This window comes from Neopsephotus bourkii, unplaced genomic scaffold (assembly GCF_033783945.1).
Source record: "Neopsephotus bourkii isolate Nb327-2 ecotype Australia unplaced genomic scaffold, CSIRO-AGI_Nbou_v1 NB_1027, whole genome shotgun sequence".
NCBI lineage: Eukaryota > Metazoa > Chordata > Aves > Psittaciformes > Psittacidae > Neopsephotus > Neopsephotus bourkii.
Genome location: NW_026901516.1, coordinates 1,293,810 through 1,400,974, shown reverse-complemented (window position 1 = coordinate 1,400,974; position 107,165 = coordinate 1,293,810). Strand labels below are relative to the sequence as shown.

At 44.0% G+C, this 107,165-nt stretch overlaps 1 protein-coding gene and 1 long non-coding RNA gene across 5 annotated transcripts; one reads left to right on the top strand and one right to left on the bottom strand.

Annotated features, from left to right (window-relative positions):
- Positions 1–9,213: 9,213 nt before the first annotated feature.
- Positions 9,214–78,393, bottom strand: CABLES1 (Cdk5 and Abl enzyme substrate 1). Of its 3 annotated transcripts, none has more exons than XM_061360495.1 (10): positions 78,091–78,393; positions 42,891–42,962; positions 40,308–40,400; positions 33,207–33,284; positions 24,586–24,685; positions 22,946–23,102; positions 22,066–22,169; positions 12,845–12,951; positions 11,733–11,940; positions 9,214–10,203 (listed from the first exon to the last, which is right to left on the bottom strand). In XM_061360495.1, exons 3-10 carry the CDS (start codon positions 40,334–40,336, stop codon positions 10,063–10,065), a joined length of 924 nt encoding a protein of 307 aa, XP_061216479.1. In that variant the 5' UTR covers positions 40,337–40,400; positions 42,891–42,962; positions 78,091–78,393; the 3' UTR covers positions 9,214–10,062. The 3 variants fall into 3 exon arrangements, with proteins under 3 accessions (XP_061216479.1, XP_061216477.1, XP_061216478.1); XM_061360493.1 differs by having other exon boundaries at positions 77,522–78,233; XM_061360494.1 differs by lacking the exon at positions 33,207–33,284 and having other exon boundaries at positions 77,522–78,233.
- LOC133216087 (uncharacterized) lies at positions 77,780–89,597 on the top strand. 2 transcript variants are annotated; one of them, XR_009726550.1, is made up of 4 exons: positions 77,780–77,890; positions 84,425–84,573; positions 87,736–87,853; positions 88,832–89,597. It is a non-coding gene; the product is annotated as an uncharacterized LOC133216087 (long non-coding RNA). The 2 variants fall into 2 exon arrangements; XR_009726549.1 differs by lacking the exon at positions 77,780–77,890 and adding an exon at positions 78,205–78,362.
- The last annotated feature ends 17,568 nt before the right edge of the window (positions 89,598–107,165 follow it).

The window sequence follows — 107,165 nt, the reverse complement described above, 5'->3', positions numbered from 1 at the left end:
CAAGGGGTCGCTGTGCCTCCACGCCAGTTACCTCCACAAGTTAGCAAGTGAAGTTCATTCAGATTGGAGCAGTCAGAAGAGATCTTGATTGAGACCCTCAATCCCAAATGTCTGCAACCCTGTGGGCAGTCCAATGCCAGCAGAAGGATTATCAGCCTGTTGCAGGGGTGCTCAGCCTGATCAGCCCTTGCAGTTAATGTTATTTATTTAAGCTGAATGACAGAAGTGCCAACCCCATTCTGGTGTCACTGGACCAAGCTGGAGTTAAAGCGGTATGTGACCCTCTGCACTGCCCTGAATGACCCGATCTGCTTGTGTAACAGATGTCAGCAGTTAGTGGAGAACACCCCAATAGCTGTAGTGTAAGAGACACAATACATTTTAGTAGGCAGAAGAAACCAGCACCCAAGTTCTTCTCTTTGCCATCCTGCTTCTGGCTGTCCCACTGCTAAAGACTGGGATCTGCAAATCAGTCCAGCGATAGTGAAAGAATTAGGATGCAGGGTAGGCACAGAAGCTACAAACTTCAGCCAGGCAGCTTTTCTTTCTTTATTATCCTTGTCTGTTCATACTGTCTTCAGCATGGGCACTCCTTGGGCTTATTACTGATGATGAGTAAGAACAGGCTGTGTGGAGGTTAACAGAGATGGTTGTAGCTCCAAGACTTGATGGGCTGTAACCAAAGAAAATAAATCTCTACTTTCAAGGAGAGCCTTACACAACAGAATTTCATGTGGCTCAGCTGTATTCAAAGTGGAATATTAAAATTGCTGAGCAAAGTATTGAATGGCTCATGTTGTGAATAGCCGTGTTGTATAAGTTGCTTACCACAGCCTCTCAGATGGAAAAACTCAACTACGTTGTTTTCTTTTGGGTTCAAACAAACAACAAACAAACCCATAGAACAAACCTGCTGTGATCCAGAAATCTTTGGGGAAAAAACCTGTAGTTCACCACAGCAAATGGTGAATTGCAGAGGCAGCGCCTCTGGAAATTTTGGCAGAGAAACGCTTAAGCTCTTGCTACAGGAATTGGTGTAAAAGCTAGAAGGTAAATTCTCCTTTCTCTTCAAAGTTTCTTTAATGTTTTGTACTCTTCTTGCTCCTGAAAACGTGACACAAGGGCACCGGTATGGTCCAAACTCCTCTGCGAAACCATGGAAAGTCAGTTTTAAAGCAGCAAACAGCAGCGGAAAACAGCTGAGATGACTGTGTAACCTCTTGCTGCCAGCATCTGGAGCTTCAGCAGCTCATGGGAAAACAGGGACAGTTTTCTAGACTAGGGGAAACTTGGGTCTATTGCCATGGTCTGCACTGTGAGTTAATAAATCGCATCTTCTTTTAAACTGATGCAAATTAAATCTCCTTATCAATCAGTCATGATACTCCAGTCACTTTGTATGGGTTTCAGGCTAGATACAGCTCCCTTAAACAGATGGTTGAGCCGATGGGAATGTCTTAGGCTGTGACTTCCACTGCAAGGAAGAAAATAATGGAGTGTTATATTGTACAAGCTCCCAGTCCACTCAAACATATAATCCAAAGGTAAAGACTGGAAGGGGTTTTATGTTTATTAGGGAAAGGAGGGAAGGGAACATTCTCTTTAAAGAGCCCGTATCTTTCATGTTGGTCTCTCTGAGGGACTCCATGACCTCACTTCATGACAAATTCTTTCCTGGGCTGGAGATTTGGCTATCTTGCCTTAATAGGAAGGTACAAAGTACTCTGAAACATTTTTGAGCACTCTAAAAATATATTCCTGCTATAGAATTCTATCATTGTTTTTCATGTAATGGTTTAAAAACAAACAACAAAGCAAGACCATGCCATGGGATTTCAACATTCTTGAAAGTTTTGGAGTTTGGGGGGCTTTTTTTGGTGTAGAAACCATTAAGTTTCCATGTCATAATACTAGTTTCTTCTCCTCCTATGTTCTATAGTAGTCTTCTATAAATAACCATAGTTACAGTTACTAAAGATAAATATTCATTTATTGCTCTACTGCAAAAAAAAAAGTCATGAAGACATGTTATTGAATCAACCAGTAGGTTTTAGAGCAGCAATTCTGCTTGTTTTTCTAGCTTTTTATGTATCTATATTTCCCCCTTAATTCCACTGCTAGGATCTAAGCTCAGCTGCTCTTTGAAAAGTCTGTTCACTGATTTAGTGGCTTTTGGTCTGTGGACAGCAGCATTCCAGCTGTAGATGTGTTTCCGTGTGTCTTGATGGGCTTCTCCAATGCCTGATCAGGTCTTCAGTAAAGGCTGCTTCTCTCTACTCAGCTTCTTATCTTAATGAAACCGCAGATGGATGTCCCTGGCTCCTACCACTTTCTCAAGCCTAGTGATGAGTACCCAAGTAAGGAGAAGAGGCCTGTGTGTGTCAGATCTTTAAGAAATTAAGGAGAGAATAGCCTGAACGGTTAGCAAATTTAATGTCGCAGTGATAAATGTCCTATCATACGCATTCAAAAGACCTATTTTACAAAGTGTCTGAACTTCCTGCTGGTGAGGATTATTTCAATTTCTCAGTCCTGTGGCCTTGCAGGCTTTCATGCTACTGCTTTATCTTTCTAATCGAGGCTCTGCTTTGGGTCATGGACTGCCATTTCTTTAATATTTGTCCATAATAATTGTGCTGCCACCATCAATTACATTCACCAGATATTTTGCTTCCTGGCCTCCTGCAGCTTTAATCTGAAACTTTCCATTTTCCTGTCCATGGTCACCATCGCAGCCTGAACAGAGTCCAATTTTCCATTAATGGACACAGCAGGCTTTTAAAAGAAATCAGACAAAGGGTGGAGTCTGCAGCTCCGGATGCACCGCGTGAAAGAGTCAGCCAGACCCAACTGCCAGCACCGCACCAGCTTCTTGCTGCTTTTCTTTCCATTTACTGAAATAATAAAAGATGAACCCAAAAAGACATCTAAACAGCAGCAGCCAAGCGAAATGCGACTAACAAGGAATGAAAGAGGAAACAGGATCTCATAGCTCTTAATCCATCTACATGATCCATAATTTAAACTGCGTTATCCGAGATGTTCCTCGGACAGTACCTCTAAATGCAATGCCTCGTATGCTCCACTGACTGGTAGAGGTCTCACTTGGCATGATGTTGGAGGATAAGAAAGATTGGGTACTGGACAAAAAAAAAGGGTAATTTTTTTCTTCTATGTCTTAATTCAACTCCAATCTGTACAGAAATGAGATGATGCACAGGTCACCCTGGAACACAGATGACAGCTTGCAGAGTCTTGGATTCAGAAAACAGTAATGAACCTCTTAGTCTGTCGTGGGAGATGAGCACTTTGCAGTTCCAGTGTTGGCTTTGTGTGCGTTATAATCATTGCCCATGGAAATACTGATTGGTGCTGATTGGCTCCCAGTCTGCTGCTCATTAGAGGACATGTCCAGATAGCTTGGAAGATGTTGCTCTGGAAGAAGGGATTAAATACTGAGCTTTCAAAAAGCATAGTATGCTTTTGAAAGATGTGCATGCAAATGTTCTGTGATTGCTTATAAGCTGAAATTGGTCTAGTTTTGGCTAGAAAAAATGCTTCCAACTAGAAGAGACTAAAATTGGAGCAACCTACTAATGTTTAGAAGTGTGTTGGGCTTTGTCCATCTAAAAAGCCTTTAAAATGATTTATAATGCTTAGATGTTTCATTAAAATTCTTGTGCTCCATGATGTTAACTATTAATGGGTAGTTATTGCTTCAATTCTCCTTTCTTTAGGTGGACTTGTCTCTTAACATGCCTCAGTTCTCCTTTCCTCCTTCTCAGTTTGCCCTTTTCCTCTAGGGATGCTCACATGGACAGCCCCTTGCTTCCCTTCTTGCTGGTGCTGTGGGTTTCCTTCTAAAGGGAAGCTGAATGGGTGGGTGCACAGACAGGTCTTACCCCAACATACAACCAAGAGGTAGTCAATGTATACAGGTGGGAACCGGACGCACTGTGCACTCCTGCCCTGCCCTGAAGACAGAGCTAGTATCCTTCCCAATTAAAAAGGACTGCATATGGCAGTTTAATTGGTAGGAGCCAATTCCCTCTCAGGCTGTACTTTCACCCACAGATGCAGGACAGTGTGAGAAAGGTGTCTGGGGGTTATGCCTCTGATTAGGGTGTTCACATGTGCATCGTGAACTGGGGAAGGACTGAGCAAACAGCAAGCTCTAGAGCGTTAAACCAGCTCAAATGGTAACAATTCAGTCATTTTTGCTCAGAGTGGGATGAGAGCAGTTTAGAAATAAAAGCCTTTTATCCATCTATTCAGAACTCTGCAGCTACTATGTTTCTACATTAGGTTTTCATCTTTTTAAAAACAAAACAATCAGGCTTGCTTTGGTTGCCAGCAGAAAATACTGCTGGACACCACAGACTCCCATTGTTTTCTGCACATTTATAATCTCACGAACCCTTCCTCCTTCCCTCACACAGGCTGCTGAGCCCTGTAATTCTTCTGAATCTATTCCTGGTGTGTTATCTTCCCTCCCCACCACAGGGGCTGTTAAGACCACGTTGAGGTATGGAGGGGTGGAAGAAACTGTCGCTAGTGTGCTGCTTTACCAGCCAGGGACTGCCATTGCCATGCATGCTCCTTGCAAGGAAGGGAATAAACCAGCACACAGCACATCTCTTGCGCTTACCATTTGGTAAGCTTCTTGTTTGGCATTTTATAAACGTGTTGAGATTTGCCATCTTATCTACTTTTAATTAGTGTGTATGTAATGATTAGCTAAGAGTGAGAGAACGAGAAAGAGCTGATACCCGTGTGCTCTCAGGGACAAACAGGAGGACAGAAGTTTAGGGACCAGAACAGAGAACCTTTTATTTTCTGGTGTGGGACACTAAAAGCTGATGATGTGCCCATTGTTCTCATCCTGCAACACATCGCCTTTATCCTTCCTAAAACCAAACACAATGAAGCCACAGAGGCAACATAATAATTGGTGTGGCAACAGGAGAAGCAGGTGGCTTGAGGTAGTCTAGATGTCTCCAAACCTTTCTTAGCTGTAAGGCTCCAGCCTGAAGAAAGGCTTGTCTAAATCTCAGTCTAAAAACTAAAGGAAAATCCCAGTATACCCTGACAGTACTAAGTTATAGATTAGTCACCAGTGAAATCTGACTGCAAACTAGGAGGCTTCTTCTGGCGTGAGGGATTAAGTCCTGGAGCATGTCTGAACAGTGTAGCAGACAGGGCTCCTAGCTGGTTTAGGATGCTGCTCAGCAAAATTATGGAAAGGACTGTATGCATAGAAAGGGCAAATTAATTTATGATAGTAGCCAATATTTAGTTCTCACTAGCAAAAGGAAGTGATTGATTGCTCAAGTCAACAGTGCCTTCTTCGTCCCCTCCACCCTGCTTTTTTCCAGGATCACAGCTCCTGCTCTTTCCTGGTAGCATGCTGTAAGCATTGCTTCTCCTCTCACTGTTAGTCCTGGTATTTCCTGTTGGGATCTGAGCAAGGTTTTTAGTGACTGAAAAGCTCTCCTCTGAGCCCATCTGGACCAGCAGACCCCAGGGTAAGGCAGGGAGTCTGCAGCTCTATGAGCTTACAGTGAATCATAAAATCAAAGAATAGTTTGGGTTGCAAAGGACCTTAAGATCATCTAGTTCCAGCCCCCCTGCCATGGGCAGGGACACCTCACACTAAACCATGTCGCCCAAGGCTCTGTCCAACCTGGCCTTGAACACTGCCAAGGATGGAGCATTTATGACTTCTTCAGGCAACCTGTTTCAGTGCCTCACTGCCCTCACAGTAGAGAACTTCTTCCTTATATCTGACCTGAACTTTCTTTGAAGGGATAGCACCTGAAGTTTCTTTTCCCTCTTCTTTCCCCTCCTCTCCCTCTTCACTACAAAGTTTACAATGTAAGACGTACAATGTAGGTTCAAATCTGCCTCCCACACTTCTTCTTTCCCTTCCCGGAGGTGCAACCCGGGGCAGATTTCAGTCTCGGCTAGTGGCATTGGCATTGTTACTGAACTTGCTCAGTCTCTCACCTTGCTAAACTACTTTTACCCTTTTTAATTTGAATGTTTAATGTGGGGGGCTGGTGTCAAAGTCCTTTAGCATGGTGGGAAGGCGTTACCGTCTCCTAACAAGTTACTCCTCACTGCTTCCAGGGAAGGCTGATGCCGTGGTATCTGCCTTTTAGGAGGCTGGAACAACTAGTTGAAGTTGTACCATTTAAAGACATTACAGACTATCCCAAATAAGCCATTGCCTGTCATTGAGTACTTCTGGAAAATAATTAGTAAAGCATTTTTTGTGCATTTGTATGTTCTGTGGTCTTTGTAAATCCAGCTGATGTTTGTATTGCCACAAACACTATTTACAGCTGAGGGTCTCTAGAGACCCCAGTGATGGGCAGAGGTAGGGAGCCAAACCTTTGGCAGGCCTTCACTAGTGTGGGCGTTGTTTGGTGAGAGCACCTAGCTAGGTGCTGGGTTTAGAGGGTGTCATGGGTGGGAAGGAATAGCTTGAACACCAATATGTGGTGGATAATTGGGGGTATGACCACGTACATTCAGAACTGAATTTTCAACCTCCCGAGCAGAAGCTGCTGCTTGTGAACCGCAACTCCTAAGGGGGCAGCTGTACATTTTACTACCACCTGGAGTAAATCCCACACTCCCCAGTGAACCAAGGGTTGCGAGACACAAGAAATGCTGGGGAGCCTGCCTGTGCCTTGTCCGTCTGCACACCAAGGGTTTGGGCTGGGAGAACCGGGCCCTGGCAGCTGGAGGAGGAGCTGGTGCCACAAAGAAGGTCTTAAAATAAAACCCCAACGAACCCAAAACAGTGGTCTGGGAAGAAGAAGATTAGGATCTGAGCTGGAGGAAAGATCCTGGAAGCGAGGGCTCTTCAGGGAGATGAGTGCCAGGAGATGGCGAGGGCCCTTGGGCAATCCCACCACTGGCCTATTAATAAGTAGCTGTATGCCCCAGAGGCAGACAAAGCCAAAACCACTGAACACATCCAGGTGAGAGAACAGAGTCACTTTACGTAGTCACTGGTGGAAAAGAGTCTGTGATTTTCAACTTTTTTAAAACTTTTATTTTTTTAGAAAAGGAATAAACTCTGCATGGTAGAGTGTACGGTATCATTTCAGAACAGAACAAGTGATATGGAATGGATTATTTTCCCAAACTATGTAAAGTTGAACCTAAAATCATTCATAAATCAGTACTCGTTACCATGTAAGACAAAGGAAAACAATCAACATGGGTTTTGTTTGGTACAGATTTCCTCTACCACTTCAGCCTGATTTTCCCAAGGTTGGGGAGGAAAGGGGGGCAAATCCTGCCCGCTGTCCTAACCAGAATTGTACTGACGAAGCTTTGTGCTCTGAGCTCTAGCATCATATGGCTTTATATATGTTCTTAAGCGAACAGTGCAACATCATCGCCATCTTAAGTGTTTATTCCACATTCAAACTGCAACTGAACACCACTCTGAAACCCTTTTCCATCCCCAAAACAACAACAATGAAAAGCAGAAAGTCTCCAGCAATCAGATTTCATCCCAGAAATCTGTGTAAACTGTAGATCAGGGTTGGGTAGCAGCACAGAAGACAAAAGATGTGACAGCGTGATTCAATAGTGTCTCTACAGACTACTGTAAGACTGTCATTCTTTAGTCTGCATCTTGCAATCACGATTTGCTTTTTCCCTGCAAATACTATAAAGCAATGTAAGAAAAAAAAAATCAGACTCAAAACAAAAGGTAGAAGCCTTTACTGAAAGGTAAAGCTTCTGCTTAGCCTTGAGTGGTTGCTATTAGAAACAGATCTCTGCTATCAGAAGCAAATCTTGAACGTATATACACTATTTTGGTGGAAAGGGATGCAGCCAAGGATGGGAGCCCTCCTAGCGGAACCGCAGGCCTGTAGGTCAACACTGTGCTGCCTTTTTGAGCTGAATAAATGGGCAGGGCAGATAGAGGCACTAGGTGTGCTCCAAGTTCTTGGCTCCTCTGTTCCTTGGCTGCATGAGGGTTGGGAGGAGGAGGAGGAGGAGGCAGCAGGAGCACTGGCAAGGGCCCCCCTCCCCTCGCTCCGCAGCTGAGTGAGTGGCACGTGGGTTTCAGTGACATGGGGCACTGCACCAGGGAGGTTAAGTGCACACTTTCCTCTTTACCCCCTCTTAGAGTCATAGAATAGTTAGGGCTGGAAAGGACCTTAAGATCATCTAGTTCCACGGTAAGTATTAATAGTAACTGTAAGCGAGCATAGCCACCCTCCCCCTTAAAATGGAGGAAGAGCAACAGCATCCAACAAATCCCCATTTGTCCTGACACGTGTAACCTTTCCAGATTCTATAGAGCAATGTGCAGGCATTTTTCATACTAGAATTTAAAGGAGTCAAAACTAGTAAAGAAACTGGATGTTTCCTGGCCTAACTGAAAGAAACAATGAAACTGATTAAAGCAAGAGTGAAAGAAAGTAAGCATTAGTGTGTTTACATCTTCTGGTATGTCCCACTTCTCTATGGTCTGCTCACAAGCCCTTTCCATACTCTGAGCAAGCACTCCCGAACTTGGAGAGGTAAGGCTTCAGCTAATACCTCATAGTTGAGATTATCATTTATTTTACAGAATTACCATAAATGTAAGTATTTGACTTTGCCAGATACATGTGGGGCACGTGAAGGGCAAGGTTAAGTAAACCAGCACAGGAGAAGATTGGACAGGGGTGTAATCCCACAGGATTAACAGCAATCAAATGATGTCCATCAGCACGGCATTAGCTTAGTGTGTATGTAGCATCGGGGTGCTTGGGTGAAACCCTCCAGATTTCTGGGTGTCCAGTCAGAACCAGGGAAGCTGCAAGAAGTTTTACTGTAAAACTCCAGTATTGAAATGCCTAAAGGAGCTGGACCTCTTTACTTCAATGGGCACTGATTTTGGGTTCCACACAGTCAATTCTAGTTAAAACCCAGACCTTTAATAGCTGATGGCCCTGGTGTTGGAGCCTTAAGACACCTGTTATACTGCTGAGCCCTACTCTTTTTGCTTTTTTTTTTTAAATAAAACACTGTTTTAAGATAGAGCACAATAAATGTGCTTATTACGCACTCTAACATAGAGCACAGAAATACAACACTACAGAGTGCAAGTCTAACCATCTCCACAGTGGGAAAAGTGCGAAGGGTAAAAATATGCATGTGGCTTAACACAAGATAGTTTAAAAACATGACATGGAAATCTCATACTAATGCTTTCATCTTTATCACAAACATGACTGAAAACTTAAGGTCAGTTGCTGATCCTTCTCTCATAGTAGTAGTAGTGTAATCCTGTCCAAGGTACAATGTGTGAAAGATCAGAGACTAAAAAAACCAAGTGTCCAAAAAATGATCCCATTTACCACTTTTCCAGTAGTTTTGTTTTTAAAGAAGTAAACACGTAAGGTCACCTTGATCTTCGCCATCGGTAACTGAGACACTTGGAAACAGCTAAGCCAACCACCTGGACTGAGATCAGCTCTGTGTCGCACACGCACACACACACGAGTACACACACAAACACCCCACAGGAAAAAGTGCACTTTCAATTGCTGATACAAAAATAGATTGGCACATTCTTTTTGACACAGTGAAGATATCCTCTTTAAAAGCTTTTTCACTTTAAGAAGAAGTCCTCTGGGAAGTTGCAGCAGGTTGGTAGAAAAAGAGCTATGAGAATGCACTCACGTGGGCTTCCAGGGTTTGTGTGATAGAGAGAGGGGTGGTCATGGAGGCTGCCCTTCTAATTTTTGCCTACTTTTACAGCTGTAGTCCCCACAGATAGGGCCAGTCACCATGCAGTTTCAGCATGTTAACCATTTACCAACAGCTCAGTCTTCACCTGCCTTGAGAAAGTAATGATAACGTAAATCTGTCAAAGCCGAGAGTCTTGAGACAATGCAGTATCTCCTACACATTGTTGGAAAAACTGTTTTGGGGAGAGAGAAAGCAAAGTGTCAGGAGTCTGATTTTGCATTTCCAGTAGTAACTGTGGCTCAGGAGAGCCAAGCGGGAACAGTCGGGAGCCCCTTCCCCGCAGGGCAGCCAGCGCTAGGAGTTCTGCACCAAGCGTCTGTAGTGCGGCATCACTTCGTGCTCAGGAAGGTGGAGAGCAAACTCCAAGGCCACCAGCACTGGGAACTCAAAGGCAATCAGCTCTCGCCTGTTCAGCCGGAACTTCTCTTCCAGTTTCTGCAAGGACGGCCAAGGAAACAGAACAAAGTCTTTGTGAGTGAGTGTGTAACTTTCTTACAGACGCCATGATTCAAAACATGCATGCTGCTGTCATTCATTAAGCCTCTGTCCCACTGGACTTGCATGGCTCTAGGTTTAGAAAATGAGAGCAGGATGAACTGGATGTGCTGATTCCTTAATGTGAAGGTGAACTCACAAAGCTCAGCCAGCCATGCTTATTTCTGACACGTTCACCATTTCGCTCATTCCACCTCCAGCAGCTACATCTTCTAATGATCACAGTGATTACCACTGCAGGAAGAGGAAACTCCTGCCTTCATCCACTGAAATCAGTTGTGTAATGGAAGACATGCGTCTGCCTACAAACTTCCTGCACTGCTTGAAATCACTAATTTTCCTTTCAGCATCACTGTGTTACAACACCCTATTGGGAAAATTATTTCTGCTACAATTAGATACATTTGATCTTAATACCTCAGTTGTCATCTGCAACAGCCATAAGAATAGCAAGTAATAAAACCTGCTGTTCTTAAGGGAGATGAGATGGGTTTTATAGTTGGCTTTCTGCTGTAATATACTAAACCTCCCATCTGCTCTGCTGTTCTCACTGGATCTGGATGCTACAAGTAGGCAGCCAGGTGTTTAGGGATATTTCCCCACTCCCTTCTTATGATCTCCCTGGCTTGCTACTTCTCTGTGCCCACTGTGTTTTGGAAAAACTCAATGTATCTTAAGGATGGATCACTGTTTCAGGGCAGGAAGAGAGGCCAGATCTTCCAACTCCCAGCCGGTTGATTCTTTTCCCTGGTTATTCAGAGGGTTTTATGACAAACTGACTGTCAACCCAACTCTGTGATTGTGGCAGAAGGGCATGAGTCCAGTCCTGCCCTCCAGCCAAGTTCCCACATCTCTTCAGCTGAGTTGGTTGTAGCCAAGTACCCAGTTACACGCCCAACTTTCTGTAGTATTAAATCAGATTATGGAACAACACTCCCCTCTCTTAACATTTTCATATGGAGTGGCTGGAAGAGGTAACCCCTTACTCTACAGAAAAACAGCTGGAGTGAGACATTCTGATGGGAACACTTCTTTAGGTTTTCTTGCCCAAAAGTTTAACTTGATGAAAGAAATAAAAACTTATAGTCTATTAGACTCCCTCTGAAATTAGTATCTATGCTTATCTCTCAAAGGAGAGTCCTGTTGACACTCTTGCAAACATAATACAAGGCAAAATGAATTTCCTGAAGGTTAACTTTTGACTTGTATTGACAGAATGGTGGTCAGATACCTTTCAGACCTCACAGTACCTGACACCAGGGTTTTCAATCACATCAAATGAGTTTCCCACACCTCTGCAGTGACATTGATCACTACTACTTCCACATAAATGAACAACAAAAAAAGGTATATAGCTGTCTGTACAGCTGGAAACCTAAAGGACAGCATGAGCACTGACAAGCTGGCTTGACTAGACCACATACTGGCATTTCATGTAGAAGCAACACTGGAAACCTATGGATACGTACATCTATAAGATGCTTGACTTCATGTTTTCTGAGGTCACTGCCAATTTTGGCTGCTAAAAGAACACAGGCTCCAGCACAAAGCTTTCTATTCTGCTTGTTCAGCTTCCCCTTGAGAGCGAGCTTCTCAAAGTAGACAAAGGCCATGGCCACTGTGGGCTCTTCAAAACCACATTCTTCTTGGGCAAGCTTGCGCATTTCTCTCTTCAAGCTGAGTAAAGAGAGCAGACAAGTATGCTGTGAACTGTGTTTTAAAGCATTTCTCATTTTACACTAAGAATCATCCTTTCAGAGATTCCTGATAAGTCAAATGGAGGGGAAAAGGAAAAGGTAATTTACTGGGCAGCTACCTTTATACTCTGTTCTGGGGACACATTTTATGGCATGTTTTGAACTCATCCTTCCCCCTCACTGCCCCCAGAAAGCTGTGTCAAACTATAAAAGCAACTGAATAGCTTTGACATTTTCAGCAACAGTATTTCATCAGAGGTCTTAAGCTGTATACAATTTATTTAGCATTAGTATCAACAGGTTGATTGCTTGTGCTCTGCATGCAGCTTTGCCGCTGGTTATGGTTGGTCAAATCCAAACTGACAGTCTTCCCATGTACTGCAGAATTGCCTGGTTACAGAGCCACATGGCTCAGTGTCCTTCTGGGCACTTCAGTCAAATGAAATTATTACTTCAGTGAAGCAGTATGTCTAGCTTGCTACACTGGAAACAGTGACGAAATACTACAACTCTGCTGTGAAACGGACCACCTGTTCTGCTTCTAACCATGCTCTTGGACAAGGCACAAAAGTCAGCATTTCTCTTTCCTCAGTCCCCTTTTAAGCTAACTGCCATGAGCTTAAGAGACTCCGTATTATTTTTCTGGGTATTTTAGTTTAGTGCGTACCCAGCTCACATCCTCATCCCTTTAGATGTTGTGTTTCCCTGACCTTCTTTACTCAGCCCACTAATCAAAGCAATCACCTGACTTGTTCTGCACCTCTGCTGGTCACTGCTCCGGGAAGATCAATCACTGCTGTGCTTCCCCTCATGTACAGCAGCAGTTGTACTGACATGTGAGACAGCTGCATCACGCTGCAGCCTTACCAAGCTTTGCAACGTACCTTCTTATTTTACTGAGGGTTAACTTGATGTGAGGGAACTTCTCCTTGAAGGTTTCATTCATGTCCTTCTTGAGATCTGACGGCTTCACGTAGTCTATGACTGTGGTCTGTAACACATGGTCAAGAGAGAACTCTCTTTTAGTTTGTAACAAACAAGATCACTCAATTCCCAAAAGCAAGGAATAGCGAACAAGGGCCAGTCAGTCCCAATGCTTTCAGTAGAGGGGCAAATTAAGTCTGAATTAAGGCAACAATTTGTTTGTGACTGCTCCATCAGAACAAGTGACCTGGAGTCTGAGATGACCATTCAGTACAAGCCTTGAACAATACAAACCTTATAAGGATCCTCCAGGTATTGTTAAGAGTGAGTTTAAGCTAAATATGGGTGGATAAAACCTGGCTGAGAAGTCTTGTTAAACCAAAAAAGACCACCACAGTAACTGATTTGATGACCATATTTTGTGTGTCTATGTCCATGCGGTTCTGAGACTTACTGTGAGCTTCTGTCACATTGATTCCTCAGAGGAACTGCTGGTACAAACTGCTGACCACCATAGCACACATTTGCTTGCAGGTATTTTCAATAATGAAAATAATATATGGGAGGGCTTGGGGAGGAGACAGAGTAATGGCTCTGGAGAGCAACCGGACAACTGTCACCTGACTATTTCCTTGTCTGATTCTGAAATGAGCATGAAGGGGAGTAAAACACACCTAACTTTTCCTGCACCTTATTTAGGAGATACAGTACTGAAATAATGGATAATTAAAGCAGTTTCAAAGAAAGCACGTGCTTCCCCTGAACAACACACAGCAGGATATGAAGTATACATATAGAGGAAAAAAAAAGCTTCTTGCCATGAGGTGTTGTTAGGGTCATACATGTTTTAAAATGCGGGCCATTCTGCTATCTGATTTGCAGTGTGAGAACCATCATCTGTCCAGATAAATTACTCCCCAGTGCAACCTGGCAGGTAATTGTGCTGTGCATCTGTCATCCCAAGTATTAATGCTTGTGAGCCCTCTCCAACGCAGGTATGCATTAAGCATTAGTCCAAATTTTACTCAGTAAGGGGATAATTCCTTAAGGAAATTCACTCCTATTAAGGAAAGCTTCCAGTTGTGAGGAACTGTCAAAAAAGGAGAAAGTCACATCAACCCTCTTCAGCCACTCCTGATGCTCCGCATGCATACAGATGAGCTCAAGCGCAGATCTGGGCAGACACTGCAGTGCCACTGAGGTTAAATATTCATATGCTGTCTTGATGCTGTGGCAGGCAATGCAGTACCATGCCTGAATAAAAAAAAGAGGAAAAGACAGGGAGAAGAAACCTTGCCCTACCCAGGGATGCAGGAAAAGGCTTCAACTGAATATGTGGGACTGGGTTTAATCTTGATGAGGTTGGAAGGATATACTCATGCACCCATGCAGCCAGGCTCTCGGTTGCAGAAAGCTTCTCATGTGGCAGGGGTCAGCCCTCCGAAGCAGGAGAATTAAGATCTTACTGATTACTCCTTTCTTTCTCCGAGACATCGCTGCCTGCCTTCCTGCTCCTTGGTTTTGCTGTCAGAGGATCATCAGCAAGTTGGGTGCTTCTGACACACAGATACACTGGGAGTTTTATGTGGTTTTAAGAGGGTTCCTCTTAGTACTGCTATAAAAGGACTGTTGAAACAAGCCCCGTAACATAATTCAGACCAGTGCCATCTGCTACTCAGTGTATAGAAACATCAGCTCATTGCTGCTCTTACAGAGTCAAGAGGCACTGAGCACATAAAGGTTACCTGCTACTAAATGCAAAGATGATTTTAGTTACTAAATCCAAAGTTGATTTCTGTTACTACCAGAGCAATTTTTGGTTGTCTTGGGCAATCCTAGAAAGAGTGAGCTCTCTGTTACTGTGCAAAGCTACACAACACCTTATTCCATGCTATACTGCACATCTAACTGCCCACTGCTTGCTTTCCATTACCACAGAGATCCTTAGTTTTATCTTCATTATCTCCCTCAAAGGGACTACGTTTTCTTCTGGCAGCCTTGCCTTTCGCTCTCTGCAGGTAATCATCCTCCCTTGAACAGAGGAAGATGCAATCAGGCACCAACCTCGTGTGCACAACAGAAACCAGTTCACAGCAGACAGGGCTCAGCAATGGAGGGAGGGCCTGCCCATCCTCTGGACACAGCCGAAGGGCTGCACACAAATCATGCTGGACAGCACGTTTCAGTTGCTTTCACCTCTAGCAAGCAGGTGCCAGTGTGACCCCAGCTCTGTGGGCAATGGTGCAGAGGTGGAGTGAGCCCTGGGCTCTACCACACAGCAGCAGCAGGCCCTGGGGTGCACCTTTCCCTGCAGCCGCTCTGCAGGCACCATCTGCTTATTACCTGGGGCTCCTCCAGCCCATGGGAGGTTTGCCAGAATTCAGCTGAAATTATCTTTAGAAGGAGAAAAACCCTTTGTTAAAACCGTATTTAAAGCAAAGCACTCCAAGGCTTGAGAATAAGCAGAGGGCTTAAAACTGAAAATGGTAAGGAGGTAGGGCTATTTTTAAACAGGGAGATTTGTCAATTTTGTCCTGTTGATAACAATCTCCCCCATCCAGTACTCTGAATACTGCAGCTTCCTGCGAGACAACAGTCTCTCTGACATAAATCACAATAATGAAATCCAGATGAAAGCTGGTGCGTGCTGGTTTTGATTCATGTAACAGGATAACGGCAGCATGTTTGAACACACTGGCTCTAAGGCAGCTGTCTCAGCTTGTCAGTGCCATGCTGGAGAGTGCAGCCAACTGCCCTCATTCTCAAGAAAAGGAATTGTGCAGCCTCTTTTTTCTGTTTTTTTTTTCATTTCCCCTTGACTTCTTTTCACAGCTGCCGGAGAAGCCAGACTTGGTTTGAGCAGAGGGATGCTCTTTGCCTATAGAAGTGCATGCATGTGGGACCCTGCCCACCAGAGAGGCAGGCAGCACAGAAGACCCCAGACATGTTATCTGTTGACAGGTAATTTAAAATCAGTGCTGAATTAGTGTCTGTTATTGAAGCAGTTCCCCCTTCTAACTGGGTACCCGAGCACCCCTCTCTCTGTCACACCATGGCTGGGGCACAGCACTCACGAGGCTACATAGAAATCCTACTTCCAGACCCTGCTCCTGCCTTGGACATCTCCTGCAGCACCCCCCCACTGCCAACCCTGCCCATGAGGAATGGACCAGAAGAAACCACTGGGGTGGCCCAGTGACCCACAAGGACAAGCTGGGATCTGACATGGGAAGGCTCTGACCTAACAGCACCCTTCACTGCCTACTCTTTGCTCAGCATTTACACTTTTCTTCTCTTAGGCCATTTAATTGTGCTTGAGCTGCCTGCAAGTCCCAAATGCCATGCTGGGGAGAAGACACGACTGTTAACAACGTGGATTTTTGTATGTCCAGAACAATGCTGGTATTGCCCATGTAGGAGCACCCTTCCAACACCAATGCCCCAGATTTTATGAAGGATTTGCAAGTATTTCCCTAAAAGTAACACAGCCTTTTTCTATCCAAACATTCTTTCTTATACAAAATGTTATTCCCTGCCAGGCAGGCACTCTGCACTCTGAGAGCTGTCAGACACACAAGCAAGGCACTGGGAACTACTAAACGGTCTCTCTCATACTCCAGTCTTGAATGTTTGTAACTTCTGTCATCCAGAAACATCTGTCTTGTTTCTCACAGCTTATTTGCACAAAATGCATTTCACTGCAGTATTCAGCAATCCTCCTTCCTGAGCTCTGTTCATGTTCTCTGTATACAAATCCATATATTGTAGTTTGGAGATGGAAGTCGCACAAGACAAATGAAAGCCTTGATATATGGTAGCTGACAGATGCCTGGACAACTTGATGAATGCTGTGGCTGGAATCTGTACTCTGGACACTTTTTGCATGGCTGGCAGTTTTGAACTTGGAGGTTAGCTTGTGTGTTATCCACAAGCATTTTCAAACAGCTGCTTTCTCATAGGAAAGCTGTATATATAGCTTCATAAATATGGGAGGGGGGAGGATGCCTGAAATGGCTGGAAAGACTGGCAAGATGAAATACTGTTGAAAATAAATCCTACTTTGGCATGCTACCAATAAAAGATGATCTAGCCTTGGATGCCTCTATCTCCTGCTTAAGAAGGATAAAATGAGAATAAAATAGGTGAATAAAATGAAAGATATACGATAGGCTCTCTTCAGCTATCATTACTGTGCACCCCTGATAAATCTACTCCACAGAGAGAGCCGACAGAGGACTGATACCTTTAACAGACTTTCAGTAGGTCAATGGTAAATTCTCAACCACATAACAAATGAAGTCAATGACTGTGCACTGCCTACACACTGCAAGTGACCAGCTATGTACCTATAAACTGTCAGCAACCAACTTCATATACTTAGGCTGAAGACGCATATATATGGAAAATCCTGACAGAGCTTAAAACAGTGATGGAAAACTGGAGTGATTCCTTATGCATAATTAAAGTAAAAAGAACCACAAGAGGAAAAAAAGGAAAGGGGAGACTAAAGATGTCTCTGTTGTTAGATGGTTATTAACATTCAAGGCTCATGAACTGAAAGATTTTGAACTTGACAATCTCAAAACTGCCTCTCTGAATTAAAGTACATGGAAGGGCACCAGTTTATTTTATGCAGTTAACACACTGGAATCATTCAATTAATGCAGTGTGTCACTGTTACAAAGCAGTTGTTTATTGGAGTCTCAGCCAAATCTAGCACCAAATGCAGAGAGCGCAGGGTTTAAATACAACTATGCACCACTGCAGTCCTCTCTGCTCCACGAGACTTTTGGGTACAAGGTCAGCAGCTGATAAAAATGCAATTTGGAGAAGCTTAATTTACAACTACGGAAGCAGCTCGAAGAACAGGGTGACGGCACTGAAGGACACTGTCAGTAGCCGATTACCCCTGACCTTGACGCTGCTTGTGAAAGACAGAACAGGGGAGCAAGAGACTGAATGCGCTGTATCATCATGCAGGGCTTTTGTTAGACTGCACATCCAGGGCAGCAAGCAGTTCTAATTTTAAAATCACACCGAAGGACCAATCTGTAATAACACAGCCTGGCTGTGCTTGACACTAGTGCAGTACCTGGCAAATGCATGCTGACAAGAGCTGCAAGAGCACTGCAGACCTTTGCTACAAGCTTTTTTGATTAGTGGGGTAGAGATGTCAGTTTATTTTGACATATTTAAACCAATATACTGAAATTGTACTGAAGTACCTAAACCAATTTCCATGTGTACCCCTTAGGCACAGATAGATGGGTAAAGCAGGGATGTTATTACAGAAGGGGCACTCAAGATGCTACTGATCGAGGCTTTTCTTCTTTTGCTGGAAGTTTTGGCAGGGCACAGCAGCCACCTAACACACTCCTGTGTTGTTTCTGTGTTACCTACAAAAGTAGGAGTGCAGGGTCAGCCTCATGCCTGTTGCAGAGCAAGTTTCCTCCTGCACATAAGGAGTTTTCTTTCTGCTGGCAAGAACACAGGGAGGCAGGGAGGCACTGATGAGTCTGGATGTATGCTCGTCAATATGAGGCTCTAGCAAAGAAATTACTGCTCTGTCTGGTAGATAAAATTCCTGTTCTAGAGAAATTTAAGAATCTGCAAGAATTCCTGGTTCAGCGCTATCAGCCAGGAAGCCATCTGTTAACCATGACATGATGCTTCCCTCCTACCCCTGCCCCCAGCATGAAGTCTTCTACCTCTTACTGTTTATATTGTGGCAGAGATTGTAGACTCTCCTACAAAGACAACATCCAAGTGGAGTAATTTCCCGAGGACAGACCAGAATTTAAGTGTTACTAATACGGTAAACAGAAGCCACAGTTTGTGTTGGTAAGGTATTGAAGCTGCTTTTTCAGAATCACACAGACAGGCTGTTTGTGTTAGAAAAGCAACAGGGAAGTGGGCATCCTTTCAAGCCAGGAACTTCCCTGCAGAAAACAACAGACCAAATCAAGAGCACTTCTCCTTTCAGAGGACTTACAGTTAAAAATCCTCTACAAGCTGGGACTAATTTAGCTCAGTAAAATTACAGGACCATAAAGTCAATGTCACTGATGATAAACTTGGCCTTCACAAAAATCGATGGATTCTGTATGTTGAGTGTTAACTGCATGTATTTCAGAGTAAAATCCAAGCCAGACCACACATCCTGCCCATCTTATGCCTCGGGATAAGGCCTGCAGTGTTTACTGATGCAGTATTCACATAGACCTCAACAGAGTTTTACCAGCAGAGAAATGCTGGCCTACAAAGCACGAGCCAGGCTCTCAGGAGTAATAAACCAGCAGCATGTAGCTCTATCCCACTGTCATAGCATATAGCTATACAGCATAGCACCTAGCATAATATCCCAGGAACATAGCATATCCTGCATGCTGCAGCCCAGCATCCACACTTGCTCATCCACACCACCAGGCGCTCCCCTTCCTTTCACACACCTTCCTTCCCCCCATTAATTGCTCTGATACCCGTAAGAAAGAGGGCACATGGAACATCTACAAGCTTGCAGCTGCCAAGCATTAATGCTAAACGCTGGCCAAGTAACGAAACTTTAATTACAAGCTGCAGCTCTCTGCACACAACAAAATGTTTGGTGCTGACATCAGAGCTGCTCTCAGCTGCTCCAGCACTTGCAAAAGGCAGCAATTACTACTATGAGCTATATTCTGCTCAGGAGCAGAGACTGGTTTCAATCTGTGTACAGCAGCCCCACAGCTCCATGTCATTTGGCAGAGCTCTGTCACTACCTCGATGGCTGCACTCAGTCGGGGAAAAACACAGGTTTCTCACTGGCCTCAGACTGCAATTTGCTTTAATTGCTGATTTTTATATTTGGGAAAGAAAATTACTTGAAATTACAGCCTATTATGCTCCTGTTCACATTGATTGGAACTGCAGGGAGGGGGATTACCAGCTGAGTCAGGAAAGTCTAAGATGGATGCGAGTAAAGTCTCCTACACAGCCAATATAGCCCTATGTTCACTAGCTCATTGCACAAGCCCTCCTTACCCACAGCCCGAGTTGCAAAATCCTATTTAACCTGCAAGCCCCCAGGACACACTGGTACTACCTTTTCTCCCTTCTCTTGGCTGAAGGAAGTACCAGCCCTTTGAGAAACCTCAGCAGAGCACTGAAGAACAACCACAGACTCTATGGTTTCTTGCAAAGGTGTGCAGCTCTTGCACAGCACTGCAGCTATGCTGCTTCAACCAGGGGCAGGCAAAATCCTTCAGTAAGAGGGCTCCTGGCACGTGCCTGTGATTCCCATCAACAAAAGAAACACAGCACTTAGTATCCTTCAGACCCTTCTCAGATCAGTGCCTGCCTTCAGAGAAAAGGGAATGCTGCAAAAACCTCAGGCAGTGATGAAGAAATGACGTCCGAAAGGCAAATTCAGGCAAAAAATACCCAAAATGTCAAATAAGGCATAAGTAGTAATTAACCCCTAGAGAAAATGAAAGAGCTGGGAGAACCCTGTCAATTCAGATATATTGTTGATAACAATGATGTTAACAACTGCCCTTGAAGCCCATTTTTCACCTTTGAAGTATCCAACTGTACCTCTGTTGCAGTGGAAATTCCCAGTTAGCTCCTTTTTGCAACAGAAGTACAAATATGGACCTCAAGATTCTGTGGTTAACCAGCATATGGAAAAGAGGGGCATTGAATACCCACTCCTGGGTGGAAACCTCCCCTGCAGGATGCTATCCTGGCTGCCCTATTTTAACTCACCCAATCATATCCATCTCAACACCAAGCTGAAAAAGGATAAAAAATCTCAGGTGATCCTACAGGACTCATAGCCTGGTGCACATTCACTGCCTAGGGAAGGTTAGAAACACAACCATGACTGTTAAAGCTATGTTCATTTTGTATGCTGGTTAACAATGTCTTTCTCTTTGAGGGAAGACAGCTCCCTGTCCATGACAATAACCATATCAAAGCCTAATAAATATTTTCCCACCCAGATGTAGTTGCCATAAAAGGTTGAAAGTTTGTGAGCTGGCAGCCAAAAATTGACTTGCCAACTGGCTGAAAGTAAGCAGACAACGTGCTGCACTCCCCATTTGAAAACTCAGCACAAACACAATCTCAGAGCTCAATTCAACCTCTCTGTGCAACACACAAAACACTCCTGCCAGCAAGGAGGTAACCTTCAATCTATGTGAAACACTTAAAATCCATTTATTCTGAAGAAGTACCACCCAAGAGCCCTAGTATCGAATAAAGATTGGGGGGGGGAGGGGGGGGGCAGAAGAGAACCTACAAAGACTGTATCTTTACATACATTAGTAGTTTCTGAAATAACATCTTCTGTTCCAAGTTAGGTGAGGACATGGATGACACTTTCGACCTCAGTGTTTCAAATCCTATCCTATTTGTACATAGATAAGAGTACTAGGTGACCAGTTTGGGAAAAAAAAAAAGCTTTTCCCTGCTGTCTACTATTACTTTGGGTGTATAATTCAGACAGATACATGCTCACACACATACAACAGCACCGCATCTTGCCACAGTCCTGCCAAAATAGCACACTGAAGTCTACAGACTTGGTGCAATTAAAACAAGCCTACAGAAGTCTCTCACCACAGAAACCATTGAGCTAGAGGACAGAACAAAGAACAGTTATGTGACTGTATTGTTACGGGTTTGGATATAATGAAATATATACAGGCTCTGCTCATAATTGCTGCAATTAGAGGAAGAACTATCCCATGGTGAAATAAATACCTGGGAAACAAAGGCTCTACTAGACACCAAAGTGCTGTTCCGAGGAGTGAAGGATAAGCATCAAAACACAACGCAACTTCATGACTTCAGAAAAACCCTACTGGGCATCCTCCGATTTTGTCATAGATGCCAATTAGAGGAAGTATATATTTTCCTCTGAACGCAAGAGAATGAACACATTGTTCTAACAAGCCTTTCATCTAAAGCATTTATGAAATACAGTGGTAACACTAACATTTACTTTTGTAATACCTCCACGAGTTTGTTTTTACATGTCTTGGTAAGTGTCATTTAGAACAAAGCATTCCAAACAGCTGTTATTAGTAGATTAAAAATAATAATAATAATCTTCTTAAAACACAGCCAAATGTAACCTCAGCCTTCAAAATACTGTTACCAAAATTTATCTATGCTACACCTAATTTTGCATATCACTCACCATATATGAAGGAAATATTAAAACCCGCTTATGTTTGCCACATGGCCACTGGGGATCATCTAAAAGATTGGGGTCGTATTCAACAAAGTCTCCCAGGTCACTACCTATAAAACAAAGGTAAATATAAGAAAGGGATTCATTATAGCAAGAAATCTCTGGACTTAACAGAAGAGGCAAATGACTTAACAGACAATGCACAAGATGATCTTCATAGAAGGTTTTTGAGAGTTAAAAAGTTACCCTAAATCTTGAAAACTATTAAGTATTTCAACACTAATAGAATTTGCAAAGATATAGAGGACCTACACCTTATGAATTACTTAGTAAATGTGAAATTAGGATTCACAGAACTGCAAAGCTATGCAAAGCATCACAATGACTTCCTGGCAACAAGTTTTCATCTGTTTATGCAGATGTTTTGATTTGTTTCACTTAACGTGCCAAAATATCTTAAGCATACAGTGCTTTGGTTTATGTTTTGTGCCCAGCTTTGTAAACACAGCCCTTCCCAGCCTAATAGAGGTCATGAGTATGGTTTACACTTTCAGCTACTGTGTTGTCACTGTAAATTTTCCATAGCAAAGGAAGGTAATGATAAGCCTGATGCAGGAGGAACAAACAATGCCGGTGACAGGAGGAGGCATGCTGAGTGTCATCAGGGCTGTCAATACAACCAGCAGTTTTGTTTACTTAACCTTCCATCATCTGTAAGCCAGTTTTGCTAAACAAACAGGGTATGAGCTTCATTTCACCCAGCACGTGAGACTACATTTTGCTTAATTTAAGCAAATAAAAGAGGTTAAAATATGTCCATGCTCCACAATAGCTGCCTATCACCAGGATACCCAAGGATATTAAAATAAGCTTCTTGAGAAGTTACCTGCATCAATGCTCCCCTGGGTGCTGTTAGCTCTTGCCAAAGAAAGGCTACGATGGCTTGCATTGCGAAATTGGGAGAAGGACGAGGTGGAGTCTATCGTGTTTCTCCGAGTTCCCAGGGCATTGGTGGGAAACAGGAATTGTGTATAAGAAACCGTCTAAAAGGAAAGTCAGAAGGGACAGTTACTCTTAACCCAGCTCAGTCACAGCAGGATGCCTTCTGGTGCATCACAATCAGAAGCAAGGGAAGCCAAACTAGCAGAGGATTTTCTGGATTTAATAGTTAGGCATAAATGAATAAACACCAGTCACCTACATTTGATTCAGTGCAGTCAGTTTATCCATGCAAAAAAAAAAGGCATTTCAAAGGCACTAGTGGTTCAACAAAACCACACACACACAGGCACTAATACACTGGATTTACAAAATCCTACTCAAGGGTCAGGTTTAAAAATAGGTCTGTTTGGTTGGGTTTTGGCTGGGTGTTTTCTGTGGGCCTTCTCTGTGGCAGATTTCAGCTGCTTCTTTACTGAAACAGCATCATTTATATGGGTCCCTCAGCACAGATGTGCCAGAGGCAAACCAGCTAAATGCTACTGAAATTAAACACTTTCTCTGGTATTTTTCTCCTTCAGTATTTTGCCTGGCAGAGCCTTACTGGTGTCGTAAGTGAGCTCCAGTTTATAGCAATGGTTGCAGGAGATCATTTACTGCCTCTCTACATGGACTAAGCGTGAATGAAGAACTTGTGACAAAATTATTTTTAGAGCATACTGCTTCTCCCTGGCCAGGAACAGGCAAAGCCTTGCTTCTTGTAGGTTTGTTCTCCAAAAATAACATTATTTGAAGAAAAAAAATGAGTCTCAGGCTCTGGACTGGTTTACGATGAAGTCAGAACAGGTATCGAATAAAACCTGTGAGCTTTCATTCATTTATAAGCAGACAGATTGTCCTCGGGAATTTACAACCTGTGGTCTGGCCTCACACCTGGTTAGGTGAGCGCACCATGTGTAGCAGCATTGACCAAGGGCCTCTAAATCCACCTATGACAGCAGACTGGGTAAACGGAACTATAAAAAGTAAATCAGGCTTTCAGCAAAAACTGTTTTCATGTATGAGTTGTTTAAAATGGATCATTTTCCTTAAAGATTCGTAATTGCTTATTCCAGTCAAGTGAATGAACTGGATTTTTAAACACTCATCAGATTTGCACTACTGTCTTCCTGCTCTGTGGGGAAACACACTGCTAAGCTAAGGTTATTTTATTAAATAAAATTGACAGCAAACAAAATTACAGCTTACAACTCTCAACAGAAATTATTTTCAAGCCCCTGACAATATACTCTGCAGTGATACCTCCTGCTAGAGCCAGGGGAAGGCTGCACAACTCAGCAATGCTTTACAGACTCAGATGTTGCCAGAGGCAGATTTCTTCAAGGAGACAGAGTTGTTCACATTGACAGCTTGGGCAGTCGTCCTGCATTTCTGCTAAGCTTATTTGCAGTTTGCACATGCTGTGCTTTAACTACTGTGTTACACTGCATGCTATAACCCAGGTTTATATTTGTGCCTGTTATTAGTTAAGCTATTTTCACCCTTATTACATAAACTCTAATGGAGCAGGAACAGAAGCATCCCCACCTTCCCGTCCGCTCCGAGCTCCACACCTTCAAGACCAATTATCTCTTTCAGGCACACTCCAGTAGAATGGCACTGGCGTCCACCATCCAGCTTCATATCCCTGGGAAACAGAAACCAGAGCAGAAACAGCTGTTAGTACAGATGCCTTGTTCACCTTCCACCACCCAATGCTGAAATGAGGTAGCAGCATTAATCCAAACATGCCCATGCAAAGCACAGACCAGACACCTTTTCCTACCAGAAGCACTTGTTACATTACACACATTATAGAGAAAACTCCCACTTTGTTCCATGCTGCATCTCTTACCCCACCTGCAGTGCAGATCAATGTTCCCTACTGCTGGGTGCCTCTGACAAAACCTGGTATTGGGAAGCAAGTGAAGTCATACACACTTCAGGTGAGATCCAGCAACTGAGACTCAACACTTGCCTGCCATGTATCTAGCAGACGGATGCTCCCAGCATATATACCCACATCCCCCCTGCACTGCTGGACAGAGGTAATTGTCCGTGAAAGCCTCTGGGAATGATTCCTGCTCCTCTGAGTGCAGGACAGTATCCAAAGCCCTGTGACCTGCCAGCAGAAGAAACCTGGCACTCCACTGCCTGGGATGGAAACTTAGGGATCTACTTGAGGACTGACCCACTTGGCACCTTAGTCTTGGAAGCAAATGATATGACCAAGACAACAAAGTTGTATCCCATGCTTTAGCCTCAAGATCAGAATGTGAGTGAAGGCAAGACAGACTTTGAGCAAATCTGTGCTCTGCGAGTGACAGCCGTATACAACTCCAAAGCATTTAGCTCGCAACATTTTCCTGGCTGATTTCCGTCGAGGTCCAACTGTGTGTTTAAAACTCTGTGTGGAAGACATGCTGACACTGAGGCAGGGAGAAGCCCTGCAGGCTCTTCACCCAACTGCAAGGACGGGCTGTCTCATAGTGTGTCTCTGCACATCCTGTTCCTTGCCTTTCTTTTCCAACCTGTCACTCACTTTATTTCTCCGAAACACAGCAATTGATGAGTCCCCAGTAAATCATGTACCTCACTGCTGGAAAAATCCAACCCATCTATCTGCTGGAAAACTCCAACCCATCTATCTGCTGGAAAACATACTCCTGTGACAAAGGAAAAGACTGTATCAAGTTTCTAATCCCAACAAAGTCATCTTAGTTCTTTGATTGGGGCTCATTTAGCACAGTGTCACATTATCATTCCTGTTTCCTGATATCACGTTACTGAGGAGCTGGACAAATAATTACACAAAAATAACCCTCTGTCAGAGGCACAGGATTAGCCTCTCCGCTCTTGTGTGGAACATGCTTAAAGGAACTATTTCTCATAGGGATAAATGTCACACGGTAGCCATTTCAGCAGGTTTTATCTACAAAAACACACAACCTGAGGACACCCCCAAAATGAAAACAAATTATCTCAATTAACTTAAATAGTAACACAACAATTTAGTTTCCTTCTACTCAAACCCTTATGGACACAGAGTAAGAAGTGATGCTGTTACGACTTTGGCAGCAAGTCACAGAGAAATTTCCCCATGCAATTAGCAGGCAAGGATAGACAACCCTGTAATTCATCAAATGGAAATCTGGCACCCTTTGAAGAGTCAGCAGAGCAGAGCTTTAAAAAGCAAAACCAGCATCTCCTGGGACTGAATCACTGCTCTGGGAGCAGGGTGAGCTGGCACATGTGAGCACACACGGGAACAATTCCTGGGCATTAGCTGAAGATCAATGGACATTAATGCCTCCATTTTCCCATCTTTCTGATTTTTCAGGGCCCTGTGAAACAACACTGCAGTCATTCTCCCTCATCCCAGGTGTTTTGCAAGGGCTACTTAAGTTCTCCCCCTCCTCTACATATGCTCTGTATTTGAAAGTAGTATATGATTGCTTGTGCTGGAAAAAAAGAGTAATAAAATATTACAGTTTGGAGAGAAACCTGTCCATAAGTCAGAGAATTAAACTCCTTCTCCTGAGGAAAATCAGTATTAAACAATGTGCAGTTTCTTACTGGTGTATAAATGGAAAGGCTCATTCTAGGTTTTACGCATCCTTCTCTCACTGGTAAATGATCTCAGTGAACACCTAATAAAGAGATTACTAGGTGACTTTACTGTATCCTTTCTGAGTTCCCTGCCACTAGATCAACACCAAGCTAATCAAAGTTTTGCAGGACAAGCCTTGATCTTTTTTCCCTCCTTTCTATTACAGAGAAAAGCTCATGAATGCCTCAGCAAAACTCCTGCTGCGAGACCAAGCTCAAGGGCTGCCACCCTGCAGCTAGGGGAGCCCCAGCACTGCTGCTTCCTTCCCACATCCCCAAAATCCCAAGAGTAACTAGGAAAGACCTGGGGGATGCCTCCACTTTGACCTCTCCGAACGTATAAGTTGCGCCTTGGGAACAGTCAGGACGGTTGTTTGGGTACCAGGGCTGCCAACCACTGCCACCCAGTTGTTCTTCAGAACACATGGCATGGCACCACAGTCAGTGAGCCAGAAGCATATGGAGGATAGGCAATTCATACAAAAAGATCAAGCTTTCACTGTGTTTATTAGGTTACCAATGGGACTGAGGAAGTGCACAAACAAATATTCAGTAGTAAAAGATGCTTTCAAGATGCGGAGTAGGAAAGATGGTCCTTGCCAAAAGAGGCTTTTAAATGATGAAAAGTTTCCTCTTCCTCGTTTTTTATTTTCCTGTTTTATTTTCCAAAAGCTTTGCTTTTTAACAAAGTTTTCAAGGGATTCAAGCAGACACCAAAAAGCAAAACTGAATTGTGAGAACTTAATCCTACCACCTGAACTTCATTTGAGCAGGGAAAGCTTGAGGAACTTAGAAGATCAGGGATGATGTTTCCTTAGAAGGCAAAAAAACAGATCCCAGTTTCTGACAAAGTCTGGGGAGTTACCTTGATTTACACCAAGCTCTAGATATTCTACCCGTGCATACCATTTCCAGAAAGCTGAGCAGAGTTATAAATGACACTCAAAAATAAGCATATTGTTTCAGTTATCCAGGACTGCAGAAAAAAAAAGGCTTCTCCCCTAAGAGCTCATAGATTTTATTGCAATAGTACCAGGTGACTTGGGCTCCCAAATCTATTGTGGGACAGTGAAAAGCATTACTGAGCAGGGAGGTAAGAATCAAACCAGAAAATCTCACTGTGCCTTTTATTAGCCAGGCCAGGATTAACAGAACAGAAATTGGATGCTATTACCTTTGGAAGTATAGCATTTCTTTAATGAATCAAACGTTACACATTGACACGATCTCCAAAGCCCTATACAAGACTCCTGCTGGGTACTTGCTCTTTAAATGACAGCAACAATTGAACACTTTAACCTGTGAATAATTTAGGAGTCCATTAGGTATTAAATAGATTTTAAGGCACATGAAAAAGCCTTCTGCTTATTGCAAGATGGAATCTGATAATTATTTAGAGATGTAAACCTTTTGTGCCTGTATTTTATGCTTAGCAATTCCTGACTGTTAAGGTTTATTCTAAAAGCAGAATTAGTTCATGAGACGTCAAGAAAAGATATTGTTCTTATCCGTGACTGTAAACACTTTCTACTTATTGTCTCTGTAGGGACAAGGACAATGACAGCTTTGGAAAAGACATGCTGCCAGCCAGTCCAGCAGTGGATCTCCTGCTGCTAAGACTGCCTGCTTTAATTGACCAAGGGCTATCAGATCCTAATGATACAAAAATTCCACTGGGGAAGAATAGCAAGGAATTTGGTAACAAATCTAAGGATCTATCAGTGTATTCTGCTTTGCTGTGAGCTTATTGCTACAACCCCTATGGCCATTTAGATTTTTCCTGTAAATATGCCATTAGTACTGCTAGAACAACAACTCCAGTGGCAATTTACAGGGAGAAGAGGAGGAAAAAACCCTGGAAAGATGTTTTTAATGGGCCAGTATCATTTTTCTCTCTCCAAACATATTCAGTTGTCAGCATGTTGGCTCCTGATCTGATGTTTTGCCCAGTGCAGAGTAAAAGCCCAAAATTTAAACCTATTAGGTTTTGGAGACTTCATTTCAATCTAAGGGAACAGGGCAACTCACAAAAATGAGCAATGGTGGCTCTATAAAATTCACACGAGATGATTACTTTTGAAGTGTCTTGCTGGCGGAAAAAAAGGAAAAAATGGATTTATATCCCCTTCTGTAAAGCTAATATGCACTTGTTTTTTTGTTCAATTTAGAAGAAGCAGGGAAAATGGGCAATGGTACAGAAAAGCGGGGATATTTCGGTTTCCCTATTATCGGCTAAACCCAGATAGTTATTCTTCCCCAGGCCTATGGAATGATAAAAGCTCAGGAAAAACACTCAAGATTAATGACTTAATCAAAACTGCCTCACATACAAAAATTCCACTGGGGAAGAACAGCAAGGAACTTATAACAAATCTAAGGACCTAACAGTATTCTGCTTTGCTGTGTGATTACTGCTGCCACCCCTACGGCCATTTAGACTTCTGTAAATATTCCTGTTTTCCACACTCACTAAAATGTTTGTTACCTGACTTGCCATATAACTGATGGCAGGGGTGCAGCATGCAAGACAACCTTACCTAAATGCTTCTTCTTGCCTTATTTTGCATATGACTTTCTTACCCAGTTCAAACACTGAAGATGAACAAAGATGTCAGATTTTAGATAATAATGAAGCCCACTGGGAATACCTGGTGTCGAACAACAATCAAGCTCATTGATTGTTGTAGCTACATGTTATTTGGAGTGATAGTATTAAAAATTTCTTGCTCTCATCATCATTGAACTCGTTAGTGTCCTGGCCAGCACTAAGTTCAAAGTTAAATTCAGCAGTGATTTATCTTTGGAAACTGGATGAAGCTGGTCTGTAGCATTTCTGAGAAGGATGCAAATTCTTTTTTATCTAACAACTTGCTGCTTTGTTTCAGAAAAATGGTCCACTTCCTGGGCCTCAATCCATTTAATTACTCATATTGCATTATTTCCCTTAACTGGAGGAAAGTTTAGTCAGATGAATACCTACATTCTTAACTGGAGGAAAGTTTAGTCAGACGAATACCTACATTCTTGTCAAGACAGCAATATTCAAGCTCCAGGGAAGCTTCTAACCACTTAATGAATTCAGTGGCATGAAGAATAAAAGATGAGGTGAATTGGCCATTTTCATAAGAACATGCACTATCTGATGCTCTGGATTTTCTGTCCTGTTGCTCATCACCTCCAGCCCCAGTGGCAGTCAGTCACTGTGAGCCCAGTGGCGTGACACCACCAGCTTTCCTCCTCCCCCAGGTCCTCTATATTCATCTTCTGGGCAGGACTGGAAGCTCTTAAAAGATTCTTACAATACCACAAAATAAAATATCATCAGAATAGGTATAATTTTAATATGTGAATTAAGAAAATCAAGCCTAAAAAGTCCCTTTTCAAAAACATGGGTTTTAATTCTGAACCATAATGATGTGTGCCAAATGAAAACCCCAACAATACAATGGAACTATAAACCCATCTAACTACACCCTGTGTAGGGGCTAATGACTTTGGGCTGAAGCACTGCAGGAAGCTGGGGGCCAAGGGAAGCCATCAGGCAAGATGCTCGTGCCTCTTTCAGCTCCTGTCTTGCAGTATAGCCTTCCTTACATTGCTTTCATGTGGCTGTGTCTGCTCTCACAGCTGCTCTGCTGGTCTACATGGGGGAAGAAAAGCATGCTCTGGTCCTGTTCATTACCCTGCTCTTGGCCATGGAAACAGATGAAGCTGTGCCTGTCTTCACACCACCAGCAAAGATGCCAGCAATCTTAACGTATCCAGACCTAGAGAGCATTTATAGCCCAGATCTACAAAAGTACCTGCCTCTCAGTGGCTCCAGCCACTGACATGTCAAAAGACATGTCAAAGCCTCTGTCAATTCAGTGTTAATTTTCCCCTTTCCCCTTACACAAAAGCACTATAAGCCAAAGCACTAAGTTTCCATCAGATACAAGGTACAAACAAAATTTCAAGGACAGAAAGTTTTACTGATTACTTCTGTTCATGACTTTTTTCCTCCCCATCACATCATTCTCACCTTTGTGCTTTCCATCTCTCTTCAGCATAACGAAGAAAACCAGAGAAAGCAATTCCCCTGGTACACGGTGTCCTTCATGCTCAGCCCTAGCAAGTACCACCAAATTGGCCTTTTGAAATCACAACAGAAAAACCTATCACTCTGGAGTATGTTTCCCTTCAAAAGCGCGCTGCCAACTGCACTCTGGTGAGGCTGCCTGGGAGGGGGATTTGGGAAACATTTCCCAGGGGATGGCTCAAACCTCATCCTCTCACGTAATCTCATGGCTCTCCTCCCCTCATCCCCCAGACCTCCATTTGTACTTGTACAACCACTCAAAAACACAGCTTGGGGGTCTGGGGAGGGCTCTTGCTATTGTAGCTTGACCTCAGTGTGGAGGGTGGGCAAGCAAGGGCCTGGAGTACATTGCTTGCACATTGTTAGTAGGGGGTGCTGCTGCCTCATGCACCCCAGCCAAGGACATAGAGTTCAGCTGTGACGGCAGGAACTGCCTTTCAGACAGGTTTTTAAAATGAATCTGTTAGTGCAGCTTAGCTGCCAGCATCGATACAGCAGGGCTCCTCTGTGCTGTCTACAATGTAAGGGGGACCCACAGCCTCCTCAAAACACAGCTGTGCTTGTACATCTTGCTGATCTCAATGCCCGTGAGTCAGAGCAGAGGTGGAGAAGCAGCGGCAGCTTCACCATGTTCTCCTCTTACATGGAACAGTCATGCACATTCACCCTGCTCTCCTGCTCCTGCCAGGGCTCATCCCAGTCTCATTGCAGGTGTGCCCATGGCTCCCTGCATCGATTTATGTTCGTAAACCATTCAGTAATGCTTGCAAAACATAAACCAGTTCTGACATCTTGCCCAGGGACAGACATGAGCAATCCAGAGGTTCAGAGAAAGCAAAGGCCAAAGGATGCTGTCACTACAGACCTTCAAAAGTGTACCAGTGTCTCTCCCCATTCCTACTACACATCCAAAATGTGCAATGAAGTGAGCAAGCACTGCGCAGCCTTAACAGAGTGCCTACAGTTTATGCTATACCGCCTCATCTGTTCTTCGCACCAGCTGTTCCTAGAAGGAGGTGCCACTGAGTTGTTTCTCTCTTCCTCTGATGCTCTGGAAGAAAGACAGAGGGCTTTTTTTTTTTTTTTAATGTTGTGGGTTTTTTTAGCAAAGGGAACAGGGCTGCATTGTTTTGTACCTGCACTTGGTACCTTCTCGGCCCATGGCTTCTTGCTGCATGAGCATGGTACAAGACATTACATGCTGAAATAACGTTTAGGTTTGCAGCTGACTTTGTAAATGCTGTAATTCAGAAGGTGTAACTAGTCATCAGCATTTCAAAATACATTCACTTTTCAATAGAGGCAATTTCCACCGGCAGTGACCATAAATGAATGACAATAAACCCAAAAAGAGCAAACAAAGCCGCCAGTTTGTTAAGAATTTGCCTGATGAGTCATCCCAGTTTAATTAAGAGAAAAAATTTACTTTAAGAGACAGAAGAGCAAGTCAACTCTCCTACAAAGGCGCCTCCTTTCAGTTCTGCATTAAAAATAATCTCCCTTTGTTTTGAAATAGTGATGCACAAGCAGCTTGTGGCAAACAATACTCCAGAATTAAACAGAGCTGCTAGTAAATATGAAGCCAAATTCATCCTTTATGCACTTGATGAATTTGAATCTAGATGATTTATGGGTCTTTCAAACCCACCTCAGTGTATTAACTGAGTATTCCCCCCAAATTCTGTGCCCTGCGGGTGCTGAGCCAATCCAACTACAGGTAACTCTCAGCTGTCCATTGAGTGGCTGTGGTGGCCAGGCTTTATTCCTCTGCCCCAGGGGCACAGAGCTGCCACAAACAAGCACTGCCCTTCCCAACCTTGCACTGTGTCTCTGAAGGCACCCAACAAGCTGTGCCCCAGAGCCTGGAAGGCAATGTCTCCCAGCTAAATCCAGTTTAATCTAATTAGAGGTCTAGTTGAGTGTTACAAGGCAGCTCCACGGGTGTTGCTCCCGTGGTAATATGGCCAAAAGAACCTTTATGGTCCTATGGCCAAAACAAGCTGTTTTCAATGACTGAACGATCTGACCAATGGCCAAATGTACAATGAAAAGGTATTATGTTTAAATTCAAGTATTTCTCTACAGTTCTGGAAATCTAAATACCACAGCACCACATTTGCATAGGAGAATAAGAAATTTAAGACTGCTTATAAAAAATGTGCTGTCTAGAGTACTTGTTTTGTCAAAGATGAGGGAAGTCAGAAGACACAATAAAAACAGTGCATTTTTCAAGAACATTTATTTCAGGGGAGTAGCTTCTTTCAGTTTCATAATCAAAGACACCACAACACATATAAATAAACAGGGGACTGAGAGCTGTAGTTTTAACCTGGTAATGTTCCACAAGGAAAATATATCTAAGTGCATTTATCTCTACTCAGAGCAGATACGTAAAAGCAATAGCCTCCATCATGCTGTTGTCCATTATCAGGTCTACATGCAGGCCCAGAAAGACTTGTTGTACACATATAAATATACATACCCGACTTGGGTACAGTCTCGATATGGCAGCACTGAAAATATGCTACAGAAGGATCTTCTGCTGCTGATAAGGACTATTCTAAAATATAAAAGAAAATAAAAGAAATCAAAGACTAAAATTAAAAAAATCCCATCACAATAAGCAAAGCAACAGATGTTACCACTGAGCAATTCATAATCATAAAGCTTTCATGACAGATAATTTCTCCCTCCTCTTTTTTATCTTACAAGCACAAGGGTATTACGCTACTGAGTCTTTACAGAAGTGCTGAAGCCTGTGCCATACCTTACACAGTGAGTGAGCAGTGCAGTTCCATCCCCTATACTATTTTGAATACATTACTTAGAACCTAGGATAGCTGTTTCTCTAGTGAAAGGAGACCTAGTGACAAGAGTCCATCCACTCAGAGAAGCAAGGAGTCAATCTCACAACTCACCACTGTAGCTGAAACTAAACAGACAAATACAGCAACTCAGGTGATACACACCACCACTCTGGTTGACTTGGAGTTTGCTTTTATTGGAAGAGAATTTCCACGGGCTGGTTGTGACCTTTCTCTGCTAAACCAAAGGACTCCCTTGATTTTCAGCTTCTTGTTCCTGAAATAGCCTTATTCATGGCTGAAGTCAAAGGTTGCTATTATTATAAGCTTTCAGATCCTTTCACTGTTTTCTAGGCTCCTCCATGAATCTTCTCCAGCTTTTCCCCAGCACTCTTCTTGGTCTCTAGGCAGCATCACTAGCCTCAGCAGTTGCACAGATGGCAGATATGAACATTGTACCTTTCAGCCTTACCTTAAGATCAGTGTCTAGCCCTGATGACCTGCAAGTGCCTGTGCTCCATCATCACATTAGCCCTCCTCGTTATGATGTTGCATGACTGATCCAACAGCTCCTTGCCCCTTCTCCTCCAGTGCCACATCTAGCTCAGCCACTAACTGTAAGTGCTGAATCCTTCCTCCTGTAAGCATGGCATGTCTTCATTCCTTATAGGCAAGTAGTTCCAGATTTGGCTATAGGAAATCATACATTATCTGCCTGCACAGAGATTATCTCAGAATACAGGCCACTGTTCAAACAAACACCTTGTATTTTTAATCAGTCTCCAAATCTCTGAATCAGCCGCAAAGTCACTGTATAGTATTAAATCAAATACCTTAGAGCAACCTATCTGTCTTACAGCCACATCATTGCCTTTAGCTGTCAAGCTCTGATGTATCATTAAACAACATCAAAACCACCCTGAGTCAAGAACCACGAAACTGAATGGACTCCCAATAACTGTATTATTATACTTCGGGGAGATGCAGATCGGCAAGAAGCTAAAAGCAGCTCGATTAAGATGTAAGATAAAGAATGCCAATAAATAACTGACTGTTTATAAATATAGCTTCTTTCCTTATTACCTTCAGGACACCAACAACTCTACAATTGTACAACGTACACTGAGAAAGCCCTTTTTCCTTCTAAAGTTGGCCAACAGGCTGCATCACCTCAAATTCCTCTAAGACACAGTGATGGCCATTTGTGCCATCTTCTAATGTGATTGGTGTTCCAATTTACTGGTATTTTATGTTTCTAAAAATCTCCACTTGTGGTCCAAATGCTAGAATATACTGCTAGGTAGGTTGTCTGGGCCATTGCAGCTCTGTGCTCTGCTCTCCAGCATTGATTTCATGACATCGTGTGCCACAGATCTGTATGTAAGGGTTTCAGCTCTATTTTTCATCCTTTGTCCTACACTGGCCAGAGCTAGACCACAAACCCTAGCAAGCTATTTTGTTCTTTACTGACTGAAAACCACCATATGCACCCATAAATCTTGTACCAGTTATGCTGTAATTACACCACTGCTTCCTTAAGGGACCAGCTTAGTCATCGTTCTTGGAAAAGATTTAGAACCCCAAGAGAGCTGCTGCATGTAATGCTTGGAAAAATGCAGAATGATCGATTTTCATCCTCCTGGATCATTCCATTACAGCAATCCTGTTTTCTTCCTTGAAAGCATGTTTGAAAGCAAAGGGGTATTTACCCTTTAATAAGTGAAGGGTTTCTAATAATAAACATGCATACCAGCATCAGAAGTTCTCCTGCCGCAGCAGAAGTATGATCTCATTGTTTGTCTGAATGCTATAACACTCCTTACCTATGGTAAATATTTCATACCCCGTAAGACGGTCTCCTGGTGCAGCAGTAAGTTACAGAATGGAGGGGGAAATAATTTCTAACATTCGAGAAAGGCAATCCACAAGCAAAAAAACCTGGCATGTGATTGATTTTGTGCTTGCCACTGTCTTGCTGAATGGCTGGCTACTCACAACAGCTTGCTTGTTCCCTGGAAGCCTTGTTTGCTGATGTATGAAACTTGGCACAGGCTTCGAGGCTGACATCAGAAAGTATCTTTGAATTTGGAAAACCACAGTACCCACTAAGAGCATTTCCCCCACTCCCTCTGGCTCCTTCTGGAAATACAGCTCTTCCGCCAATGCCCTACAACTCCCTAAAAAAAAAACCCTAACTCTTAAAGAGAATACTCTGCTTCCATGTCAAGAAGCAGGTACAACAGTGGGAAGTAACCATAGAAGACTTGCTGTATCAGAAGAAATCAGACCAGAACGGAAATAAGAAGCACCAGCCCAACCTCTATTCTTTTTCAGACTTCTTTCCCTTGGGACCCAAGTATTTCTCTTTCCACAAACTGGGACTCTCTTTACACACAGATCTCCCAGGCAGAGCAGGAGAGAAGCCCATGGCCTCCGCTGCCAAGATGACACAAAACTTCATCTACTTGGCTGACGGAGGTGGCTGGTGCAAAACAGCCTTAGGAGCTGGACTGGAGGAGAAGCAGGGAAGGCAGTGGTCAGAAGCTCATCACTGAGGGATAAAATGGCATTTTATTTAGAGGTCTGATGATACACACAGCAAACAAATCCTGAGGGCCTGCAGTGGTTTGCTGGGGCAGAAAGTCCAGAAACTTGTCAAAAAGTCTGCTTTGGGGAAGGTGTGGTGGAAGCCCACTGCTGTTCAGGAAAATTGAATCATTTTTCATGGGAGAAGAGCATTTTCCTGGATTCTAACTCTTCAGCAAAGGGCATTTACAGTCTTGCGTAGCTCTGAATAAGACATCAGAAGCAGCTTCAGCCAGAGAGGGTTTACGTGCCCTGACTGCCATTGTGCCACACAGACATGTTTAAAATTACTTCATGAAAAGGTCTTCATCCCCTAATTCTCACATTTCACCAAGAAGTTGTACTAATTACTATGGTTCAGAGCAACCATTACTTTACAAGAGATCTCTCATGATGTCCAACTTCTGAGACTGTAAAAGCTAATCTTCCAATTTCTTTAATGAGGTGTATGCTATGAAACTATAAAAGCTTAGTGAGCACAAGTCTCTTGACAGAGTCAGTAATCCACTGGACGTGAAGAAGAAGAAAGTCTGCTTTCTTTAGTATCTGTCTAGGTTTGACTGTGCTTCACCAAAAGGTTGAGATCAGGCAATTGGATACACACAGTATGTACCATTCACCTGTGAAATACAATAGCCTCTTTTCTCATACCTGATAGATGATGTCTGACTACAAGGGCTTTGCTACCTTGCATGCAACAGTGAACACACAAGCAGTAGATGCTGTCTGGTAGCAACTATCATTTTGGAGTCTCCCAGGTTCAAGATGGGGCTATTGGAAGGTGTCTGAAAGTAATTATGAACTATGAGGATGCTGCAAGTAGTCAGCTTCTTAGAGTGCATGTGTGTGCATTTCCACAATTGAGGAGCATTAAAAGAGACCTTTCACAGCCTATGGATGTTTGGCCTTGGCTTAGATCTGCATCCTAACAAACTGAGAAAGCAATAATATGTGGGTGGGAGAGGGACACTGTTTTACTGCTTTTTTATCTGCTATACAAGGTGACTCTAGAAATCTTGTCTCGTTCTCACCAGGTATTGTTTGTTCCGCTGGCTCAAGTTGCTGTTTTGGTGGCCTGTTTCTGCTGGACAGGAAATCTGCTTCACAGCTTATGGAAGATGCCACCAACAAACCAGCTGAGTAATGTGGGTGAAACAACACACTGGTGGATATCTGTGCTAATTTGTATGTTAGGGTTGACTTTGTCTTGTAATGTGAAAATTTATTCTGTGCTATTTGACAAGACTGCTATTTGATAACACAGTCTGGGAAACAGAATTTTCCAGCTCCTTTACTTAGCCACATCTTACAAATCCAAAGAAACCGGTTTAACCAGTGCACAGAACCGTCAACAGGAAGCTTTACAAGGACTAGCTGATAAGATGTGGCCTGCGTATAGGTGTTTTTTCTCTGTGCTAAATAGCTGAACTCTTATTTTAGAATCATGGAATCATAAAATAGTTAGGGTTGGAAAGGACCTTAAGATCATCAAGTTCCAACCCCCCGACCATGGGCAGGGACACCTCACACTAAACCATGCCACCCAAGGCTCTGTCCAACCTGGCCTTGAACACCGCCAGGGATGGAGCCTTCACAACCTCCCTGGGCAACCCATTCTAGTGCCTCACCACCCTAACAGGAAAAAATTTCTTCCTTATATCCAATCTAAACTTCCCCTGTTTAAGTTTTAACCCGTTACCCCTTTTCCTGTCACTACAGTCGCTAATGAACAGTCCATCCCCAGCATTCCTATAGCCCCCCTTCAGATACTGGAAGGCTGGTATTTTAACCACAGCCAGTCCAACCTTGCCACTGGACCACCAAAGGCTGGACCCAGAGCATCACTGCTCACCATGTATCATTCCCAGGGTTGAGAGAGGGAAAGCACTCAGTGCCACAGGACAAGGACATGTCACTTTGCAAGCTGAGAGCCACAAATAAGGGCAGTCAGCAGAGAAGGGAGCCCTTAGCTACCTACCACACTGCAGTTTGCTGTGACACTCATAGTCACAAGCCAGTGAAACAGTTACTGAATGCACTAGCCATTTTAACGCCCAGCTATCAAATTCACCACTCACAAATATGTTCTGTATAGATGGTTTCAAAGCTGGTTCCTCAAGTTAAGTGAAAGTCTAACATGCTGCGACAGAAGGGTCAGAGGTTCCACAGAGAACCCAACTCCAGCCTGTTTCAGCAGCTGCATCCTGCATGACCATGCATGAGCCCCCTGGGATGAAGTCCTGGGCACGGGAAGGAGCCCCAGGAGGGTTTTCTATCCATTGCAATAACTATGTTCCTCTTTGTCACAGGGAACAGGGGAGGACACCAACTTTAAAGGTCTTAACGTACTCAGAAACTGTTGACCTTACAATGAACACATAAAGTGGATCCAATGCCTGTTATTTTCCCACTAACTTGGGTGACTGCAACAGAATCCAGACCCCTCAGAAAAACTGGGTATGAGCTCAGCTTACTTACTGCTAGACTGAGCTGGCCACAGAGGCAACACAAAGTGTTGACTTTGCATTTTATTTTTAGCTAATATCGCTGTGGTTCTTTGTCTGTAAGACAAAAAGCATTTTCAAAACTGTGTACCTTATTCTTACTGTGTCTGTGGTCCAGATAAAGAGATCTTTGTTATGAATTATGGAAATGCTCTGCAAAACTGTGCTGATGAAGATAAGCCAGCTGAATAACAGAAGCTTACTCACTGTTTTCTTACAAACGATCTATGAATTAAGATAAAATGCTGCAAATATCCTACAAATATTTTTTTCAAAATGTGGAGAAAACAGTTTACAAATCAAATATTTATTCATTTTTTTCACGGGTAATATTCCTATAAAATTTATGCATGTATTTTATCTACCCATCTCAGAAAACACTCGTTATCTGTGGAATTTGCATAATACCTTATGAATAAGTATTTTTTGCCATAAGAAATCCCCAGAGCACACATCTATTATGCACAAACCAGACTAAAATTAGAGGTCTGCTTTTCAGTGTTTGATTCCACATGTATTTATTGTAAAGACAATGATCAGCTGCCAGCTAGACAGCAGTCAAGTCAACAGTTCTTCATGTGTTTGTTTGCTACAAAAGCTGTTTCTAAAAAGCTGCCATCCCTCGGAGCCACCTTCGGAGCCACAGTATTTCTGTTGATCACTACCTTTCACTGCATTTAATTGTCTGCATGAGAATAAACATGAGGAAAATTTTGCTTGAGCCAAGTAACACCTACCAGAATTCAACTCACAAAACCTGTGGTTCAGTGCGATGTCAGAATTTCTATGGACCTGGCTCCACATTTAATGGAAACCATAGGCACAAATCAGTCCACAGGAATGTACGCTGTTCTCACTCACTGCAGTTTTGCAAGAACAGGCATATGCAAGGGTCAGCTCTCAGTGGGACTACATGTGGTCTCTAAGCAACCTCTTCGGATAGCCTATTTCAAACCTTTCATGTTCGGAAGGGCAAGAATAAAACCATGAGGCACACAGGGAAAAACACCAGAGAGGGCAGCTGTCTTCTTTGTAAGCAGTGAGGAGCTAGTTTCACGTCTGAGCTGGATGATACTGAAATAAAGAACCTGTTTTACTGATGGGAACATCACAACAAGCGCCATGCCTCTGCTGTAAGGGAAGTTCTGTCTGACCATAGACGTCAGGTCAGGCTGCACGCCTCACACATCCAATGGGAGTCCCTCTGCCTGCCTTGAAGACATGGATACCACTCCTCACCTTGCCACAACCATCCCTAGCTGTGTGCTTACCAGTCAGCACTTTGTATCCAACTGACAGATGTTGAAATATCATTCAGCCATTGCTAAACTTGACCCAGCAGGTTTGGCCATGTGCCCCTCTCACACTTCCCACTACCCTCGAAGAAATGCAACCAGATTATGCCTAGTTTACTCAAACAGCAACACAGATTTTCCTTTTATACAGGTTGTTTGTACTAAGGAAACACAGGTCTCAAAAATGCATGGGCTAGCACTTCCATTGACTCGTGCTTCACTCAAGGAAGCATGCACTGCAGCCTGCACCTTCACAGGCTATTTTAAAGGCCATTACTATGTATGTGGCAAGTGGCATCGGCACGCTGTGCTCTTGCATGGGGATGCTGACCCTGCCCTTCCCCTCACACCCCATGGATCGCCTTTGCAGAAGCAGGCTTTGCATGCACAGTACCTGCCGTTTCTGGTATCATGCTGCCGCATGTTCTTGATAAAATGAACCTTCTTAAAGTTCTTTGGTCTGGGTGATCCTGAGAGTGTCCGACATCTGAAAAATAAATCAGTTGGAGGGAGAGGGGAGGGAGGAAGAAGAAGTGCTCAGTTCCCTGCTATACAGCCAAGAAGTCTACACAAAGGCAGGAAGGAAAGACGAGACAAATGATTCAAGTCACCCTGTGTTAGGGATGGGCAAGAACAATAAAGACAATAAGTCTGGAAACATGACAGCTCAAATAAAAAAAAGATATTTGAAATAATAATAAGAAAAGGCAACACTCCCCACCGCCCTTCATGCAAAAAACACGTCATAAAAATATCTGAGCAAAATAAAACTTCCTGTAATCTGCCGTGACAGCTCAGCCAGCGCTTTCAGAGGAAAAAACAAATTAAACCAAAATCTGGTAAATATGTGATTTTCCCACTCACACCAACCCCCGAACTTTTGTGTCCTACCCTCCTCAGCTACTGGTAAAGGAGCTACTGAGGACAGTTCTTGCTTCTTTTAATTTTAGAAAGATTTAAAATCTCTAATTTGAAAGGATAATTCCTATTTGCTTTGAACTCTAAATACTAATTTTCACGTTCCTGACAGCATACAAACCAACTGAAAATGAAATAAATTACCTCAGGAAAAAAATACCATTCTTCTTAACATTAATCCTTAAATCTGTTTTACATCTGAACATACTTTTTAAATCGCAGTTACAGAAAGAAATAGCCGGAGGCAGGAGGGATGAGACAAACAGCAATATTCCCCACCCCCTTCCAGCCTTGCTCTTTTTAATCAGCTAAAACCACAGCACATGTGAAAGCTTTCTCTGTTTCATCTCCATGCTGTTTTGTTACAAGGCACGGCATGGCGCACAGACACTGGAAATAACTGTGCACTGCCTGGCCAGGGCTGCTGCATCCTCTGTGGGAGCTAAGGGACAGGCACAGAACTATAGGATGGTTTGGGTCTGAACGGACCTTAAAGGTCATCCAGTTCCAACCCCCCTGCCATGGGCAGGGATACCTTCCACTGGACCAGGTTACTCAAAGCGCCGTCCAACCTGGCCTTGAACACTGACAGGGATGGGGCAGACACAGCTTCTCTGGGCAACCTGTGCCAGTGCCTCATCACCCTCATAGTGAAGAATTTCTTCTTTCTTTACTAAGTACAAGCAATCCTCAAAAAAGCATGTATCAAATGCACTACCAGCACATGGGACCAGCACAGTACCTCTGTATTGAGCCTCCCTAACCTACTTCTTCCATCCTCTCCTATGCACTGGCAACGTTCACCAGCTTCCCAAGCCCAAGAGGTCCCTTTGTTTGACTGGAACGACAGACCACTGGTCCCAAGCCACCAGGGACTGCCAGTTCCTGTTGTACCAAATGCCATCACTGTGCACAGGCATACATCACTTGGCCATGTCTGCCTTCCTCCTGCTAGTAAAATCCTTGAGATTCCCTCACCCTCTGTTTGTAATTAATTAGCCTTGTTAAGCTTCTTCAGGGGAAAATACTGTCAAGAGAGAGGATCCACCACCAATTCTGCAAATTAGCAAGTAAAGATACTGCCGCGCAAACCACGCTTTGTATCTTTTGCCAATTATATGTGTTTGAATAATTTATGAGAATGCTTCATAACATGCTGGTAAGCATTCAGTGGTAAGCTTTGTAAAAATAATCAAGCCTTGGTAATAGGCCAGTTGGTACAGCCTCTGCTATTAAGTCTTTGCTTTGAGGTGTTGGAAGAGACAGCCGATCTGCATGTGGATAAACAACGTCATAGGCTAAGCACTGATATAAACCAGCTGAATTACAGGTCCCAAGATAAAGAGACATTGAAAATCCAGCTGCCCCCTTGCCGAACAGCTGACCTGGAAGCATACCACGTACTGGTCAGATTACTGATCAGCCTGAACTGTTAAACAGTAGTTTCATTTCCCATCACACCAGAGCATTCCCTAGACTAATTACTGCAGTCCCCATAGAAGCTGTGGTCTCCTGGATGCAGAAATAAAACCACATTGAAGCTGCTGATATAACAAGGATAGGGGCAGCTTTGTTAGTGAGGTGGCAGTCACAAACATACCTGCCAACATGCAAAGATAGTAATGCTGGCTACTGAAACAAGATTGCATGTGCTGAGAGAACAAATGATAAAAATCCATTAAAAAATGATAATAGTAAAAATACTGGCCTTCAGAAGCTTACTTTATCAAACCAGCTGCAGTTACTCGTTAAAGGTACTACTTACATTATGGGGTAGTTACGTTAGTGACAACTAACCTTTTTTATTACTTGAATCTGACTTTTAATTTCCTGACATTCTATTTAAATACTGACTTCTTATTTAATAGCCTAAAGCCAGGGAATGTGTAATTTATGTCACCTACCACCTTGCGGGGTGCGTGAGGTTTCAATACCTTTACCCACTAAGAACATCTTAACGCAAACACCCAGCTGCTTTTCGACATGGGAACAGACAGCAGGTCTGTCCATGTATGTGCCTTACAGACAAAGTAACCAGAGAGAAAGTGAATAAAAAGACCTCCGCAGTGGGGCATTTTCCTCAATGTCCTCCAGGGTCTCCAGAGAAGATCGCTGGGAGATCAGCCGACGTCTGCAGAGAAAACAGAACACAAAACATCATCGCTGGTTAGAGGGCACGATGAAGCCCTCATAAAGCTCACAAACCACCATTCACTAGCCAACCCACACCTTTGGATATTAATAAATTTTGATCCATTCTGCTTATCTCACTGAACCTATTTGGTGCCAAACTGAACTTACTCCATACAAGCTTCTATAGCAAAACAAAGTTTGACACTTTCCAGCAGCTCCTCCTCAGTTTGCGTTTTCAGATTTTCCTTCCTTCAAGGGTTTAACACCAACCTACCACCAGTCCCACATTTGCTGTGGTATAGTTTGCAATGCTACGAGTACGGTTCTTTGATAAAATAATGAAGACATAGAGCTACAGAGACCGCCTGCCATTTGCACAGCCACATGGGACAATTCTCTTTGCCCCTTGCCCTTTTTACCAAATAAATGCCACTTGTTTCTCAGTGATATCCATCTCATCACTCCAGGGAGGAATGACTGAAGAGAGATGAAAGATGACAGAGCTGGCAGCACTGGGCACAAACCAGCAGTTTCAAAGGAAGCTCTGACCATCCCTGTCAGTAGCACAGATGAGTTTAGTCCTGTTTTAATCAGTTTTCTATGGCTGAGCCAGATCCCTCCTCCAATTCAGTGAAATGAAGTCAAGAATTCTTAGTATTTCAACTTCTTTAACTGTTCAGAAAAAGAGCATGGAAGAATCCCTGAAACAGGCTTGTGTTTAGCAGCAATTGCTGCCGCACATCGTCCAAACACCCCAAAGGCAGCACAAAATGAGGAGCTGCCCCCAGCCCCCCAAAAGCCACTGTAAATACAAAAACCAAATGCGTGAGATACAGCCTACATAATAAAAAATTAAGCTAGCAATCATCAAAATGACCCTACTGGCAGATGTGAGAGCCAGAAGAGTGAGGGGACCATGCCACAGCACCCACCTAGCACGAGGACTGCCAGAACCCATCACTTCTAGGTGCCACTGCTGAGGTGTACATACCTCACCAATGATTTATGAGTATGAACTTAAATCAGCCTCCACAGACTACCACTATTTTTCCCCATTTACCTATTAATAATATATTATTTATATGCATACAATATATCCATTATTTTAATAATTATTACTCTATTATCTTTCCCACCAAGCTGCCTTACTGCCTTCATCTGCAAGCAAAGAGTTTCCAGAATCTCACTGTGTTATGAGCACCTCTATGCTTTCAAGGGTGCTCACTGATTTATCCTATGCTGTAGTTTCACATTAAATTGTTTTCTCTGATGCCAGCATAAGCAGTTTCTAATCCCTCTTGCAATTTGCTAGCCACTCCAGTTGTGCTGCTACAACTGTTCCTGCAGCCGTGATGCAAATCTGATTACTGAAATGTTTTTCAGTTCAAAATAACCCTGAGGCTCAGTAATTCAGTTTACTACTAGTTCAAACACCACATTTCCATTACTAACCCCCAGACGACACGTTTCAGGATGGTCTGGATGTGTATGCAGCATTTCACGTACTTAGAAAATCATGAAACCCCCCCTCAATTCATAGAGCAACTAAGTGTGAAACATAATCCTCTTAGGAAAATATGCAAACCTAAATCCCCTCAGGCTTTGTCTAAACTAGAATTTTAGATATGGTGCAAGACAGGATACACCTTCAAAATGCCAAGAGAAAATAAAGTCTGTATTTCAGGGTGTGCTGAATTTGCTGGGATGGACAAAAAGAGACCAAGTATCTGTCTCCTTTACCCACGGGTGCTCCCTCAGCTCCATTATCAGAAGACATAGAGATGCTCTTACAGAGAGAAACTCAGATCAGGAGGAGCTCCCCCTCCATTTTCAGTTACACTGGCGTACAAACAAAGTTGGAAGGGTCAGCTATCAGCCCCACTGATGTAGCAGATGATCACTGTTGCTTTTTAGTACCTATTTATATGTCATTAGTTTAATAACATGCTTAAATGATAATACCCTCCCATCTTGCGGTATTACATCACCAAAAGCATACTTGTCACATTGTTAGTCTAAGGGATATAAACAACAGTACAACTGTGCCACCTTCTTTGTATTAAATTTATCAGATTAGTCACAAAGTATTGCTTGTAGATGCCTGTTAGATGTCATAGGTGCTTGTACACCACCAGATGCATATTCTGGCCACCACTGCAACCCTCCTCCAAGTCTCCTCACCCAAAGTTATGCATCATCCTCAATTTCATTGCCAGTGGCTCGGCAGAGGAGGGTTTGAAGAGCCTACATTTGCATCTGTTACTAAGGCAGATGCATTGGTTGGCTGAAAAACACACAACTGCATTTCATCAGCTGGTTGTTCAGTTACCTGGTGACTGTTCAGATTCCTCTGGCTTTCCTCACTGGTCTCAACTTCTTAAACCGATAACGAGGGATCCTGACTCCTGGCTTTTGCTTGGTAACACTGAATGCAACACAGGCTGCGTAAGAATTGCTGCCACCCCTGCTGGCACTGAAGCTCACAATGATTTTCATCAGTAATGATTTTTGCAGTATTCTGGGTGCTAACACAGCAAGCGAGTCTTCATGGAGAAGGGGAGAAGCTCTTGCTCACATGAGCTTGTGAAAGGAGCACTGATACCTCATCTTCCTTCCAACTAGTGTGAACATAAGTATGACTCTGGATAAATTCATCCTGGAAGGAAGAAAGCAGATGAGCTCCCCTCTCCCACCAAAATCACCAGCAATGAAGAAGCACGGGTCACATAGAAGAGTGCAGTGACATAAACAGGGGCTGGTTCAGCCCAATCCCCTCCCTGTGCTGGCATTGTGAGGGGGAAGATATCCAGTTCAGCATCCAAACCACCTGAAAACTGCCACTTCTTTCACCTCTTCTCAAAATCGTTAGTTTTAACTGATTCATCTCCCTGCACAATCACAGGAGCACCAGTGAGGCAGATCAGCAGCAACTCTGCTGAGATCAGTTCATATTTCCTGTACCTTCTTTTCACTGAAGAAGCTCAGCCACAATGAATTATGTGCAATTATTCCACTTTATCTTCAATCTTTATTTTGAGGGCTAATTAAGATGACCTAAATACCAATACTTTATAAGCTTTCCACAGCTGGATATTGCACCAGAAATGCTGGCTAATGAACCTGCCTGCTGTGAACCAAGTCACATTCTGTGCCACACACACAGGAAAAACACAGTTCTGGAAAAGCGAAGCTTTTGAAAGCACATACCAGGGAATACAAGCAAAACCAGTTTCCCGTTGTCTTCATTAAAAACTAATCACCTCAACTGGTGTTTAATATTCAGATTAATTTATCATCTTTCCTCAGGCAAGCAGTCAGGGATTGTCTATACAGCTTCTAAAAGTGTTATTGATTAATGTGCTCCAGCAGTTGGTGTATGTAGATACCTGCACTGAAATAAAGTGGTTTATATCACACACCACCATCATTCTTACATAAAGCTGTGTTGATACTTACTTTATAATTAAAAATGTCCTATTTCAGTAATAATTAGGGGAAAATCCTTCTATTATTAAGAAAGAGTATATGCAGACCAAACAAAATAGCACTATGTGAATCACACAGGATTCAGGCTTTGGGATAAGTCTGTAGGCAGATGCATTTTCAATATAAAATGCTTTAAAACTTGTGCAGAGTAAACGTCAGCCAGTTAACACATGGAACTGCCCTTAACAGCAAAATGAAAGATGTTCATTTCTCCTAGTTCACAGAATTGTAGATTCAGAACAGTAAGCCTTCAAAAACTCCTCCTAGTTTAGCTACCACATATGAGTTATGACAAACACACCCCTCTCCCCAAACCCCCATGCCTGCAGAAGAAAGCTGTTCAGCTCTGGGAAGATAATGACCTCCCACTTCTAACGACCATCAGCTCTCATAGGACACTGCCAGTCACAGTCTCATGCAACTTAAGGACTTTTTTTTTGTTTTAAAATCATGGAATATCACTTTCCCTTAAACATCTACTTATTTGTTGTTTCCTCCTTGTTCCCTGTGTAATTGTTACACGAGCCCAGAAATAACCAATACCCAACAATCACATTCGAAGCTCAGTTTAAATACAGAGATTAAAGAGATATTTGATGCCTTGGTCTTTTAAACAGCTGTTTTCTGAGATGTTCATGACCCTGTCTGCATACTGGATTTATCTTTGACCAGCTGTCTGAATCTCTTTGGTAGTTTCTTAAAACCTACCTTTTCCCTCTCCAAAGTCAGATTAATACGTGGCTTAATGGCAAGAAATAAAGTAAAACACAAGGACAAACAAAATAAAGAAGGTCTGTAATCAGAGCAGCAAACTGTCAAAGCGAGTAGACTGCAAAAAGATTCACCGTAACCAGCCCATCAATCAGTAGAAAATTATCTTCACTGTCTATGGCTGCAAAATACTCAGTTCAATTATGTTAAACATACAAAATCTTAAGCCTCCCAGACAGGAGGTGATCAAAAAATTAAGCTGTAATCAGAACACTGGACAAATTCATTCATTCAGGAAGGAAGCCGATGATAATCCAAGAGATAAGGAAAAATAAATCCACGTGTAATGACTTTCTAGGACAGCTACAAAGCCAGGAAGAAAGGCTGCATTTTAAATACACCTAAGTCCTGTGAAAGCTGTGGGTGTAGATCTCCTCTGCTTCTGTTAAGATTACAAACCTACAGCGGCTGAAGCCAGCTGCATAGGTATCACTGGCTCCCAAAACAAAAGCATCCATCAAGACAAGCTTTTCCACTTTGTATGGGACAACTGCATCCCTTCAGAGATGCAGTGATGATGGGACGTGAGTGCTAACCATCTGAACATCTGCAGATTGAGTTAACACTGATAGGAGAACTTGGGAGGGCAAAGATGTTTCAGCAGCTGAAGACTGCTGGTAGTTCATATGCCCACTTGACCACCTCCTCCCTTCAGGTGGCCAGGGAAAATGGATGTGCACCAACAAGAGCCATGGTGCAGAAACATGAGGGTTAGTACCTTCTCTGTGTTTACAATCACATTTCTAATACTGTGCCTTGGGAGCATCAGAGAAGCACAAGACTGCCTGGCACTTGGAAAATTCTGAATTCCTTATTTTCACAGTACTTTCATCACAAAAAAAATGTATCCTACGCTCAGGAAGACTACCCTAGGTATGTACACAAAGGGAATGGAAAGAAAGCCATTATAAGACTTGCAGCAATGGGGAATGAGATCAGGATACCCCAAGGTTTGCCTAGAGGTGTAAGTGAAGGGTTTCCCTCTACCATCCATCCACCCTTCTGAAAGGTACAGGGTTCAGACTCAAAGAAGAGTGCTTGCTCAAAAGCCAACCTACTGTTGCCCAAAAGCCAACACAGTCCTTTGCAAACATTTCCTGGGGACTTACCAAAACATCTCTCAATATGCAACTCCCACAGGTCTAACCACACAGAGCATTACTGTGATCCTACCTCTAAAGGAACAGCAACCCTAGGACTGTTTTTTATATTGTGCTTTATATTGTGCCCTCCAGCACCAAAATAGTTTGAACAGTAAAACAAGGAGAGTATGCAATGAGAGTTCATTGAGGTTTCTAGGTGCTAGAATGCAAAAAGTCAATATATGTATTATGTTTTACAAGTACATTTATATACATGGTTTAGTAATGGATTTGGCAGTCCTGGGGTAACGGTTGGACTTAATGAACTCAAAGGTCTTTTCCAACCTAGTTGATTCTACATACATACATATATAAACATAATTCTGGTCTATAGCCCACAACAAACCTTGGCTGTTCAGTATTTCAGTTCTTTCAGCACGTGCTGGCCACAAACACATCTTCCATGCAAGTCTGAGTTTCGAGTAATGTACATGTACCATCCTCCTCCCTAACTCCCTTGGAGCTAGGATTTGGGAACAAACAGGAACGCAGCTGCCAGCTGCCTCTCCTGGGCCAGAGGAGCATGCAGGCAGCAGACCCAGGCAAATGTCCTGTCCCCAGCAGCCCCAGCCCCTTCTTCACCCTGGGGAAACAGCTGAATGCCTCTGCCTGAGCTCCCAGGCTAAGCTGCCGTCAATTAATACACCCTTCTGAAATATTATACAAGACATCAGCTGTGTACAAATCCCCATTCACTTCCTGACCCCTGACTTCAAGACCCAGCATGAACCCAGATGAAAGACCCACTAATGAGTCACCTCTCACCCTCCCTCTGAAGCTTCTACTGGGATTCCTATGTCCCAGCTCATTTTCTTCCTATCTTTTGCCAATATCACAGGAAGACAAACACAGGAAAAACAAACCCTGAGACTATTAAAAATTATTACAGGAAACAGAGTTTCCAGGAGCTGCCCAAACTGATATAAAGCGGGTTTTAATTGTATGCTATCATAATTATGCAGCGGAGGCAGTCTCTGCAAAGAACATCAAACTCCATTTAGGACTTCCAAGCTGCACAGCACATTGGCAAGGCTGCCCACAACAGGAGTTAAAAGCATCTGGCGCATGCTGAAAATGGGTTATCTTGTTAATTCAACAGCCCAACCCAAATACACAGGGAGCATACACCAGGAGACTTCCATTTAGCTGTCATTTATGTGCGGGCAGGATGCAAACGCGATGTAAGACCACAGCCTTCTGCACCAGGCTTTGGAGGAAAGTCTCTGACACACAAATCCTGAGCCAGCAGGACCCCCGACAACCTGCTCCTCTTGGGATGTGTACTGCAAGAAGAGAGACTTTCAAACCTTAGGCTAGCAGTAATTAGGAGAATGACATGTCTCCTTGGTCTCCATCAACCATTCAGGGGTAAGCAGGAAGACGGACAGGAAACAAAGGGACAAGGAGAGAGCTATGACATGAACATACCCCCATGCTAGACTCTTCCCAAACCAGATGTCTCTCCTGCACTTAGTATCCTATCTGCATTGCCATCCAGCTTGTTCCTCATCCTCCCACAAAAGCCAAGGCAGAAACCCCAAAATACACAGTGCTCAAACTGCTGCCTGCTGACCTATCTGCACATAACATCTCAGCATGAAAAATATCTACACTGCCACCCCAAAGGTAGGATATTTACATTTTGTAGTGTACAAATCATACTGATGTTAAATACAGGGTACCAACCAAAATAATGAAGAAAGAATGAAAGATGCCAACATGACGATACTGAAGTATCCCACTGACCTTTCTTTCATAGTGTGACAATTCAACATAATGCTTTGTTCACAAATTATTATGTGGCTTGACACATGTGATCCTTGAAAGTGCCCACAAAATTCTAGCATGGCTCTATCCCAACGTCCCAGAGGTCTGGTTGTATCAAATATAAAAACAAGAGTACCAGCAAAGCTAAGAGACAGGGGACTTACACTACAATTGTGGAGAAGCAAGCTGTTCAATAACAAAACATTTATATAGTGTGAATGTGTATATGCGTGTGCACAGAAAAACAGAAGGTATGGTGGAACTAGTTTTGGGGGGTTTCATAGCATCTTGCACAATTCATCTTGATATATTAATTACTAGTCTTGCTATAAGACATGATTCTGGGAGGAAGTGCATTCAAAATTGGGCATTGATATGAAATCTCTAGTGAAGGAAAAAAACGTGGTTGTGTCTAAGGAGACTGGAGGAGCGATCACCACATGTTGCTGATTCTGGAGGCCCTTTCATTTTTCCTTCCCCAGCTGGATTCCCAATTCGCCAAAGATAGATCTTGTTTGAAATCCAGCATCTTCCCTCTGCAGGCAGCTGCCCTTGCACCCAGTCCTCCTACTGCTGGCTCTATCTGAGCCATAATGAGGAGCTGTAGCTGCAGTTCAGTAAGATTAGTCTAAAGACAGCAGAATGTTCACAGATTCTGAAGGGCCTAAAATCTACATCCTCTATTATCAGTAACCAATGATTTACAGATTCACTGCCTTCACTTTACTGACTCTGCAGCAATGTGATAGCTTTCAGAAGGCTTGTGAACAGTGATTTATTTTGAGTATGCCTGCACACTGCCACAGCTGCATTTTTGAGAGCAGCCATTACCTAATAACCTAACACATATTATCATGGTATAACATCAATGGGCATCAGCTTAATTAAAGACACTCAAATCTAGCAAAGGAGCAAACAAGTTTAATCATCTGTCCCTATGAAAACAAGGATGCTTGCCAAAGCAGATACAATAACACTGTAAAGAACATACAAATTCTCCATCTTTATGTCCTTTATCTACAGTAAATCCCACACCATAATAGCCTTTGCCTGATCAACATTAATCTAACAGATTCTTCATGTGTCATTTCTGCCTGACAAACTGTGTGTGTTATAAAATGATTAATATTTAGGTCTGTCCAAAAGTAACATTGCTCCTCAAATGGCACATCCTCAGGATACCTATTCCTAAGAACATAAAGGAGGATTCCAACTTGTAAACCAAGTACTTGAGTAAGACACACTGCAAGATCAGTCCTTGAAGTATCAAATCCCATGATGCTGTACTTCAGAGTAACTGAAGTTCTGGAATTAAGTAAGAAACTCACTTGCAAGTCAAGGCTATATGCCATAGAGACCATGACACACATGCACTGCCAAGTCTTCTGAAAAAAAGACTTCGATTCTAGCCTGCACACATGACTATGCAATTAAAACTGCTGTGTTTTCCTCTTTGTTTTCCTTATTCCATCTGTGGTATTTCTTAGATTACCTACAACCCAACCTCCTATCCCCATCTTGCCTCCAGATGCACATATTCTACCTGGGAAAACATACTCCCTCATTCTAACACTAGACTTAGAAGAAGAGATCTGAACAGTCACTTGATAAACCTCACTGCTTAAAAAAAAATATATCCTAGGCACTGAGAATTGCCTGGATAAAGTTCTTTTGAAGGAAAATATATGTCCTGCCCCGCTATGTGAACAGGACACAAATACCACACCAAACAAGTGCAAGCTAGCATGAGGCATTTCACGCATGACGTATGAATGCTGGCACAGGTGGTGGCAATCAGACTGTTTACTGATGCACACTTTGGATTTTGTTCTGGGCACACGTGCTGCGAATCTCCTCAGGATCAGGCACTTTTTCCACCATCCCCTTACATACCCAAGAATCAATGACCTCCTATTCCTAGCCATGCATTGCTAAAGCCCAAGCCAATTCATACGGTTCAGAGAAATCAAATATTGGTAGCTTAGATATCTAACACCGAGTATACTTTTGGATATCTGGGATAATGCATGACAGTTCAGTGCCATAATTTTAAATATTATTAAATCCACAGGGATTAATGCCTTCTTGCCTCACACACAGATAAAGTGTTAGTCCACACAGTTTAATGACAAAGATATTTGAGTAAAAAAAAAAGATGTATTTACTTAAAATATTGCATTTGTTTATGCTTTACTTAAAAACATACTTGCAGTATGTTATAACAAGATCCATAATAGGTTAACCACAGAATGGTTTGGGCTGGAAATGACCTTAAGATCATCTAGTTCCAGCCCCTGTGCCATGGGCAGGGACATCTCACACTACACCAGGTCGCCCAAGGCTCTGTCCAGCTTGGCCTTGAACACTGTCAGGGATGGAACATTCACCACTTCTTTGGGCAACCCATTCCAGTGCCTCACGACCCTTACAGTAAAGAATTTCTTCCTTATATCCAATCTAAACTTCCCCTGTTTAAGTTTAAACCCATTATCCCATCTCCTATAGCTATAGTCCCTGATGCAAGAGTCCCTCTCCAGCATCCTTTAGAACCCCTAATGTAACATGTGGTTCTGCAGCTGTACCATTTGCTCACTGTTGACATATGGTGATACAGTAGTGTCCAGTATTTAGAGAAGCTTGCCAAGAAGCCTCCCCACCTGTTTTCACAACAGGGAGTACCCAGCAGACACCCAAATGAGCTTTTCACTGGCTTGGCAAATGCAACCTGTATCTGCAGGCTGGGGAACTGCCTCTCCCAGGATCAGTACTTCCCCAGAAGCGTACACCACAACTGGCACAGCCCGGAGGCCAAGAAAGCATCTCCCCTACTCTCTACTGTGCACAGCCTCTTCCAAGAGCACCGTTCCCACTCACTCACAGGACAAACACTGCTCTACCACCCAGAAACAGCTGGATGTGAAGACCTGAAAGGGTCTCAGATTTATGGCCCTTTATATTCTTATATTTCCCACCTACTGTGGTAAGAGCTGCGCTATCACATGTACAGAAATACTGCTTATTCTGGTAATCTGAGCAGTCTCCTACTGAGTAAATTACTTGTTTATTAGAGAACTGAATTTTTCTGGGTGTCAACTAGTTGGTTGTCCAGCAAATACCCAGAACTGAGATACCAGTTTTCAACCAGTCAGGGCGGGGAGGGAGAGGGGAAGGAGAAATCCAAGAAATTTGAACAATGCCCTTAACAACATGCTTCAACTTTTGGTCAGCCCTGAAGCAGTTAAGCAGTTGGACTACATGATCATTGCAGGTCACTTGGATCTGAAATATTTACTCCGTTTTATCCTAAAAGCAGATTCAACAACACACCAGAAGTGAGGAAAGCTGCCAGAGCACTTTGCTAGACTGGGTCTATCAATATTTGAGCAATAAAAAGCATCTCATAGTGACAAATCTGGCCAAAAAAGTGAAATATAGATGGCTGGTTTAAGACCAGCATTATTAGAAGGCAGCACAAGACCCATATTTCACGTTTACATACTTGGCAAGCTTCCCTGCCTTGGTTCACCCATGTCAGAGCTGTGTGCACTATCTCCACATACAGCCATGCCGTGCCAGAAGAACCAGAAGCAGCAGCTCAGGCTGCCCTCTTAAAGCACGCTGATTGCTGCAACAAATAACTCCAGTGATGATTCCTGACATGTTCAGTCTCTCCCCAGCACACCCAAAACATACATTACATTCATATTATGCAATGAAGAAGGGAAGAGGTTGGCTGACCTAGTCCTAATGTCACAGTGACCCACTTCAAATGTTTCTTGAGCCCTTGACCTGATCTAATCTGCAATGCATATAAGAAAACAAGTAGATACAGAAACCATTAATAATATATCTGCAACCTATCTTCTGGTAGAGATGATTAACTGAGAACAGGTTCACGCCTTGACCTTACCGGAAGTCTGGGAGTTATCCAGCTCTTCTCATCACAAACAAATTGTTAACACAAATGTTATGCTGCTTATGGTGAGCTTATATGCCCAGTACATTACCTCAGATGGGGGCCTATCTATATAGGAGCTGGGGCAAAAAGTCTAAAAATAACAGTAAAGTCACAATTGTTAGTGGATCTCCCACCTCCGCTTCCAAGGCTTAGCAGAGGCAGGGACAGCTTCCAGAGTTCCGTGTTTGAGGATGGACCTCCCGTGTCAAAAAGGATTGCCATAAGCTTCACCAACAAAGGTTCTAGAAGGGTGTAAGACACTACTCAACATTTCCAAATCTTCCCATCAGTCAAAGCTGGCTGCCTCAGTTGCCTGTCTCCAAATGCCTGGGAAGCACAGGAGCAAACGACAGCACCAGACTGGAGAAACACCTGAGCTGATGCCGCCAGTCCTCTCAAAGCTGAGCTGTCATACCCTGACTTAGTATGAATGATTTCCAGGGTCTGGCAGGAGAAGTGTTGTAGTTACAACTGTAGCTATGCTAAGTACAACCTTAAGCAGAGTAACAGACCTTTACATGGCAAATGCCACGACTATACATGCAAAAATTCTTTAGCTCTTCTTTAGCTGAGACCTGGAGGTTTTGGTGTACTTTTCCTGGCTGGTGTTTCACTTGTTTGCATACAAGCACTTTTTAGAGCCTTACTCAGAGAAAGCAAAAATACTAAGCCAATGCAAAAATTGATATATTTGATATTTTAGGCTTTGCCTATCTATGTGCCTGGAATGAATTAATCACGTTACCACTTCCTCAAGGTGAGCAGTAATAGGGATAAAACCTGTATAGATGTAACTTAGCAAAGATTTCCTGGTTTACTCGTCCTCCCCTTCCTTTCCCTTCTCAAAATCACTGCACTTCCACCAGCACTCTTTAAAGACAGGGGCCCAAGACTTTCCAGAGCTGCACTATTGCCTAGTCCTCCATCAACCAATAGCTTTCTCTTGGTAACATAAGGCACTTTGTCATCTGACTCAGTAGAAATTTTAAAGCTCTGCAATGAATTGCAATGAACTTGCAGCTCATTAGCAATGAATTAAGTTGATGAAAGGTTACAAGAACCAAGGACAATTTTTACAGAGCATCTCCAGGCAGTTTTTCCAGGCCATCAGCTCTCTTTTGCTACCCAAGGAATAGGAGTACATACTGCACTCTTTAGAAAGTCAACCTCCTCTTTCCCCATGAAAAACATCACAAAATATCAAATATTGCCTAATGAAACATACAAAGAGTCCTTCTCATGCTATGGGAACATATTCAGGATTCTGCTCACATGTTTTACTCGTGGATGCTTTGATGTAATAGCATGAGAGAGAAACTTTGAAGGATTTACAGATTAATCAGCCAGAGCATCGATGTGGGCTAGGACTGCTAGAAACGTGCTCCTCTGGGATATTACCGGCAGCTCAACTTACAGCGGATGAAACGAACACACTTTGGGAATGCAAATGAATTAGGATGTCACAAAAAAAGTAATTCCACTTCGACCAGCAGGGCTTTAGACTTGCTTAGTTACCTACAAGATCTTTATTTAACAGTAAACCTGGCACATTAGCTAGTATGATCACCGACTTGGACTTCATTTTGCTACTTTAAAAATGAGGCTTCATAACTCGGTTTTCAGGTCACATCTATAATATATATATATCTATGCACTTGCACACTTTTGCATGCTCTGTGACAGATTTGAAGAACAGCGGGATCCTTCCTACACATAAAAACAAGGGTAAGATATTAATTCATATCACCAGTGTGGAAGAGATAAGTGGAACAAGACTGCTAATTAGTCATGTTCCATTTCAATCCTCAGTAACCACAAAGAGAGCTTGTTTTTTTACTGCAGGCATTGTCTTACATCAAACAATTTGTAGATAAGAAAAATCAGTTCTCTTCCTGAAGGCACATAACTATTTCGATAGAAAAGATGAAACAGCATTAGAAATTAACTGTAACACTTCTTCCCCTCCCTAGCCACTAGAGTATGTCCACTAGGATGCACTGCTAATATATAACTATATTATCTAGACTGACAAATTTGGTGCAGTCTGCTGTTTTGGTACTACAGAGCACAAACCATTAATAGCTGACTGCCTCATTCAAATGAAACAAGACAATTACCAGCTGTAACTTACACAATTAATACTACTGCTGCCAGCATTTTCAGCAGAGATTTGGTTGTTTTATAGCTCATTTGAAGTCTTTAGAGAACGTGTTATTAGTACATCTGTCCTGCTGTAAACATAATTATCATGCAAAATCCCATTTATCATGCTGATCAGGAAGCACTTTCTATCAGACTTCCAGGCCCAGAACACTGATAAACAGGCAAGGGAATTTGACTGCCCCAGCTAGCCAGAACCATTCTCATCACCAGGAGCATTTCTGTTGCTTTCCAGCCAAGCATGTGGCAATTTTCTGAATAGGCATGAGGCTTGTGCTAACCTGTTCCTGGAGTTTTCTCCAAATCACCTCTGAGCTTGGGATATGTCGTATTTGAGCCTCGGGTATATCATATTTGACACTGCTTGCTTGTATCATTAGTTGATACCAGATTCTCCCATAATTCTCTGCTCCTCAGTCCTCTCAAAGACTGAGCAAATGCCTTGCAGGTGTCCAGGCTAATGGAGCTGCTGCAGAGGGAGCAGGCAGCAACTGGATTCAGCATGATCATGACCCTTTACAGGTGCCAGAAATCACATCCATGTCATAAATAACAGGCCAACACCTACCTCAATACAGCTTAATATACAAAAATGGGCTTGGGCGAGATGTAAACAGACATCAGTTAAACAAACACCAACCCACACTCTATGAATTTTGTCTAAGATGGGTAAGAGGTTTTAAAAAGTGAACACCTTTAGAACTTGTCAAACTCTGTCACCTTACGTGCAGAACAATCTGCAGCTGGAGGCTTGATGCACACAGAAACTGTCCCTGTGGACAACTTAACCTTCAAAGACCTACAGAACATCCTGACACCAAACTAAGATTAAATGAAGTAAAGGTCAACCCCCACACAGATGTCCTGCAAACTACAGCTTCATAATTGGTTTAAAGCAGTCTCATTTACGCTAATAACCTTATGACAAGAAGGCATCGTGCTGCTTCAGCCACCTATCCACTCCCCACACCATGCCAGCGTATCTGCAGCCAGCCAAGCATGGGAATCAACCCTACTAACACGCACACAAGTGAGGAAAAAAAACCCAAACCAAATGAAAACCAGAAACAATTAATGAGCAGCTTTGATTGGGGTTTGTGAGGAAAGAAAAGGCCTGCTGTCTTCAATGGGATCAGCCCCAAACAATCCTCAAATCACAGCAACAGACTTGCTGTTGTTGCATCCTTGGAGGCTCCCATAGCCCCTGTCCGTGCCCAAGCCTTCCTTCACTGTAGTTACAGGTCTCGCTTTTCACTCAGCCAGTTACTGGGCATCTGAAACAGTCACGAGTAGCAGGTTTAGGCTGGACTCCTTCAAGCTTGACAGACAGAGATGCCAAATAGGCCTATGGCCAATACTGATCAGATTCAGTCTTTCTGTACCCAACAGCACAGCTTCAGCAGCTTATCTGCTTGATGCAAACAAAAGAAAGCACATTACAGGAGCAAAATGAGAACCTGATTATTCTTCTTTATCAGTTCAAATATCATTCTTTCTTTTCCTGATGTCTAAAAACTGCCTGGCAGGACGCAAAGGACAAACAGGATGCCCTGAGGTTGATGGAATCACACTGCTGGGCAGAGAAGAAGGAGACCAATTCCCCATGATATCAGAAAGAAAATGTTGTTTCAAAGATAAGTTATTTTACTGCTGATAAATGTGTGATAAAGTGTATGAAGTATTTCTTTAAATGTGGGAGGAATTCATAAATCTAAACCAAGATAACTGCTTCTGCAGGCTGATACTGGTACACGCACAACAAATGCATGTCCACAGAAACTACTAAATTCTCTATGTTAATACGCTGACCCATTACGGATCGTATTTTAGGCAACTTATTCCCAGATCATTCTGATGTTTAATTTTGTTAAGACAGGGTGGCTGTGAGAAATGAGCTAGCACAGCGGTTCAATCAATTATACTGTTTAAATTCAAGACTATTTAATTTCTACCATACATCTGCATTTGCACATCTTTCTTCTCTGAAGAGCTTTCAAAAGCTCAAGTTTTAATCAGAGTACTATTTTTGATCCTAATTTTTCCAAGCTGCAGTAAAGCTGCTTCATGACCTAATCTGATGGCAAATGTACCCTTATTATATAGCGGTTTCAAACCAGTTGTACAATAACTAATTTCTTATTTTTAATCACTTATACACCAGGTGCCTTGTGCCCAATTAGAGCTACCAGGCTGCAGACATCATTTTAACTGAGGTCAGCAAATGACTTGTTGAAGCAAGCGCTGCTTGGTGTGAACAACATCCATTGCAGAACAGTGCCTGCACATCAACCCCCCTGGCCATACCCCAGTGCACAAACACTGCAAGCAAAGGCAGACCTGCTTTCCCTCACATCAGAATTCTGCTAACAGAAATGAGGAGGCCAAAGGGACATATTTAGGTTTGTATCAGCAAACGAAAGAATGCACAACATGTCTCTAAGGGCAAAATTTTTAGGCTGAAAATGCCAAACAGCTCCAGCAATCAGAAACATGGACTCCAGCACTGGGGGGCAGGGGCACCGATAGTTGTTGGGCGCAGGGTTTTGACTCAATTACAAAAGAAGAAAACAAAAACCCTATTTTGATGTTAGGCACTATTCTCAACAAAATAAATACCCTCAGATTTTGCAGGGAGCAGAGCATTTCGAGTTGCCTGAAGCCAATGTTTCACTTTGATATTATTTTTTCTTACGATATATGCACACATCTATATACATCTGCATACGATATAAAAGACTTACACTCAGGAAAAAAAATACTCCCCACTACGTGAACGTGCCACCTCTCTGAAGAATTCTGCTTCCTGAAAAAGCTCAGAATTTCTTCTGGTTTGCCTTAACAGCATTAAAGGTTGTGCTTCCAGGCAGGTGGGAAATCTGGCTTACCCACAGCTTCCCCCCTCTTCTCCACATTTAACAGTTTGTTGTTGTGACCACAAGAAAGACAGCAACCACCGCTAGAACTTTAACACCCCCTCCCAAAGTCATCGTCTTTATACAGCACATATAATGAGCTTTCCCAGTGACACACTGCAACAACGCTTAACAGGATTGCATAAGCAAAGTTATATTTAAATCCACTGAAAATGCAACCGAATTCCCCCAGAGTCTGCTCATAATTAATGACAGATTTTATTAATATTCACTTATCCATTTGTTTTTCTTGCTTGTAGGTGTGAGCCCCACTAACACAAGGACAGCGGAGAAGAAATCTCTTGTTAGAGAACCTCTCTCAGGCATCACAGATAACATACAAAACGTGGCCATGCTGTTCTCTATTACTCCTCAAGTTTATTCTCTGGCAGCTCCTTCAGCAGTTACTTCCAGGATGCAACCACAGGAGGAGCAGGAGGGATTCTGACACTTAAGTCAGGCAAGCCAGCCTGACAAGCAAGCCAGAGGATGGGAAAGTAAAAGGAACTCAATGACTTTCAAAGTACTTTGTAAAGTTGTCCATGAGTATCTGGGAGGAGATATGACCTTTTTTCAATCTACAGACTGTAGCAACAACTGGAGAGAAATTCTTAAAAATAAGGGTCACAAATACAAGGGGCAGCTCTCATCCCAATTACGCACAGTGACAATTTTACAGTGCCACTTCGTGGTTTTCAGGCTACTTTTACCATTGCAGTAATTCTGTTATTGTCAAAAACTGTTCAGTCATCCAAACACAGGTATTTTAATCAGACACTTCACGGCTGGCTTCATACCCCAAAGACACGACTGTGGGCAGCACTCAGCCCCGCAGCCACCATAGTCCAAGTGAGAGGCTGCTGTTGGGACTAGTTTCATCAAGAACCAGTGATGAGCTACTCACACGCACTGCTGCCGGTGTGACCGTAAAACACCATTACGAAACCCATATTCATGCAAAACAGGTTAATTCTGAAAAAGCTCCGAGCTGGATTTGAACATCTTAGTCTAGCAGGAGGTGACACCCTGTCTCATGACAGGTTAACAACTTGCTGGGGATTAAGCATGCCCCAGAGCAGAGGGCTGGTTTTGTTGAGACAGGCAAGGCTGCCACCGGGTCACGTCCACAGGTAGAAAGGCATTTTGGAAACAGGAGGCAACTGCCTTGCAGGAAGAAAACCATCAGCGGTAATATAAAAGTTAAACCAAAAATCCCTCCTTACTGAGCTCGCTGTCACAGGTTTCTGGGAGGAGACAACAAAGGGGGTCCCCATACCCAGACCATTCCCATAGATGCCACTTGAGGGGTAAGGACATGAGAACAAAGTTGAACAGTCAGAAGGATTCCTTACATTTTTCTGCACCTCCTCCTGTAAACACAGGTACTGCACTGCTGCTCACAGAATCACAGAAAGGTTTGGGTTGGAAGGGACCTTAAAGATCATCTGCTTCCAAACCCCCTGTCATGGGCAGGGACACCTTCCACTAGACCAGGTTGCTCCAAGCCCTGTCCAACCTGGCCTTGATGGGGCAGGGATGGGGCAGCCACAACCTCTCTCGGCAACCTGTGCCAGTGCCTCACCACCCTCACAGTAAAGAACTTCTTCCTAATATCTAATCTAAGTCTACTCTCGTTTCAGTTTGAAGCCATTCTCCCCTGACCTGTCACCCCATGCCCTTGTAAAAAGTCCCTCTCCATTCTTTCTTGTAGTCCCCCTTATGGAAGGCTGCCATGAGGTCTCCCCAGAGCCTTCTCTTCTGTCAGTGTGTGTTGCTTTGTTTTCCAGCTTGACATCTACCTTACCCTGGCTCCTGTTACAGGAGATGTTAGCCCAGAGGCAGTTCACCAGGCTGTCCTACTCCTGGGGGATCCTTCAGTACCGCGGTGCTGGAGCTGCCCCAACCCATCTGCACTGTACCCCCATCTGCCTCAGAACACGCATCTTCCCCTGACCAGCAGTGCCAAGGCCAAAGCTAAAAGCAACACTGTGATGGGGACAGTCATTAAAACTTCCCTGGTGTTATTCAGCGTTTTCTGAAGAGACTTATCTCCATGAAAAAATAGAGGCAAGGACTCTACATGTGTACTATTGCAGGGGGGTTGGACTAGATGATCTTCTGAGGTCCCTTCCAACCCTTGGGATTCTGTGTTGTGTATATGGTGTCTCCAGTATTCATGGCTGATTCTCCAAAAGCAGAAGGCACAAGAAACCTGTGATTCTGTACTACCTGTTTAAAGAACAAATACAAAGTTAAAACATATTAAAAATTCATGAATTTCTGTGAATCCTTAAAGAGCCTTATTTTTGCCTTTTGGCATGTACGTGTTTAAGGCTGCATCTTTTAAAAGCTTTTTTTTGATCTTGGAAGTTAGAAACTCTGTCAAAAAGACAGAATACAAAGAGATTAGACTGATGAGCATCTCCACCTCATCCCAACAGTCCAGAAACTTTAAAAAGCCTCTACCATACAGAGCAAGACTTCAAAGCTGGCAATATCGGAGTCATTTGTTCTGCAACAAAGGCAGAGAGGAGACATGGGACCCATTATCGGATCATGTGATTTAGAAATGTCGCTAGTGCTTCCAACCACCATGAAAAAACATACCAAAAATCTTACAAACCACTAAGCTGAGGCTCAGAGTATCTGTTGTTTGCTCCTCCATTTCCCCAAGCCAGGAGCGTGATGTGCATGCATATGCTACCTTTCAAACATGATTACTGACTTCTGCTGGAGGCACTTGCATATGCAGAAAGAAAAAGCCCCTGAAAAGAGACGCAGTGGATCTGGCTCTCCTACTCCATTCAGTCTAAAAAGCTATGTATTCCTGAGAGCTAAAAAACCTATATGTGGGCTTACATGACAGTAGTATGCTAGCTTAAACCAGCAGCTATTTCAGTTTAGCTGCTGGTTTAAATCATACTTCAGGTTGTGAAATAAAATGTTGGAATTGTGAGCATATCTATTTGCTTCAGCCTCTGCTCTGGGGCCAGTAATCTATTTAATTGCCCTAAATCACCTAGCAGCACCTCCAGGCAGAAGAGCCTTTGCTCTATAAGCAGTATCAGACAGACAACAGAAAACTTAAACCAGAAAACCAGCTGGGGGAAAAATCTGAGAGCAGCTCATCATGTCTCCTTAGCAGACTAAGCATATAAAGGAGACTATAAAGCGTGAAATGCCTTCAAAAAATCTCATTTTGCCATCACTTTGGATAAAAATCCGTTTTTGTCAGAGTTCACTGATTTAGCATCCAGTATTCTCCCAGGTTGCAATAAGTTACATTCAGCTTTTAATATCACAAGAGCTAATTCCACATATTCATTTACAGAAGCATCTTAAAGGCAACCACTGAAAACCCATTCTCTCAAAGATTTTAAAATATGCCAGGCTAATAACTGGGAAAAAGAAGTCATTTATACCAATAATTTGATCTGAACCTGCAAAAACTCATACACTTCAATTCTCCTAACAAAGGTATTAACTGCATGACTAATGATGCACTTCTGCAGAAGCCTCAGCTGATGGGGCTCGTGCTCAAATGAAACTACAAAACTGCTCATTTTGATTGTGTTAGGCAACAACTTTGTAAGCCAAAGGCAGCAAGTTACCTGGGAGAGTAAGACTGAATGCATCTGCAAGTGTTTGTAGGATCAGGCTCTATTTTCAAAGAGCCCTTTATCAATAACAAAAGTTAATTTAGAAATACTTGTTTCAAACTAATCGCCTCTTGAAAGACGTGACTAAACATAATGCAAGGAAGATTTGCTTTAGAACAGCCTTGGGGGGTGTGAAAACACACAAAAATACATCTTCTAAAAAGGATATTCAGATGGCATAGACATTAAATGCAGACCTGACAACTCCAGAACAGATTTTAAATTACTATCATGTGAAATGGCTAACCTTACAATATCGCACATCATCTGACTTGTGTGTCTGCTTGCACAGTCAGCATCACAGCCCAAGGCTGAAAAAACAGACAGAGAAGAAAGAGATTCTTGTTTCCTGGTAAAGCTTCTTGCATTAAAGAAGTGAAAGCCTGGCAAAAGGCCCTATTCAAAAAAGTGTCACAAAACACTTCACTGCAGACCTAGGAGATTTGTTGGGAGAGGGTAAAGGGTAAAAAAATAGGATTCTGAACAACAGTATTGCCTAATGGGATTACGTATACACAACAGTTTCCCATTTACAATACCCTACCAGGGTTCTGAAGACAAGCTCAAGTCTTACCTGCACCAGTACCAGTTACATCATTTCTGACAGATATTAAGCAAGATCACAAAGCTGCTACCAAAAATACTTGATCTTCCAAGGAGGGTATCAGACAGGCAATTAAACAAACAATATTCCTCCCCAAGACAATACATTTTATTATCTGTAAATACACGTAACTTTCTTTTCAAGTAGGAGCTCAGGAAGCATATACTTTTACAGCATATTTTTGGTAACATAGAGCTTTCAAATTATAGATAAAGTAGTGTCTGGGTAAGTAAGCAATACACAGAAAATAGTATCCTGATGACAATACTACAATGTATGAAGAAAAACAGGTTAGCATTCTTTTGAACTTACTTGCATACAAGAATGTCTCTGTATTTATATTAGCCAGAGGGGTATAGAGAAAGAGGCCCTAGGACTGAGTATTTCCCCTTCCCAATTCCTTCCCTTGTTAATTTTGCATCTAACCACAACGAGCATACTATGCTTTGAAGGTTTTTAAGAAAAAAAGAAAAAGAAACTTGAAAACCAAATTTGGGAACAGAACGGCTGCAGTTCAGGACAGGGAAAAAAAGTGGTTTTGCAAGCAGAAAAACCTACCCCTGCACCTCACGAAGAATAAATACAGCTATCAATACAGAATAAACATCTTTGCTTGTACTAGTCAGAACAAATATAATGTGGACATACAGCTATTGTTAAAAGTAAAGCATATCTAAAGCCTTCACAGTGACACTTCCAGCCATACCACCAGGCTCCAACAAGCACTACACAGCCTCGCAGGCTGCAAGAACAGTGTCAGCGGGGAAAGGGATGGTCATATAATCCATGTGTCTGTGGTGAAGCTTCCCCAGGGCAAGAATGGGTAAGGAGGATGCAGCAGCACAGAGGGGAGAGGTCCAGGGGTCTGCAGCTGATGCTCAGGTTCTCCTACAGGCGCTGTCATGGGGCAGCCAGTGGTGCTCCTGCTAGTGGTAATCAGGATACTCTCATTCCCAACAGTCAGAAACCATCTGCTCAAGTTCAACAAGTAAAATGGGGGATGCAAGTGCTAACAGAGAGCAGCATTCAGCCACCTGTGACAGAGGGAGAAGGAGAACTGTGAATATTTCCTCTCCTGGGCAATCTGCTAACTGCTTTTTGGAAAACAGAGATTCATGTCTTTAGTTTTCTCTCAGAAGCAGCAGCACCTTACAAAGAACCCATCCAGTGAAGGAACCACAAGTGACACTTCTGCAGCCATCTCTCCAACTGCCCAAGCACCCACAGCATCTTCCTTCCTCCCCACAAGCCTCTTCAGAGGAAGAAGTTTTAACTAAGTGCTGCTACACGAGGGCCATGACCCACAGAGCAACAGAAAATAAATGATACAAAACTTGTATTGCTTTGCTTCTGTCATCTTTTGAGTCCTCAGACCTGAACAACAATGACCTTGTTTAACATGAAGGGGAAAGTGGAATGGCTTTGTTCTCGGACGGGTCAGAGCAGATAGATACATAGATGTGCTTGCCAAATGCTGCCTGCATCTGGCTGTGAAAGGGAAGAAGCACAAATGTGCACGTGAGTAGCTGCAGGCAACATAGCTGGAAAGTGTAACCTTCGACCTCTGTGCAAACCCCCTGGTGGGGTTCCCCTTTGCTAACCTGGGTGGAACCCAACATGAAGGCTCATTTGTACCTATTTACAAAGTCAAAGGCAAAATTTTGCCTTACTACTTCCACCGAAAGCAAAATTAGTTACACATTGTATAGAAGTGGGTTTACTTTCTTTCTTTTAATTAAATAAATGAACCCTCCTATGCAGACCTCAAGAACAGAAACCACTACTTCCTCAACAGCTGCATGTTCGCATCTGAAAGCAGCACAGGGCAAGGGTAAAGCCATACTGAGTGTAACATTAGACCTCTGCGATGATCAAGTTCACAAACCACCACCAACATGTGATATAGAATTTTGAAATTTGGGGTTTCCTGGTTCACCTTTTCCACTAAACAAATGGGAAAGATGTCTGTTAATGGGAATAACTGTAATAAAAAAAATCCATTTTCACAGAATCTACCACCTTAGGAAATGGAAGGTTTAGAAAGCCTACAGCTGACCAGTAAAAAGTCAAACCAGATGCACCAGTGCTCTGATTCAACGAACAAGAAAAAAATGTTTTCCTCAGAGGAAAGAGAGTAGTCAGTGATTTCCAATGGAAATTTATAGGGAAAGACACCTGAGTTCACAGGGTCAAACAAAAAGTGCATTAACCTAAGTGGAAGGAAGGGAGTGACAAATTTAAATTAGTTTAATATAAATCCCTTTGCCCCATAGGGACAACAACAGAGAACTGAGACTTTCTGGGCATATCTCTATGTTTGATTCTGGCTCAGAAGCACATTTTGAAGCAGGTATCCTGGCTATGTCCGCTCATGACACAGAATACTTTGCATCATGGACTAGCTTTGGAGCATGAAGGCTTCTCCTTGGATGGCAGGAAGCAAGGTGACACGTTACCGGAGCACAGCACTGTGCACAGTGAACAGGAGCACCATCCTCAAACTATTGCTGGGTGTTCAGCCCACAGGTCCAGGCTAGAGCTGGTCAGCGTCTCCTAAGTGTGGACATCTGGTCATCAGTACCAAGCTCCTGGCCCTACCAATTTGCTCCTGATGGGTCATGCTGCTTGCTGACACAGACACTGCCCTTCTATGCACAGAAAGTCTAATACTCTTGCAAACACTCCAAGTATAAATAATTCATAGAGCCAGTGTTTCTTGCTTAGCTTTGTTTCAGCACACGGGATGTTTAGACAGCTTGTGCAAAACAAGAGTGCAGCCTGGTGGGACTGACCATCACTCTACAGCATGGCACAGGCACATCATGTGAGGAGCTAAACAAGCCTTTGAGATGTCTTTTTATCCCAATTTTGCTCTCGTTCTGACCTTGTGGAAACAGCAGCTTGAAGGGCAATCACAGAACTACAATCACATTGCTTTAGGAAAGTACCTCAATTTTATGCTTCTTATGGCCCGCACATAACTCCCCACAGACTGAGATGCAAAGGACTGGTGGTGCTGCCTCCAAAGTCACTTTTCAAGTTTTATAAAGATCATTTGTGCTCATTTCTACTAGTGTGTCAGCACAAAGCAAGCTCTCTGACCTGCTGATTAAACCAGAGGTATGCTGTTAACTTCAGTAAGTGCAGAACCACAATTATAGTCTGCAACAATGGCATCCACTCCCCCAAAAAAATGCCAAGGAGGACAAGTGTACAAACGGGAGCAGGTCTGGACAATGTGGCAAGCAACTGGTGAAAACCCATAAAGGAAGAATCACATGCTGTCTTTTCTGAGTGAGATTTTCAAAGGAGCTCAGAGAGTTCCTCAAAATTCATGGTTCGGAGGCTCCTGCAAAAACCCCAGCTTGAACTGTTCAACTGCTCTGCTCTCTTTAGCTGGAATAACACAAGACAGACATCTAATTCAGAACAAACACTGGAGCAGTGAAGACAAGTTTTTATTACCATAACTCCACATCTTGGGAAAGTGGATGTGAGGGTCAAGAGCCTCTCAAAAGCTGCATTTCTTCTACCATACGTAAATCACACACACACACAAAACCCCATACAAGACCATGTTGAAATATTCCTGGGGATCATACAAAATACAGAATTGGACAACTGCAAGACAACTGACAGTTACAGGAAAGACCGTGCCACCCTCAACTGCTGATACTGCATTTGTTTATCCTATAAGATATCTGAGACATGCAATTGCTCAACAGGTTGGAAATATTACCTCTGCACCTAAAATAGAAAAGACAGGCCTAATCCTATTCTCATTTGTACTTGAGCAACCCTGCAATTAATTCAGAGTCAGTTCATTTTCAGATGCCTCGACCTCTGCAAACACCCAGTGGTTCATGAGGGCTTTTTCACTCCAGCCTCTTCGCTCCCACCACATCGTCCCCAGGGGAGTGAATCCCAGTTAAAACCCACACAAAACAGTTCATGGGCTTGGGGCTTAGCTCCTAAGGGATATGGAGGAGTCATGGCATTCTATACAGCACTGAGCACAGCAGCAGTACCACACCATAAAAAAATCCTTGCTCCTACTGCAAGGCTCCATCCTTCCAGAATGAAGCTCACAAGCTCACAAACTCACTGCAAGAAAATACATGTTTCCATTCACATCATCCATAAAACCTTCACACAGAGCATGAGGGCAGCAACAGAAAATCCCACCCTGAAAGCACCTGATTAAGGGTGCTGGCAAATTCATGCCATTTGCACTTTCTGCTTTTAAATGCGTTTGCTCAAACCCTGCTCCCTGTTACACCCTAGCACTGTGTTTGACTGGAATAGCCTTACACCAATAAGGAAGCTAATGAACAAACAAGAAACCAATATTTATAATAATCCCTTTAAAACAAACAGAAGCAAAAAAAAAAACCCAGACAATGAAGTCTGTTCCTTAAAACAAATGTTCACAGGCACTTGCTATTGGTGAAGCTGCTCTCAAGTTCTGCAGTACCTGTAGTGCCTTCTAAAATAGAGAAGCACTTTATCTTGAGATGAGTCCTGCACATGGCAAAATATGGATTTTACAAACACATCTCAAAGGTCATGCTGGAAGTGCTTGACACTGGCATTTTCACAGAATTGTTAGGGCTGGAAGGGACCTCTGGAGATCATCTAGTCCAACCAAATAATTACACCTTTTTAAGCAGCCACCTCTTAACTGACGCTTCTTCCGGATTAAGTAATACTAAAAGATGGCATTCTACACAACAGTAAACACCACCACTTAAAAATCAAACCCAGTTTTGCTTTAATTAAGAAAACAGCCTCATAAAATTACGGAGGTTCCCAAGACACACAATGGCTTGAAGACATGAGGTTATATGAACTCTGTTTTAGAAAACACAATTACCACTTTGTCTTTTAAAGACCACTCTTCCAGATGGCCAGCTTTCCACACCTTTTTCTATAACCAGCTGCAGCACGACCCAAGCAATCAAACAGTACTTTGCTCTGTAGCATCTAAAAGCTGGCTCTCCTCTCTTCCTATTACCCCCAAAACACCTCTGTGTTTTATAATCTGAAATCATATCATCCACGTCAGTGCACTTGGAGAACTACAAAGCTGGCTTGAAACTACCAAGCCTGCTCAACCCTGCCCCTGTCCCAGGTAGCAAGATGGAGTCTTTGTTTTCAAGTAGCTCTCTATCACTTAGAGGACTTCACTCCCTGCTGTGCAAGTCCACCACACCTCACAGACACGTGGGTGATCCTCTTGTCACCCTGCATTAGCCTGGGTGTAGCTGATTGCAAACTCAACTGAAAAAGGAGGAAATTGAGCTCAGGAAAATAACACTTTTGTCTGTAGAGGCCTTTAACAGACAAAACACAAGAAACAAAGTTAGTGAGTCAAAGAAAAAGCACAAGAAGTCTTCAGACAGATTTCAAACCATATAGCTGACATCTAGCTTCTGCTTTCTGTTATGTCCTTCAGACAGGCTGGGTACAGTGGGGTGGGAAGTTCAGGCTCCTCACACATTCCAGCATGAACAAGGAGCAGCAAGAGCTTCTTGAACTGTAGGTATGGACTGTATTTGTGTACACCCAAATGTATGCATGTGATCCAAGCAGGCTTGAAGGCAAAGGGCCTTATGTGATACTTATCTCCTGGTTCCCTTTTCTCCATCCCTACACGGGCTGAGGGTATTGGATGAAATGAAACATCCCTCCAGGTGACACAATGGTCCTCCCTGAGTGGCAAAGGCATCTGAGGCTCTGTTCCTCCCTCCTCCAGCACCGTGGACCCAGGAAATTAAAATTCAGCAGGTCTCCCTCTGAAGTATCCTGCTAAAGCTGTGCTGCTTGCACCATTCAAAGGGCACATCACCTCGCTGGGGTTATAACCTGCTTCTCTGCTAGCAGCCGCAGTGGGGAACGGGCTGCTCCAGTGCTGTCAGTTATCTCTGTAAAAAGCAATTACATTTGACCCTTTCACTGTGACGAAACTGAAATCCATGCCACTGTGCCAGCACGTACCCCTCCTGTCAGACAAGGAGACAGCTCAGCTCGGGGTCTCTCACCTCCTCCTCTTCCATTCTGGCATATTAACCTCTGTGTGATCCAGCCTTGTTGGAGGGTTAGGACCTCTCACTGCACTTTCGCCCATGGCAGACCCACCAGAAAGAATGACGCTAGGAATGCTGCAGCCTCCCACATGTTTCCCCAATCACTTCCCTTACTGGGAGTTGCTGACCCCATACCTGCAGTGGCTCTTTCTCCATCCTGAAATGGAAAAGGATATGATGCCCTACAGAGAGGAGAAAGCAGAGAGTGACCCATCACCAGCATTCCTGCACTGCAGCCTCTTGTGTCTACACAAAAAGCATGAACAGTTATGTCCAGTATGGTCATGGCTGAGGCCACACACAGCAGATGGCACATGGATGGCTGAAAAAATAAGTTACCTGCAGGCAGGCTGCAAACCAAGTGGCTCTACTGACTTCCTGGTGCTCAACATCCTACTCAAGGCCCAGAGAATGGGAAGAGCTATCTGAAGAGCTTCATCTCTGTTCATTCCATGCAGCTCTGTTCCAGCTGCGTGATGTGGTGCAGAATGAAGTCAGCAGAATGTCGCCTTACGGATTTTTCTGTTATACAAAATCAGGGGATTTCTTTTTTCTTTGCAGGAAAATTTATGCTTCTTTTGAATGCCTTTACCCATAAACTGATGTGCCTACGTCTGATTTGCTGTGACAGCATTTAGATTTGAAAACCTAATCGTATTTACCTTGGTAATATGATTATATGTTGGAGCACCCAAATGCAATCCATTGTTGTCTGAAAAATACTATAAAGTTATCTAGATTCTATTTTTTTATCCCACCAATATTATGCAGTAAAATCCCTGATATTGCAAAAAATTGCTCACTAGCATAACTTTATACACTGGCACTTGATTGTACTGAGTAATCTCATACATATGCAAATGTACAGTTCAGGCTTCACTGGATCCTGGGTCAGAAAGGACATACCTTTTTTCCTATCCAAGACAAGCAGGGGAAAAAACACATTTCAGACGTGGTGAGTGAAGCTTTTCCCCCCCCGACCTCAATTTCACAAAATTGCTGGCCTGACCTATAACAACATTAAAGAAAAGACAACTGCTTGCTAAGAACATGTGCCTGTCCTTTATATTCATAGGCTTTTTCAAAAGAAGTACTTCTAGAGAGGAAGGCAGACTTTGCTTCACTTCTCATTCACTTCTAAATTTTCCACAATAGAAAACCTTCCTTAGGCAAACACTGAAACCTAGCTGCTAAGAGTAGTGTTGACTTTGATATACATCATGAGAACAGAAGATATATTTAGCATTCATGACAGGAAAGCAGTCGCTACAAATGTGGCAGTATATTCAATATACAGTAGCCCCTCTAAAGGAACCTCACAGTTCCTTTAAACATGTACTCCTCTAAACCTGTGTATTTCACCCTGAAAAGCAAACCCTGAGAGTCCTAGAAGTTTCCCTACTGGCACATTGTGTTTTCTTCAACCACCAGTGAAGTTTTCGTCTCCAACTGATCTGCTGAGCTCTTTACCCTGCCCTTACAGCAAACAAGACTTCTGTGAAGACCTTCTTACAAAGTCAAATACCATTCCTTACATTTCTCAGTGTGTTACTTGCAAGCTGCAGGCTGGCAGATTGATACTCCCCATATGCCGAATTATGTCATTTCCATTTCCTAGGAGTAATACTTCTTACAGCAAACTGGCCACGGGTTTTCTAGTTGGGTTATGAAAGAGCCAGCTCTGTATCTTACTGCACCTGCTGGGTTGCTTAGACTACTGTCTGGTGGCACCCCCATAGTCATCAATGGCAACTTGAGGTGTGGAAGAAAGAGTTTGTCAGAAAGGGCTGATTACGTCCTCGGGGGTATGAAGGAGTGGATTTTGTGTACACATTTCTGTAGACATCAGCTTGTCCTATCTGCAGATAGAATCTGATTTCCCATACTTATGATGGGACAAGCTGATGTCTACAGAAGTTTCAGGGTACAGAAGTTCCAACATGTAAACCCAAACTTATGTATTTTCAGGCTGAATTATGAAGATGAACTGGTATTCAGGTAGTGAGAGAACTTTCCTGAGAGACTATGAATGGCTGAAATTGGGGAGGAAACAAAGAATAAAAAAAATAAATCTCTCTTTACCTCCTATCATATTGCTTCTCTACACAGCCTCTGGACAGCCCACCTGCTATTTATTACTTTGAAATGAGGAAGCCACAGAGTTACTAGAGGACTCGAGTTCTTTGCTTTCAGAGAGCAGACTTGGGAACCTCATATTTGTGTCTTAGCTGTTTTGAACCGTTCCAAGCTATGTCCTCCATTGAAAGAGTTCTCAAAGTCATAATAATTACAGATTAAAGCACACTTCCAATCCAAAACCTGTCAACAAATTATGATCTGTCATTATTTATCTACCACTGAACTGGTTTTGTGATGGTCTGGAGGGCTGCTGACTCACGTGGTTGCAACTGATCTTCATCATTTCAAGATGCCTGCAGCAGGAAGCTGTGTAGCAGTTCCTAAGGAAAAGGGCCGGTACGGCTGCCTGCACAAGAACTTTGGTGGTAAAGAAAAGGGTCAAGAAAGATCAAGCAATGGGAAAGCAATAACCACATAAACAAACCTGCTGAAATGTCTCACTCTTCTGCAGTCCTGATGCATAATGAGGGTTCACAGCACAACAGCACCTGCACAGTATAACTATGGGACTTCCCAAAGCGGGGCTGGACCTAGAAAGCTGTGAATTGGTGGCCAGTGAAGGCACCAACACAAACATGACTTTTCACATGTTACAGCCCAGGTTTTCTCACAGGGGTTAATTAACACCCATCCAGCTCTACAGCTATCTCACTACAAAGCCTGCAGAGTCCTGAGGCTTTGGCAGACACAGCTCCCTCTCAGCCTCTTCCCTCTGTGAAGGGCTCTAATTAATTCCCTCATACTCATGAACACTATGTTCTGTCCCAGCTCCTCTTCTGAACTGACAGCAAAGTGTTTTTTCCTTGTCTGATGAATACTACCTTTCTCATTTGCCACATATACTTGCTCAGTAGTGTAATAGTCTAAAATATGCCAGAAGAAACTTCTGTGGAACTTGTTTTTAAAAGGTTTGTGTATTAACAGAACAAGGCTGATGCATCTATGCTCTCTATCTGTCTGGGCACCTTCATACTGCAGCGGTTTCTGAACTACTGGTCAACCAGCTAACACCTGGAAGATGACCACACTTCCACAAGTTTCAAAGGAAGCAACAGAGGAAGGCAGAAACCTCTGCCCTGGACAAGGGAAAAGGCCAGCAGAGACCAATGGTGATGGATGGTGGTCAGTGTGATGTGGGGCTGGCCATGCTCAGCACATGCACAGCTCAGAAAGCCCACCAGCAGTCCGTAATCACTCCTGCACAGTTCAAAGTGACCATGAGGAGCCAGCCGCTCAGAGTGCTCATGCTAAAGGACGTGGGTTCACTCAGTTCTCACAGGAGTCCTGAAGAAGCTTGCAGGCTGTGTGCAAGGGGACTGCAAGCCCTTTTTTGGGTTGGGGGGGGAGCCCTCAGAAACAGCATCAAAGACTTACATAGAGCCTGTAGCACTTAAAACAGCTGTGAGGGACCTGCACCAAAAGATGCAGCAGGATGCTGATGCAACTACTGAAATACCCCTTGCTACCTGCATCTTAACCCTGCTGTTGAACATCCCCTCATCAGGGTGGCACAAAACACCATGTAGCCTCCTGAAGTGACAGCTGATGTCAGTAAGCATCCGCTTCTTTAGAAGCCGAAACCATCAGTGGTACACAAGGTCACACACCTACGTAAAGACTTAGTTCAGCTTATGTACTTCCCATTCACTTCTCAGACCATTAAATCGCTGTTTTCACGCTATTCTTTTATACATCATTCTGAAACTCGGGCTGCCTGAAGGGCTTTAGGTTCAGTCAATAGCAAAGCCTCCATCATACACAAAAGGTCCCATGTGCTTCCCGCAGCTCACAAGCCAGCTCCTGATTCTGCGATGACCCCGCAGGGTGGACAGTGCCCCCAGTTCTTTGTTTTGCCCCTTTCAGGACCCTGCCTGTAAGACACTTGTTTCTGAGAGATTCTTCTTTTGTCTCCAGTGCGTTTAGTCTGGAGGCATCTTCTGTGATGGGCTGAGCCTGTACTACGTGCACACCCAAGGCCATGGAGGATCAGGCTCTGACCTCTCAGCCTTTCAGCATGAAAATAAACAGCAGGATTCAGTTCCTCTGCAACATCCTGGAGGCATTGTGAGACCTGTTAACTGTTCCAGCATCCCCCTTCACTGCATCTCTGCCCCATCCCTGGAACTGCTCAAGGCCAGGGTGGACAGGGCTTTGAGCAACCTGGTCTAGTGGAAGGTGTTCCTGCCCATGGCAGAGGGTTGGAATAGGATGATCTTTAAGGTCCTTTCCAACCCAAACCATTGTGTGATTCTGTGATCTCTCTAGAAGATGAATACGGAGGCCATACGCAGCTCTGCATTGTATAATAGGCAGAAACAAATTGAATCTTCACAAGCTTTACTAATCAAAAATTAATTTCAGAATTACTCAGGAAATGAGATTTGTCTTGTAGGTCAATACATTCTGAAGAAACATCTATTTGGACCATGATAACTTCAATGTCCTTTTGAGTGAACCTCCCCCCACCAGTTACTCAGCAGATACTCCTTTCTGCTTCCTTCCCAGCACCAGCTGCTTCCAGAAGGAATTCTCCTGCCCACCATCTGCCTTGAAGCCTGACACAGCGACACAGACAAATGCAACTGTAAGTGATGTTTAAACTCCAAATCCAATCCCTGATTTGCTTCCTTAGGAAAAAAAAGAAAAAAAACCACCAAAAACAAAAACCAAAACCAATAAACCCACAGCACAAAAATTATCTAACCACATGCCCACTGGAAAAGGCCTTATGTAGAGAAAGCAAACTTCATGTATGTAAACAGCAGTATTTTTCCCAAAGAAAACTGTGGTAACAAGGATTCAAGGTATACACAAAAACAAGGAACTGGGACCATCACCTGATCTACAGGACCTGAAATGACTTTAAACCAGTGCTGCTGAAATCTTGTTCCAAAGAGCTCCTCACTGATTTAAGATGAAGCTATTAAAAGGAATTATAATTTGACATGAAGGGAAACCTGGCAGAACCTGGCCCTACTTTCCAGCAGCCTCATGTCCTCAGCCACCCATGCACCACAAAACTGAAACAAACTTCTCCTGCACTAGACAGGAACCTTTGGCATCAACAAGCTGACTTCTGAACAAACGTATTTTTTTCTCTTTACATGTATTTATATGCTAGCCTCAGAGCAGCTACAAGCTCCATGTTCTTTTTCTGTATCGTGTGCTGCTTGTGAATACACATAAGAGCGCAAACCCAAACCACATTAATGATAACCTTGTTAAATATAAACTAGTACGCAATTATATAAACTGCTAACACAAACAAAAAAAAAGCCAGGAAACTCTGATTATATGCTCACAATGGTTTCTGAAAACTAAATAAAAACAACACCATAAGGCAGCCTGTCTTGCCTGATACTGTAACAGAAAACAGCTTCATGTTGTAATTAACACGTCTCAGCACAGAGGACCAGTCTATCAAATGAGGCATCAAACTCAATTTGAAGCCCACAGCAAGGAGAGGGGAAGGGTGGGAGGAGAGACAACAGGTGCACACATGAACTACAAAAAACATCTGATTTTCTTCTCTGCTTCCCTGCATCCCCTTCAGGTGAGATAATGCCTGCTGCCGGGCTGCTGCTGTGACTTCCACCCTACTGCGTTCAGAGGGCAGGCCACGCGCTGGGCTTTTGGCTCCTTCCTCTCCATTAAGAGAGCAGCAGAAGGTCTGCTCAAACCCTCTGTTCTTGGGCTTGCGCCCGCGCTGTGCGTGCCTGTGATTTATCTTCTGTGCAGCCTACTGTGAACTCAGCAATCAGAGCCCCTACCACATCTTTTCACCGAGACGATGAAGAGCCAATGCTCCACGCAACCTCTGTGGTCTGCAGCTGTCTGTTCCTGATGTTTAAATATATATACCTTTTCCAGAACAGAAACGAACCCATTGAAGGCAGGCCAAAGTTTGCCCCAGGCTGCACACGTGCAGCATCACGGCAGCCAGCAAAGCTAGGGGCATAACCCGGAGCTGTCCTGCACCAGCTGTAATGGAGAGGTTCACACCTGTCAGTGGAGCAATGCAAGGTCTCCACCACAGATGAATGCAGCTCTCAAGAAGACAAAAGAGCATGAGAAAACCACCATTTTCCTTATGTCTTACACCACAAGAAAATACACAGTCCCAAGGAAGGCCATTATAAGGACTGGAGGAGCACCTTGACAAGGTTTCCTTGGGTGACTTCCCCTTGTCATAGACTTGAGCTATCCCTCACCTGCTTGCACACTAGCAGCACAGCTGGATTTGCACCACACTGGATTTCTAGGTTGTAAATAAGAACAGTAATTACCTTTCCCTCTAAAGCTCCAACCTGCTCTCATGTGACTAAAACCAAAAAGCGTTGGTTGCGGAAGGAAGAATTCAGATAGCAAGAAACAGGGGCAAAGGAAAACAATGACAGAAAGATGAAGGGCTGAGGGAACAAGTGATACAGGTGAGATCTGAGCACCCTTCCCAGGACTGAGCACAGGATCAAAGCGTGCAAGCAAGGAAAACCAAGGAGGATCCTTTGGAATCCAGAAAGATAACACAGGAATCCTGCATCAATAATGAACTCCCTAACTGGAAGGTAAAGGAGAATCCAGTCTCTCGAACAGCAGGATAATACTGCCAAGCACATTCCCACCAAGTAAGAAGTTTAAGAGTAGAAAAGCAATTTCCAAATCAGTCTGTTGGGTCACTTCTCACCCTCAAGCATTGCACAGAACCATGTCACAAACTAGAACACAAGCGCGTGTGTGTCACACTTCTGTGCTGGTGATCCATGAACAATGAGAGAGTTGTCACTGCAGGAATTGTTTTGAGACACATGACTGGGAGAAGATGGGTGATAACCCACCAGCAGGCATTTTACTTGGGAAGGTGGGGCTCCCCTACCACAGCACCTGAAAAGAGGCTCAAAAAAGCCACCAGTACAATCCAGATGGGATACAGAAAAGCCAGCAGTGATGGGGCACACAGCTAAGACAACTGTCTCCTGGAATACCTCCAATTTCTCCAAGCTGCTTGGTTTTGAAAGGGACTTCTCTACAGGTGTCTATGCTCAATTACCCTTACAAACCCTTGCAGTATCATGTGAGCAAAGCCTACCTATTTGTCCAAGGGAGAAACGAGACAGGAGTGTGGCAAATGGGGAATGTGGGAGTGGTGAGCACCCTGGGCTTGGGGAGCACAGTCATTTCCTCCAGCTTCTGCCCTGGCTCTCTTCCCCAACCCCAGCCTTTGATACCCGAGTGTGTCGTTGAAAAAGTGAAGGAAGACGGTTTTTTATCCGAGGAGCAACTACTCATATGCATTTATACATTTTTACATATTTGTCACCTTCTTAGCCAAAAGTTTCTGATTTTCGAGCAGGTGAGATTATTCCTTTGGGAATTAAAAGGCAAAAGAGTAGCCAGCGGCAAGGAACAGCCCAGAGGAACATTACGTGCTTGCAGATAAAGAGCTTATTTAGGGAGGTAGCAAGATGTTGGTTACACCATGCGCATACACCATAAACCGTGGACAGCGATGCAAAGGTTTCCTTCCCCTCTACGGTCTGCAGATCCGGCTGCAGCGCTCTTGGCTCGGGGTTGGCTCCCTGCCTGTCAGATAGGCAGCACGGCGGGCTCAGTCCGTCACCAGCCACGAGAAAGTGGGGACAACCGCCGCGGCTAAGGGGGACGGACGGCTGCACACGCCTGCCTCGCTTGGCAGGACCGAAACTTCGGGTCACTCACACCGAGGCGCGGAGAACCGCTGTGGCGGAGGGGCTCGGCTACCGCCGCGCACCGACCTGCCCTGCCCGCCCCTACATCCCTGCCGCTGCCCACACCCCGGGCAAGCCCGCCGCCCGCCCTTCCCGCGCATCACCCGCGCACCCGCCGTCCCCGCTTACCGGGACCGCTGCAGCTCGAAGGCGGCGGCGGAACAGCTCTGCCCCAGCTCTCCGCTGCCGCCGCCGGGGCCCTGGGGGCTGGTGCGGCCGAAGGGCGCCGGCAGCACCCCTGCCGTGAAGGAGTTGAGGCGGCCCCGGCTGCCCGCCGCCGCGGCGCCCAAGAAGGCGGCGGCCGGCACCTGCACAGCGGCGAAGGCGTCCTCCTCCTCTTCCTCCTCTTCCTCCTCCTCCTGGGCCCGGGGAGTCTCGGCGGGCACTGCCGGGGGGCTGCCCAGCCGCGGTGGCGGCGGTGGCGGCGGGGCCTGGCGGGGCCTGGCAGCGGAGCCGTCGTTGCCCGGCGGCGGGGGCCGCCCGTCGAGGGAGATGCTGGTGAGGAAGGAGAGCGCGGCCTGCCTACGGCGGGGGTCGCTGCGCGCCGGCGGCTGCTGCAGCGGCCCCGGCGGCGGCGGCGGCCCCTTCCTGGGGCAGGGCTCCGGCGGCGGCAGGGGCCCGGCGGCGGGACTGCCGGGGCTGGCGGCGGTGGCGGCCGCCGCCATTGTCGGCCGGCTCCCCCTCCCCTCTTCGCTGACCGGGCTCTGGCTCTGGCTGCCTGCCCCTTAGGCGGGCGGGCGGCGGGACATGGGTGCAGTCTGCCCGCCGGGGTGCATGGGGCTGTCGCAGGGGTACGCTCCGCCCGGCCGCGCCGCGCTGTCCCGGGCCCCAGCCGCCCGCCCGCTCCGTATTTATAGGTGCAGCCGCGCCACCGAGCGCCCTGTGCAATAACACGGCAATCACGTGTGGGAAACGGGGAGCTGGAGGAAAACAAAAGCCCGGCCAGCAGCCCGGAGGAGGAGGGAGAAGGGTGGGTCTCGGCGAGCTCCCTCCTTTCAACCTCTCTCTTTTTTTTTTCCCTTTCACCCCCTTCCCTCCTCCTTCTCCTCCTCCTCCTCCTCCTCCTTTTCCCTTCCTGGATGCGTGGGGGCGGGCGGGAGCCGGGGAAGGTGGAGTCTGTGCCTATAGTACACGGCACATGGCCCTCGGAGGCTGCCAGCGGCAGCGCTGGACCCGCGGGCTGCGGCTCGGCCCGGCTGCTGGAGAGGTACCGGGTTACAGCCGTGCACTGGGCAGCGGCCCGGCTGCTGCCCCGCTGGTTTCCCGGACGGGGACCGTTGTCCCGGGGCTGTCGCAGACTCCCCGGGGATGCGCTTGGCTGCCCGCAGCGCATCCCCTTGGTACGGCAAGCTTGGCCTGCCCCATCTCGTGTAGGCTGCCTGCTGCAGTGTAAGGTACGTGTGTGTAAGTCACATCTAAGGAGTTCCCCAGACCATGAAAGCAGTCCCCGCCCCAACCTTTCCTTCTCTCCAGCACCTGAGAAAGTGCAGTTAGTTTGCCCTCTCCTATGTAGCGCAAGCCTCAAATGTTCTCTGTCTTCTCTGAAGTGGTCTGTGTGCAGCTGACTGCAGGTCTGCACCTTCCCTCCTCCTTGCAGCTGCGGCTCAGGAGGGTGAGCAGCCAGTCCAGCTCAGCAAAAAAGCTTCTTTATTTCTTCATTACTTTCTTTTGATCAACCCAACCGTGCTACAAGTGCTCTTGCCCTGTGATGATAATTTCATCAATGGCTTATGTAAGGGTTGGATAACAGATCTATACAAACAGCAGAACATATGGTTGTTGCAAGATACCAACGTGTGCCTTCTTCATAAAGCATTACAATGACTTTTATTATATTCCACTTACAGTTGGTAGATGATTTACAAGCCATCCCAAACTGTCACAAATACTGTAATGTTCCCTATGATTTTATCAAAAGCTTGTTAATTTGGTTAAAAAAATTAGAGTGACCAGGAGGAGAGCCTAATCATAAGAATCATAGAATCACAGAATAGTTTATGTTAGAAGGGACCTAAAATATTATCTAGTTCCATCCACCTGCCATGGGCAGGGACACCTTCCACTGGACCAGGTTGCTCCATGACCCATTCAACCTGGCCTTGAGCACTGCCAGGGATGGGGCAGCCACAGCTTCTCTGAACAACCTATGCCAGTGTCTCACCACCCTCATAGTGAAGAATTTTTTGCTAATACCTAATCTAAATGGCCTATTGCTGGAGGAATCTATGGACCCAGGTTTGCATTCACCTCAAACCCGACCTTTTGAGCATTCAGTGACTTTAGAATCAAGTTCCATGACTTGGACAGATTTCTGAACGTTTGGCTTTTTCTGACATTGAGCACCACAAAACCTGAACTTCAAGGGATCAAGTCCCTGGGATGTGCTCCTCATGTAGTAATGATGCTATCCAGCAACAGGAAGCTGTGAGCAAGGAAAGGGGAAATGATGGAGGAAAGGGAAGTTTCCCAGATCCCACGTTCTTAGAGAAGTGCTATTTTGAGACGGACATTCTCATTTCAGACTGCTCTCTTGAGGTTTACCCAGATGCTATCTTTCTTAACAGAGGGCACTGTTGTGCCTGTCCCTGTAGCACATCAAGGATGGATCATCTGGATAGAAAGGCCTGAGTGCTAGACTTGCCTCCCCAGAGAAGAGCCCAGCTAGCATCTCCCACCTGCTGGTGCAAAGTGTCCTTCAAACTTCTGTTTTGGAGAGGAAGACTGAGGAATCCCAGGCCTGCCGCCTTCCTCTGATGGGGCAGGGAATGTTTGTGTCTGATCAGAGGCCCTATATCTGCAGTGGGAGCTAGCAAGCTATGTGGTGTTGGGGCACCAATGCACTTGGCTCCCATGGAGGAGCTCCATGCTCCTTTTGAGACAGTACTGCTTTTAGAAGAATACAGGAGTTTTTGGAGGAGGGCTCCTCAGCCACAGAGAAATGTCACAGCTTTGTAGCTTGGTAGTTAGCATGTTCATTGAATGCTGACCTCTGGTCCAGGAACTACTGCTAGGTGGTAGATAGCTCATTAAACACAGGCCTCCCACATTACAGCTGAGTAAGGTATATATTGGGAGGTTTTTTTTTCTCCTCTTGCATTTCTGAGGGGAAGCAGGCACAGCGTGTATTTTTCTCTGGAGCTCAAAAGCTTGCTATGGCAACTGAGTCCTGTGGCGTATTTTCCAAATCCAGCCTGTCACAAGACACAGGTCTGGGAAAGAATCACCACTAAAACACCAGGTGGGGCTCCAAAGGATGGTCTAGCCTGGGACAGTTTGTGAGGGCAGAAGTGTGCATTCGTTTCACAAAATTACTCTTGTGATGGGATAAATCAGTCTTGGTTGCTGCATTATTTTAAATGGAGCCACAACCTCTGCTCTATAGAGCTCCTCTAGAGCTGTCCCACAGGAAAGCATTCCCCCCTCCCTTGTCCGCATGTGCATCCAGATGCTTTCAAACACATTGAAACCAGGACAGTGGGTTACAACATCCCTTCCACTGCATGTGAGAATAAACCCGTTTGAGAAAGCCACGTACAAGAAGAAAAGCATGAATTTTTCAGTCTAAAGTGAAGCTATTTTTAATAACGAGTGGGGTACGACAGTAAAAGAATAATTGGCATGTCAGAAATACCAGGTTCTCTAGACCTATTTATACATTTAGTAGCAAGTTTAAATGAACGTGCACAACCTAAGGTAAATGTTGTTTTCCAGTTACTTACGTCTTTTGATCTGTGCTTTGCAAAACTACAGATGCTTACATGTGCCATAGTAGTCCTGTCTGCTGGAGGATATGTGGAAACATTAAGCTGACTTTGCTGGCTGAAACTTTTTTCTTTGATGGGGAACCAGTGGTTGGCTAGAGGAAATAGCAAAGTTGAAAGGAAAACCAGAAAGACATTCTGGAAGCTTGCTTCTGTGACTGTTTTTTCAATCATCTCCCTCTCTTGAGTTCTCTTCCAAACAACCAGCTCTACCCAAGTGCAAGCAAACTGTTTTTATTTCAGAGGTCACAGGCTTATGTAAGTGGTTGGATGGCAAGTGGTAGTAAGAGTGGTAGAGCATGATGGCTTTTTCACCCAGTGCACCAAGAGCTGGCATAAAGACTGGTCAGTTGTGGGTGTTCAGAGACAGCATGGAATTTGGGGCGCCCATTAACAGGCGAGTGGAGAGGCTGGCTTTAAAGAGGTTGAAGAGAGTGGAGAGAGTGTGGACAAAAATGAAAGCACAGCAATTTAATAGTCTAAGAAATGAGATTGGAGAAATGGCCTCTGCGTACCTGCCTTCAGAGGAAAGTTAACCCAGGTGTGGAAGCCTCACATTGTCTTGGATGCCCTTTAGCTAACATGAGGGTAGTCCTGCTGCAATGGGAGGGTGCAGCCAGCAGGATGTGAAGACACAGTGTGAAAGGCCCCAGACTTCCATGTAAAGCTGGGCTCCTGAGTGGCTTGCCAAAAGCTCTTTGCAGGTGAATTGAAAACTTCACCTGGAATTTGAGTTAGAGGCAAGATTTGTATTCTTCTGAGAGTTACCTCTGCAGGTCCTGAGTCACAGCACGAGTCACCAGGCCGGTTCTTGAGTGGCCCCAGTGCAGTTTGCCTCTTTAGTGACAAACCCAAGTTTCTTATTGTCACTGATACTTGGAGCTGAAGGAAGCTAGGGGAAGAAAAACTAAACGCAGTTGTCTCCTGTAAATTCAACAAGTTTGTTTTCTGGCTGCCAGGACCAGTCAGGTGATGCTGTTATGAAAAACTCAGCAAAGATGTAGTCTGGAGATACCGCTTCTGAGTTCCAGTAGTTGAGAGCAGATATCATTATTGGTGGTCATGGATATCACTATCAGATCCCAACAGTCAGGCAGATTTCCCATATTCTGTGAGGACTCTTGCCGTGCAAGATTCTGTAGAAGCAAAAAATATGCAATCTTTTATAAATGCTTTCTTCTTTCCTTCTCAGAATCCCTTTTCAGAAGAACACTTCAAAAGAGGAAAGCAGCTGTAACACTGGAGAAAGACTTAAAATATGAATTTAATAATCTTTCTCCTTAGAAGGAGTGCCTGGCAGAAAAAAGTAGAGGCAGTTTGAACACATTGCACTGAGAGCCACGGTTAAGAATGGAAATTGGATAAAGGCAGTACAAATTCTTTACAAAAGACTAATACTGCATCTGGATAGCAAGGCCTGTTTTGGTGCCAGGCCCTAACCTTCAGTCTGTTGCAAATTTAGCCTGATTCTCAGAAATGCTAAGTACTTGTGCTTCCCATTAGTGATTTTTCAGGAGCCAGGAGGTTTTACTTGTTGAGGGCCACCTTTGCTAACTGAAATGTAAAAGCTTAACAGTAGTATGAGTGTCACCTTGTTTGGAGAGTAGCATTCCTTGGGTAGGTGTAGGTCCACACTTGCCTGTCTGCGAAGAACCTAACTTTATTTTCGTTGTTCCAACGTGGGTGCCAACATTACCAAGTTAACATGAAACCAAATTCATATATGGCATTGTAGCCACCTAACATTGTGGTTGGAGCAGTGTATGTGACTGTGGGGCAAGATGTGCAGAAGCCAATGTCCTCAGCAAAGATGAAACAGATTGCTGAGTTGTGGATAGTCAGGACACCCAACCTGCCAGTTATATTGGATGTCAGAGGTGTGGCATGTGTGTGCCTTGTAATGTTCCTGAGATCTGCAGTAAGCCAGTAGTGTACATGTGGGTGGTAGAGCCAAATTGATAGTCATTTGTCTCTCAGAAATTAGGGCAGTCTAGATAAGTCATAAATGGCATCTGTATCATTACTCCAACTTACAGTATCTTTAGGTGAGGCTCTTGGCAACAGCCATTTATTAAGAATAATGAACATTTTCCATTGCTAGATCCAATTCAGGCCAAACATTTCTTGGAAAACTGGTCAGAATGGTTACGGCAGCTCTGAAGGCAAGACCATGAGAAACACATTGCTTTACCCACATTAGAAGTTCTTGTGACCTTTCCTTTGATATTCCCCTTGTGACTTTTCCCTTTCTAAGCCAAACTGTTCTATGATTCTATAGACTTGGGTGGCATCGTTTAGTGTGAGGTGTCCCTGCCCATGGCAGGGGGGTTGGAACTAGGTGATCTTAAGATCCTTTCCGACCCTAACTGTTCTATGATTCTACGATTCTATACTCCAGCATCCCTGCACTGAGACAAGAATTCAAAAGATGGGCTTCTGTCTGAAGTGGGGCTGACAAAGGAGAAGGGGGTGCCCTTCCTGTCAAAACCTACCCACCTCTGTTGAATTTGAAACCTCTGAATCATAGCTCATATATCCTAGCTAGGGACTCATGACCTACCAGCTAAAACTGCCAGTGAGGATATATCTTTATGGAGCAAACTTCAGCCTCCTGCATTTGCCAAATGGGCTGAGCACATGCAGCACCCAGACCTACAGAAGCCTTGGGAGGGATGTTCCCAGCTATTCTGGAGCATGGTGGAGGCAGGTGATGGACCACGGGTGCAAAGCAGGCAAGCGGAACGAAGGAGGGAGCAGCCTGTGTGGATTTGGAGGTGGAAGGAGCTGCAGGAGAAAAGATACCATCCTTGGATTTGATCCATGTACATGGGACGGGGGGCTGAGGGTTTGCACATCCAGCAGGAGTTCCTCCATGGTTGACTTTTTAAAGTTCTTCATTCAACTTAAGCTGGCTTTGATGTTTTTTGTTGTTGCTGCTGTTGTTTGTTCACCCTATATGCTAATGAATCCCTTAAAGACCCACACTAAACTGGGATCACCATTTTACTGGGTGCTGCTGAAGTGTTCTCCCATGCCTCAGTGAGCTTGCAGGCTGACTAGACAAAACAAGGAAGGTGGCCATGTAGGAACTGCCACCGGAATGTGGCTGTTGCTGGCTCCTACTGGAGTGATTAAATGGGAACAGGGCCACATAGCTCCTCCCTCCCTTGAAAAACAAAAACTGTGGGCACTTGTACAGAAAACAACCCGTCTCTGTTTGTCCTTGTCTTGCTGCAGTTCTGATCTGTGAAATCCGACTTTCTTTTTGCAGTATCACAATGTTAACGTAGACATGAAGTTCAAAATGGAGTAGTCTTTATTGAAACAAGGAATGGGCAAATGTCCTGTCTGCCTGGAAATCAACTTAAGCAGTGGTGTAAATAAAGGGCGACTTGTAACTGCAGGAGAACAGAACAACTGGTCACTAAAAAGAGCTTTTTGTTAAGGTTTTCATTAAGTGACAGCTGTGATTTATCCTGTTCTTTACTATTTTGAGACAGTTTGGAATCAAGGTCAGAATCACTGACCATTAAGGTTTCAGAGGGAAGCCGGGAAGAACATCCGTCCTCATCATGGTGACTGTTCATTTTTAATCACCTCAGGATAATTTTAAAAGAGGCTGCAGGTTTCTGACACATTCATGTGAGGGTGTCCTTTTGTTTGCTGGGGGTAGGAAAATCCTCCCATTCACAGGACAGTCAGACCGAGGAGCTGGGTGTGAGTGAAAATGCTGTTGACACCTTCTCAGACATGGTCTTCAATGAGTAAAAACATGAAATAAATGGAAGCTGGAGTTCCCGGAGGGACGTGCTGGTGCAGCGTTTCACTTCAGAGGCTCTACTGCGAGTTCAGCTCGACTGGAAATGTTTAATATCCAAGAAAAAGGAGGAAAAAAAAGGTTCAAAGGCCTTTTTTTTTTTTCTCCTCTTGAAAATATGAAATTCAGGGAGTGTGACTCCAAAGGGAATGAAGGAGGCAAATGGAAAACTTCTTGGCAGCAGGAGCTGAGGTTTTGCATTCAGCTCAATGGCATTTTTCAGTCTGTGTGCAATGTGATATCCCGTGAGCGCCACACTTGGTTCACTCTGAAATTTCAGGGAAGGTTTCAGATCCCTTTTAACTTTGCTAGCTCCGCAGTGGGCAGTACTCATCGCAGGCTGCTGTGGAAAGCAGGCAGCCATGGAGGAGAAATAAAACCTCTGCCTGCACCCTTGTGTCCTATCACCTCGGGCCACCTCATGTATTATTTGCAAGTCCTATTTATAATGCTTTATGTGCATAAAGTATGAACAGCAGCTATCAGGGAGTGTGAAAATCCAATCCAGAACATATCCACCCATTATGCTGGCTGCCCAAGTGGCATGATTGGTTGTAAGTGTGCCAAGACCCCTCTCTGGTTATAAGCATACTTTATGTAACCTAAATGATGCTCAGGTAATTTGCATTTGCTTCATTCAGGCTGTGTGCTCCCAGGGTGCTCAGGTGTCTGTGGGGTCTGTGGCCACTTCTCCTTTCACCCAGGATAGGGCACAGGTCTGAAACCTCCAAGCAATACTTCCAGGTATATAACTGCCACTGGCAAATTTGCAGTGTAATAACCCAACAGTCCCAGGGTGGCCAGAAAACTGGGACGAGCGACCAAACTGTTGAGAAGGAAGGCAAAATGGTGGCAAGCTTTGTGGCAGGGGATATGGGGCCAGCCTCCGCTGTAGGCTGGGTGGGAGGAGGATGGCTTGCTGATCCTATCCCCAAAAACCTCTGAGCTGCCAAAGGCTGCACACCTCTGATGCCAATGTGTGGACTTCCTACCACTCCAGAGGTCTTTCATGGCTCCCTGCAGCCCTGAGTCACTGCCATAGTGCTGATGTGGAACTACTGTCTGTGCCTCCCAAGTCCTCCTGCTTGCCTTGATTCCAGGAGGGGAGAGACTCCAGCCCCCTAATCAAAGAACAGCAAATTCACCTTCAGGTGAATGGCGATGGGTGCCCCAGCTCTGCACTGGGGTCTGCCAGGACAATTGTCTGCACATGGGGTGGGAAGCAGCTTCCTGCCACTGGGGGGGAAACCAGAAGCTTGACACTACCCTGAATAAACATAACTTGTCACATGCATATTTATAGAGCCCAATAGACATTAAAGCTGTTAAGAATCGGTCTAAACAGGATACATTTCTCCTCTGAATGTTTTGGCAGAAAAGTCTTGTAAGCAGCAAATGGAAATGACACAAACGGAAAGGTAATTCCCTGGCAAGACAGATCCAAAGTCTTCTGCTGTCTCTGCTCAAACTGAGTAGCACCTCGGTGCAATAATCTTCACGTTGAGATCAATGAGGCTGTTTAAATAAATGAAGCATTCAAGTGTAGTCTTCTAAAGTAAGGCAAGAGAGATGGCATTGAAATCAAAAGGCTAAAATTCAAGCCTCCTTGAGCCCCAAGGAAAGGATAAATCCTTTAAGCTAGCTGTGAAGAAATAAGAGCTGAAAAGAGTCTGACAGATCCATTCTAAAACTTCTTGCAAAATAAGTTAGGGGCCAGAAAACAAGCTTACTAACAAGATTTTGGCTGTGTGTGTATGCTGTGTGTGTGTGTATGTATGTACATATATACATATATTTCACTTTGCCCTGTGGGGATATAATGCAATTAGATATAATGCGACATAATACATATGCTCAAACTAGAGCAGTAAAAAGAATACATAGCAAAATTGTTCTGCTGGTTTTGGAAATGATTTAGCCATCTCCATGGTGTCAGTGCGACTGTGTTCCTATGGGAACAAGCTGCCTCAAAGCAAGAGGCTTCTATACAAGAGTAGGTGAATCCTGGCTAAAACTTGGGGTTTAGCACAAAACTAAATATTCTGTAAATATCAAATATTCTGCAATATTTGGGCTAAATTCTCTCATTTTCAGAACTCATTGAAAGGGTTCTTTTTTACTCTGCCAACGAAGCAAGATGCAATCAGCTACGTTTGAACCATCTTTAGGACTGACTAGTAGATACTTGGTAGTAAAAACCTGTTTGCACCCTCCTTGCAACCATGATGTTACTTCCGAGAGCTGCACTCTAATGATGATAACCATTTTGAAAAGCACCGTACTACAGGAGTAATCCCAAAGGCTTTAATAGGACTACTGCTGGATTAAAGTACTATTCTTTGTGATGGAGCAATTAGAATCTTGCTTTATATTAAGATTTGCCTTAAATGCATACCTCCCCTGAAAAAAAAACAAAGTTCTCGTTGTGTATATTGTAAGGGGTTTACGTTGCTTTAATGTTAACGTGCAGCAGGAACAATGCTTACAGAACAAAACCCTGGAACTTCAAAGCTCTCTTGAGTATGCCTTGCAAAAAAAAGAATTCTGAGGAAGACAAGCATTGATCTGCCCAGCCAGTCAGAAACCAGACTGCTGCAGCTAGCCAAAGACGTCTTTGAATCAATATTCTGAGTGTTCATTCCCCTAACTGAAGCTGATCGAATGTGCTTTATTTTTAACTCCAAGCTGCTAAAATCACCATCAAACTGGTTGTCATGCCCATAACATATGAAGGAGATGGACCTTAACCTGAGGCTTTCTGCCAGCAGGTAATGAATGAATGAATGGACTGGAAATTACAGGAAGGATGGGACTCAAATTTCAAGGCAGGATTGTAAATTGTGGGAAATGGAGTCAGACGTGCTGTACATCAATGCTACAGATGTAAAACCTCAAGGGTGGTCCCATCTGGTACTACAAGTCCATAAATACCAGTTTTGTAGAGGAAAGAAATGAAACAAGGGTGCTGGAGCTGTATATTCCCGTTCTGGTATTATCCTTCCTGTAAACCCTGCTAAAATGTCTTCTGTAGCTCTGTTCTTAGTGCTGGCTCATTCCTATCTTGTGCCTGCTGTTATAGTCCTGTCTTCCCATTCTGATGCTCTAACATCTGTACAAGTCCCCTTGGTCCCTTGCTTGACGTACAGAGAGTGGCTAAGGGGAGACATCCACATGCTAAAGGCATAGGGACCATTTGTGTGTGCCGTTTCCCCTGTCATCGTTAGGGCAGATGATGGTGAGATGGCCCTAAGAAGAAATCCTAAAGGTGCCTAAGACACCTTTAGATTTAAGGCACCAGTAAAAAACTCCAAGGAAAGGTCTTGGTGGTAATATGGCGGCATTGACACTTGGTGTTGAGAAAGCACATTTCAGAAGAGCTCTGTTGCCTGCACTGGTTCATGCAGTACTAGTGTTATGGGCCATCTCAGCAGCTCACCAGGGTCCACGATGTCCCACCTCCCCATACAGTTTTACCTTGCTAATTATTAGGGGTAGAAAGCATGTTTATGAGAAAAATAGGTGAAGAGGAACAGGCTGTAGAGAATGGTTTAAAAACTGCAGAACTTCAATTAATGTTGAATTCCACTTTCTAATCTCAAGACAATTCCCGGTTTAAATTTCGTGCTGCTCTAGACAGCAATGGCACATTGTCGCCTCTCCCTATTTTTGTTCTTAAGGAGATACAGGAATCTTAAACTGACAGCTAATCAGCATTTCAGTGGACTAGATGTAATATCTGATAATGCATCATGAAACATACTGTGCCCTTGGAAACAGTGTTTTGCAGTTTCTGTCTGTAGAACCCTTATAGCTCACAGGAGAGCCACACAGTGAAAACATGGGTATGTTAATCCTTTGTAGGCTTGAATTTGCTGCTCCTTTGTAGATGTGAGTTTGTTTGAAAAGCCATCTGCTGGTCTTGAGCCTTTAGTATTTGCTTGCCAATCGTAACAAGATAGGTGGGGAGTATGTTGCTCTTCCTGCTCTGTACAAGGCATACCTGAACTGCAGAGAAAAGCAGGAGGACGATGGCCCATAAAAGTAAGAGGATGATAAATGCAGGTAAGGTCATTTGTCCCAGAACTTCAAATGCTCAGATTCAGTATGCAATTGTTTCCAAAGTGGGTATTTTTAAAGGGCATCATGCCAAGTAATTTGAGGCCAAATATATGGCTATTTAAGGAAATACATTACAGAGCATTAAAGGCAACTTCTATGAAAAATCATTTTAACTGTGTCCAAATCTGTGCAGTTGTGCCTCAGCTCAGAGCCGGAGAACAGGGTGAGGCAAGGCACTGTAATGCTCAGTGCCAAACAGACTGAGGGCCAGAGCTCTGAAAGGGGCACATCATGTTCATGGGGAATATTTCTTTTCCCTCTCCACTTTGAATATTCCTTGCAAGTGTTGTATTATTAAATGTAAATACAATAGCCGTGTGTGGCTGAAACCTAGAAGGAGCATCTCCCCGTGTGAAATGTGCCAGCTCTGTTATCCATTTGCAGGATAAACCCTGTTTCCTGCCAGGGTGTCCCACTTTGAACAGGGAGTTTCCTCTCTCCAGACAATAGCGGCATGGATCAGCATTGCCCTGGGAGCGAGTGGTTTTACAGGGGAGGAGATGTGCAGGTGGAAGAGAAATGGTTTGCAATAGAAGCAGGACTGATTTTTCCATGACTGCACCAGGATGGTGCTATGCCAGCCCCCGTTGGATGGGGGGTTTGCTGGTTTTCCGCCCACCATGTGGACAGTGAGACTCCTCACTCATCACTCTGCCCTCCTGCATCATCTCCTCTGGAAGCAGAGCAGCAGGCTGAAGTCCATCAAAGCTATCTAAAGATTCTTTAAAACACAGCGTGAACAAATTAGAGGCTGTTTTTTCCTTTAGCATTAGCTGCATGAGGAGGAAAGCACATGGGACATGGCGATGCCTTGTCTTGTGCTGGAGCATGGGTGCTTCGGCAGGACAGGCTGCCAGAGGAACATAATCTCTGCCCCCACTCTTCCTGACCAGGGCTGATGGAGCTGTTTTTTCCAGTGAATTTCCAGCTAAGCTATTAAAATAAATGTCTCACTGAAAGCTTCTGCCTTGAAGCAGCCACCCTGCCTCTGTATTTGCCTCTGTTCTGTATCTCTCTGTGCTGTTGAATGGGGGTCTCCTCTCCCAGGCTACCTATCTCCTGTGCAGCTGAAATTAACCCCTACACAATCCTACGGAGCATTAATACCTACTATTTAAGGACTTAAAAGCATCCTGCCCTGTGATAAGTTATCCGAATGCTATACATCAGCTGTATCGAAACCTGAAGTGAACTGGATGTTGTGCTATACCTTACTCATGTGTTGTCATGAAGTCACTAGGCAAGAGGGTTGGGGTTTGCCTGCTTTTATTCTATTTTGTTTGTGTTTTAATAATCATTATTTGCAGCCAAATTCTAAAGTCCATGGTTAGGGCCCCTACGGTCAAATATTTCCCTTAACTCTTGTTAGGGGAGGGAAAAATTGAGTCAGGACCTTATGATCTGAACATAAGCAAACAATCTGTTGTGGCAAACTCATGGGGGGATAAAAAAATATGATGATTCAAGGCAACAATATACTCATCCTGAGATCATCATTTTCACAAAGGCAGGGGGTAACAGCTGTCTGATCATCAGAGGATTATATCTTCCTGCTGTTACTTCCGTGACCCTAAATAAAACCTCTAATGCCAGCACAGCAGCGTGGCCAGAGAAAACAGCAGTGGCAGAAACAACTCCCTCCCTTCTGCTCTGGGGAGGTTTCTGTGGACAGGGTTGTCTTTATGGAGTCTTATCTAAATTATTTTTCCTGTTAGGTCCAGAAGGTGGAGATTGAAATAATCTTCCTCCTTCTAAAATCCCTCTCTCTCCCTTCTAAAATCATAGGTGAGGAGTCCCCATCCTGATGAAGATGTAATAGAAAGATGTATACAAATACAGTGTTTAATTCCAAGATTTCCCCATGTTTTAGTTAAGAACTCGCTGGATTATGAAGCTTAGGTTGTGCTAGATTTAAAAACACGTGTGTCCAAGAGCACAACATGAATGAATACGAGCATTAAATTCTGCTGACCATTCACTTCAAAATGTTTCCACTGCATGTGATTCCAGGACAAATATTGATTGAATAACCTCTCTGTGTGTGAAGTGTGGTCTGACACCCACAGTGACCTTTCTCTTCCCTGTCTAATCACCAGAGATAGCTGTAAGCTTCCTTTTGTACCAGAAATCTTGTTTCATAACACAGCTCCCCTGCTCTTTGGAACCTGAGTTTCTCCGTTTGTTTGTTCAGCCAATTGAGGTCTGCTGGGCTCTTTCTCTGTTTGATTTGCCTGTTAGCTTTGTCACTGGCTGAAATGGCCCCAGGGCTGGTTTGTTCAAGGCTTTGTTTCCTCTGGAAGAGGTGGCGGAGGGTTTTGGTCTCCACAGGTTGGATGGCATCACTGCACATGAGGTTTGCCTCGCTGCCAGCTGCTCATCCACCCAAGCAGGTGGCACAGTGTACGTGCTCACACATGGGCACCGAGCATCTGCCCAGTCTCTGATGGGTTTTATTCAATGGGCCTCCCTTTTATCTATAAAAGCACCAGCTGATGGTTTTAGATCTGACTTTTTAGGATGCAAGGTGACAACAGCATTTCTTACAGAGATGATGAGCCCTTGGACAGGTGGAGAGGGAAGGACATTGGGGCTGGTGTTTTTTGGACCAGCTCAGCCAAAGCTGGGGAAATACTGGGTGTAGCAGAGCAAAGAAGTTTGAATGAGATATCCTCTCCCTCTCAGGGTTGCTTTTTATTGCAAGGAGAGAAGACAACTATTATAACTGACCTTAACAGTTGCTTTCACAAATACAGAGTGCAGCACATAAGGCTCCATAGGAGCCCATAGCCCCCTTGAAGGTTTCCCTTGGGAAAGCTGGTGGAGTGCTTGAGTCCCCCCACACCCTATCCATACTCAGCTGCCCTCCATGTCTTCTGGACACGTGCTAAGATCTGTGGTGATGATCTTTCACTGGTGCCATCACCAAAATTACTAATATCCAGGCATCCAGCTCCCAGCAAAGGCACGCATATTTGTGGAGCACACATAGCCCTCTTCTAGTCTAAGCCTTCTTCTCATGTTAACTAAAAATACTCATAATGGCTTCCTGTGAGATTATGATTCTTGATTCTCTCTATAAATATAGAAACACACCCACACTATATATATCAGTAAATGCATATATACATACATATATATATATCCCTGCCCTCCCCTTTCCTTCTCACAGGCTGAGTAGTCCCAGTGAGAGGACAGTAACTTTCCATCACAAATGCTTTTCCTGTGACTGTTTTTTGTTTTTCGAAGCCTATGAAAATATTTTCATTTTGGTTGTCTATAAATAAATAGAAATTTGCCTTCCAGAATGTGATACTAGAGCAAATCAAGTGCTAGGATTGATGCCTTTTAAACAAATACTCTCATGATTTACATGCAGATAACACCCTAGTGTAAAAAGTACCATGTTGATGAACTGAGATCTCTGTTACACAGTGGTTAATTATAGCAGTTTCAGTTTTGGTTGCTCTATTAGATAGTCATATCTCAAACCAATATGCTCACATCTCTTTGTTACAGCATCTTAAAGACAAGACTGAAACCAAATCTCAGTCCTTATAGATCCAAGCCTGCATGTGAAGCCATGCACATGCCAAACCAAGGGGACAAAGAGATGCAGGAAGCCTTCTTCCTCCCCTACCTGGCTTAACCTAGCAAGTAGGACTTGTGCACAGACTTCAGCTGCTAGCAGAAGTGATTGCATTCTCCTCCTCATCCTCCTCCTCCTCAGCACAGTAGCAGAAGATTGCTTTCCCTGATGATTGCTCCTCCATGGAGGGTGTAAGATGTATGTCCAGACAATTGCTCAGACATAACCTTTGATGCAGGAAACCTCCAAATTGGGGAAGCTGGGATGCTGTGTCACAATGGCTTGCTATGCTTTACCTGTGTCTTTTTCTATACTCTTTCTTTAAGTCACAGCTGTGGTTTAGTGGACCTCTGCTCCTACTAGATGTGCTGCTCTTCCCATAGCTATCTTTTAGACATATGGACCAAGCCTTGCAGCTGCTTTTCAGTTTTAAAGTTTCAGTATAAGGGAAAGGGGAGCTTGTCAGGATCTGGCCCTTGGTGGGGAGGCCCATCCATGCAGCATGCACGAATCTTTGGTGCACTGATGTGGAACATATTGTGCCAGATCATTTTGCATTTGGGTCACTGTATTGACTGCTCACTTTGACTTGCATGTTTCACTGTCCATTTCCCTGGTGCATGCTTTGGAAAGCCCCGCTCCAGAAATGTCCTCCTGCTGAGTGAGCAAGCTGAATAGTAGGTGGAGGCTTGAGAGATTCTTGCTTCTTAAGATATGCATGGTCAGTAGGTGTGGTAGGTTGAGCCTAGCTGAACATCAGGTGCTAACCAAAGCTGCTCTACCACTCCCCCTTAGCTGAACAGGGGATAGGAAATATAACAAAAGGCTCATGGGTCAGGGAGAGATCACTCACCAATTACAGTCATGAGCAAAACAGACTCAACTTGGGAGATCAGTTTAATTTGTTATCAATCAAATCAGAGTGGGGTAATGAGAAATAAAATACAAATCTTAAAACACCTTCCACCCACCCCTTCTTTCTTCCCAGACTCAACTTCCCTCCTGAATCTCCATCTCCTCCCTGTTCAACTCTGGGACAAGGAATCCGTGTTTTAGGGCAGGGATGCCTGCTTTGTTAACTCTGATTTCCACAGTGATCTAATCCTTCTGGGCATCGCAACTTTACCTGATGGCGGAGGCTGCACCATAGAAGGGGTATCAGGAATCCCATGGGCTTTCTCCTGTGTTGGTCTCCTTGCAAGCTACATGTGCTGTGTACCTTTCTACAGCACCTTCCTCCCTTCCCTTCCCTGTGATTCACTGGCTTCATGTTCATGCTGGCTATGCTGGCTCAAGGAACTTACCCAAGGAGAGCAGATCGCATGTCTGAGCATGGGAGAGAGACAAGGGACTACAGATCTTTTCTCTTCCCCCAGTTCCCCAGGAATGCTCTGGCTTTAGAGAGCAGACTGGGGATACAGGCGCAAGCCAGGGGGATGGGTGCCTTGGAAAAAGGGGGTGGCAAGGCCAAGGAAGACTTCCAAGGAAATTCACACGGTAGCAGTGGCATCTGGCAGTATTGTTTCAGGCTGGGAATGCTGCTGTGTTGTATTCCATGGAGCTGGTGCATTACCCAGTCTTCCTTGTTATGACTTTTAAATTAGTATATCCTTCCAAGTTTTAATCTTTTTCTTATCACAAGGCTGTTGGGTAGAATTAAATCCTAACTCGCATCCATCTGGGAGCTGAAAATGTCAGTGGAGGCTGAAAAGTGGTCTCTGCTGAGGGACCATCGTGCTGAGATGTGCTCCACACTCCCGCTGGTACAGCTTGCTGAGGCGGAGGATGCTCCTGCGTTGTGGCAGCAATGGTCATAACCGCATGTGAGTGGCAGATGTCAGTATGGTGTGATGTAGACAGAGATGGATGTCTGTCCCCATCCCACAGGCAGGAGGACCCTGACCAAGTGAGATTTTGGCCTCTTGAAGCACTTGCAGGAGCACGGCTTGGAAGAAGATGGGAGATGACAATACAGAGAAAAAGAGAAGGCACAGTGATGTCTGACCAGCTTGCAAGCATCCCCTGATAAACCCAAGCTTGTCCCCAAGGACACCTCCACAGCAGCTGTCTGGAATTCTTTTTTGTCTCTTATTATTTCCCCCCCCCCCCTTTTTTTTTGTTTAATTCTTTTTGCCATTGCCTTGTTCATGGAAAGCATTAGAAACCAGGAAGGATTTTCAGCCTAGTGCTGTACCCGAAGCCTTCAGCACAGGACGGTGTCAGAGCCCCAGCTGTGCAGGCATCTCATGTGACAGGACTGCCTCATATCAATGCACGGCTTAAAAAAGATTACTTAAAAAAGCTACTTTGCGGGGGAAAGTGAGAGTGTGGACCAGCTATTCACACTTAGCAATGTTTGCAAAGTGAAATCATCTCACTTGGGACCAAAGGGCAGACGAGTGAACAAGGCTGAGCTGCTTCCCCTGTGCCTTCTGTTTGCCTGGTGGGAGGACGCAAGGCACCACCTGTGAAGTTTGCCGTCTCTGCTCATTTGGCTGGTGGGTCAGTTATGCCAGCAGTGCCACAGCCAGCACAGCCAGTCATCCCGGAGAGTGCCGAGGCAACATTCCCGCTTGATACAACAGCTCAGGAATTTTAAAGGATCTTGGGAATTTTAAAGGGTTTGAAAGCTTTCCATCGCTTTGCTTTCGCAAGAAGGTTTTCCCTGTGCTTGTCTGAGGTTTTGATGCTCAGAACAAACAGATGCTCTTTTAGAAACGGATCAGAATTCCCAGACTCGTCGGAAATACTCTGCTTTATTTTGCACTGCTCAGTACTGGAAGCTAAGCTTGAAAACTGTCCCTGTGAATAACCTCAGCCATCCCCCCATTCCAGGCACTTGTTGCTCATGCTGCGAGCTCTTGCATAGCATAAACTGTTGGAGACCATCTGTGTACAAGCTGGAGAAACTTATGTAAATATCGGTGCTTTGGGGCTGTTGTTTAGAAGGTGCTGGGCTAAATGATTTATTAGTGTGCTCAGGGCTGATGCTGAGAGGGTTCTTCTCAGGTCGGCTTTTGTCACTGACACCTCCTTACAGGGTCTCATTTACTGGAAAATTCCTGGTAATTGGATAGTGGGAGGGACCTGCAGCCCCAGGTCACGTAGCTGATGATCTTGTGCTCGAAGCTGTGTAATACCTTGCAGCGTAAGAGAACAAAACCCACGGGCATGGAGGCATGGCCTTGTGACAGTGAAATCCGATGGGAGAAGCTGCAGCCTCTGCACCAGTTGTAGCTCATAGTTTCTCCCTCTGTAGTTTCTGTGTTTTGTTTTTGTGCAGGGGCTGAATTAGGGGTGCCAGGGCAGCAGTCAAAAGTTCCTTCTCCCTGTACAATCCCTGAGCAGAGACCAGGCTGACACTGTGTGTCTGTAAACCTTCCTCGATTAAGGGACATCCTTCCTTTAGAAACCACAACAGTCTAAACCTCATTTAATATCAGGTTTCGGGTCACTCATTCATCCCTGCTGCTAACAGCAGAGCAGACCCCTGGACACGGGGAGCCTGTTTTGATGTTCATGAAGCTTTATTTGTTGGATGTTGCTGGATCCAGCAGCCCAAAAGGTGAGGATAGCCTGAGGCCAGGCTGAGCATGAATTACCAATAGGAACACACACAAAACCTGGACACACATGGACACAACAGCACAACACAGTGTCATAGGTTAACCCCAGCTGACAATTAAGCCCTGCACAGCTGCCCACTCACTCTGCCACTGACTGGGATGGGGGAGAGAATCAGAAGGGTGAAAGTGAGGAAACTCATGGGTTGAGATAAAGACAGTTTAACAGGTAGAGCAAAAGCTACGTGTGCAAGCGAAACACGGTAAGGAGTTCATTCACCACTTCCCATGGTCAGGCAGGTGTTCAGCCGTCTCCAGGACAGCAGGGCTCCATCATGTGTAATGGTTGCTGGGAAGACAAGCAGCATCACTCCCAACATCCTTTCTTCCTTCTACCCCCAGCTCTGTATGCCGATCCTGACACCATACGGTGTGGAACTTCCCTGTGGTCAGTTGGGGTCAGCTGTCCTGGCTGTGTGTCCCCCTCAACTTCTCATGCACCCCCAGCCTGCTCATTGGTTTGGTGGTGTGAGGAGCAGAAAAGGCCTTGGCTCTGTGTAAGCACTGCTCAGCAGTAATGAAAACATCCTGTATTATCAGCACTGTTTTCATGACAAATCCAAAACACAACTCCATACAAGCTACTATGGAAAAAATTAACTACCCCAGTCAAAACCAGGACGTGTAGAAAACAAAGCACTCACACAAGCAGCACAAACAGCTTCAGTCTTGTCCCCCTCAGTGTGTGATCAAGATGAAGGTCCATCGGTGGGAAACACCTACATACACACCATGTGGGCAGCAGCTGCCCTCATACCTCCAGACTATCCAGTAGCTGCTGGCATCTGGGGGGCACACAAGCCCGTGAGGGCCCCAGCCCACTCCAGTTGCAGGCACAGACCCCCTTGAGCACGTACACACACACACAGAGGCTGTGGAGCCCTCCAGTAACCACCCATGGACACTTAGTCTCCCTTGTGGCTGGCCCTGGGTGCTCACATCTCCCTTTGCACAGACACACGTCCATGCACAGATGGGTCATGCAGTGAACCCCAAACTCCACGTTCTCCCCCCATGGTGGGCCTGGCTCCTGTGGCCCTGCCAGCAGCTGACTCCTCCAACTGTCTCACAGGCAGGGGGACACAGGCTCCTGGCCCGGGTGTATCTCTGCTTTGGTACCTCTCTGCCCATGCACCTACACCTCTTGCCTGCCAGCAACAGTAGCCCCTGCATTCCTACCCAGGGAAACAGATGGTGTTTAATGAACAGACAGCACAGACAGCAATGAGATGCAGGGCATGGCCAGGCAAGCACACTGACCAGCCACTGCTGATGTGCACTGACCCCTCTTATCCCTTAGTTTTCCCCCACTCATTGTTCCCCAAACCACTATGATGGTTTCTTGTTGCTGCTTTTGGCTCCTTGTAACATCCTATGAGTTTGTGCAATCCCAAGATGCTGTTCCCCTGTGACCCATAAGTGCTACCTGCCCTCAGTCTGAGGTGCCTGGGAGAGCCTTTCTCATTGTCTCGCTGTGATGGATGACATCTCCAGCCCACGGGGCTGAGACTCCTCTGGGACAGCTCCACAAGGGACTTGTGTCCCCAGTGAGGTTACTGGGGTCTCTCCGTGTGCTGTCATGCCTCTGCACTACTCTGCCAGGGGGTGAGCTTTTTGTCCCATAACTTAACAACACTAGGTCTGACATACGGAAAACTTTTTATCTCCCACGTTACTTTGAAATCTTTGCTTAAATAAAAGCTGAAATGTATGCAATCCTTTGATTGTAGGGGCTGGAGCTATAGCGATGCAACAACCATGGGGTAGGCGCTGAGATCTTGACCCTCAAAAGCATTGCAGCAATGAAAATGGGGAAGTGGAAAGGTCTGAAAATGCAACTGAAATACCTAAATGCACACACGTAAGTAGCAGAAGAGAAAGAGCTCAGAAGGGTTCTCAGTAGGTCAGGAAAATCCTGGAATGTCACATGCTGAGAATTCACCAGACCTCCCTGATATAAAGTTACGTACAGGGCACTTCTGAGCAATAAACGAGTCTCTGTTACCTCAAAGCCTTAAAAAACCGAACCGGCTACGGAGTGGGCAGTTCGGAAATCCTCCCTGGAAAATTCTCCCTTTTGGCATCGGCCGTGGCCAAGGAACATGAGGTCTTTCATGCTGTAGCCTTTATTTACCTTTCAAAACAATGAGAGATGTGCAGAGCAGCAGATACTCTGCTTGAGGTCTGCAGGGTCAGCAGCCACACACATAATCACATCGCTGCATTTTTCTATGCTCTGTTCCCCATATTTTTCCACTTGCATGATTAATTCTTGGTTTGCATATAGCATAAATGTATTAAAAACATGCAGTTCCCTCTGCCTGAAGGATGTAGAAATACAGAGAAAGGTGACGAAGACTTCAATATGGTAAGCCAATTTGACATATTTGGTTCAATAGGCCCCAGTTGTATAAGTCTCAAGGCAAGCCACCAGAGCAGGTTATCCAGACTGGTGAGCTTTGAAAGTGGATGTAGAATAGGCCCAGATCTGACAGAAGGGTATTGGCCATCCTTACGTTAACAGGCTTCTCAAACTCGGGGGAAACAGAATATATCCACACAAAACCCCTTCACGTGGGTTTCCCTCTGCCAGTGCCCCAACCTACAGCCAAGCTTCTGCAATGGGATGTGAATTACCGCTCCTTGCTTTCTAATTGCTGAACTCCATCATGTTTCATAGCATCTTAAGGCTTTTTCTCTTCAAAACGACATCCCTTTTGAAAACATTTCAAGTTAATCTGAGCCAAAATCCTGAATGCAGGGTGGTGAGAGAGATGGGAAATTGCTGTGGAAAGTACTTTACCACGAGGAGTGCAGATGATGGCCTTTGGCAGGCAAGCATCAGTTTTCTCCTTGAAATGGTACGTACACCTAGGCCTTGGAGCAGTTGAGCAGACTAAAGCAGGGTCCTACCTCTAGGTAGCAAATTAGGGTGGCTAAAAGAAGTGATTGTTTTTAGGGGACTCCTGAGAGTCTTGTGACTATGTTGAAGGCAGTTCCTCTAGGAGAATGACTCAGTGCTTACTACAGCTGTGGGTGCCTTTGTCTGATGTAAAAAGAGCTACCACAGGTTAAGGGACATAGGGGCGGAGCTCCTGGAGTAGGTCATGTCAAGCTTACACACCTGTTTGGAATAATGACTTGTAGTCTCTTGATACTAAATGCCTTAAGTCTTAGTGTTCATATTCTCATAGTCCTTTCCAGTTCAGTCCTAGGATAAACAGATTCTGCAGACATTTTCTTCTGAGAAAGCTTGCAAAATCGGTTTTTATATATACTGAATTGGAAACAGTTTTCATCACAAAGAGAAATGTGGGTTTAAAAATACTGTTTCAGTGCTAGTTCACGTTTGCTTTAATGTGAACATAATGCCTTTATAAATAAACCCCTTTCTGTGAGGAGATCATATGTGCAGTAACTTTGAACAGCTGGCACAGCCTGGAGTCCACTAGTCTCCACAGCATGTCTTTTTCAAGGAGTGCTGATCTGATCACATGTAATGATTTATGAAATCTTAGTTTCCACAGTGCTGTGTTAGCACTGTTTCGTCTTCTGATATCCTGACAAAATTAGCACAAAAGCCTCCTTTGCTTATTCTTAGTGTGGAGAAGAGCCTTAACAAAGTCTTGCTGAGTGCAGTTCCATCAGTAAGCACCACTAACACAAGACTCCCCCGGCTTGATGGTCTCCATTAACTAAGGGAGAAGATGGCACAGATAGGACATACATGCAATTCCTTTTTCAGGAATGCGTAATACCTTTCAAGAGTCACAAGGAAAATACTCAGTGTTAATACTCAGAGGATGAGGAATAAAAAAGGCCTTTTGACACCACCCCCACCCCCCCCCCAGTTGATTCTTTCAGCACAGGCTTGGGGAAGAACAGAGTCATATTTCCAATGATTTCATATGCTTATCTATTATACACCAAAGGAGAAGTAGAAGGAAGTGTGGCTAAACCCATCTCCTTTACAACTTTGTATGTTTCCTTTTTTTCCCTTGCTTAAGTGTCAAATTATTAGGACTAAACTTCAGAAGTCTCACTGGTCTGTCTGAATGATTTGTCAAGCACCTAATGATTTATTAGCAATTAAGAGAGTACATTTGGCAGGCTGGCAAACTCACAAGTACTCAGTTGATACCCAGCAAGTAAAACACTTTCGAAATGCAAAGAAAGAGCACAGTGATTTCAGAGAGGGTTGTCAGGATGAGTTTGAGTTTCTTGCCTGCTTCTGTTAATTTGACGGCAATGGTATACAGTGAATTGCGTTAGGATAGAGTGAAATACTCCAAGAAGCTGAATATTTCAAACCCAATTCTTTTAGATAGAATTTTCTGGGAAATTTTGGTTTTTTATTCCAAGGTGGAATGCTACTGCAATTTGAGATGCCGTATGTTTCCATGGGGTAGAAATAGGAAATCACCTTTTTTGATTTGCAGTTCTTAGTGTTTTGGGTCTAATTATGTTAATCCTTCTACTTGTGTGAAGGAGTACCTGTATTTTCTGCAAACTGGCTTAAATAAAAGAAAAGTTGAATCGAAATATTTGCCTCTTTAGGACATCTGCTCAACATTAGAAGACTATCAACTCATTATCTGATACACATTATCCGAGATAATGTTAGCTGGGTTTTTTTAATTTTCATTTTATGCTTCTTTTCAATTGCAGCTTAAATTCCCAAGCTCTTTGAAATGGTGAGTCATTAGGAATGCAATTTCAAAGACTGTATTTAATCTCTTTATCTTTTCCCACAACTGATTTACCCAAGAGCACAAGTAAAGCGCATGTAACAGACTCCCAAAGGCCCCCAAATCGTTATTTCTTTCTTATCTAGCCTTATTTTATTCTCACTTTATTTAAAACTGTCCTAAAAAGACTCATCGAGTTGGTAATTTTGACTGTGAGGGAATTGAGTGCTTTTTTAGCACCGCGGGGATTTGAGCTGATGACTGGATCTGAATTTTGCCTCCTCTGCTTCTTGTGTCACATGGGTCTGATCTGCAGCACAGACTCCTGTCTGTCTCTACTGATTTTGCAATACAGACATAGAAAGGTCTTTCCTATCACTATGTTTGGGGCTTTTTTTAAAGCCTTCTCCACATGAAATTGGTGGCTAAGTATAAAAAACATCAAGGAAGTATTAAGGTAGTGAAAAAGTATTAATTCAAAACAGTTATCAAAGTTGGTGAACATAATACGTAAAACACAAAGACCAAACTGATCTGTACTCTTAAGTTTAAATTCCTAGGTAAGAACATCAAGGATGTTCTACATAAGCTACTCAGAAATAATAATAAGAAAAAACAAGGGACTTCTCTCCCTTTCCAAATTGCGGTTAAGACTATATTTATTCTGGTACAGTAGCTGAAATGTATTGATATGTGACACCACCACACAGCCGTGGTATCTTCCGAGACAACATGGGTGGAATAGAGGTAGGCATGGGACTCCTCCAACAGTTATTTCTGGGGATATTTTCTTACTTTTCGTGTATGACTCTCACATGTCTATCACCAAATTGTATTTAAAACTGTTCAGGCATTGGCTAATTCCAAGTATAGCCACTTATTAGTGTTGAAGGCATGTACTAAATGTTACTGATGTGATCTGGTAACATATTCTAGTTTGAGGATGCCTTCCCAAGAAATACATGCTTTTAGCTTGAATCACCTTTCCTGCCTGCAATGAAAAGCTTTTCTTGCATATTGACTTTAAGCTCCAACTAATTTTCCAAACAAGATGTTAAAAAGGAGCCTTGGGTACAAATGAGCCTCTGATTAGCCTTGCTCATGGCTGTAGCTGGAATGCAGACAAAAACCACCCAAGGGCAAGAGCTCTTCAAATGCCCTTCTCAAAGTTCCTGCTGGGCAAGGTTGTCTCCCACCATTGACAAATGTGGGAGACAGACGATGTCTTTGACAGGAAACTTCCAGTGCCTCTCTTCACAATGAATCATAGGCTGGTTTGGGTTGGAAGGAACTTTAAAGGTCATCTAATTCTAACCCCCACTGCCATGTTCAGGGACACCTTTCACTGGACCAGGTTGCTCCAAGTTCCATCCAGCCTGGCCTTGAGCACTGCCAGGGATGGGGCAGCCGCAGCTTCTCTGAGCAACCTCTGCCCTTCTCTCACCACCCTCACAGTAAAGAATTTCTTCCTAATATCTAACCTAAATCTTTCAGTGTAAAGCCATTCCCCCTTGTCCTGTCACTACCTGCCCATGTAAAATATCCCTCTCCAGATTTTCTGTAGCCCCCCTTTACACACTGGAAGCTGCTTTAAGGTTTCCCTGCAGCCTTCTTTTCTCCACCTCTCTCAGCCTGTCTCACAGCAGAGGTGCTTCAGCTCTATGATCATCTTTATGGTTCTCCTCTGAACTCACTAAAACAGCTCCATGTCCCTCTTGTGTAAGGGCCCCAAAACCAGAGCAGAGCAGATAGGGAGAATCACCTCCCTTGACCTGCTGGCCATGCTCCTTTTGCAGCCCAGCACATGGCTGGTTTCTGGGCTGTGAGCGCACACTGCCGGGTCATTTGAGCTTTTGTTAACCAACACCCCCAAGTTCTTCTCCTCTCTCAGTCCAGACTCTGCCCAGCCTGTATGATGCATGAACATGATGCAGAAACTCCTCCCAGCCACCTGAAGTCCATGTGGCTCTGCTGCGATGACACTTGTACCTCAGGTGCTGCGCCCAGGATGCCTAAAGCCTAGCCACATTTGTATCCTAGAAGTATTCTAAAGAGGAGAAGCAGATTTAAAAGTGTGGGAGATAGAAGACAATTGCATCCCAGGAAAAATATCATATGACCATTGAGGGGAGAACAAATTTATCTACATTTACAGCATTCATAATTTCAAACCGCATTGTGTATCTTCATATAAAACACAGCCACCCAACCTATGCTGAGCCATCACTCTGTAATCTGTAAAGTAATTCACAGAAGACAACACTGTTTATGTCCTCTGCAGCATGTAATTTTAACATGTGCTGACATACAGGAACACAAATTATCCTCCCAGACTGCACCCAAAGCACTGGCTAAGGAATTCAGAGGAATTCAGAGGAAAAAAGTTTACATTTCAGTTTTTATCCATGCTCTACGTGGCCGTGAAGCAAGACTGGTCCATCTTCCATTGAGCCAAACTTTGGGCTTATTTCTGCACTGCCTTGCTTCCTCCCTTGGTAGTTAGTTGTTCATACTTGCACAGAGAATGCTCCTGGAAATGTTATGCTCACTCTGTGCAGGAACAAAGCAAAGACTGAACCTGTTCAGAAAGGTTCAGAGCAGTCTTTCTGCACTAAGACTTTAAAAGAAAGGTGTCATCAGTTCATTGTTCAAAGTGCTTTACAAGTGATTTATTTGAACACAGCAAAGCCCTTTTTTTGAGGATCAGGGCTGACAAGGCCAGGCTGATTTTAATGTTGATTATTTCTAAGAAGAGTCCACTGACACCCCGTGACCTATCAACAATGAACACCTCACTGCTCTCTTCCCCTCCCTCTTCTTCCTCTTCTCTCTTCCCCTCCCTCCTCTTCTTCCTCTGCTCTTTTGCCCCCTGTAATTTTGTTCTCCTGTATTGTTTATTTTTGACAGGAGTTTCCATTAATCAGCAGACAGACACTGTTTTCCTCCTGCTTCAGCAGGGACAAGCTATTCATCCTTTCTGCGTGAGAAAGGCAGAGTTCAAAAGCACAACTAATTAGAAGCAGCTAATGACCAAGTCAGCCTTGCAGGCTGTGCAGGAAACACAGCTTGCCTGCGGACATTTTATCAGCAATCTGTCTGACTTCTGGGCTCCAAGCAGCCCAAGAAATGGTTTATGATCAAAGGTTTCCTTCTCAAGCTGGGAACATTTTGCAGACTGGACAGATAGTGCTCTAGATGTGCTAAAGCCATCAACTTGCCATCTTTATGTTTTTGGGAATAACACTAAGCCGCCAACTTGAAGGCTTTTCATTCATTGGGCCCATGCCAGTGTCTGAACATCACAAACTTGAATACATGCTAAGAAGCACTAGGAACACAGGAGGCCACAAGAAGCTCTGCTGGAACCCCTGAGTGTTACCTTGGATACAAGATATACTGGCTTTCAGAAACCACTTTAACCCATTCATTCCAACAGGGGCAATTTCTGATGATGTAAAATAGATGAGGGTTTAGATATTAGTGACTCTTTATGGACTGCTACTACGCAAACATCAAGTCCTCAAGTTCTTCTGGTCATGGCTAATGGAATATTGCTAGGTATCTACATCTCTGTTAAAAAAGATGCACAAATTGCAGCAGCAATGATACTAAGTTTTCCCTTATCTCATAAAATGAAAAGAGGCAGCATGATTCCAAAGACAATCCAAAGACATCATCAGAGACAAGGAAAGGAAACCAGAAGACAGTTGTGGCTATCTTGGCAGGAGTGCCTGGTGGTTGTGTTGTCACCCAACAGGCACTGCTATTCAGATGCAGAGACCCCTATGTGGACACTCATACCTGAATACACTTGAAGAGATTTCTACCCCTCTCAATTTATGAGTGTTGGCTTTATGTAAGAAAATATATGAATACTTGGATTATAAACACTGGTTTTAGCCAATTGTCCCAATAGCCTCCAAAGACAGCAGCCTACTCCAGCTTATGGCTTATATCCAAAATTCTTACTTCTTCACCATTTACAGATGTGTAAAAAACCAGCTCATCAAAGAAGACAGTCCACTCCTCCCACAGCACGCTGCCATGCCATAAAGCAAGCAAAGATGTCTAATGCTAATTATGAATGTAACAATCTGTATTTTTTTAGCAGACTTTCTTTGCTGAGTGTGACTGGCTCCCTTTTTCCTTCAATTTCCTCTGGATAAAAGTACACAATATTGCAAGATTGGGGCTTGGAACTAGATGGTCTTAATGTCCTTTCCAACCGTAACCAGTCTATGATTCTATGATTTTGCTAAAAAATATAGGTAAGCTGTGTAGAAAACTTTAACTGAACTTCTACAATTTATACATTTCGATCATCTTTCTTGGTACACAAAAATTGCTCAGACTTCTGCTATTTTTTTTAGGGATTTCTCTTGCTTTTTGAAGGGAAATCAGTCAGGTTTTACTTTTGTTTCTAGATTTTAAAACACTGATTTCTTGTCAAGATGAAGTCTGGTTCTCAATAGTGCAGCATTTTTTCTGGCATTAGAACAGGTAAGCAGGGCATCTAAAATTTTGAAAGCAACTGAAGCCTTAAAAATTGGTGAAATAAAGAGGAAAGAGTAGTTCTTACATTGCTGTAAGCACAAAGCAGTTCCTTACTGTCCTCTAGTGGAGTAGTAATATCCTCACAGACACTAACTGGTTGTAACTAAACCTCTTTCCCTTTAGTGAACAGCCCTTCCTATTTACTGCTTCCACACTTGATAATTTTATTGGCATCTATCACATTAATTCTTCTGTGCAAAGGGAACAAATCTTACCTTCTGCTTTGTGAATTCTCCCCTTCTCTTCTACATTCCAGGTCTACTTTAATAATGAATAATTTAACCAGCTTTCGCCTTTGCCCTCTACCCTTTCTCAAAACAAATAGGCTGAATGTAAAGGGGTCCTATGAGAACTCCACTGTAATTTCCTTCCACTGTGGTGATTTATGTACTTTTAAATGGGTATAATACAGGAAAGAACTTCTTTCATACCATGACAGGCTGGTTCTGCTACGAGCTGTCAGGTGCATCATGGTTTGACATCCTCAAAGAGTCTAAAAGACTGTATCAGAGTGACTTGCCTTTAAAAAGCAATGATTTTTTACATATTTTCCATATCCCTGAACACCACGCTATACTCTTATCAATTATCCCACTGTTTCAAATACTCCACTAAAGCTCATCAGGATGCAGATCCACTGCACTCCACTCCTTGGAGTCTTGTTTTTTTCTGAAGTCTGCTGGCACAATTGCCAGTTTATACTCCTTGACCATCAAAGCTGCTTTAAGTGACAAGTTCCAACCTGCAGTGAAGGGGGTAGTTAGCAGTTTCTTCTCTCACTTTCAATGCTGTGGGAGTATGCTCCATTCCTGGCAGCCTGCTGCCACCCATTTCATTGACCTTTTCTGCCATTTCAGTTTACAACAGCTCTGCCCACCAACCACCCTGCAAAGAAAGGTTCTCGGGCATCACAATGAATGAAAGTGTGAAATTCCAAGCGTTTCTTGTCACTTTACCTTTAAATATTCCCATTACACTTTAATAGCTTATCTCTACCAACTTACTGTGAAGCTTGCTCTTTATGACTGTTCTTAAAAGTAGGATTTCTAATCAATTTTTAAAGAAACTTTTTCATGTACTTTATAACAAATTTCACATTTGATGGGTTACAATATGCCTCCACTTCCCTTTTTCTGGACTTCTTTGTAAATCTCCTTAGCTAAAAACAGCCTCCTACCTTACTTTCTTTAGCAAAAGCTTTTTTTGTTTGCTTTTTCTTTTTTGATAAATATTTATTCAGAGCATGTAATGGTTGTCTTGAAACAAATTTCAATGTATCTGCAAGAATTCCACCTTTCTGGCAGCACCTATTAATTTTCTTTAAAGTTTTCTCATTTTCAGGAAACCAGACTTAGCTTGGCATGGATTCTTTGACTACCTGCTCACTAAAGATTTTAATGGTTATTTAGCTTTATGCTTTTGCCATTGCTTTGAATACATCTCTTCGAAATGCTAAAGCCAATCAATCATGTAAGCAGGTAGGATGGGAGCAATGCCTAGTGATACTCCACCTCCTGTTTTTCTGCAAGGCCTGTAATTCCAATCTAAGAGGATTTTGTGTTACTTAGTGTTAATCACTTTTTCTTTTTTTAAGCTTTCTTTTTAGGTATATGCCATAACCTTTC

What these genes read in the sequence shown, in the direction of transcription:
- CABLES1 (XM_061360493.1), bottom strand. Translation starts at nt 78,057, where the DNA reads ATGGCGGCGGCCGCCACCGCCGCCAGCCCCGGCAGTCCCGCCGCCGGG. An exon ending in GAAAATGCCCCACTGCGGAG is followed by an intron (nt 40,401 to 42,890) that starts GTCTTTTTATTC and finishes TTTATTTTTCAG; the next exon opens with ATGTCGGACACTCTCAGGAT. An exon ending in AAGTCAAGCATCTTATAGAT is followed by an intron (nt 10,204 to 11,732) that starts GTACGTATCCAT and finishes CCGTCCTTGCAG; the next exon opens with AAACTGGAAGAGAAGTTCCG.